General features: G+C 43.7%; 2 protein-coding genes across 3 annotated transcripts; both read right to left on the bottom strand.

The window, feature by feature from the left end:
- Positions 1–39,768: 39,768 nt before the first annotated feature.
- On the bottom strand, positions 39,769–44,096 carry LOC123492051 (immunoglobulin-like and fibronectin type III domain-containing protein 1). Its single transcript, XM_045223903.1, has 3 exons — positions 43,961–44,096; positions 40,360–40,686; positions 39,769–40,198 (listed from the first exon to the last, which is right to left on the bottom strand). Exons 1-3 carry the CDS (start codon positions 44,094–44,096, stop codon positions 40,194–40,196), a joined length of 468 nt encoding a protein of 155 aa, XP_045079838.1. The 3' UTR covers positions 39,769–40,193.
- Positions 43,961–123,029, bottom strand: LOC121578350 (immunoglobulin-like and fibronectin type III domain-containing protein 1). 2 transcript variants are annotated; one of them, XM_041892673.2, is made up of 25 exons: positions 122,934–123,029; positions 101,919–102,004; positions 88,653–88,772; positions 66,794–66,933; positions 66,435–66,534; positions 66,201–66,291; positions 65,689–65,866; positions 65,423–65,536; positions 65,054–65,222; positions 64,486–64,758; positions 63,845–64,321; positions 61,375–61,461; positions 55,955–56,188; positions 51,220–51,344; positions 50,843–50,984; positions 50,440–50,733; positions 49,880–50,176; positions 49,512–49,691; positions 49,270–49,398; positions 48,859–49,167; positions 48,645–48,730; positions 48,335–48,527; positions 47,937–48,233; positions 45,440–45,766; positions 43,961–45,278 (listed from the first exon to the last, which is right to left on the bottom strand). In XM_041892673.2, the coding sequence occupies exons 2-25, from the start codon at positions 101,965–101,967 to the stop codon at positions 45,274–45,276; spliced, it is 4,416 nt and encodes a 1,471-aa protein (XP_041748607.2). In that variant the 5' UTR covers positions 101,968–102,004; positions 122,934–123,029; the 3' UTR covers positions 43,961–45,273. The 2 variants fall into 2 exon arrangements, with proteins under 2 accessions (XP_041748607.2, XP_041748608.2); XM_041892674.2 differs by lacking the exon at positions 55,955–56,188.
- Positions 123,030–144,179: the final 21,150 nt, after the last annotated feature.

The raw sequence follows: 144,179 nt of genomic DNA, 5'->3' as shown, positions 1-144,179 counted from the left end.
GCCTAACATCCATTCCCTGCCGGATCGTTAGCCATGAACAGTAGGTTTACCAGAGCTATCAGTCTTAGAGCTTCTAGTAGTTTGTTGTTTTGCACCTTGTTGGTTTGTTGTTCACTTACCTCCGTTTGACTCCATCTGCAGTCACTCGTCCGAAACCTTCACTCTGCCTGATGGTCCGGCTGCCGAGCCATCATTGGACCAACAACTGCACCCCTCAACAACTCATCCACGCCGCCCGCTCTGTTCCCTGGATTATTCAGCATCACTCGTGAATTTGTAAATAAACACTCACCTTCGCTTCAACTTACCTTGTCCGCTGCTTCTGGGTTCTGGCTGTAACTCGTGACAGAACGATCCGCCAGTAATGAACCCAGCGGACCTGGACTCTGTTCGCCATGCCATTACCCATCAGGAAGATGTTGGGCCATCATAGCACGGAGCTACAGGAGATCGCGTTGGCAGTTCGGAACCTTTCTACCGGTCTGACGGAGGTCCAGAACCAGCGCAAGTTTCCGGTGGAGGATCCACTACCGGTTTCACCCATCTCGCCTGACCCGCGCCTGGAAGCGGTGTCCTTCCGTGAGCCCAAGGTTCCGGCCGGATAAATATGAGGGGAGCTGGGAAGATGCCGTTCTTTCCTTATGCAGTGTGGGTTAGTGTTCGATCTACAGCCCTACTCTTGTACTACAGACAAGGCTAGGATAGCCTTTGTGATTGAGTTGCTGCGTGGTCGAGCGCTGGAGTGGGCTTCAGCCGTTTGGGGGAACGACAAGACCCTGCATGGCTTCATACCAGGGGTTCACGGCCGGGATGAGGAAGCTCTTCGACCATTCCGTCCGAGGGAGGGACGCAGCTAGCGCCTGTTTTCGCTCCACCAAGGAACTCGCAGCGTGGCCGACCGTGATCGAGTTCAAGACGTTGGCTGTGGAGAGTGGGTGGAATGAGGAGTCTCGCAAGCTGGCCTTTTACCAGGGTCTGTCGGAGCAGCTCAAGGATGAGCTGATCTCCTATCCGGAGCCTAGTGACCTGGACAGCTTGGTAGCCTTGTCTATTCGGGGTGGATAATCGAGTCCGAGAGCAAGGAGGGAGAAGCAATGGGGTCCGTCCAGTCGATCAGCTTCTCAGTTCCCAGTCGGGTCGGGTGGTGGACCAGAACACGTGATCATTCTCACCACAAAGGATTAGTGGAGAGGTCCTCTCTCCCGATTCTGAACCCATGCAAGTGGGAGGCACGGTTAACCAAGGAGGAGCGTCAACATAGACGTAAGACCAACTGCTGCCACCTGTGGTAGCTCGGGACATTACATCTCCACTTGTTCCCGGCGGTCGCCAACTGCCCGGCTCGCTAAAGTTGGGAGGACTTTTAGCGAGCCAGTTCCAACCTCTCTAGTACCTCTGTCAGACCCCGTTCCGGCTACCCTTGTGAACAGGAATCAGAGCTTAGCGATTAACGTTTATCGATTCGGGTGCCGGTGGAAGCCTTCTTGATGCCGAGTTGGTGGAACAGCTGGGGCTTTCCAAGGAGCAATTGCCGGAAGCCATTGAAGCACCACTCTGAACGGCAGTAGTTCACGTATCACGATGAGGACTGAACCGGTTAAGATGCTGTTGTCGGGGAATCATTCGAGATGATTTCATTCTTCATTCTGCCGTCTTCCCATGTTCCTCTGGTCCTTGGATACCCCGGCGAAGGAACACAATCCCACGTTCGATTGGGTGACGGGCAAGGTAACGAGTTGGAGCCTTGATTGTCATGCTAACTGTCTCAAGACTGCCTGTCCCCATTCGGTTCCCAGTCAGGTGATTGAGGCTAAACCCCAGATTTGTCCCTGGTTCCCGAGACATATCACGATTTGGAAGTGTTCAGTAAGCAGAAGGCTCTGTCACTCCTCCCCCACCGACCATATGATTGTGCCATCAACCTGTTCCCTGGAGCTGTCTACCCCTAAGGGAAGGTTGTACAGTATCTCCCGCCCTGAACGTGAGGCTTTGGAGACCTACATCAAGGAGTCTCCCTAGCTGCTGGTCTCGTTCGTCCTCGTCATCACCCCTGGGGGCAGGATTCTTCTTTGTGGGTAAGAAGGATGGCTCTCTTCGACTCGTGTATTGATTATCGGGGTTGAATGACATCACGGTCAAGAACAAGTATCCCCTGCCCTTGATGAGTTCTGCCTCGACTCCTTACAGGGTGCTACGGTGTTCACCGCTAGACCTACGCATGCGATCACATGGTCGGATCAGAGAGGGAGACGAGTGGTTGACGGGGTTCAATACACCGATGGGTCACCGAGTATCAGGTGATGCCGTTTGGACTGACCAATGCTCCAGCGGTATTCCAGAGTATGGTGAACGACGTCCTGAGAGATAGATCGGGTCTCTTTGTGTTTGTTTACCTGGATGACATTCTGATCTTCTCGGCGAAACTTCCGACCACGTCCAGCATGTCCGGCAGGTTCTGCAGCTTATTGTCTTTGTAACTCGTGAACAGGCCTCACGCTCGTCGGATGTGGCAGGGCTTGAAAACTATTACAGACTACAAAGGGAAGCACAGCCGCAAGCTGCCCAGTGACACAAGCCTACCAGACGAGCTAAACCACTTCTATGCTCGCTCGAGACAAGCAACACTGAAGCATGCATGAGAGCACCAGCTGTTCCGGATGACTATGTGATCACGCTCTCCGTAGCCGATGTGAGTAAGACTTTTAAGCAGGTCAACATTCACAAGGCCGCAGGGCCAGACGGATTACCAGGACGTGTACTCTGAGCATGTGCTGACCAACTGGCAAGTGTCTTCACTGACATTTTCAACATGTCCCTGACTGAGTCTGTAATACCAACATGTTTCAAGCAGACCACCATAGTCCCCGTGCCCAAGTACTCTAAGATAACCTGCCTAAATGACTACCGACCTGTAGCACTGACGTCTGTAGCCATGAAGTGCTTTGAAAGGCTGTTCATGGCTCACATCAACAGCATTATCCCAGAAACCCTAGACCCACTTCAATTTGCATACTGCCCCAACAGATCCACAGATGATGCAATCTCTATTGCACTCCACACTGCCCTTTCCCACCTGGACAAGAGGAACATCTACGTGAGAATGCTATTCATTGACTACAGCTCAGCATTCAACACCATAGTGCCCTCTAAGCTCATCACTAAGCTAAGGACCCTGGGACTAAACACCTCCCTCTGCAACTGGATCCTGGACTTCCTGACGGGCCGTCCCCAGGTGGTAAGGGTAGGTAACAACACATCTGCCACACTGATCCTCAACACGGGGGCCCCTCAGGGGTGCGTGCTCAGTCCCCTCCTGTACTCTCTGTTCACCCATGACTGCATGGCCAGGCACGACTCCAACACCATCATTAAGTTTGCCGACGACACAACAGTGGTAGGCCTGATCACCGACAACGATGAGACAGCCTATAGGGAGGAGGTCAGAGACCTGGCCGTGTGGTGCCAGGACAACAACCTCTCCCTCAACGTGACCAAGACAAAGGAGATGATTGTGGACTACAGGAAAAAAATGAGGACTGAGCACGCCCCCATTCTCATCGACAGGGCTGTAGTGGAACAGGTTGAGAGCTTCAAGTTCCTTGGTGTCCACATCACCAACGAACTATCATGGTCCAAACACACCAAGACAGTCGTGAAGAGGGCATGACAAAGCCTATTCCCCCTCAGGAGACTGAAAAGATTTGGCATGGGTCCTCAGATCCTCAAAAAATTCTACAGCTGCACCATCGAGAGCATCCTGACTGGTTGCATCACCGCCTGGTATGGCAACTGCTTGGCCTCCGACCGCAAGGCACTACAGAGGGTAGTGCGTACGGCCCAGTACATCACTGGGGCCAAGCTTCCTGCCATCCAGGACCTCTATACCAGGCGGTGTCAGAGGAAGGCCCTCAAAATTGTCAAAGACTCCAGCCACCCTAGTCATAGACTGTTCTCCCTGCTACCGCACGGCAAGCGGTACCGGAGTGCCAAGTCTAGGTCCAAAAGACTTCTCAACAGCTTCTACCCCCAAGCCATAAGACTCCTGAACAGCTAATCATGGCTACCCAGACTATTTGCACTCCCCCCACCCCATCCTTTTTACGCTGCTGCTACTCTGTTAATTATTTATGCATAGTCACTTTAACTCTACCCACATGTACATATTACTTCAACTATCTCAACTAGCCGCTGCCCTGCACATTGACTCTGCACCGGTACCCCCCTGTATATATAGCCTCCCTACTGTTATTTTATTTTACTTCTGCTCTTTTTTTCTCAACACTTTTTTTGTTGTTGTTTTATTTTTACTTTTTTTGTTAAAAATAAATGCACTGTTGGTTAAGGGCTGTAAGTAAGCATTTCACTGTAATGTAGTTGTATTCGGCGCATGTGACCAATAAAATTTGATTTGATTTGATTTGATTTGATTTGAAGAGGACACAACAACGCCTTTTCCCCCTCAGGAGACTGAAAAGATTTGGCATGGGTCCCCAGATCATCAAAAAGTTCTACAGCTGCACCATCAAGAGCATCCTGACCGGTTGCTTCACTGCCTGTTATGGCAACTGCTCGGCATCCGACCATAAGGCACTACAGAGGGTAGTGCGTACGGCCCAGTACATCACTAGCACCAAGCTTCCTGCCATCCAGGACCTACAGTACCAGTCAAAAGTTTTAGAACACCTACTCAACCAAGATAATAGTGAAGACATCAAAACTATGAAATATCACATATGGAATCATGTAGTAACCAAAAAAAGTGTTAAACAAATCAAAATATATTTGGTATTTGTGATTCTTCAAATAGCCACCCTTTGCCTTGACTGCTTTGCACACTCTTGGCATTCTCTCAACCAGCTTCACCTGGAATGCTTTTCCAACAGTCTTGAAGGAGTTCCCACATATGCTGAGTACTTGTTGGCTGCCTTTCCTTCACTCTGCGGTCCAACTCATCCAAACCATCTTAACTAGGTTGAAGTCGGGGGATTGTGGAGGCCAGGTCATCTGATGCAGCACTCCATCACTCTCCTTCTTGGTAAAATAGCCCTTACACAGCCTGGAGTGGTGTTGGGTCATTGTCCTGTTGAAAAACAAATGATAGTCCCACTAAACCCAAACCAGTTGGGATGGCGTATCACTGCAGAATGCTGTGGTAGCAATGCTGGTTAAGTGTGCCTTGAATTCTAAATAAATCACAGACAGTGTCACCAGCAAAGCACCCCCACACCATAACACCTCCTCCTCCATGCTTTATGGTGGGAACTACACATGCAGAGATAATCCGTTCACCCACACCATGTCTCACAAAGACACGCTGGTTGGAACAAAAATTTCAAATTTGGATTTGGACACATTTCCACCGGTCTAATGTCCATTGCTCGTCTTTCTTGGCCCAAGCAGGTCTCTTATTTTTATTGGTGTCCTTTAGTAGTGGTTTCTTTGCAGCAATTCGACCATGAAGGCCTGATTCACACAGTCCCCTCTGGACAGTTGATGTTGAGATGTGTCTGTGACTTGAACTTTGTGAAGCATTTATTTGGGCTGCAATTTCTGAGGCTGGTAACTAATGAACTTATCCTCTGCAGCAGAGGTAACGCTGGGTCTTCCATTCCTGTGGCGGTCCTCATGAGAGCCAGTTTCATCATAGCGCTTGATGGTTTTTGCGACTGCACTTGAAGAAACTTTCAAAGTTCTTGAAATGTTCCATATTGACTGACCTTCATCTCTTGAAGTAATGATGGACTGTCGTTTCTCTTTGCTTATTTGAGCTGTTCTTGCCATACTATGGACTTGGTCTATTACCAAATAGGGCTATCTCCTGTATACCACCCCTACCTTGTCACAACACAACTGATTGGCTCAAACGCATTAAGAAGTAAATAAATTCCACAAATTAACTTTTAAGAAGGCACACCTGTTAATTGAAATGCATTCCAGGTGACTACCTCATGAAGCTGGTTGAGAGAATGCCAAGAGTGTGCAAAGCTGTCATCAAGGCAAAGGGTGGCTATTTGAAGAATCTCAAATATGAAATATATTTTGATTCATTTAAAACTTTTTTGGTTACTACATGAATATATATGTGTTATTTCATAGTTTTGATGTCTTCACTATTATTCTATAATGTAAAAAATAGTACAAAATCAAGAAAAACCCTTGATTGAGTAGGTGTGACCAAACTTTTGACTGGTAGTGTACAGTGGGGAAAAAAAATATTTAGTCAGCCACCAATTGTGCAAGTTCTCCCACTTAAAAAGATGAGAGAGGCCTGTAATTTTCATCATAGGTACACGTCAACTATGACAGACAAATTGACAAAAAAAATCCAGAACATCACATTGTAGGATTTTTAATGAATTTATTTGCAAATTATGGTGGAAAATAAGTATTTGGTCACCTACAAACAAGCAAGATTTCTGGCTCTCACAGACCTGTAACTTCTTCTTTAAGAGGCTCCTCTGTCCTCCACTAGTTACCTGTATTAATGGCACCTGTTTGAACTTGTTATCAGTATAAAAGACACCTGTCCACAACCTCAAACAGTCACACTCCAAACTCCACTATGGCCAAGACCAAAGAGCTGTCAAAGGACACCAGAAACAAAATTGTAGACCTGCACCAGGCTGGGGAAGACTGAATCTGCAATAGGTAAGCAGCTTGGTTTGAAGAAATCAACTGTGGGAGCAATTATTAGGAAATGGAAGACATACAAGACCACTGATAATCTCCCTCGATCTGGGGCTCCACGCAAGATCTCACCCCGTGGGGTCAAAATGATCACAAGAACGGTGAGCAAAAATCCCAGAACCACACGGGGGGACCTAGTGAATGACCTGCAGAGAGCTGGGACCAAAGTAACAAAGCCTACCATCAGTAACACACTACGCCGCCAGGGACTCAAATCCTGCAGTGCCAGACGTGTCCCCCTGCTTAAGCCAGTACATGTCCAGGCCCGTCTGAAGTTTGCTAGAGTGCATTTGGATGATCCAGAAGAGGATTAGGAGAATGTCAGATGAAACCAAAATATAACTTTTTGGTAAAAACTCAACTCGTCGTGTTTGGAGGACAAAGAATGCTGAGTTGCATCCAAAGAACACCATACCTATTGTGAAGCATGGGGGTGGAAACATCATGCTTTGGGGCTGTTTTTCTGCAAAGGGACCAGGACGACTAATCCGTGTAAAGGAAAGAATGAATGGGGCCATGTATCGTGAGATTTTGAGTGAAAACCTCCTTCCATCAGCAAGGGCATTGAAGATGAAACGTGGCTGGGTCTTTCAGCATGACAATGATCCCAAACACACCGCCCGGGCAACGAAGGAGTGGCTTCGTAAGAAGCATTTCAAGGTCCTGGAGTGGCCTAGCCAGTCTCCAGATTTCAACCCCATAGAAAATCTTTGGAGGGAGTTGAAAGTCCGTGTTGCCCAGCGACAGCCCCAAAACATCACTGCTCTAGAGGAGATCTGCATGGAGGAATGGGACAAAATACCAGCAACAGTGTGTGAAAACCTTGTGAAGACTTACAGAGAACGTTTGACCTGTGTCATTGCCAACAAAGGGTATATAACAAAGTATTGAGAAACTTTTGTTATTGACCAAATACTTATTTTCCACCATAATTTGCAAATACATTCATAAAAAATCCTACAATGTGATTTTCTGGATAATTTTTTCTCATTTTGTATGTCAAAGTTGACGTGTACCTATGATGAAAATTACAGGCCTCTCTCATCTTTTTAAGTGGGAGAACTTGCACAATTGGTGGCTGACTAAATACTTTTTTTCCCCACTGTATATACTAGGCTGTGTCAGAGGAAGTCCCAAAACATTTTAAAAGACTCCAGTCACCCAAGTCAGAGACTGTTCTCTCTGCTACCACACGGCAAGTGGTACCGGAGCATCAAGTCTAGGTCCAAAAGGCTCCTTAACAGCTTCTACCCCCAAGTCATAAGACTGCTCAACAATTAATAAAATGGCCACCCGGACTATTTACATTGACACACCCCCCCACCCCTTTGTTTTCACTCTGCTACTCACTGTTTACTATCTATGCATCGTCTCTTTACCCCTACCTACATGTACAAATTACCTCGACTAAGCTGTACCCCCGAACATTGACTAGGTAGCGGTGCCCCCTGTATTTAGCCTCGTTATTGTTATTGTGTTACTTTTTATTTATATTTTTTACTTTAGTTTATTTAGTAAATATTTTCTTAACTCTATTTCTTGAACTGCATTGTTGGTTAAGGGCTTGTAAGTAAGGTCTCACGGTAAGGTCTACACCTGTATTTGGCGCATATGAGAAATACATTTGATTTGATTTTATTATCCATGCCCTTGTTCAGCCACAACTCAATGAAACATAGGATATTACAGATTTGAATGTCCCGTCTCGGACGGAACTGCTCCAGTTTATTCTCCAGTGATTACACATTCGCCAGTAAAACAGAGGGTGGAGGCGGATTATCCACTCGCCGATGCAGTCTCGCCAGGCATCCGTCTCACCGACCCCTGTAGCGGCGTCTCCTCTTCTTATGAATGGAGATTTGGGCCTGGTCCAGGAAGAGCAGTATATCCTTCGTGTCCGACTCATTAAAAGAAAAAATCTGCATCCTGATCGAGGTGATTAAATCGCTGTTCTGACGTCGTAGAAGCAATGGCGGAAACGTTATGTAAAGAAAAAAGTTTAAAACAGTGCAAAACATCCCACACAAAATAACATCTGAGTTTCTATCTGATTTTGAACAGCAGACCTGTGAGTTTCCTACAAAATACTCTACTGCTTGGTCATTACAGCATCATTCAACTAAAATCTTCAATGGAGAGTGAACTGTGCTGCCAGCTTGCCCGCCTCCGGAGGACCTGCTCATCTCCCCCCGTTGACTTCCTCCCTCTGCTCAAGCCATGTGGTTCCATCTTGACTGTCGCTCCATCTGTTGGATGCTTGCAACATTCAACTTTAGCTGAAAATCGTTGTCCAGAACTACTCTATATATCTCTGTATTATTTGATTCTTGTTTGTTTTCCTTTTCAAGCACTTTGAGATTATGTTTGTAATAAAAAGCTCTATAGAAGTTGAATAAATTACTATAATTATTAAAATAAAACTTCATTTATACTGAATGTTTTACAAAAGTAAATCATGCATCTATTTATCTGAAAACCACAGAATGAATGATTCAGAGTTTCTTTGCTTTCCTAAGGGTGTTGTGCACATGATCCTAACCTTTATTCCCATTTTCTGACAGAAGACCGCTTTGTCCTTCTTCTTTCAGCTGGATGGGGGTTTACTACTGTGCAAGGCAGCCTACAGACCATTAGTAAAGGTAAAAGATAACTACATCAGTGGCGGTTGGTGCCGTTTAAAATGAGGGAGGATTATTATTTTTTATGAACATGGCCTTATTTCTATTACAGCATATTGGATGACTGTCATTCATATTCCATTCACCCAGCTCAATTTAACGTTGATAGGTTTAGGCTACTACATGATACTTGAATTTTCCATGTACACACCATGCTACAACCTAGCCTACAAATTAAAGTTTACAACGTAGGTGCACAGGTCGAGATCATTTTTAGTAATCAAGGTGACAGACAGTGACACATTAAATACCGCTTTGCACACTCTTGCCTGCATCTAGCTGATCTAGGGTGCAATCATTAGTCCAACAGTTACAAACTAGAGTTTCTATTTGACAAATTCAGGTATATTTATCCCTGTTTCATTCCGTTTGCTTCCGTTTAAGAACATTTTTCCAACAGAATCGGTGGAATGAATACACCCCTGATCACATGCAAATACAGTTCACTTTCATAGCAGCCACATACAAACAGCTCGTTGTATATGTATATAATTCCTTCTTGCATCTATCTACGTGCTATCCTCTCACCTTTTCCCTTCGCTTGTGGACTTCAGAGCACAACACATCAGCTATCTGTGACCAGGCGAAAAAACCTTTCCAAGCCTTCATATCATGAACACTGACCGCTGTACACAGCCTACATAATTGTCATGTCAAAGTCAACAGACAGTGAGGGAAAAAAGTATTTAATCCCCAGCTGATTTTGTACGTTTGCCCACTGACAAAGAAATGATCAGTCTATAATTTTAATGGTAGGTTTATTTGAACAGTGAGAGACAGAAAAACAACAACAAAATCCCCCAAAAAGCATTTAAAAAATGTTAAATGAATTGATTTGCATTTTAATGAGGGAAATAAGTATTTGACCCCCTCTCAATCAGAAAGATTTCTGGCTCCCAGGTGTCTTTTATACAGGTAACGAGCTGAGATTAGGAGCACACTCTTAAAGGGAGTGCTCCTAATCTCAGCTTGTTACCTGTATAAAAGACACCTGTCCACAGAAGCAATCAATCAATCAGATTCCAAACTCTCCACCATGGCCAAGACCAAAGAGCTCTCCAAGGGACAAGATTGTAGACCTACACAAGGCTGGAATGGGCTACAAGACCATCGCCAAGCATTTTGGTGAGAAGGTGACAACAGTTGGTGCGATTATTCGCAAATGGAAGAAACACAAAATAACTGTAAATCTCCCTCGGCCTGGGGCTCCATGCAAGATCTGACCTCATGGAGTTGCAATGATCATGAGAACGGTGAGGAATCAGCCCTGAACTACATGGGAGGATCTTGTCAATGATCTCAAGGCAGCTGGGACCATAGTCACCAAGAAAACAATTGGTAACTACGCCGTTTAGGACTGAAACCTGCTGCGCCCGCAAGGTCCCCCTGCTCAAGAAAGCACATATACAGGGGCGTCTGAAGTTTGCCAATGAACATCTGAATGGTTCGGAGGAGAACTGGGTGAAAGTGTTGTGGTCAGATGAGACCAAAATCGAGCTCTTTGGCATCAACTCGCCGTGTTTGGAGGAGGAATCCTGTCTATGACCCCAAGAACACCATTCCTACCGTCAAACATGGAGGTGGAAACATTATGCTTTGGGCGTGTTTATCTGCTAAAGGGACAGGACAACTTCATCGCATCAAAGGGACGATGGACGGGCCATATACCGTCAAATCTTGGGTGAGAACCTCCTTCCCTCAGCCAGGGCATGGAAAATGGGCCGTGGGTGGGTATTCCAGCATGACAATGACCCAAAACACACGGCCAAGGTAACAAAGGAGTGGCTCAAGAAGAAGCACATTAAGGTCCTGGAGTGGCCTAGCCAGTCTCCAGACCTTAATCCCATAGAAAATCTGTGGAAGGAGCTGAAGGTTCGAGTTGCCAAACGTCAGCCTCGAAACCTTAATGACTTGGAGAAGATCTGCAAAGAGGAGTGGAGCAAACTCCCTCCTGAGATGTGTGCAAACCCGGTGGCCAACTACAAGCAACGTCTGACCTCTGTGATTGCCAACAAGGGTTTTGCCACCAAGTACTAAGTCATGTTTTGCAGAGGGGTCAAAAACGTATTTCCCTCATTAAAATGCAAATCAATTGATAACATTTTTGACATGCATTTTTCTGGATTTATTTTATTTTATTCTGTCTCTCACCGTTCAAATAAACCTACCATTAAAATTATAGACGGATCATGTCTTTGTCAGTGGGCAAACGTATAAAATCAGCAGGGGATCAAATACTTTTTTCCCTCACTGTAGCTACTAGAACTAACGCATTAGTAAACCCGCTACAAATGCAGTACAGTGTACAGTCAGCAGCAAGCAGTTACACCGGCGGGCCTCGTTAGCAATAAATTAACCTCTTAAGGATCGGACTCTTTTTTTCAATTTGCGCCTAAAACGACATACCCAAATCTAACTGCCTGTAGCTCAGGACCTGAAGAAAGGATATGTATATTATTGATACCATTTGAAAGGAAACACTTTGAAGTTTGTGGAAATGTGTTTGTGGAGACTCAAAAACCACCACATCCCCGAACGTTATTCTCTTTAGCACTATGCATCCAGGTGAGCGGGGCATGGTCACTGGTGAGGGTGAAGTGGCGCCCTAACAGGTAACATTTTAGGCTTTCTAGAGCCCACTTTACTGCCAATGCCTCTTTCTCAACCACTGAGTAGTTGGCCTCCCATGGTTCCAGCTTCCTGCTTAAAAACAGGATCTTAGGAGAGCACGGCTCCCAACCCGACCTCTGAGGCATCCGTCTGAACAACAAACTTGCGCTCAAAGTCTGGTACCACCAACAGTGGATTACTTTAGAGAGCCTCCTGTAATGTTCTAAATGCTTTTGTGGCATTTTCATCCCAATTTACCATGATTGGCCCTCTGGCTCTAGTGATGTGGGGCGGCCACTGAGGCATAATTTGGGACGAACTACTGGTAGTAACCTGTCAACCCTAGGAAGGCGTAAGCTTGGTGCGGTTTTAGGACCTGGTCCATTAGCCATTGAAAGGTGGCTGGGGCCCCGTGTAAGCTGAATGGCATGACGGTGGCATTCTAAGAAGGAGGACATTGTTACCTCTTGTGGATAATCTGAGCCTTACATCTAAAAGGCCTTCCGAGAGAGAAGGCCCAATAGACCCCTTCCCACGAAGGCCTGGGTCCAACAGAGATACACTAGAAGACCACTAACACGTAAACGCAGGCATTGCTTTTCTTCCTTAAAGGGTGGCAGTTCTGGGCAAAGTATTACGATCACTGTGAGTGTAGGTCCATGTGTATCCAAGTGTTTTTCTCTCTCTCTCTCTCTCTCTCTCTCTCTCTCTCTCTCTCTCTCTCTCTCTCTCTCTCTCTCTTTTAAATCGCCATCTTTTGTAACAAGTGTCATATTGTGTTAATACGCTAGGGACGCATTTTCATTGTTTTAAGTTTCTAATTCCTACCTATACCGTGTATGTGTTTGTATCTTATGTTATCATTTTTAATTAGTTAGTAAATAAATCATTAAATTAATTTGTGTGGTACGGAATTATCAGTAAGACCCCGGTTCGTGCAGACTTAAAGAGCCTACGACTTTCAGAATGAGACTGATATGAGGTAAATGATTAATAAATGACTGTTAAATGATAAGAGATATATAGATATCTTTAGAGTTAATTCGGGAAACTGTAACTCGTTAAACAACTTTTCCCGTGGTGCCCCAAAATACCTAATGAGTTAATTTGTACATGTTTAATTTAATCTAGTAACAATTAAACATAGTAGGTAATTATTCGATAAATAACAGTCCTCACAATAATGAAAGGAACGTCACGACATATTGGAGCCCCGTGCGAGGAGTCTAAGATAGAACTAGGCCTTACTGTTGAATTCAGTCTATAGCAATTGAGTAGCAAGAGACGTTGTACACCAATAGCGCTGTAGGCAGGATTGTTGTTGAGAGTGGCGTGTGTGTTGTCCCTTTTCATCCAGATACTAGTAGGGAGTGATTGACTCCGGTGTTGTATATCTGACAAAAAGTCAGTGTGTAGGAATATACTTGTTGCCCATAACGTGGTACTATTTCTGTCTCACGCGTTTCAGAAGCGAGTAGACTCGGTCAGTATTAATTTCTTAAACTAGGACATATGGGCCGGTCAATTAAAGACATTTGAGAAGATATAGTTGTTGGCCGAAGCAAAGTATTATTTCTCTGTCTATGCGCTTCAGTAGCGTGAGTAAGACCAACGGCAAAAACATTTATTTTATGTTTCCGCGTGTTCTGGTAAAACATTGCTAGCAAAAGAATCGCCGAAAGGGTTAACGTGAGACATCATTAATAAACCCCTTCCCTTGTTAAAGGGGACCCTGTGTGTGCGTGGAAATTAGATTCCCTGTAAAAGTAGGGTAGCTTTACACTAGATGCTAAGCTAACAAAGGGAGAGCAGCCATTTTTGTTTTTCCCTTTGTTCCAATGGAATTTCCGCCCGTCGGGACTCCCGTTTTATTTCAGTTTTCTGCGATCAGCAACCTCTGGTGGTGAAGAATCGCCAGTAATTGTTTTTGAAACAATTCATGTGAGGGCACACTCTTAACCCACTATTACAATGGGTTTCACTGTATGATATCAATCCAATATCAACTGGTTGGATATCATTGTCTCATTCGATTTAACCGGGAAGGTGAATCGCCAAACATACCTTTTCAGGTTAATAATTTGGATAAGATCCAGATTGATTTGGTTCAACAAAAGATACATTTTAAACTTTTCCATATTAACCTAGATACAACAATGCTATCGGGTTAATTAAAGTTTAAATTCCCAGATAGCCTACACAGGTATGATTAATCAATAACATTGATTAATCAAATAAAATTGCTTTTGCAAGTTCATTAAAAGCCAACTCCAACATTACTGATCCAGTATTGATGATTCATTGACATCTGTAAACCGAATAAAATAGTTTTTGCAGCTTCCAACGACTCAAAACCCAACATTTTACATAAGTTTAAACAACTAATAATCATCAAAATGAGCAAGCTATCACAGGGGGTGCCATCCATTCCATTGACATTTACATTTTACATTTATGACAATTAGACTTACAAATTGGTGCATTCACCCTATAGCCAGTGGGATAACCACTTCCCAATTTATTTATTTATTTATTTTTTTTAAGGGGGGTAGAAGGATTACTTTATCCTATCCCAGGCATTCCTTTAAGAGGTGGGGTTTCAAATGTCTCCGGAAGGTGGTGAGTGACTCCGCTGTCCTGGCGTCGTGAGGGAGCTTGTTCCACCATTGGGGTGCCAGAGCAGCGAACAGTTTTGACTGGGCTGAGCGGTCAAGTGTTCCCCCGCTAATAAGTGAACCCTCACCCACAGAAAGATTGATCGCTGACCTCAGCAGGGAAACAAATCCAAACTATGCCGAAGGGTTGAGAATGTTAGATCACAATGCCAAAGCGAAAAAACTGCAGAAATAGCGACTGACCCCCTTCAAAATAGGCCGGCAGGCACAGGCCTTGTAAAGGTTCTCTCCAGTTTAACCCTGAACTATGCCCACCAGCAGAGATGGACATTGGTCCAATACCGCTGTGCTCAGCAGAAGCACGAGCAAGAAACTGTTGAGATGAAGGGACAGGTGGAGAGAACCAGGAAGCTAATGACAAAAGCCTTCAAAGACAAGATGCTGCTAGCCGAGGAGCTGCATTTGAGAATGGATCAATTAAAAGATCTGGCAAACACTTATGATGAAGAACGAGCACAAACTCTCGAACAAATCCGTTTTCTACAAGAACAATTTGATTTAGCCAACAGTAAATACGATGAAGTCCACGCATAGCTAGATTAATCTGACAAGCTAGCTAACAACAAGGGTGACCAACTTGATGCTCTGCAAGCAGTTTTAAATGACACCACTCAAAGCAATAATGTTCTATTCCAAAAGCTGCAGACCAAAGACGATCAGTTAATGAACACCTTGACCAAGTTGGATGACAAAACAGCAGAACTCATTGAAGTCGCTGACCGAATGAACAATGAGAGAACCCAGGTGAGGAAGTTGGAAAACTTGACCGCTAAGCAAGCAGAGGACATCTAATCACTGAATCTCTCGCTCCGCACTCGAGACCTCTCCCTGCAAACCATGACAAATAAGTATGAGGCCGAACGGAGCAACTGCGACACTCATGCGTCTAAAATCAATACCCTCAGTTTCCAAGTGGTCTCTGCAATGCAGCAGAACACCACCCTTAGTCACCTTCTGGAGGAACTCTAGAACAGCCACACGCTACCGCGTGACTACCCAACCGAGCAACCAAGCTCACAACCGGAGCCTGGGGAACGAAGAAGTGTAGACGACAGGAGGTTTCAGACATCACCTCTCTTAGGGGCCCTCAGTCTTTTCATCTTGGTCGTTCGGCCCAGAGTAACATGGTGCCTCTTCGCCAACAAAATGTAAATTTGGCTTTTCCTCTTGGCCCTTCGGTCAAAAATTCCCCACGGGAGGATCTTTCACATCAAAACTTCCACATCTTTGACCCCATTCTAGGTAAGCCAAACGACACAGACGTTCTTAGCAGACATAAAGGACGCCTTGGATGGCTACCCGAACACTACGAATACTGACAGGCTTTACCTGTTGTAGCGAAGATCCAACAGACACGTGACATGGTTCATCCGTCTACAACAGCAACACGTGCAAAACGACTACGCTAAACTTGCCACAGCTTTGAAAATAGAATTCAGTGGTTCTGCGTCTCGCAAACACGACAGCTCGTTGGCTAACACTGTCAAACAAGCTATCATAGGCTTTGTTCCGCTTACTTTGACATGCTCACTGAAACAGGAATGGAAGAGCTATTACCATTCAAACAAATGTTTCTGTCAAACATGTATCCCAACTTCATTAATTACTTCGGCTCTACTGCCCACGTTGGTTTGCCAATCTCGGCACTCCGCGAGCTTGCGAGCACAGCTTTTGATGCATCCAAAGTGTGCCGGTTTTCAAGATTGGGGGGGTGCAATCACTCCAGTTGGAAGGTGCGGCATCAGTGTCAGGAGCGGAAAAAGATGATGGGCGGCTACCATGTACATACCACACCGATGACCCATTCCGATAGAGGACCCACTGGGTCACGAAGTACAGCAATCTGTCTTAAAAATCGACACAGATCACTCACCACTCCGTTCTGCCGACCCACTCCACATTGTTGGCGATATGACAGTGGCGGCTGGTGAAAAATATTCTCGGTGGGGCTGTGCCATACTTTTTTTTTCCTGTAACCATCGCGATATATTTTAACACAAACTGCAGGACAGCAGTGCTCAGTGAAACATTCAGTAATTATTTAATGCCAATATTAAAAAGTTGAGGCATTCTTACACAAAAACATATTACACAAACCCAAGCCTTTCATTTGCATTTAAAGTGAACTTTTTACCATTGGTAGTAAACAGGCAACGCAACAGGCATGCTGTCAGAACAGAGTGGAAAGTGGACAATAACATGAAATTATTATAAAGTTTATAGGAAATCTTACACTGTATAAAAGGATGTATAATATAGAAATGGATATCAAGTGGATGAACTCAAACCTTTGACTGGAAGAATAGCATACAGTATTTTATGATCATACTAAATGTGACTAATTGTTAATGTGCTCCAGAACTGCAACAATTAATTGATACAAAACAACATATATACAGTAATATTAGCAAAGACACTATTAAGACTTTCTAGAGTACCATATATAACTGGATTTTTTTATGCTAAGGTCAACTATATACAAAGAAACATGCGGCCAGAGCTGCTCTGTGTGTGTGTGTGTCTGTCATCTTATTTGTACAGGAATTTTGCCCGTCTGTCCTTCTGAGTGGCAAACCTCTCAATGACCCTTTGATTAAAGTCAGGAATGTCCCTGACAAGTTTCTTCTCCATGGAGAGCATGGCCAGAGCGTTCAGGCGATCCTGTGTCATGCTGTTTCTCAGGAAGGTCTTGATCCTTTTCAGTGTAGAGAAGCACCTTTCTGACTCAGCAGTTGTCATGGGTGTGGTGATGAGGATCTTGAGGCGGCTGGCAGTCTCTGTGAAAGTGCTCTGAAGGTTGTTCTCCATGAAGAACTGGTACAGGGGCACTGCACCACTACAAGCCTTGAACTCACTGTTCTCATAGATGAGGGACAGTTCGGTTTTGAGCTTGGCCTTGTTCAACATGGGGTACGCCTCCACGGTTGTTTCAAGCGCTGTATCGGGAACTTCACACTGTGTTGTGGGAACAACTCTCCGTGCAATAGTGTTGCGCTGATGAGGTGCTGGGTGAAGGAGAACCTCTCTTTGGCATGACTCAGGATGGTATCACATACCTGTAAAAGATACATCATCAGCTTTAATTTGCAATTAAGCTATTTTGATGCAAGTGATCCTGACTGACACATGCCTATGTCCAACTCAAGTATATGATTACCAAGGTGCTGATTGTTCAGGGTTTTGGCTACATACTACCAGGCCTGAAAAAAGTTATATGGGGAAACACTGACAATTACATCACAACTTACCTCTATAGCCAACCTCTGTTGTTCTCCTGGTCCCAGCATCCTCTGTCGCTTGATGGGCTGTTGCTGCTCGTCAGATGCGCTGTCCCCACACAAAGAGGGAATTGAGGCCCTGGGTCCAAAAAATTAAGTTTAATTTGATAACTTGCAATCAGACTTCTTAGCTCACTGTAATTCCCCCTCAACACACAACCAGTGACTTTTATATTTATATATATATATAGCGGACAGACAGACAGACAGACAGACAGACAGACAGACAGACAGACAGACAGACAGATAGTGTGTATATACACACAAACTATGTCTAGTAACTGCTTTTAACCTGTGATGTACATAATTAACTGATGTTATTACGTTTTAAAGCCTTTTTCTATTACATTTGTGAGAGGGATGCAACATAATTTTGTTCTGCTGTGCACTTAGCAATAAAGTTAATCTTCAATAACAACTAGGCCTCTTCTAGAAATTGACCTGGTGGACACCTGAATAATTATTACAAACTGTGTAGTACTTTCCTGCATTATTATCAACGTCTGATTGTGTCTTTTTGGGACAAACACTTGTTCTCGTGGTCGAGTAACAACAACTGCGCTCCTTGAGTGACGGGGTGGTACTTGGTGAGAGAGGGAGAGAGACGACCCAAATTGCGGAGTAAACTAGAAAAACGGACGTTACACATGGCGGAGTGGCATTACCACATTTAACAAACCAAACATTGAAATACCGTTATAGAAGGTAAAGTAAAAACCCAAACTGGTCTGTGCATCAATACCGGTATATAGTAATATATAGGCAACATACCGTATATCTGTATCAATTATGTATCAGTTTTACATGTGACCCATATCAAATTTGCGCATTCACACTGAAGGAGCACACAAATGCAATGCTCATTTGGCGTGATTGTCGTGGTAACACAGGTGAAAAAAAATCCTGAATGGTATCCTAATGGCAGCCATTTTGGTTAGGGAGAAATACAAACAACTCTACTGCCATACATTCCAATTAGACTGAAGGCATACAGTTGTGTCCAAATATATTGGCACCCTTGGGCTTTTCTTAAATAATTCCCTATTTCTTCTAAAATCAGTTGAAATTTGAGAGGAAAAAAATGGGTCTCCACACCTTTAATTATATTTCTGTAAACTTAAGTTTACAATTGTAATTTAGAAAATATAGACAAATGTCATGGACTAAATTATTGGCACCCTGGAGCTAGTACTTGGTTGCACAGCTTTTGGCCAAGATAGCTGCCAACATATGCTTATTGTAGACATCAATGAGCTTGCTGCACCTTTTCTGCTGGCAATTTGGCCCATTCTTCAGCAGCAAACTGCTGTAATTCTTCAATGTTTGAGGGTTGCACTCCACCAACTTCTTTTTTTCAGATCTTGCCAAAACTAATGTGGTCCCGTGTAGCTCAGTTGGTAGAGCATGGCGCTTGCAACGCCAGGGTTGTGGGTTCGTTTACCCACGGGGCCAGTATGAAAAAATTTATGCACTCTTAACTGTAAGTCGCTCTGGATAAGAGCGTCTGCTAAATGACTAAAATGTAATGTAAATGTCTTCTCTTTCCTTTTAAAATACTAAAACAAATATAATTGTGACGGCTCTATGATAATCACTCACTTTGATGACCAGACACATTTAGGCTTTTAAACTGTTGTAAGTGAACTATTCATCTTTCTAACAGCATCTTTATCAGCCAATAGTAAATATAGTTATTTACCTGATTGTTAGCATGCTTTCTGTGAACCTCTGGACAAGTGCTTTAATGAAGACAGGGTCGATGTTCCTCTTCTGCAGCTGGCTGAAAAGCATGTCCACATTTGGCATGATCTTGTGGAACAGTGCCAGGAAAAAACAGAAAGCCTCGTCTTCGAGCATCCTCACAAAGCCCCCCGCCTCTCTGACAGTCGGGGCATCAAAGTTCCCAGAGTCTCTGATGGTCTGGAAACACGTTAGGAGGTCATCCCTGTACTCGTACACAGTGTTTACAGCGCGACTGTGGAAGTTCCACCGTGTTGTAGAGGCTCTGGGGAGTCTATGCGCAACCACTTCGTCAAGCACGGTGGTTCGCTTGGGGAGACCTGGAGAAGAAAGCAGAAAATCCTGCAAGGTCGGAAAAGAAAGTGCCGATCCTGGGGATGCGTGAAGTAGCCTGCTGCATGATGAGGTTCAGCTGATGTGCATAGCAGTGGACGTAGTGCGCATTTTCGTACACATCCACTATTTTACGCTGCACTCGCCGGTGGCTCCCCTCATCACACTTGCTCCGTCGTAAGCCTGGGCAATAAGTTTGGCCTTTTGTCCATGTGAGAGTATGGTGCTGAGCCTCTCCAGCAGCGCTGTAGCGATGGTGTCGGGCGGTTGCGTTCTCGATCAAAATGAACTTCGAAAAAACGCTCTTGGGACGTTACTTTTAGCATCGATGTAGCGTATCACAAGCACCAACTGGCAGTGGGTGGAAACGTCCAGTCGTCTCGTCAGCTTGAATGGCGATAAAATCAGCACTCTTTACTTCCTCCAGGATGTAATCCTTAAGCACTGACAACATACAGTCCAACAGCTCGTTCTGCATCGTCTTTGACGTGCCCTTAAAAACGGTAGCTGTCTTCAGGTGCTCCTCCAGCACACTGTCGAGGGAGGCAACAAAATCCACTAAGCCCCGGAAAATGCCGGGGTTGTCCGAGGAGTCAGTCTCCTCGTGCCCACGCAAGGCCAACTCAAAAGCCCCACAGAACTTCACACAATCGATAATTTTGGATAGAATGTGCCTGTTTTTATCCACCTCCTCATTGTGTTTCCTCACCGCAATCCTGTGGCCGTCATCCAGCTGCGTAGCAATGTTCACCCCTTCCTAATACAGCTAGCTTTACAGAGTTGTCCATGTGTGCCCTGGTGTTCTCATGTTTCTTTACCTTCTCTGACAGGTGCTTCATATCCCTCACTCCGGTACCTGTCCATGCTGAATCTGACCCCGTCGTTTTAAAAAGCAAGCACGGAAAGCAAAATAAAGCATTAGCATCAGTGCACCCAGCTAGCCAAGCCTTCCTGGTGTACCAGCTACGGGAGAAGCCGCGCATATACTGCTTCCCTTTCTCGCTAGCCTGCTGTCTGATTGAGAGGTCAGATTGATCTGGGCCCAGCTCTTTCACCCGAACTTTCTCTGACAAAGTTCTCCTCTCAAACGGATCTTGGAGGAGAGATTTCACCGAGTTAGGGTTGGGTCTTGGAGGAGTAACGTTTGCGTCGCCATTGTCGTCTAGTAAAAATGGCGCCACTGGAGCCCGGTCCTTATTTTATCAGGGCGAGCTTGGGGCGATAAAATAATCGCCCTCCTTGGATTCGAATTAAAATCGCTGATTAGCTACATTTTATGTCATACATTCATATCTTAAATTAGCAATTGGCTTAACTGCTACGTAGACCCGCCTCCTCGGGGCACTTTCTGTATCGCCCAGAGCTGACGAGGCGTTTGACAGGCAGAGGAAAGGTTGCGAATATGATTTTCTATCATATCTTACACATATTACTGTGTGCATTCCATATTTCAAACACACAAATATTGACATACTGATGTTTTTATTATTATTATTATTATTTTTTTATTTTTTTATTTTTTTTTTATAATTTTATTTAAGGGGGCGGCGCCCTAGCGCCCTCTATCGGCCAGCCGCCACTGCGATATGACAAGAAAAACTGACTCGACAGGCCATATTTCAAAGCTGTCAAAGAGGACTGGTTGACCTGTGATGCGCTGATAGATTTGGGTTCGACTATTTCCCTCAGATCTCAAACAGATCTCAAAAGGGCAGTGGACCCAGTGAAACGTTGGTTAAAAACAGAACTGTTACATGTGACATGTTTTTCTTTCTTCCAATCTTCCTTTGTAGTGTGTGTGTGTGGTTCAGAGTGGTTGTTCTGTTTGTGTGTTCTGGTTATTACAGGTGTGCTGAGTTGCGGCTGACGATGGTGGGCTTCGGTCTGGAGTCCTGGCAGCTGTGGTTGAGTGACTGATTGACTAGATTATATAAACTGTTTTCCGTGTGAGCTCAAGAGAGAAGGTGCACTTTTTGTTTGGCTGTTTGTCTGAGGATTTGGTTATTGGTTGTTTTGATTTATCTTTGTTTGTGTTACAGCCTGTCCTCCTGCTGTATTCCACCCTACCTAGGTCCTGGAGAAGGGAACGGTAGTTCTGCCCAGGGGGTGTACATTCACACATAGATAACCCACTGTTTTACACACTAGGTTAGCTGGGCGGGTGTCACTTCTGTATTTGTGGTAACAGGTAGGAAAGCGGGTTAAGGCTTAGAGTGTGTTAGGAAGGATTAGGTGTGTAGAAGAGGGACCTTTTGTTTATTTTCATTACTTGGACCCCGTTCCCAAACATTCCCTTCTCTTACCATCCCTGGTTTGTTTGATTGGTCTTTGTTTTATTACTGTTTCTTTATGGGTGTTATATATTATTTTGTTTAGTACTTTACTAAACGTCCCCAGAGGGCTAACATTGAGTTCTGGTTGTTGTGTCTGGTTATTTTAGTTAGTTACACCCCACATTTCTTCCCCATCCATCTAGTTTACATTGTGTGCGCAGGCACGGGCATTTACGTCTCCTCCTCAGACGAACTACACCCGAGGGGAGAACGTAACATGGGGGCTCGTCCGGGATTCCCGATCCAGCTTGTGCCCGCACACTTTGGTAGTAGATGTGGATTGTGTGGTTGTTGTGTTGTGTGTAGTGTTTAGTCGTGTGTTGGATGTTGTAGTTAGGTGGTGGATTTAGAAAATGGCCACCTTTAACCAGAAGTGTTTTTCTGGATAACCCTACGTGGGAGGGTTTTGAGAATTGTAGGAGAGTGGATTTAGAGACTTTGGCAGACCATTTCGATATCTCCGTGCCAAGGGGTTTTATTAAGGCGGAGGTAAAAGCATTGGTGTTAGCGGCGCTGATTGAACAGCAGGTGTTGGTTTTGCCTCGGCCTACGGTGGGAGAGGTGGTGGATGCTCCGGATACCCTGTATAGGCCCGACGATGAGGTCGAGTATAAGGCCCCGGCCACCTTGCCTCGATTTGACCCTCTCTCTCCTATGCCTACGGCTGTACACTTGCAGAAGAGAGAGCACAAATCCGAAAGGATGATTTACATCTCAAATTGGAGATGCACCGACTAGAGTTGGAAGCAGACATTAAGATAAGGCAGATGGACTTTGAAATGCGCAAATTGGAAATAGAGGCAGAGACGGCGAGGCTGGCCGCTGTCCCTGCCGTTTCCAATAGTGTGTTTTCCACCCCAGGATCTACCTCTACCTTTGACATTAGCTGGCATATTGCTTTAGTTCCACAATTCCGTGAGTCTGAGGTTGACTCTTACTTTTGTGCTTTCGAACGCATAGCAGTGGCTTTGAATTGGCCTAGGGATGTGTGGCCGCTGTTACTTCAGTGTAAATTGTCGGGTAAAGCGCAGGAGGTGATGGGTACTCTCTCTCTCACTGATAGTCTTAATTACGACATTGTTAAGCCTACTGTGCTCCGTGGGTATGAGCTTGTGCCGGGGGCTTATAGACAAAAGTTTAGAAAGCACTCCAAATCCTCTATAAAAACTTTTTTTGAATTCGCTAGAGAGGAGTCTCTCTTTGACAAATGGTGCTCAGCGAGTAAAATCAATGACTTTGTAGGTCTTCGTGAATTAATGTTATTGTAAGAATTTAAAAACAGCCTCCCAGAACAGTTGGTTGTATACATTAATGAACAGAAAGTGTTAAAGTTATCTGAAGCCGCGGTGCTTGCAGATTAATTTGTGTTATCACATAAAACAGTGTTTCCCACACACCGTAGTGAAAATAGACCGGTTATATCCTCTCCTGTCTATAATTCCCACCGTTACTCAGGAAGTACACGGCTGACTCCAAAGGAGGAACTCACGTGTTTTTACTGTCATAAAGTCGGACACGTAATTTCGGAATGTATGTCTTTAAAACGCAAGTCATCACCTTCAACCCCTAAACCCCATAAAAGTGTGGGTTTGATTAAGGCAGTCCTTCTCAAATAGTGGGGCGCGCCCCCCTGGGGGGGCTCGGAGCGATGCCGGGGGGGGGCGCGTGTGACCCCGGAGAACATGCTTTTTTTTGCCGCAGGGAGTAGGTTTTTTTTGCACCGAACAAGAGCACACAGCACAGAGCAGGAGATATGAAGTGCAGATAACAAACCCTTAGGAGACACCATGGAAAAATATTCAACAGGGATGAAAAGAAAGGCGGAGAGAGATGGAGATAATGAGACAAACGTAAGTCTCCCGAAAGCTAAGACGAGGAAATATGATGAAGCGTATGTAGCGCTTGGCTTCACTGTGACTACGGTGGGAGACGAGGAAAGACCGGTATGTTTACTGTGTCTAAAAATGTTGGCAGCGGACAGCATGAAGTCAAATAAATTAAGGCGTCACTTAAAGACATTACACCCCAATCACGCTGATAAGCCGCTTGAGTTTTCAGCGAAAACGTGCCGAAAATTGCAAACAATCGTCCCGCTTTGTGAATGCTACTTCAGTAAACCAGCGAGCACTGTTAGCATCATATCCCTCTGTCCAATGACACTGTCGCCAGACGTATAAATGACATTGCTAACGATCTTAAAGAACAGCTGGTAGTAAAACTCAAAGACAAACGTTTTGCCTTACAGTTCGATGAAGCAACTGACAGCAACAAAGACTGTTTGTTTATCGCTTATGTACGTTTTGACATGACAAACTCCCTGTGTGAGGATCTACTTTTTCGTAAATATGTCAGAGACAGAGCCACAGCTGAAGAGCTATTCAAAATGCTGGACTGCTTCCTGACTGAGAATGGGCTAAAGTGGGAGAACTGCATTGGTGTTTGCAGTGATGGTGCACAGACCATGGCAGGGATGAGAAAAGGACTTCGGGCACTCATCAAGAAGGCCTCACTTAATGCTGAGTGGACACACTGTGTTATACACAGAGAAGCACTGGCATCAAGGCACCTTTTCTCTGAATTAAGTGAGGTTATGACTGACATTGTAGGTGTAGTCAATTTTATAAAGACCAGACCACTAAAAACAAGAGTCTTCTCTGCTATCTGTGAGGAGATGAGAGCTGAACATCAAGCTGTGCTGTTTCACAGTGAAGCAAGGTGGCTGTCACGAGGAAAAGTCTTGTCCCGAGTTTTTGAGCTCAGAGAGCAGATAAGAATGTTTTCAGAGCAGGAGCACAAGTATGACCTCGCAGAAAAATTTAGTGATGAGAACTTCCTGGCAAAACTGGCCTACCTGAGTGACATATTTGGAAAGCTAAATGAACTAAATCTACAGCTTCAAGGGAAAGATAAACACCTCCCTCAGGTCACAGACAAGATCAGCTCTTTCACTCGAAAGCTTGCAATGTGGGGCAGGCGACTTGATGAAGGGAAATACTGATTCATTCGAGAACCTGCATGAATTTGTTGACACTACTGACTATGATGCCACCTCAGTGATTCCATATATTAAGGAGCATATTTCATCACTGATGGGATTCTTTAAAAAGTACTTCCCTGAAAACAGTTCCCAATATGACTGGGTGAGAGATCCTTTCAATGCACCAGCTCCAACTGGTTTCAGCTCTGCAGAGGAGGCCAGTTCATTGATATGACGTCTGACTCCACATTGAGACTGAGGTTCACATCACAGACACTGAGTGAATTCTGGCTGAGTGTAGAGAGGCAGTATCCACTCATAGGGCAGAGGGCCATGGGCATTCTTCTTCCTTTTGCAACATCTTATCTTTGTGAGACTGGCTTCTCTGCTATTGCTGCACTGATGACCAAGTACAGGTCCCAGCTAAACATTGAGCAGGAGCTGAGAATTGCAGTATCATGCTTCAAACCCCGCTTCGAAAAGCTGTGCACTGCAAAACGTTCTCATTGTAGCCATTAATCCTGACTTCCTCATTTTGATTTAAAAAATAATAATAAATCAGCACAAATTGTTTTATTCATTTTTGTTTTATAGGTCAAAGTGTTTCATATATTGTGCTCCTGAGTTAATGTTGCTGATCAATTTGAATGTATTATTATTTATTGATTATATTACATTTTATTTTTCAGTATCAAATGGTCAAAAAAAAATTACAGTTTAAATAAGGTTAGAATTTTTTTTTAAATTTCAGGCAAATTTATGCACTTTTAGTATTTTCTGTTACAGACTAAAAAACAATGTTAATAAAGTTATTCTTTGTTGTAAGTTGATCTATATTTTTCTTTTTTCTTTTTTTCTTTAATGTTAATAAGGATACAATGTTATGCAGAGGTGTACTTATAACAATTTTATAGACAAATTATACTATTTACAGTTGCGGCGGAGAGTTGGGGGGCGCGAAATGTTTACTTCTTCCTAGGGGGGGCGTAACAGAAAATAATTGAGAAGCACTGGATTAAGGTAACCCCTAAGAGCTCTGTAAAGGAGAGTCCTGGGGTTGTACTAAGTTGTCCCGATCCAACATACGACCCGTTCATATTTAAAGGCTTTGTTTCACTGACAGGTGATTCTGGAGAACAAAAGCCAGTTTTGAAATTGAGAGATACTGGTGCGGCTCAGTCTGTAATTCTCTCGAGTGTTCTGCCCTGGTCAGAGGGGTCTTATTGTGGCTCTAGTGTATTGTGGCCTGTTCCGTTACATTCTGTCCATTTTCTTCTGATCTAGTGAGTGGATGTTTCAGAATCGGTGTGCAGTCCGAGCTTCCCTTAAATGGGGTTGCTCTAATCATGGGTAACGATCTAGCAGGAGGCAGAGTTGTGCCTGTGTTAGAAGTACCAGACAAGCCTGATGCTCAGTCAAGTGCTGATGTTTTGGCCACTACGTTTCCCGAAGCATTTCCAGCGTGTGCCATTACGCGTGCGCAGTCGCGTCTCTTAGGTACCATGGTAGACTAAGCTGACTCTGTGCTTGCACCTATGTTGAATGGGGAAGATATCCAGTGTTCTACTCCTGTGTTCCCAGTGAGTTCTGATTATGATGATGGTGATAAAGACAAGACAATGGCTTCCTCGGTGGACTGTTTAAGGTTGCCAGTTACTCGGGAGAAGCTAATAGCTGCCCAGAAAGAGGATGTGGGCTTGGCTAAATGTTTTTCCTCCATGTTACCTTTGAGTGAGGCAAAAAGGAAAGGTGTGACGTATTTCCTTGAAGGGTCTTTTGATGAGAAAATTGACTCCCTGTGCTGACCTAGAAAATGATTGGAGTTCCGTTTTCCAGATTGTAGTTCCTGCCACGTTTCAGACAAAGGTGTTGTCCCTAGCTCATGATATTCCCTGGTCTGGTCTCATCTAGGGTTGACTAAAACCTACGATCGAATCCTCCGTCATTTCTTCTGGCCGGGAATGAAACAGGATGTGGCTCGTTATTGCCGTTTGTTACTGTTTCTTTATGGGTGTTATATATTATTTTGTTTAGTACTTTACTAAACGTCCCCAGAGGGCTAACATTGAGTTCTGGTTGTTGTGTCTGGTTATTTTAGTTAGTTACACGCCACATTTCTTCCCCATCCATCCAGTTTACATTGTGTGCGCAGGCACGGGCATTTACGTCTCCTCCTCAGACGAGCTACACCCGAGGGGAGAACGTAACAAGAACGATGTGACACTAAACTTTGAGGTTTCACTCAGGCTACCTCGCCTCTTACCAAGCGTATCCTACTAAAACTGAACTTCGAAAGCGTGTCACTTGTCCACCCTGTGTACGTGACTAGCATTGACACCGAGCAGATGCTGAATGGGATGGATTTAATAGACCGTTTGGTACCACTGATGGATTGGAAATCCAACCAAATCTGGTCACAAATTGTAATAACTCCGTTGACACCACCGCCTTCATCGAAGGCTACATTCAATACATTATGCGACGACGACGGTTCGGCGTCATCAACTGACATACCCCCAGTGAACTTGGTAATGAGTCTGCCATTCGTGGCAGATGACAGGGTGACAAGTTCATTCATTCTTGAATGGTGACCTGGTAGCAATGTAACACCAAGATAAGTCCCTCGCCACCTTCATGGCTTTTTTGTCTGATCCTATCAATCACCCAGTGTCCGAGCTGGCTTTGGCAGGCTCACACGACTTGCGTTCGCTGTACGCAACTAAACAGCACCTCACACTTGTAGATGACCTACTGGTTTATTTTTCAGAAACCGATGCCACACAAAGGTGGGTGGTTCCTAAAACACAGAGGGGGATAATGATAGCTCATGCGCATGACGAGCCATGTGGGGGCCAAAGGGGGGTCAAGGCTACATGTAAAACATTGCAACAGGTGGCCCACTGGCCTCACATGGAACTAGACGTGGCAAAATATGTGAGGGGGTGTCTAGTTTGCTGCCAGGTTCAACCCTCCAAGCCACTTCACAGAGCACCCTTGCAGCGCACTGGGTCGGCCCAGTTGCCAGGTCGGCAAGAGGCAAGAAATATCTCCTCACAGTTACTTGCGCATTCACAAAGTGGGTGGAGTGCCTGCCCGCACCCAGTGACACAGCGGAATCCACGGCCGTTCTTTTGCTCAACCACATTTTCAGTCGTGTCGGCCTGCCAGGAGAAACCGTGGACAGCGACAGAGGAACCCATTTTTCGGCTGCTGTAATGACCGAACTGTGGCGGCTCCTGGGAGTCAAAGCTAAACTCCACATGGCGTACCACCCTAGGAACTCCGACAGGGTAGGAAGGAGCAACCAAACAATCGTCACAATCTTGAGGAAATATGTGGCAGCTGACCACAAAGATTGGGACCTCAAACTCCCACTGGTATTGATGGCGATCAGAGCCACACACAACAGGTCTACGGGAATAACACCATTTGAGATGATGACGGGCCGGCAAATGACGCTTCCACTGCATCTCCTGTACCAACCGGGAGATGTCGCCACGGCCACCGTGTACACGGCCCATCAATACGTGACGGACTTGCGAACCCACCTCCAGACTACCTTTGCGTATGCTCAAGGAAAGTTGGAAAGAAGTGCGGAAGGTGACAAGACCCATTACGACAAAAAGGCCTCACACCAGGAGTTTGAGGTTGGGGATACAGTGTGGTACTACGTATACACCAAACCCGTGGGTGTTGCGAAAAAGTTCCTGACCCACTGGACAGGGCAATATGAGATTGGGCAAAATGGGCAAAAAACCCAGTGGCTAGCTTATAGAGACATACACCAAGAGACTTGCAGCTGTAATTGCTGCAAAAGGTGTCTCTACAAAGTATTGACTTTGGGGGGGGGGTGAATAGTTATGCACGCACAAGTTTTCTGTTTTTTTGACTTTTTTGTTTCACAATAAAAAATATTTTACATGCTCACTTTTCTCCCTGGTGGGGAAACAATATCATAAGTCGTAACCTCAGTTCGCCCTGGTATCCATGAAAATACATCTGTTTTTCTTGATCAGTGTCTTTACTTCCTGTACTTGTGCTAGGGACAGTGTAGGTGAAACATGCACTTTGGCTGCCTCCTGAGTGGGTGTGGGGTAAGTGACAATCAGTGTTTCTTTCTCTCTCTCCACGCTTTTAAACGTGTTTATGTGATAGATCTGTTCCGGTGGCAGGCGACCTGGCTGTCGGAACTGATAATTAACTTATCCTATTTTCTCCAGCACTTTATACTATTTTCTCCAGCACTTCATACAGTCCTTTCCATGTGGCTAACAGTTTACACTCTATCGTGGGGACCAGCACCAACACCTTATCTCCCGGTTGAAATTCCCTCAGGGTAGCCTGCCAGTTATAAGTGTGCCGCTGGTGCTCTCACACTGATGGGCGTGACTGTGGCTATCCTGTCTAGCATGGCTGCGACGTGCTCTATAACACTAGCATAAGGGGTGGACTGGTGCTCCCAGGTTTCCCGTGCGATGTCTAAGATACCCCGGGGATGCCTCCCATATACCAGCTCAAAGGATGAAAACCCCAGCGAGGCTTGGGGAACCTCTCTAATGGCAAACATTAGATACAGCAACATGAAATCCCAGTTTCTCCCATCCTTATCGATTACCTTCCCGAGCATTGACTTCAGGGTTGACTCTCTCAACCAGCCCATCCGTCTGAGGATGGTAAACCGATGTCCTCAACTGTTTCACCCGCCACAACTTACAAAGGTCCGCCATAAGGCGGGACATAAAGGTGGTCCCCTGGTCAGTAAGGATCCCATTTGGAAATCCTACCCTGGTAAACCTTAGCACTAATTCCTTGGCGATATTTTTGGAAGCCATCGTCCGAATGGCTTCTGGGTAGCGAGTGGCATAATCTAGGATGACCAGAATGTATTGGTGGCCTCTGGCGGATTTGGGTAGCGGGCCCACTATATCCATCGCTATCCTCTCAAATGGCATTTCAATTATAGGCAGTGGCACTAATGGCACCTCCTTACCTTCAGGCTCTGATCAGACCCTACACCCAAACGAGGGCACTACGTTCATCCACCTCTGGCCTGCTAGCCCCCCTACCTCTACTGAAGCACAGTTCCCGCTCAGCCCAGTCAAAGCTATTCGCTGCTCTGGCACCCCAATGGTGGAACAATCTCCCCCACGACGCCAGGACAGCGGAGTCACTGACCACCTTCCGGAGACACTTGAAACCCTACCTCTTTAAGGAATACCTGGAATAGTATAACAGTAATCCTTCTACCCCCCACTCCCCCAACCCCCCATTAAAAAAATCATAATACGGGTGGTTGTCCCACTGGCAATCCTAAGCTGAATGCACCAATTTGTAAGTCGCTCTGGATAAGAGTGTCTGCTAAATGACTTAAATGTAAAATGTCTGTAGACTACATCCCTCATTTAATTTTAATAAAATATATGCAATTTTAAATCAATAGGAACAAAAGGTCATTCTCAGAAAGATCAGGTCATGAGCCAATATATGTATTGGGTTTGTTCACTTTGACAGAATGCATTGGAGCTTGAGTTTATGCTAAATTCATGTTATTGCTTATGTGAAATTAATTTAAATATTTATACCATGGCATTGTTGAATACTCGTTTCTGATTGGCTTGAAGAGCTTTTTTTGAGCATGCATTATTTCCCTATAATGCATTGTATAATTGCACTGTATAATTCAATGGCTATGAAGTTTATTCTTACATGTTCTATTTTTGAGCTGCTTTTGAAAGCAAAAGTTGAATTGAAACATTATTGACATTGTTGAGTTTGATTTTCATAATATTAAGCTAGGATGATGGTTTGGTTAGCTAAGCTAGCAAGACTGTTTGTATGGTTACCAAGGCAACTACTGTAGCTATCTATCTAGCTAGTAAACTTGCTAGCTACTTCAATGGATGTTGTTGTCACATTTCTACTGGCAAATTAATAAATTTCTAGCAGCAAATATGTTAAATTATAGCCATGGTATAAAAGGGATAATCAACTCAGGACTCTATGCATTCTCTGGAAAATAATGCAACTCCTTGGTAGGTGAGAGGGATGTAGCTCAGTTGGTAGAGCATGGCATTTGCAATGCCATGGTTGTGGGTTCGCTTCCCACGGGGGGGCCAGTATGAACAATAAAAAATTATATATGTAAGTCGCTCTGGATAAGAGTGTCTGCTAAATGACTAAAATGTAAATGTAAAAATGAGTGCCACTCCGCTAACACGTTGTGGAACACACCTTCTACGTCATGCATTATTTTCCAGAGAACGCATAGCCCCTCGTTGATTAACCCTTACGTATTCAATATTTGTAAATTATTGTTTTATTTGTTAGTAGCTACGAGATATGGCCCATTCTCCTAGCTATGTTACATTGATAAAGGCTCAACCCAGGGTTGCAATTTACTAAGCAGGAACCTTCTCTCACTGCTCACCATGTTGATACTGACCTGTTCACCTCTTCTTTACTCTGGCCCCATCAAATTCTGAATTGTGTTGTTATTGCTTATTTCTACTAGGTTAGTCAAGGAATTAAACATGTTTCACATGAGCTACACTTCACTTTTTCATTATTGCTAAGAGACCTGATAAGAGACAAATTAATTACTCTTCTTTCTCTAGCTGAACGGTTTTACTGTTTTAAGAGTTCAAATGCACTTATTTTAGGAATTCTGTTAACAACTTTTTCTTGCTTTTGGATTGTTAAGGAGACAACCAAAGTAATGTAATCCAGAAGGTGGATTTTCGTTAGCATGCTGTGCAAATGTAATGTCTTTGTCTACTCTGCGCTGTACTTCGATATTTGTATGGGATAAAAAAATAAAAAATACAACTGAGGTTCCACACATAGAGCCCAAAAAATAATGTTTAAATAGCTAAATAATGTAACAGTGCATCAAGCAGTACTTGCTACTGTGATTCCTGAAATGGAGAGCCTGTTGGACTATTTAAAAAAATCGAAATTATACTTTTGTTAGTTACATTGTTTGCTAGCTCAGCTGGTTATCATTTGTTAGCTAGTGTTATTATATATTTATATTATATTATATTATATATTATATTATATTCAGTCTCTTAGTTTACCACAGCCACAAAGTCAAAATTGATGAAAACAAAAATGCGCTTTTTGGTCTTAATTTAGGCATAATGTTAGCAGTGTGGTTAAGGTTAGGGTTAAGGTTGGGATTAGGTTTAAAGTCACATTTTAAGAAGATAGATTTTAGAAATAGGCGGGGTTTATCACTTTGTGACTGTGGTAACTAGTGATGACCCAGTCTCATTGACTGGATGATGGTTTTTCATACTGGCCCTCCTGTAGCTAATTTGGTAGAGCATGGCGCTTGCAATGTCAGGGTTGTGGGTTTGTTTCCCAAGGGGGGCCAGTATGAAAAATGTGTGCACTCACTAATTGTAAGTCGCTCTGGATAAGAGCGTCTGCTAAATGACTAAAATGTAATTGACCACCAAACGTTGCTAGCGCTAGCTAGCTGGCCATTTCATATAATGTATGTTAGCTAGCTATTGTACATGATTAGCAAAGCGTAGTCTGTGTTTAATTAAATTGTGTATTAGAAACACAGTATGAGATCATTGTGAGGGGATTTCGCCAGTGGTTGAATGGGGAATTGGGCTTCCTGGGAAAATGTTGTCTGAGGTTGCAACAGTAACCAAGAGGGGCGGGGGCTTAGTGAAGGGTCAGTTCGTTCCAGATAATATAACCACCAAGTAAGCATATAATTTTATAATTTTTTATTTCATTCAATTTGCATGCTTATGAATGCAATTTTCCTGCATAATCACTATTGGACTATTAGTTAAGCAACAACTTGAAATCTACTTAATTTCTATATTCAATAGACATCTTGATCATTGTTTTTCATCACTAAGTAATGGATGTTTTATTTGGGAATTGGATGCTGTGCCTCCCCTACCATCAACATTCACATACATGTATGTACTTATGCCCTCCTTTGCATCGTCTAATGACTTTACATTATCTTAACCTTAAATACAATTATGACGTCACTGTCAGGTTTTGGCCAAGACTGTTCGGGTTTTGGTCACTAGATGTCCCCATTGCACCTTTTTTGTACCTTTTGTTTTTCTTGCTCTAATTATTGTTTGCACCTGTAGGTCATTCCCTTGTTAGTATTTAAACCCTGTGTGTTCCTCAGTTCCTTGCTCAGTGTTTGTAAGTTAGCACCCAGCCCCAGCCCAAGCCTTGTTTTATATAGATATTTCTCTGGTGGGATTTTCCAGAGGTTCTCTGGTTTAGTTCTTGTGTTTTGTTTGAGTAGTCTTTTGAGGTTTGTTTTTCCCTGCTGTTTTTTACCACTTTGTGGAGTTTCTTTTGTTTTTTGGAGGTTTTCCTCTTTGTGCCTCTTGGCTTTATTTTTGGACATTGTGGATTTAGTTTCTTTGCCTGAAGATTTTGTTCTTTAATTAAACCACCATCTCTAGTACAGCTGTGTCTGCCTCATCTTCTGGGTTCTGACAATTATTAGTGACTATTTCTCGCACCGGGTCGTGACAGAAACACTGAGCCATTATTATGAACCCAGAGGCAGCCAGTACCCAGGATCTTTTTTCCATGATGTCCCACCATGAGGGGACTGTCCAACGCCACGAAGCTGCTCTGGTTCAGCAAGAGGCCTTAATGGCTAGACATTCTCAACTTCTGTCAGAGATGCTGACTTCCATAAAGCAGATTTCGGATCGACTTTCCCCGGCAACCGCTTCTGCTCCAGTTCATCCGATTCAAGGGCCCCTGGCAGTTAATCCCCTGGCTGAACCTCGTCTGCCGCCTCCCCCAACGGTTCTCAGGGGATCCGAGTGTTTGTAAGGGGTTTTTTCACCCAATGTTCTCTCTCCTTTGAGCTGCAACCATCGTCGGTTTCCCACCGACCGGTCCAAGATAGCATATATCATCACCCTGCTGTCGGAAAAGGCCCCTAGCCTGGGCTACTGCTGTGTGGGATGCCCAAAGTCCCTGCTGTGCCAGCTACTCTACCTTTGCTGAAGAATTCAAGCGAGTGTTTCAAGGTCCTACCAACGGCCCTGACTCAGCCAAACAGCTCCTGACTCTCCGCCAAGGTCGGCGCAGCGTGACGGACTATGCCATCCAGTTCCGCACTGTGGCAGCAGCAAGTGGCTGGAACGACGAGGCGCTCACAGTGTGTTTTTTGAAGGGTCTTTCTGACACCATCCAAGATGAACTGGCCACTCGGGAACCACCGGACAACCTCGAGTCCCTTATCAAGTTGGCTTCACGCATAGACCAGCGTCTGAGAGAGAGAGAACAAAACCATAGACCGCTCACCCTAGCTCCTATCGGTTCCAGCTCCGAGTCTCCACCTTTATCCTCGCTGGCTCCACCAGAACCCATGCAGGTTGGACGCATCTCCCAGGCTGAGAGAGACCGCCGGATGAGGGAGCGATGCTGTCTATATTGCGGCAAACCGGGCCATTTCCGCTCCACGTGTCCCGGGCTCCAGGGAAACGCACTCTCCCGTGCAGGCCTGGGAGGACTGTAACGGGAAACATAACCTCCTCCCATCCATCCAACTCCCCGCCTGCTCATTCCAGTTACCCTTTCCTGGGACGACCACGAGTTTTCTCTTCAAGCCTTGGTAGACTCTGGAGCCGCAGGTAACTTCATGGATGGGATCTGGGCGAAGGAGAATGGCGTTCCTTCTGAACCTCTAAGTGACCCCATAAGGGTTACTACGTTGGATAGAAGTCCTTTGGGATCTGGACTTGTCACTCGTGCCACTACCCCCTTACGACTTTCAGTTTCCCAACACCAGGAAGTGATGAACTTTCATCTGATCTCCTGTTCCGAGTTTCCTCTCGTCCTTGGTTATCCCTGGCTTCACAGCCATAACCCTCACATCGACTGGTCTGTGGGCACTATCAAGCAGTGGGGTCCTACGTGCCAAGCCACTTGTATCTTCCCGAGTTCCCAGAGTTCTCCTTCCGAGTCTCTAGAATCCATCGACTTGTCCCGAGTTCCCGAGTGTTACCATGACCTCAAACTGGTATTTAGCAAACAGAGGGCCACCAAACTACCACCCCATAGACCTTACGATTGCACCATCGACCTGTTGCCTGGGACCTGCCCTCCCAGGGGTCGGATCTTTTCCCTTTCTCCTCCCGAACGAGCTGCTATGGATACCTACATCAAGGACGCTCTGACAGCAGGCCTCATCGTCCATCTACCTCGCGGCGGGAGCAGGGTTTTTCTTTGTGGCCAAGAAAGACGGTGGATTACGACCTTGCATCGACTACCGGGGACTCAATGCCATAACCGTCCGTAACCGCTACTCCCCTTATGGCCACAGCCTTTGAGCTGCTCCAGGAAGCAGTTGTCTTCACTAAGCTTGACCTGCGGAACGCATACCATCTTGTGCGGATCAAACCCGGGGACGAGTGGAAGACCGCTTTCAACACGCCTACTGGTCACTACGAATACTTGGTGATGCCCTTCGGCCTGACCAACGCTCCGGCTGTGTTCCAAGCGCTCATAAACGATGTGCTTAGGGATATGCTTAACATCTTTGTGTTTGTTTACTTGGATGACATCCTCATCTTTTCGAGCTCCCTTCAAGAACACACTAAGCATGTCAGACAAGTGCTCAAACGCCTCCTAGACAGCCATTTGTACGTTAAGCCGGAGAAGTGTGAATTCCATTCCTCTCGAGTACAATTCCTGGGATTTATAGTGGAACCCGGACAAGTCCAGATGGACCCCAAGAAGGTAGAGGCAGTAGCGGATTGGCCCACCCCCAAGTCCGTTAAGGAAGTTCAGCTTCCTGGGCTTCACCAACTTTTACCGCAAGTTCATCAAGAACTTCAGCTCGGTGGCAGCCCCCCTCTCTCGGCGGTAACCAAGGGTGGCAACACAAGGTTTCTGTGGGGTAGAGAAGCTGAGACGGCCTTCCAAGGACTCAAGCAGCGCATCCTCTCTGCTCCCATCCTGACACTACCAACGGCGGATGAACCTTTTGTGGTGGAGGTAGACGCATCAGAGGTTGGGGTTGGAGCTGTCCTGTCTCAGAGGGGTGAAGACAAGAAGCTTCATCCTTGCGCCTTCTTCTCTCACCGGCTTACCCGGCCGAGAGGAATTACGATGTGGGGGATCGTGAACTCCTAGCGGTTAAGATGGCATTGAAGGAATGGAGACACTGGCTCGAGGGGGCTTCTCAACCGTTTCAAGTGCTTACGGACCACAAGAATCTGGAGTATATCCAGCAGGCGAAGCGGTTGAACGCCAGACAAGCTCGATGGTCTCTTTTCTTCAGCCGATTTCAGTTTATCCTCACCTATAGACCTGGGTCGAAGAATCTCAAACCGGACGCCTTGTCACGAATCTACTCTCCTGCCATTCGAGAAGATACTGACATGACTGTCCTTCCGGCCGATAAGATCGTGGCTCCGATCTCGTGGCAAGTGGAGGATACCGTGAAACAAGCTCAAGCCATCGAACCGGGCCCTGGAGGAGGTCCTGCTAATCGGTTGTTTGTTCCCAAGGCAGCAAGGTCCCAAGTCCTTCGGTGGGGGCACTCTCTCGCCTCACCTGTCACCCGGGCGTAGGGCCGCACCTTGGAGTTCATCCAGCGTAAGTTCTGGTGGCCCACCATAAAAGAAGACGTTGCCACTTTCATCAAGGCCTGTTCCGTGTGCTGCCAGGGCAAATCTTCTCACCTCTGCCCTCAAGGACTCCTTCACCCTCTATCTATTCCCCACCGACCCTGGTCCCATATCTCGTTGGACTTTATTACTGGCCTTCCTCCGTCCCATGGTAATACTACGATCCTAGTCATCATCGACAGGTTTTCTAAGGCGTGCCAGGTTTGTTCCTTTGACCAAATTACCTTCTGCCAAGGAAACAGCTGAGTTGGTGATTAACCATGTGTTCCGAGTCTTTGGGATTCCGCAAGATATGGTTTCCGACAGAGGTCCCCAGTTCGCCTCAAGGTTTTGGAAGGCCTTCTGCCAACTCATAGGGGCCACGGCCAGTTTATCTTCAGGGTACCATCCGAGTCCAATGGCCAAACTGAGAGGATGAATCAGGAGCTGGAAACCACCCTCAGATGCATGGTTTCCAACAACCCGTCCACTTGGTCATCCTTCATTGTTTGGGCCGAGCACGCGCAACAACACCTTGTGCTCCTCCCTCCACTGGTATGTCCCCGCATGAGTGTCAGTTTGGCTATGCGCCTCTATTGTTCCCGGGACCAGGAGGCAGAAGTCAGAGTGCCTTCAGCCTCGAGGTTCATCAGACGCTGTCGGCTTACGTGGAAGAAGGCACGTCTTAATCTTCTGCGTTCCTCTCAGCAGTACCAACGACAAGCCAACAGAGGTCGCCGTCCGGTCCTACCCTGTACCCCGGCCAGAGAGTATGGCTCTCAACTAAGAACCTACCACTACGGGTGGAGTCTCGCAAGCTGTCCCAGAGGTTCATCGGTCCCTTTAAGATTGCCAGGAGAGTCAATCCGTGCTATTTTCGCCTGCACTTACCCAGATCACTTAAGATCAATCCAACATTTCACATTTCTTTATTAAAACCTGTTGTTTTTTCTCCCCTTATCCCGGCAGGCATACCTCCCCCCCGCCCCCGTGTCATCGGTGGCCAGTCGGCTTATACCGTCCACCGGATACTGGATTCCCGCCGGGTGCAGCGGTCCTGGCAGTATCTGGTGGACTGGGAAGGCTACGGTCCCGAGGAGCGCTCCTGGGTTCCTGCCAAGGACATACTGGACCCTGACCTCATTCGTCAGTTCAGGGCCCTCCACCCTGAGAAGGCTGGTAGGAACGTCAGGAGCCGTTCCTAGGAGGGGGATTCTGTCAGGTTTTGGCCAAGACTGTTCGGGTTTTGGTCACTAGATGTCCCCATTGCACCTTTTTTGTACCTTTTGTTTTTCTTGCTCTAATTATTGTTTGCACCTGTAGGTCATTCCCTTGTTAGTATTTAAACCCTGTGTGTTCCTCAGTTCCTTGCTCAGTGTTTGTAAGTTAGCACCCAGCCCCAGCCCAAGCCTTGTTTTATATAGATATTTCTCTGGTGGGATTTTCCAGAGGTTCTCTGGTTTAGTTCTTGTGTTTTGTTTGAGTAGTCTTTTGAGGTTTGTTTTCCCTGCTGTTTTTTACCACTTTGTGGAGTTTCTTTTGTTTTTTGGAGGTTTTCCTCTTTGTGCCTCTTGGCTTTATTTTTGGACATTGTGGATTTAGTTTCTTTGCCTGAAGATTTTGTTCTTTAATTAAACCACCATCTCTAGTACAGCTGTGTCTGCCTCATCTTCTGGGTTCTGACAATTATTAGTGACTATTTCTCGCACCGGGTCGTGACAGTCACATACCATTAGCTTTTATTACAGCTTATAATCATTTTACAATTGGCTTATGATCAAATAGGCATGTGCATAGACACCCAACAGTACACATACTGTATGTGACTATACGTACACACGGCATGGGCAGATGTTATCAATAATGATATCAATATGTAATGCATTATCATACCCAGATGTTGACATTTAGCCCCTTGCCCTGTGACCATGAAATGGACTTACTTGTTCTCCTCTCTTTTCCTTCCAGCCACAGTCCTTCTGATACATCTGTGGTGTCTTTGTTTTTAGAGGCAATACACCCTTTGCAAGCCTGCCCGTGCCCTCCCACCGTGACTGCTAGGGATAGGCTTACTGACATATACAGTATTTGGCCCAAGTGCTGCAGGTCTTGAAAAGGAGGTACCAAAGTCAACCAAGAGGTTGCTGGATAGCTAACTCCTCCCCTCAAAACGGAGGATACCTAACTCCTCCCCTTCGCACTGCTTTGCTTTATCTTGGCCAGGTCGGAGTTGTAAATGAGAACTTGTTTTCAACTGGCCTACCTGGTTAAATAAAGGTGAAATAAAATACAAATAAATAAAAAACGAAGGTACCTGCTTGACATTGGTCCGGGCTCGTTCTTATAGAGTACACTTTTAAAAAGAGGTTATAGAAGTGTCATAATGAAATTAATTTTTCTCAGCAGCACACACTGAACACTGTACAGGCATCTCTACATCCTGCATTTTAAAGGTTAGATTTCACTTCTGTTGATGGACCTAGACTGGTTAGTATGTTACTTAAGATAACTTTGGATGTTAAACTGCATGCCACAGGAAAGAGTAAGCATGTAATGATGACCAAGTACCTTTAATCTGCCAAATTAGCAATGTTTCCCATATTTGAGCATGTAGTTTCACTCTATTGGAGTCTGTCACTATATGACTAATCAAAAGCTACTTAAAAGTGTCTTCTTTGAGCAGGATATTTAAATATACAATATACTAAGTACCTTTGAAGTTAATGAACCACAGCCACACATTTGCAGTTCTCACATGAATGTTTATGCCAGTAAACCATGCAAATGATTACATTGTGATCACTCACTCTGCTTGTTTATACAGTTTTTTTTCTAGTTCAAATGTACTCAAAAGCCACTGTAAACAAGAACCGCCTTGCACATGCATAATTTAAATTGCCAATCATAAAGCTTTCCAATACCAATATTGCACTTTGATGGGAAAAAACACAAACACAACACTGTTCTTGACATGCTTTCAGGCTGCTTTTGATTATTGAAGACTATGGTGTTACATTACATAATTGTCTCTCCTTAATCCAAAGAGTGATGCATTGTATGGTACTCAACCTGAGTTTGCAAACATATGCAGCACCCAAAATGGAGAATATTATCAAATTAAATGTGATACAGGGAACACTTAACTTGAAAATATACCAAATGTCATTTCTGCACAGAACTAGAAAACTAAACAGGAAACTGGACTTGTGTTAAGCTATTTAAAAAAAGTAAAGGCAAGGTCATCTTCTTTTTAATGCTGACCTAATCTGAAAAACAAGAACACAAAAAGGGATTATTAGTAATTCACACTGTGTTAAATGTATCCGTTTCCATTTCAAATTGATGATTAAAACACTAGAAGTAATTAGTTTTATCTCTCAGATTTACATTTCAATATAGTACAGCAAAAGATTTTATTTTTATATACCATTGACAGTGAGCTTAGTGGAGCACTCTGCCCTGCCAAGGGGGTTCTCTGCAATGATTGTGTACTCTCCAGAGTCCTTGGCTCCAACCCTCAGTATGAGCATTGAGCAAACACCACAAGTGTTGGCGATGAGGTAGTTGGTGTTGGTGTTGAGGCTGATATTATTGCGGAACCATGTGACATGGGGTGTTGGGTCCCCTCTCACGGCACAGCTCATGTAGCACTCATAACCTTGTGGAGTGGTGTGCATTTTCAAAGGGACAAGAAACTTAGGAGGGTGTTCTAGGTTGCAGGTCTTAGACTCTGGCATTTGCAGCACAAACTTTTCTGAAAACACAAACACAGAGGCAACGTGTACCTTGTTAAAGATGAGATATTTCACACATCCAAATTTGTCAGAGTGGCTGGAAAGAAATTATAGCAGTAGAAAGTGTACATGTCTGCTCACTGTTTGCTGGTCCAAAAAAAGTATATTTGATAAAGCTTTAAGCAAGATACAATAATGGCATAATGTTAAAAGTGTTATTAAAGATCACTTTTGGGAGCAGCAAACTGTGAACTGCCACTTAACTTCACCTAACGTCCTAATGACTAGTCGGGAGAGACTTTGGACCAGTTTGTGCCCAAGCTCTCAGTTATTGGAATTACCAACAAGTGGCCCCCTAAATTGCTAGCCTTATAATATCGTATGCATTTACACCACTCTCATGCCTTTCAAAGCACATGGACACTGCAAGGACTGGCCCAGAATTCACAATGAAGAGTGACCCAAACAGCTTTTACAAACCTCAATTTTAAATCAATAGGAACAAAAGGTCATTCTCAGAAAGATCAGGTCATGAGCCAATATATGTATTGGGTTTGTCCACTTTGACAGAATGCATTGGAGCTTGAGTTTATGCTAAATTAATGTTATTGCTTATGTGAAATTAATATAAATATTATACCATGGCATTGTTGAATACTCGTTTCTGATTGGCTTGAAGGGCATTCTAGAGCATGCATTATTTCCCTATAATGCATTGTATAATTGCACGGTATAATTCAATGGCTATGAAGTTTATTCTTACATGTTCTATTTTTGAGCTGCTTTTGAAAGCAAAAGTTGAATTGAAAACATTATTGGCATTGTTGAGTTTGATTTTCATAATATCAAGCTAGGATGATGGTTTGGTTAGCTAAGCTAGCAAGACTGTTTGTTTGGTTACCAAGGCAACTACTGTAGCTATCTAGTCTAGCTAGTTAACTTGCTAGCTACTTCAATGGATGTTGTTGTCACATTTCTACTGGCAAATTAATAAATTTCTAGCAGCAAATATGTTAAATTATAGCCATGGTATAAAAGGGATAATCAACTCAGGACTCTATGCATTCTCTGGAAAATAATGCAACTCCTTGGTAGGTGAGAGGGATGTAGCTCAGTTGGTAGAGCATGGCGTTTGCAATGCCATGGTTGTGGGTTCGCTTCCCACGGGGGGGCCAGTATGAACAATAAAAAATTATATATGTAAGTCGCTCTGGATAAGAGTGTCTGCTAAATGACTAAAATGTAAATGTAAAAATGAGTGCCACTCCGCTAACACGTTGTGGAACACACCTTCTACGTCATGCATTATTTTCCAGAGAACGCATAGCCCCTCGTTGATTATCCCTTACGTATTCAATATTTGTAAATTATTGTTTTATTTGTTAGTAGCTACGAGATATGGCCCATTCTCCTAGCTATGTTACATTGATAAAGGCTCAACCCAGGGTTGCAATTTACTAAGCAGGAACCTTCTCTCACTGCTCACCATGTTGATACTGACCTGTTCACCTCTTCTTTACTCTGGCCCCATCAAATTCTGAATTGTGTTGTTATTGCTTATTTCTACTAGGTTAGTCAAGGAATTAAACATGTTTCACATGAGCTACACTTCACTTTTTCATTATTGCTAAGAGACCTGATAAGAGACAAATTAATTACTCTTCTTTCTCTAGCTGAACGGTTTTACTGTTTTAAGAGTTCAAATGCACTTATTTTAGGAATTCTGTTAACAACTTTTTCTTGCTTTTGGATTGTTAAGGAGACAACCAAAGTAATGTAATCCAGAAGGTGGATTTCCGTTAGCATGCTGTGCAAATGTAATGTCTTTGTCTACTCTGTGCTGTACTTCGATATTTGTATGGGATAAAAAAATAAAAAATACAACTGAGGTTCCACACATAGAGCCCAAAAAATAATGTTTAAATAGCTAAATAATGTAACAGTGCATCAAGCAGTACTTGCTACTGTGATTCCTGAAATGGAGAGCCTGTTGGACTATTTAAAAAAATCGAAATTATACTTTTGTTAGTTACATTGTTTGCTAGCTCAGCTGGTTATCATTTGTTAGCTAGTGTTATTATATATTTATATTATATTATATTATATATTATATTATATTCAGTCTCTTAGTTTACCACAGCCACAAAGTCAAAATTGATGAAAACAAAAATGCGCTTTTTGGTCTTAATTTAGGCATAATGTTAGCAGTGTGGTTAAGGTTAGGGTTAAGGTTGGGATTAGGTTTAAAGTCACATTTTAAGAAGATAGATTTTAGAAATAGGCGGGGTTTATCACTTTGTGACTGTGGTAACTAGTGATGACCCAGTCTCATTGACTGGATGATGGTTTTTCATACTGGCCCTCCTGTAGCTAATTTGGTAGAGCATGGCGCTTGCAATGTCAGGGTTGTGGGTTTGTTTCCCAAGGGGGGCCAGTATGAAAAATGTGTGCACTCACTAATTGTAAGTCGCTCTGGATAAGAGCGTCTGCTAAATGACTAAAATGTAATTGACCACCAAACGTTGCTAGCGCTAGCTAGCTGGCCATTTCATATAATGTATGTTAGCTAGCTATTGTACATGATTAGCAAAGCGTAGTCTGTGTTTAATTAAATTGTGTATTAGAAACACAGTATGAGATCATTGTGAGGGGATTTCGCCAGTGGTTGAATGGGGAATTGGGCTTCCTGGGAAAATGTTGTCTGAGGTTGCAACAGTAACCAAGAGGGGCGGGGCTTAGTGAAGGGTCAGTTCGTTCCAGATAATATAACCACCAAGTAAGCATATAATTTTATAATTTTTTATTTCATTCAATTTGCATGCTTATGAATGCAATTTTCCTGCATAATCACTATTGGACTATTAGTTAAGCAACAACTTGAAATCTACTTAATTTCTATATTCAATAGACATCTTGATCATTGTTTTTCATCACTAAGTAATGGATGTTTTATTTGGGAATTGGATGCTGTGCCTCCCCTACCATCAACATTCACATACATGTATGTACTTATGCCCTCCTTTGCATCGTCTAATGACTTTACATTATCTTAACCTTAAATACAATTATGACGTCACATACCATTAGCTTTTATTACAGCTTATAATCATTTTACAATTGGCTTATGATCAAATAGGCATGTGCATAGACACCCAACAGTACACATACTGTATGTGACTATACGTACACACGGCATGGGCAGATGTTATCAATAATGATATCAATATGTAATGCATTATCATACCCAGATGTTGACATTTAGCCCCTTGCCCTGTGACCATGAAATGGACTTACTTGTTCTCCTCTCTTTTCCTTCCAGCCACAGTCCTTCTGATACATCTGTGGTGTCTTTGTTTTTAGAGGCAATACACCCTTTGCAAGCCTGCCCGTGCCCTCCCACCGTGACTGCTAGGGATAGGCTTACTGACATATACAGTATTTGGCCCAAGTGCTGCAGGTCTTGAAAAGGAGGTACCAAAGTCAACCAAGAGTTGCTGGATAGCTAACTCCTCCCTCAAAACGGAGGATACCTAACTCCTCCCTTCGCACTGCTTTGCTTTATCTTGGCCAGGTCGGAGTTGTAAATGAGAACTTGTTTTCAACTGGCCTACCTGGTTAAATAAAGGTGAAATAAAATACAAATAAATAAAAAACGAAGGTACCTGCTTGACATTGGTCCGGGCTCGTTCTTATAGAATACACTTTTAAAAAGAGGTTATAGAAGTGTCATAATGAAATTAATTTTCTCAGCAGCACACACTGAACACTGTACAGGCATCTCTACATCCTGCATTTTAAAGGTTAGATTTCACTTCTGTTGATGGACCTAGACTGGTTAGTATGTTACTTAAGATAACTTTGGATGTTAAACTGCATGCCACAGGAAAGAGTAAGCATGTAATGATGACCAAGTACCTTTAATCTGCAAATTAGCAATGTTTCCCATATTTGAGCATGTAGTTTCACTCTATTGGAGTCTGTCACTATATGACTAATCAAAAGCTACTTAAAAGTGTCTTCTTTGAGCAGGATATTTAAATATACAATATACTAAGTACCTTTGAAGTTAATGAACCACAGCCACACATTTGCAGTTCTCACATGAATGTTTATGCCAGTAAACCATGCAAATGATTACATTGTGATCACTCACTCTGCTTGTTTATACAGTTTTTTTTCTAGTTCAAATGTACTCAAAAGCCACTGTAAACAAGAACCGCCTTGCACATGCATAATTTAAATTGCCAATCATAAAGCTTTCCAATACCAATATTGCACTTTGATGGGAAAAAACACAAACACAACACTGTTCTTGACATGCTTTCAGGCTGCTTTTGATTATTGAAGACTATGGTGTTACATTACATAATTGTCTCTCCTTAATCCAAAGAGTGATGCATTGTATGGTACTCAACCTGAGTTTGCAAACATATGCAGCACCCAAAATGGAGAATATTATCAAATTAAATGTGATACAGGGAACACTTAACTTGAAAATATACCAAATGTCATTTCTGCACAGAACTAGAAAACTAAACAGGAAACTGGACTTGTGTTAAGCTATTTAAAAAAAGTAAAGGCAAGGTCATCTTCTTTTTAATGCTGACCTAATCTGAAAAACAAGAACACAAAAAGGGATTATTAGTAATTCACACTGTGTTAAATGTATCCGTTTCCATTTCAAATTGATGATTAAAACACTAGAAGTAATTAGTTTTATCTCTCAGATTTACATTTCAATATAGTACAGCAAAATATTTTATTTTTATATACCATTGACAGTGAGCTTAGTGGAGCACTCTGCCCTGCCAAGGGGGTTCTCTGCAATGATTGTGTACTCTCCAGAGTCCTTGGCTCCAACCCTCAGTATGAGCATTGAGCAAACACCACAAGTGTTGGCGATGAGGTAGTTGGTGTTGGTGTTGAGGCTGATATTATTGCGGAACCATGTGACATGGGGTGTTGGGTCCCCTCTCACGGCACAGCTCATGTAGCACTCATAACCTTGTGGAGTGGTGTGCATTTTCAAAGGGACAAGAAACTTAGGAGGGTGTTCTAGGTTGCAGGTCTTAGACTCTGGCATTTGCAGCACAAACTTTTCTGAAAACACAAACACAGAGGCAACGTGTACCTTGTTAAAGATGAGATATTTCACACATCCAAATTTGTCAGAGTGGCTGGAAAGAAATTATAGCAGTAGAAAGTGTACATGTCTGCTCACTGTTTGCTGGTCCAAAAAAGTATATTTGATAAAGCTTTAAGCAAGATACAATAATGGCATAATGTTAAAAGTGTTATTAAAGATCACTTTTGGGAGCAGCAAACTGTGAACTGCCACTTAACTTCACCTAACGTCCTAATGACTAGTCGGGAGAGACTTTGGACCAGTTTGTGCCCAAGCTCTCAGTTATTGGAATTACCAACAAGTGGCCCCCTAAATTGCTAGCCTTATAATATCGTATGCATTTACACCACTCTCATGCCTTTCAAAGCACATGGACACTGCAAGGACTGGCCCAGAATTCACAATGAAGAGTGACCCAAACAGCTTTTACAAACCTCAATTTTAAATCAATAGGAGCAAAAGGTCATTCTCAGAAAGATCAGGACATGAGCCAATATATGTATTGGGTTTGTCCACTTTGACAGAATGCATTGGAGCTTGAGTTTATGCTAAATTAATGTTATTGCTTATGTGAAATTAATATAAATATTAATACCATGGCATTGTTGAATACTCATTTCTGATTGGCTTGAAGGGCATTCTAGAGCATGCATTATTTCCCTATAATGCATGGTATAATTGCACGGTATAATTCAATGGCTATGAAGTTTATTCTTACATGTTCTATTTTTGAGCTGCTATTGAAAGCAAAAGTTGAATTGAAAACATTATTGGCATTGTTGAGTTTGATATTCATAATATCAAGCTAGGATGATGGTTTGGTTAGCTAAGCTAGCAAGTCTGTTTGTTTGGTTACCAAGGCAACTACTGTAGCTATCTAGTTAGCTAGTTAACTTGCTAGCTACTTCAATGGATGTTGTTGTCACATTTCTACTGGCAAATTAATAAATTTCTAGCAGCAAATATGTTAAATTATAGCCATGGTATAAAAGGGATAATCAACTCAGGACTCTATGCATTCTCTGGAAAATAATGCAACTCCTTGGTAGGTGAGAGGGATGTAGCTCAGTTGGTAGAGCATGGCGTTTGCAACGCCATGGTTGTGGGTTCGATTCCCACGGGGGGGCCAGTATGAAAAATACAAAATAATATATGTAAGCCGCTCTGGATAAGAGTGTCTGCTAAATGACTAAAATGTAAATGTAAAAATGAGTGCCACTCCGCTAACACGTTGTGGAACACACCTTCCACGTCATACATTATTTTCCAGAGAACACATAGCCCCTCGTTGATTATCCCTTACGTATTCAATATTTGTAAATTATTGTTAGAAGCTACGAGATATGGCCCATTCTCCTGGCTATGTTACATTGATAAAGGCTCAACCCAGGGTTGCAATTTACTAAGCAGGAACCTTCTCTCACTGCTCACCATGTTGATACTGACCTGTTCACCTCTTCTTTACTCTGGCCCCATCAAATTCTGAATTGTGTTGTGATTGCTTATTTCTACTAGGTTAGTCAAGGAATTAAACATGTTTCACATGAGCTACACTTCACTTTTTCATTATTGCTAAGAGACCTGATAAGAGACAAATCAATTACTCTTCTTTCTCTAGCTGAACGGTTTTACTGTTTTAAGAGTTCAAATGCACTTATTTTAGGAATTCTGTTAACAACTCTTTCTTGCTTTTGGATTGTTAAGGAGACAGCCAAAGTAATGTAATCCAGAAGGTGGATTTTCATTAGCATGCTGTGCAAATGTAATGTCTTTGTCTACTCTGCGCTGTACTTCGATATTTGTATGGGATGAAAAATAACAAAATACAACTGAGGTTCCACACACAGAGCCCAAAAAATTATGTTTAAATAGCTAAATAATTTAACAGTGCACAAAGGAGTACTTGCTACTGTGATTCCTGAAATGCAGAGCCTGTTGGACTATTTAAAAAATTCGAAATTATAGTTTTGTTAGTTACATTGTTTGCTCTCAGTTATTGGAATTACCAACAAGTGGCCCTCTAAATTGCTAGCCTTATAGTATCGTATGCATTTACACCACTCACATGCCTTTCAAAGCACATGGACACTGCAAGGACTGGCCCAGATTTCACAATGAAGAGTGACCCAAACCGCTTTTACAAACCTCTTTTGCCTTTGATTTCCCATTTTAGTGATTCAGAGGGTTTAGAAGAGCCCATGTCATTCTTAGCATAGACACGGAACTGGTACTCTCTGCCAGGCAAGATGTTACAGGCTGTGAACTTGTTGTTAAATATGCGGTCTGCCACTGTGTGCCACGTTCTCTTGCTTGAGTCGCGCTTAGACACCAGGTAGTGCAGCCTGTTGTCCCTCTTCTCATCAGGAGATGGCGTCCAGGACACAGTCACTGTGCCCTGTACGTTCTCATCTACCTCCACAGGACCTGGAGGCTTGGGCTCATCTAGATCGGACCACAAATAATTGTGTGATTAATGATCAACACTGGACCTCAACTGCTTTTAACTTACAGAACCACGGTCAGCCATTTTATGAGCATCTCACCTGTGACTCTGATCTCAATGCTGAATGTCTCTTGGCCAACAATATTCTTGATGAGAATGGTGTAGATTCCTGTATCTGAGTGCTCTGAAGAAGGAATCAAAAGTTGGGATGCCCCTTCAGTGTTGCTGATGGTAACCCGTTTGGACACAGGTACGCCATCCTTCAGCCAAGTGACATCTGGCCACGGAGAGGCCTGTAAAGAATATCAGACAATTATCACTATATCTACATGACAATGCTATCCATTTGGGTTCTTTCCACTTGTATGGAAGTGGATATTTAGAAATCCAACTACATTTTTACACTGTACCTCAAAGTTAATGTTGAATCGTGCAGAATTCCCTGCTTGCACCACCATGAAACTCTTGATTTTTTGATCAGTGAATTTTGGCCTGACTGGATGATGCAAAAGCATAAGAACAACATGTTTTATACAGTCAAAGTTAGGAGGGAAATGCTACATTCAAACAAGATCCTCTCAATATTTTGATGCCAACAGGGATGTTTGAAATGAATGGTCTTACCAGGAGGAGGCATAGCCAGGATGTAGTTGTCCAGCTCTTGGGGCTTGCCTTCTCCACCGTCATTGGTAGCGACCACTCTCACCCAATACATGGCCATTGACTTCATGCCTTTCACTGTGAAGGAGGTCATGATGATGGGGTTAGTGTTACAGCGATCCCACTCTGGGCTTTCTGCTGGTCTGATCTCCACAAAGTATCCCTTGGCTTCATCCTCAACCCCCTCTTCCTCCCTTGGTTTAGTCCAACCCAGGGACAAGGTGGTGTAGGTAGAGTCTGTCACCTTCAGGTCAAGGACTTTACCGGGGGGCTCTGAAATGATACACATAAGTGAGATATTAATAGGTCTCTTAAACCTATGGATTAATTTGAAAGAATATCTATGTACTCAAAGTACCATTGAATATGACCTACTTTTGGGGTCCCTGGCAAACACAAACTCAGACAGAGCGCCAAATTCACCAGCTCCAGAGTTGTTGATAGCTGCCACACGGAACTCGTATTCCATACCCTCTATTACGTCTTTCACACCAAACTCGTTCTCTGTGGTACGAGCAAACATACAAAACAATAGCGTAAGTTATGGGTTAAACTGCTATACTTCATCTATGGAATAAACATGGTTCAAATTAATACAGAAGTGGTAATGGTGAAACCTTTTATCCTATCATCTGCAGGATGGACAGGGCTCCATAGATTGCTTCCCTTCTTGCGTTTCTCCATGTTGTATCCCAGAATGTTGGTTCCTCCAGTGTTAGAAGGGGGAATCCATGTCAGAGTGATGCAGTCCTTGAAGGCGCTAACCACTTTAGGTGCAGAAGGGGGTCCAGGGTATGCTAAGTACAGAAATATGATTTGTGACAACTGTCTTCTGGTTATGTGTTACTATACTAATTTTTGTAAACTTTATTTAAGCATTTGAAACTGTTGTATAGGAATACTGTACAATGCACATTGAGATTTCCAAAATAACCAATAGTCTTCCGAATCACGCTAAATTGACCTCACTGATTTATGCACTCACCTTTTGTGCCTGCCTGGACATCCTCTGTCTCCATCAACTCACTGGTGCCCATCTCAGTGTCGGCCATGATTTTGTAACAGTACTTCCTGCCATGGTCCACATCAGTGTCTTTGTAGCGGGCCTCTGGACCGATCGGACCCAGTTTCTTCCACGTGTTGCGGCCTATCTGTTGACGTTCCAGGATGTAGTTTACTATCTTACAGCCACCATCATCCTTCGGGGGCCTCCACTTGATATCAATGGCATTTTGAGAGGCTTCAATAATCTCCAGAGGTCCCATTGGAGGGGTGGGCTTGTCTGTCAAGAAACAGATGCTTATTTTACTCTCTGTTGGATTGCTCTAAGCATGGTACAATTTATTCCTGAAGTTAATGAATCACTGTTTTATTTATTTATTATTACATTTCATTATATCACATATTGCTGCAGAGTTATGAAAATATATTGCACTGTATGCTAAATACAAAGCTTGAGAAATAACATTTTGACCCAAGTGACTTTAAGATTTCACACCAAATCAAAGATAAGCTCTTGATTGGACCCAGAGAGAATAAACATACCATATATAACGACCTTCGCAAAGGCCTCAGAAGTTCCAAAATCATTTTTGAGTTTGATCTTGATTTCCCCAGTGTCTTTGCGCTGTAACTTGTTGAGAAGCAGGCGACTCTGACCCTCTGCATGCTCTATCTTGATGTTTGTGTTGTCTGAGAGCTCCTCGCCCTCATGATACCATTGGATCTTCATTGGATCCCGACCCACAAATGATATCTTGAAAGTGGCTTTTTGACCTTTTTTAATAATGATCGGAACCATAAACTCTTTCAATCCCTCTGGGTCGAATCTAGGTGGATCTATATAAAAAAAGATACAATAATACGAGTGAATTTAAAAATGTTATAAAATATAATTAATGTGGTGCTGAGATTAGATGCAAGATAAAAAAGTTAAATAGATTTAGACCTTCAACAACAATCATGGCCTCTGTTTTACGGCCATCTGCTTCAAATTTGTATTTTCCAGCATAGTCCTCTGAGATTTTGCTGATTTTGAGATATTGGAAGCATCCATCTTTAGACATGGTAAGAACATCATCGGGTTCAATCTAAACAAGAAAGCACAATAATATTTAAGCTGATATATCTCTCAAGTGCATTCTGCATCTGCAGTGGCCAATAAAACAACTAAATATTAGCTCAAAACACCTTATAAACACTGAACTAATAATATAATAATAATAGCCTATTGTTGTTTTTCTATGGCCTTCAGGACTTTACTGTTACAAATAATATGTATGGAAGTGGTGATTGGCAAAATTATATTGCAATGTAGATGCTCACCTCCTCTCCATCCTTGTACCATACCCCATCAACATTTTCCTTGCTCATCTTACAGACAATTTCAGCTGGGTCTCCCACAATGGCGGTGAAGTCAGAAAGCCCAAGATTGAAGTGAACGCCAGGGTCTGGAGGATTTAGCAGATTTACAGTTAGTGACAGTGCTTCATTTGCAGCTCACCCTTATATAATTACCTGTTAGGGTGAGTGTTGGAATTCATATTAAGTAAAATATAGAATTATGATTAACATTCATCGCAACCTTTCTTTGTCATACAGTTCATGCATGCATGTCATCTTAGTGTACTGACTTACCTAAGCTCAGAGTCCTCAGAATCCTGTCAAACATTACTGTTGAATTTTAAAAATGTTATACCATGTATTTTATTTTGCAGTTAATCTATAAAATACATGTTCAAATGTAAACTGACATGTTTGAATCTAAATTCGTTAAAAGGCGTGATGGATTTTTTTTTTAAAGATGGCGTAGAACTTCAGTGTTGATGAAGATCGCAAAATATCACTTTTTCTATTTTGATTGTTTTGGCTAGTTATTGAAGATTGAGTTTTTCCATGGTGTTTTTTCAGGAATTCGTTGATGTGTTGTTGTTTTTAAAAATTCTCTTTCTGTTAGCCTTGGTATGGGTTCATGGTAATATTTTTCACACTTCACCCTCATTCTTGTTTGTTCCAATAGATCTTTGGTCAGGGTGCTCATTGACAATATATATTAATATATTCTGTGTACTGTGTGATTTCTTGTTTAGCCATTCATTCTTGACATCGCCAATGGTTGTTTGTAAGATATACGAGGTACAGGTTTTTCTTATGTGACTTTGTAAACAAATGATGTTTTATCTTCCTGTCGGCTTCCAAAGCAAGAAGTCCATATATCTTAATTTCTCTTTCAAAAGCAAGAGCTCTTCTTATATATTCACATCAACTTCCAAACCATCACATTCCTTCTTCTCATATTTTCACACTTCAATCTTCTTATATTTTCATGAGTTGGTGAGATTTCATGTTTCTTTATTTTCTGAAATATGGTTGAAATCTTCTGTGTTGTCCTGACGTGATTATGTTTTACTAATGAGGCCACGTTTTGGAGACTTTGCAAGACTTTGCTTTCAGTACTAGGTAACACAGGCAATCATGTTTAAGACAAACAATCTACAAACACGGATGCTTTTTAAACATTGTAGCACACTCAAAACACACAATGTGCAAACACTAAGGCAGCGACATGGATAAACATTTTGTCATCCATCCCTGATACAGTGGCTTGCGAAAGTATTCACCCCCCTTGGCATTTTTCCTATTTTGTTGCCTTACAACCTGGAATTAAAATGGATTATTTTGAGTTTTTTTTAATTTGATTTACACAACATGCCTACCACTTTGAAGATGCAACATACACTGCTCAAAAAAATAAAGGGAACACTAAAATAACACATCCTAGATCTGAATGAATGAAATAATCTTATTAAATTCTATTTTCTTTACATAGTTGAATGTGCTGACAACAAAATCACACAAAAATTATCAATGGAAATCAAATTGATCAACCCATGGAGGTCTGGATTTGGAGTCACCCTCAAAATTAAAGTGTAAAACCACACTACAGGCTGATCCAACTTTGATGTAATGTCCTTAAAACAAGTCAAAATGAGGCTCAGTAGTGTGTGTGGCCTCCACGTGCCTGTATGACCTCCCTACAACGCCTGGGCATGCTCCTGATGAGGTGGCGGATGGTCTCCTGAGGGATCTCCTCCCAGACCTGGACTAATTCATTCGCCAACTCCTGGACAGTCTGTGGTGCAACGTGGCGTTGGTGGATGGAGTGAGACATGATGTCCCAGATGTGCTCAATTGGATTCAGGTCTGGGGAACGGGCGGGCCAGTCCATAGCATCAATGCCTTCCTCTTGCAGGAACTGCTGACACACTCCAGCCACATGAAGTCTAGCATTGTCTTGCATTAGGAGGAACCCAGGGCCAACCGCACCAGCATATGGTCTCACAAGGGGTCTGAGGATCTCATCTCGGTACCTAATGGCAGTCAGGCTACCTCTGGCGAGCACATGGAGGGCTGTGTGGCCCCCCAAAGAAATGCCACCCCACACCATGACTGACCCACCGCCAAACCGGTCATGCTGGAGGATGTTGCAGGCAGCAGAACGTTCTCCACGGCGTCTCCAGACTCTGTCACGTCTGTCACATGTGCTCAGTGTGAACCTGCTTTCATCTGTGAAGAGCACAGGGCGCCAGTGGCGAATTTACCAATCTTGGTGTTCTCTGGCAAATGCCAAATGTCCTGCACGGTGTTGGGCTGTAAGCAAAACCCCCACCTGTGGACGTCGGGCCCTCATACCACCCTCATGGAGTCTGTTTCTGACCGTTTGAGCAGACACATGCACATTTGTGGCCTGCTGGAGGTCATTTTGCAGGGCTCTGGCAGTGCTCCTCCTGCTCCTCCTTGCACAAAGGTGGAGGTAGTAGCAGTCCTGCTACTGGGTTGTTGCCCTCCTACGGCCTCCTCCACATCTCATGATGTACTGGCCTGTCTCCTGGTAGCGCCTCCATGCTCTGGACACTACGCTGACAGACACAGCAAACCTTCTTGCCACATCTCGCATTGATGTGCCATCCTGGATGAGCTGCACTACCTGAGCCACTTGTGTGGGTTGTAGACTCCGTCTCATGCTACCACTAGAGTGAAAGCACCGCCAGCATTCAAAAGTGACCAAAATATCAGCCAGGAAGCATAGGAACTGAGAAGTGGTCTGTGGTCACCACCTGCAAAACCAGTCCTTTATTGGGGGTGTCTTGCTAATTGCCTATAATTTCCACCTGTTGTCTATTCCATTTGCACAACAGCATGTATTGTCAATCAGTGTTGCTTCCTAAGTGGACAGTTTGATTTCACAGAAGTGTGATTGACTTGGAGTTACATTGTGTTGTTTAAGTGTTCCCTTTATTTTTTTGAGCAGTGTATTTTTCATTGTGAAACAAACAAGAAATAAGAAAGAAAAACAGAAAACCTGAGCGTGCATAACTATTCACCCCACCAAAGTCAATACTTTGTAGAGCCACCTTTTGCAGCAATTACAGCTGCAAGTCTCTTGGGGTATGTCTCTATAAGCTTGGCACATCTAGCCATAGGGATTTTTGCCTATTCTTCAAGGCAAAACTGCTCCAGCTCCTTCAAGTTGGATGGATTCCACTGGTGTACAGCAATCTTTAAGTCATACCACAGATTCTCAATTGGATTGAGGTCTGGGCTTTGACTAGGCAATTCCAAGACATTTAAATGTTTCCCCTTAAACCACTCAAGTGTTGCTTTAGCAGTATGCTTAGGGTCATTGTCCTGCTGGAAGGTGAACCTCCGTCCCAGTCTCAAATCTCTGGAAGACATAAACAGGTTTCCCTCAAGAATTTCCCTGTATTTAGCAGCATCCATCATTCCTTCAATTCTGACCATTTTCCCAGTTCCTGCCGATGAAAAACATCCCCACAGCATGATGATGCCACCACCATGTTTCACTGTGGAGATGGTGTTATCGTGGTGATGAGAGGTGTTGGGTTTCCTCCAGACATAGCGTTTTCCTTGATGACCAAAAATCTAAATTTTTGTCTCATCTGACCAGAGTACCTTCTTCCATATGTTTGGGGAGTCTCCCACATGCCTTTTGGCGAACACCAAACTTGTTTGCTTATTTTTTTCTTTAAGCAATTGCTTTTTTCTGGCCACTCTTCCGTAAAGCCCAGCTATGTGGAGTGTACGGTTTAAAGTGGTCCTATGGACATATACTCCAATCTCCACTGTGAAGCTTTGCAGCTCCTTCAGGGTTATCTTTGGTCTCTTTTTTGCCTCTGATTATTGCCCTCCTGGCCTGGTCTGTGAGTTTTGGTGGGCGGCCCTCTCTTGGTAGGTTTGTTGTGGTGCCATATTCTTTCAATTTTTTAATAATGGATTTAATGGTGCTCCGTGGGATGTTCAATGTTTCGGATATTTTTTATAACTCAAACCTGATCTGTACTTCTCCACAACCTTGTCCCTGACTTGTTTAGAGAGCACCTTGGTCTTCATGGTGCCGCTTGCTTGGTGGTGCCGCTTGCTTAGAGGTGTTGCAGACTGCGGCCTTTCAGAACAGTGGTATATATTCTGAGATCATGTGACAGATCATGTGACACTTAGATTGCACACAGGTGGACTTTATTCAACTAATTATGTGACTTCTGAATGTAATTGGTTGCACCAGATATTATTTAGGGACTTCATAGCATAGCGGGTGAATACATATGCACACACCACTTCACCAATTTGGACTATTTTGTGTATGTCCATTACATGCAATGCAAACAAAAATCAATTTAAATTACAGGTTGTAATGCAAAAGAATAGGAAAAACACCAAGGGGGATGAATACTTTTGCAAGGCACTGTATGCCCTGATAGAAATTACTTGTAAACTACATGGTATAATAAAGTTCAAATCTATCAATTATCCAAATTTGAAAATACCGTATGGTCAATGGCAATGTGAAATATGGATGGTTAAGCATTGTTAAAGCCACCCTTATTCACGACTACCATAATCCCAAAAGGTCAGTGAACTAATAAGTAGAGATTAAAACCCACCATTCTTCTGAATGATCAAACGTGTTCTGTGAACACACCCTCAAACCACCAGAACAGTGAATCCCATGCAGAAGTCAATGCAGTAACCATAATCTTACCAACGACCGTCTCCTGAAGTATAACGCCTGGCCTTGTGCGGCCTGTGCGCTTGCCACGCTTAGCAGCTTCTGCTGGCTCGTCGGTCTCATCTGCACTTGAAGCCTCATCGGCACTTGCAGCCTCACCAATATCAGCAGACACACCACTGCCTGCTGGCCCGGCGCCACCTCCGCTCTTTGCCTTTCTGTTTTTGGCTTTTGCATCTGTGGCTGGGCCATCACTATTTGTTTTTCCTATTGATGATTATCGTAATCACCATCATTGTTAATTTGTCGATTATTGATAGGTAAGGCCTTGTAGAGAACAGCAATGGTAACAGTAACAACAGCAATTACAACAACATCCACAATAACAAAAGGAACAATAGTAGCAATAGCAATAACAATATCACATCAACAACAACTAAAGCACGGAATGGGTGGTGAAGGACTAGTTTCAGTTTACTTATCAAAATAATGTTTTATGTGAAATGAAGGTGTTCAAGAAACTGACTAGCCTTATTATTCATAACTACTCTAATTAATAGCTGGATTTAATTGGTATTTCAAAAGAAAATGGTTTTGAGGAAATACACTGAGTGTACAAAACATTAAGAACACCTGCTCTTTCCATGACATAGACTGACCAGGTGAATCCAGGTGAAAGCTATGATCCCTTATTGATAAAACGTGTTAAATCCACTTCAATCAGTGTAGATGAAGGGGAGGAGACAGGCTAAATAATGATTTTTAAGCCTTGAGACAATTGAGAAATAGATTGTGTATGTGTGCCATTCATAGGGTGAATGGGCAAGACAAAATATTGAAGTGCCTTTGAACAGGGTAGGTTACAGGCGCACCGGTTTGTGTCAAGAACTGCAACGCTGCTGGGTTTTTCAAGCTCAACAGTTTCCTGTGTGTATCAAGAATGGTCCACCACCCTGAAGACATCCAGCCACCTTGACACAACTGTGGGAAGCATTGGAGTCAACATGGGCCAGCATCCCTGGGGGTGGGGGGTCCAACTCAATATTAGCAAGATGTTCCTAATGTTTAGTATAATCAGTGTATAAAGACAATATCCTTTTATGTAAAAGCTTGTTTCCGTTGTACTTGAATAAGTAACCTGGCTAACTCCTTCACCAATCTCTGTAACGAAGAGAGAAACCCTTTCAAAAGCAAAAATTCACAAATGGGTCAACACAAGGCACAAATAACAGACAGATTAAACAGGGAAGCACACACACATGTTGCATATAAAACACAAATATTAGGTTATATTTGTATGTCAAGAGTGAATTGTAAAGATGTACAGTTGAAGTCGGAAGTTTACATACACCTTAGCCAAATACATTTAAACTCAGTTTTTCACAATTCCTGACATTTAATCCTAGTAGAAATGCCCTGTCTTAGGTCAGTTAGGATAACCACTTTATTTTAAGAATGTGAAATGACAGGATAATAGTAAAGATAATGATTTATTTCAGCTTTTATTTATTTCATCATATTCCTAATTGAGCGTATGTAAACTTCTGACCTACTGGGAATGTGATGAAAGAAATAAAAGCTGAAATAAATCATTCTCTTTACTATTATCCTGTCATTTCACATTCTTAAAATAAAGTTTACTTACGCTCAATTAGTATTCGGTAGCATTGCCTTTAAATTGTTTAACTTGGGTCAAATGTTTTGGGCAGCCTTCCACAAGCTTCACACAATAAGTTGGGTGAATTTTGGCCCATTCCTCCTGACAGAGCTGGTGTAACTGAGTCAGGTTTGTAGGCCTCCTTGCTCGCACACGCTTTTTCAGTTCTGCCCACACATTTTCGATAGGATTGAGGTCAGGGCTTTGTGATGGCCACTCCAATACCTGGACTTTGTTGTCCTTAAGCCATTTTGCCACAACTTTGGAAGTATGCTTGGGTTCATTGTCATTTGGAAGACCCATTTGCGAACCAGCTTTAACTTCCTGACTGATGTCTTGAGATGTTGCTTCAATATATCCACATCATTTTCCTTCCTCATGATGGCATCTATTTTGTGAAGTACACCAGTCCCTCCTGCAGCAAAGCACCCCCACAGCATGATGCTGCCACCCCCGTGCTTCATGGCTGGGATGGGGTTCTTTGGCTTGCAAGTCCCCCTTTTTCCTCCAAACATAATGATGGTCATTATGGCCAAACAGTTCTATTTTTGTTTCATCAGACCAGAGGACATTTCTCAAAAAGTACAATCTTTTTCCCCATGTGCAGTTGCAAACCGTATTCTGGCTTTTTTATGGCGGTTTTGGAGCAGTGGCTTCTTCCTTGCTGAGCGGCCTTTCAGGTTATGTCGATATAGGACTCGTTTTACTGTGGATATATATATTTTTGTACCTGTTTCCTCCAGCATCTTCACAAGGTCCTTTGCTGTTGTTCTGGGATTGATTTGCCCTTTTCGCGACAAAGTACGTTCATTTCTAGGAGACAGAACGCATCTCCTTCCTGAGCTGTATGACGGCTGCGTGGTCCCATGGTGTTTATACTTGCATACTATTGTTTGTACAGATGAACATGGTTTGGATATTGCTTGGTCCTGGCTGATTTCTTTTGATTTTCCCATGATGTCAAGCAAAGAGGCACTGAGTTTGAAGGTAGGCCTTTAAATTCATCCACAGGTACACCTCCAATTGACTCAAATGATGGCAATTAGCCTATCAGAAGCTTCTAAAGCCATGACATCATTTTCTGGAATTGTCCAAGCTGTTTAAAGGCACAGTCAATTTAGTGTATGTAAACTTCTGACCCACTGGAATTGTGATACAGTCAATTATAATCTGTCTGTAAACAATTGTTGGAAAAATTACTTGTGTCTTGCCAAAACTATAGTTTCTTAACAAGACATTTTTGGAGTGGATGAAAAACAAGTTTTAATGACTCCAACCTAAGTGTATGTAAACTTCCGACTTCAACTGTACTTGCTATGTACATGTTGAATTTTATATAAAGAGGTATGCTAAACTGTGGATGTTACATTTTGTGGAAAGATGTTAATACTCAAAAGAACAACTATAACACCACCAGCTAAGGTCTTTCAGAGTAAGGTAGCTACTGCTTGATCTCAACTTCGTTCGGAATTCAATCTTTCCTGAAAAATATGACTGACACAAAGTGCAGGGTGCTTCTGCTAGGTAAAGTAATTGTTTATTAGTTGGACATGGTGGTGACCTGCAATGTGTATGCATTTTAAAAACGGCTTTATCAAGTTTATCGCTATATTGTATAGAATAGTCCACTCTAAAGTAAGCAAATAGGTACAGAACCAGTCAAACATTTGGACACACCTACTCATTCTAGGGTTTTTCTTTATTTTTACTATTTAGTAAAAAATTAAGAAATACCCTGGAATTAGTAGTTGTGTCCAAACTTTGGACTGGTACTGTATATGGATTTATAAAATATGTATTTCACATTATGACTATTATTAGTACAGTGGGGGAAAAAAGTATTAGTCAGCCACCAATTGTGCAAGTTCTCCCACTTAAAAAGATGAGAGAGGCCTGTAATTTTCATCATAGGTACACGTCAACTATGACAGACAAATTGAGGAAAAAAATCCAGAAAATCACATTGTAGGATTTTTTATGAATTTATTTGCAAATTTTGGTGGAAAATAAGTATTTGGTCACCTGCAAACAAGCATGATTTCTGGCTCTCACAGACCTGTAACTTCTTCTTTAAGAGGTTCCTCTGTCCTCCACTCGTTACCTGTATTAATGGCACCTGTTTGAACTTGTTATCAGTATAAAATACACCTGTCCACAACCTCAAACAGTCACACTCCAAACTCCACTATAGCCAAGACCAAAGAGCTGTCAAAGGACACCAGAAACAAAATTGTAGACCTGCACCAGGCTGGGAAGACTGAATCTGTAATAGGTAAGCAGCTTGGTTTGAAGAAATCAACTGTGGGAGCATTTATTAGGAAATGGAAGACATACAAGACCACTGATAATCTCCCTCGATCTGGGGCTCCACGCAAGATCTCACCCCGTGGGGTCAAATTGATCACAAGAAAGGTGAGCAAAAATCCCAGAACCACACGGGGGGACCTAGTGAATGACCTGCAGAGAGCTGGGACCAAAGTAACAAAGCCTACCATCAGTAACACACTACGCCGCCAGGGACTCAAATCCTGCAGTGCAAGACGTGTCCCCCTGCTTAAGTCAGTACATGTCCAGGCCCGTCTGAAGTTTGCTAGAGTGCATTTGGATGATCCAGAAGAGGATTGGGAGAATGTCATATGGTCAGATGAAACCAAAATATAACTTTTTGGTAAAAACTCAACTCGTCGTGTTTGGAGGACAAAGAATGCTGAGTTGCATCCAAAGAACACCATACCTACTGTGAAGCATGGGGGTGGAAACATCATGCTTTCGGATTGTTTTTCTGCAAATGGACCAGGACGACTGATCCGTGTAAAGGAAAGAATGAATCGTGAGATTTTGAGTGAAAACCTCCTTCCATCAGCAAGGGCATTGAAGATGAAACGTGGCTGGGTCTTTCAGCATGACAATGATCCCAAACACACCGCCCGGGCAACGAAGGAGTGGCTTCGTAAGAAGCATTTCAAGGTCCTGGAGTGGCCTAGCCAGTCTCCAGATCTCAACCCCATAGAAAATCTTTGGAGGGAGTTGAAAGTCCGTGTTGCCCAGCGACAGCCCCAAAACATCACTGCTCTAGAGGAGATCTGCATGGAGGAATGGGCCAAAATACCAGCAACAGTGTGTGAAAACCTTGTGAAGACTTACAGAAAACGTTTGACCTGTGTCATTGCCAACAAAGGGTATATAACAAAGTATTGAGAAACTTTTGTTATTGACCAAATACTTATTTTCCACCATAATTTGCAAATACATTCATTAAAAATCCTACAATATGATTTTCTGGATTTTCTTTTCTCATTTTGTCTGTCATAGTTGACGTGTACCTATGATGAAAATTACAGGCCTCTCTCATCTTTTTAAGTGGGAGAACTTGCACAATTGGTGGCTGACTAAATACTTTTTTTCCCCCACTGTACATTATAATGTTGCAGATGTTGTGTTTAACTACAGTGCCACAGTTTTGTTAAATTACTCGATTTCTGACTACATATGAAATCGTACAGTATGTGACCTCTTTTGAATGGCATAAAATGGCAGGGTTTGGTTATTTTTATCTCCCATGATATAATGTATATACTGTATATCAACTTCAATAACAAACACATCATACATGTGATGGTTAATAATACTCCTGAATATCAGTGTAAGTATTAAGTCCAGGATTTCTTTGAGTAAACAAAGATTTCCTATATTTATCAGGCCCGAGGTGCCAAAGTAATTTCCAACAAATTACTTTGATATTGAACCAACCTGTTTCCATGCATGTTCATCAAATGCAACCTTCACAATCTCTTACCAACATTCTCTTCCTTGAGCAGTGGTCCTTGCCTTGTACGTTTACGACGTTTCTCTGGTTGCTCATTTGGAGCCTCCTCATCATCATCTATTGGTGATTATCAATATCAATTTAATGTCAAACAATATCAATTGTATGAATTGACCTTGTGAATTTTTGTATTTGGTTTAAAGGCAAACGTATTTGTTGTTTGGCTAGTGATGATTTTTCTAAAGTGATGTTGATTAATAATAATTTAAACTGCAGTATGCCAAAAAATTTGCAAGCTAATCAAATAGAGAGATTTTGCATCTCCTTTGACAATCATATAGCGGTGTCTGAAGTTATTACATTTACATCATTTAGCAGACGCTCTTATCCAGAGCAACTTACAGTTAGCTTACAGTTTCAAACCAGGATCTCTAGTGGCACAGCCAGCACTGCGATGCAGTGCCTTAGAGCACTGCACCACTCGGGAGGTTATTGACCCCTTAAGCAACATTTTTAATACTGAGATATATTGTATGCTAAAAAAAATTTGGGAAATGATATTATTTTGAACTAATACAAATGCTCAAAGAAAGATTTGGTTTAACAAGTAATATTTATTCCTATCAAAAAGGTAGGGGTCAAAAATATTGACACTCCTGTTTTCGATACCTTTCTGTACCTCACCTTGTGAGGTTAACAGCACTGAGCCTTTTTCTAAAATGTTTTATGAGATTGGAGAACACATTGGGAGAGATATCTTAGACCATCACTCCATACAGAATCATTCCAGATCCTTGCTATCCTTTGTCTGGGCTTATTTTATGCCATCTTCAATTCAAACCACAGGTTTCGATGGGTTTCAAGTCCGGACACTGAAATGGCCATTGCAAAATGTAGATTTTTCTGGCCAATTAACCATTAAACAAGAGCCCTATTTTCATGTCATCTGACCAAAGCGCCAGTTCCAATCCAAGTGCCAATGCAATTTAGCAAACTCCAGGCGTTTACATTTGTTGGATGACACAAAAATATAGCCCTCTGACCACGCATACCAGTGGTGGGTTTGTTTTCTAAATGAGAATGCATGAGCAGAAAAGAACCCCAGACCTACTGTAAAATATGGTGGTGAATCTTTGATGTTCTGGGGCTATTTAGCTTCCACTGTTCCTGTGGCTCTTGTTATGGTCAACGGCATCATGAACTTTACCCAGTACCAGGACATTTTAGGCAAAAACCTGGTTGCCTCTGCCAGGAGGCTGAAACTTGACTGCAAGTGGATCTTCTGGCAAAACAATAACCCCAAGCACACATCAAAATCAACACAGAAATTGTTAATTGGCCACAAAATCAACATTGTAGTCTCTGGACTTGAAACCCATTGAAACCCTGGGCAGTCCTTAAACGCAGAAGAAGAATATTAAGGTTCTGGAAGTCCTGTGTAGCTCAGTTGGTAGAGCATGACGTTTGCAACGCCAGGGTTGTGGGTTTGATTCCCACAAGGGGCCAGTATGAAAAATGTATGCACTCACTAACTGTAAGTCGCTCTGGATAAGAGCATCTTCTAAATGACTAAAATGTAAATGGAAGGATTATGTATGGAGGAATGGTCTAAGATATTTTAGAAAAAGATTCAGTGTCGTTATCCTCGCAAGGTGAGGTATTGAAAGGTATTAAAAACAGGGGTGTCAATAATGTTGACCCCTACTTTTTTGAGAATAAAAAACATCTTCCTCTGAGCAATTGAATTATGTTTTTGAGCATACAATATAGCTCAGTATTTGAATTATTTATTTTATACAGTCAAGGGTGTCAATAATTGTGGACCCCACTGTCCCTGGATGAAGTTTCTTACTATTGTCTTGGCTGATGTTTTATAATGTTTTATAAGCAGCATAAAAACAAAGACAATTGTGGTAACATAAATAGCAATAGCATGATTACGAAAATAACAATTAACAATTACACTACCAATAACAGTATGGAATACAAAGGCAGAAAATAAAGCTGGGAGGCTGAAGCGATAACAAAAAACATAATTATGTAATGAACACACAAAACCAAGTATCTCAGTTGGTTTCTATATCAGTTGACTTGTCAGGGGTGCGTGTCCTGTACTTCTTTTAAAATGTTACTTGTACATTTAAGTACTTTTAAAGTAGTGCTTAAAGGATAGTTCACCTAAATCCATCCTCTATGGGCAATCAGTGACTGCAATTACAATCAGGTGTTAATGACCTTGAGACAGTCATTCCAGTTATAGAAATATCACATTTGGGTGAACTGCATATAATTTACTTAGTATATTGGATATACTCCATGGGTCGGTTTGGTTTCCCAGAACCAGATATACTGTAGCCCACTCCCAGAATAAAAAGCATGCTCAATGGAGAATCTCTATTGAAAGTGCTTGGTAGTCTTAATCTGTGTCCGGGAAACCGGCCCCAATGTCTTCCATTTAACCTTTTTCTAAATCTTATCAGTGGAAGAAATAGTTTCTTACCTATGACCGTGTCTGGAACAAATGGGCCACTTCTCACACGCTTTGTTCTTGTGGCCTCCTCTTCCTCATCAGACTCATCCATGCTTATCACTATGTCTTCTTCTGCCTCTCCAGCTGCAGCATCTCCCTCTGCCCGTGCTGCTGCCCCATCACCTGCAGCCACATCACCTGAGGCATCCTTCTTTGCCTTGGCCTTCAACTTAGCAGCTTTTTTTCCTGCCTTAGCTTCCACAGCCCTAGCGGCCTTTCTGGCCGTCTTGGCGGCTGCTTCAGCAGCCTCTTTCTCGGCCCGGGCGGCTGCGTCAGCGGCCCCTCTCTCGGCAGCCTTTATCTTTGCTTCCGCCATCCTCTCTTCCATGTCGTTCTTGTATTTTTCCGCCTGCTCCTTTGCTATTTTCTCCAGATCCACATCACCTCCTCCAGCCTGGGTTGTTTTGCGAGCTATTTTCTTGCCTTTATTTGCAGGGTCCTGATCAACTAAATCAGAGAATTTTAGATATATTTCATATAGTTGTAAAATAATGGTTGCCAGTGATGGGTGTCAGTGTTTCGCTGTACATTTATATACTGTAGTTGATCAATACAATTGATACACTGAAAGATTGTTCAACACATTCCATGAGAAAATGTAATAACCTCACCTTCCACCACAAGCCAGGCATTACAAGAATGGATACCTGCCACAGCTGCATAGATACCAGCGTCCAAAGGCTGACAATCCTTCACTAACAACTTGTGGATGAGCTTGTCTTCAGACACTGTGATTTCAAATTTGTCGTTATTTTGTATCGGGGCATTCTTGCCCATCCAATGAATCTCATCCATAGGTCCCGTTAAGACGCACTGAAAGAGGGCATCTTGTCTTTCTTCTGCCTTCACCTCCTGAATTTTGACAGCAAAATTGACAGGTGGGACTGAAAAATGGATAGAGAGTAGGGAATAATATATACTAAGCCCATTCAGTTCACACAATAATATTGGCATGGTTCTCAAGAGTCAGGATTGGTTTAAATACTCATAAACTCACCCATTTTACAAATACTGCAGTTATATTCCTTGAATGCTGTAATTCCCCAAATTGATACTATGATGTATTTGCTCTTGTTTTACTCTAATTCCACATTGGATCATTAGGTATTTTGTAAAAATCATGTTATTGTAGAATTTTTTCTAGACTCTAGTTAGACAGCAATGTACATTGGTACTCACTTTTGAAATCAGTGGAGAAGACATTAACTCCCTCTACATCCACAGAGTAGAGACCAGCATCCGCCGGGTCTAGATTTTTGATTGTGAAAACATACTTTTTGCCAACTCGTTTCAGTTGGTGCTTCGTTTCTTCTTCCATTTCTTTAGTGTAAGGAACCATAACACCATCCTGCAGAGTAAAAAAAATAATAATAATTAAAACAAGCAACGTTTGTAGTGTGGAATCATCCCTTCAACAAAGAACAAATGGTTAAAGATTCATTTATTTTACCAATGTACCGTTGTGGCCAATCACCTGATAGTTGGCACCTGTCAGCAAACTGTAATAAACAGCAGAGCTGTTGAAAAGTTTTGTATTAGCTTTCATACCTTGTAGAGGAAAATCCTGCTGCTGGGATCCTTAAGATCCATGTCAATTTCAAATGTTGCATTTTCATCTGCATTGACCTCGATGTGTTTGAGTGAACTGATATGTTCAATAAACTGAAACAGACACATATAAAGGTACAGTAAAATTACTAAAGAACCATAAGATCTTTGAAAAATCACACCCGTAACTGACACAGATGACCTTTTACTTTATTGGTATTTCCTCCAAAATCACACCTGTAAAAATATATTCCATAGTACTAAACCTGTGCCTGCTCCTCCTCTCTCTCTCTTTTCATTTCAGCCAGTCTTGTCAGCATCCCACGGAAATTAGTGATGCCATACTCAGCGCAGATGTGCTCATAATCTTTCTTGTCGGCACACATCAGGATCTCCCAAACTTTCTCATCAGATTCGAGTGGCTTTTGCTCACGGACTTCTCCACTGCAGATCACACAGGATGAGCATTTACCAAGCACGCATTCATTTGAATTGCTATTGCTGAGTTACATTTTATATTTAGTGTGCTTTATTCACTCATTGTCTACTGTTATGTACTGTAATTATTTTAAGTAGTTTCCCAGACCCAGACCCCTTTCAAACAGAGCGCTTTAACTTATTTTTAGAAGTTCAGGTTGTCTGTTTGAAAGGGGTAGGGGTTAAGAAACTGTAAATTTTCACCACTAAAATGCCTGGTCAAGACCTATTCATGCAACCTGTAAATTACAGGTAATCGATATGTCTAAATAGAGTAGCACTATGTAGTATATTATCTTACCGTTTCTTTAACATTTTTCTAAAGGCCACAGGTTTGGATGCCTCTAGTTCTTCTTTTGACTTTGCTATTGCTTTCTTCTTTTTGAATCCAACTGGAAGTAAAAGTGTCTTGAAGTATTCATTCTTTTAAAATCATTAGAATGCATTGTGAGGAACTTATTTGTTTGACCAGATCAATATTGCTGAAGAGTGGTTTAGATTAAATGTGTTGGATTTCTCTTTTTGTGTGTCCTACCTTCAATGACATTCAGCTGGATAGTGCAAACAGCCTCTCCATACTCATTTGTTGCAAAGCATTTGTAGGTGTCGGCATCCTCTGTACATACTTTAGGAATCTGTGAGCACATATATTATGGATTTACTATGTGTTTCCCATCAACTGCTATGAGGTTAAAACAAAAACAAAAATAAAGGAATTTATCAGAGATAATACATTTTTATGGATTTGCCAAATGTTAAGGGGTTGTTATATAAAGGTTGGAGTAAAAAGGAGCAGACATAGATGCCATTGAAATCAACACAGTAGTTTCATATTTCCCATTTATTGTTGAGTATAAGCACCAGTTGGTGATGAATGGTGATACACATGCTTACCTCTAGGGTGTGTTCATTAGATGCCTCATCATACTTGCTCTTGAACTTCTCTGGATCGTCTATGTTTCCATTTGCTCGGTTCCATGTCACTTTGGGTGCAGGTTCACCCATCACAATGGCTTTGAACATCCCACACTTGCCTGATTTGGGATTAGAGTAATAGAACACTCATTAATAGTATAATTTTGTACCATAGTGTTTTTCTTCTGATGTCCAGTAATGTCCGTATTTGGGTGTTTTATTGGTCCATCATGTTGGTGATATAATTTTACATAAGCAACGATTAGTGTGATAGAAAGACTGTATTTTTTTGGTATGTTATTGAATACATTGTGTTGTTAAGCCCACGAGTGGATAACCCATGGCATTCCATACCAAGAATTAAAGATCATGTAATTGACTTTGCTCCTGGCAAGCCTATCACAAGACAAACCACTGTTCTTCCCCAACACCCGACTCGGTATGGTCTGCTGAGTGTCAGGAGGCAGTCAGCAGAGCCCTTTTACACCCTTACCCCAAGGGGGGTCAAATGTAGACACTTTTACGATTTACATGTGTTAAGCAGAACTCGTCATCCAAGCATCCTGGCGCCAACTGGGTTGACTCTCAGGAAGAGAGGCAAATGTTTGGCCTGGTGTTTTTTTTGTTCTAAGGAGAGAAATGTCGCCAAACGCGACATGAGACATTTGACATGGTTCTAAACAATGTATTAAACTGCATGGCTCACCACATGATTTGTATGAACCCAATATACAGCATGATATTTTTCCTCTACTTTCCGAATGTATTAAAAGCAGAATACGTGTTTTACTGTAATATGAAATCTACAGATTTGATCATGGTCATGTTTGTAACCTGCATACTACTTACTTCATCCTGGTGTGATGGGTGATTTAAAGGAGTTGGGCGCAGGAGGGTAAATCACAGAATACAGAATTTATTCCGGAATATAGAGTTACGCAGAAATGCGTCAAACAGTCCAGTGTGCAAAACAGGCACACTGGAACCAAATAGGCACACGGGGAAAAATACCCCGGCAATACAAAATACACAGAGCTCAACCGAGCTACACTCTCCTCACAATAACCAATCACACACAAGGACAAGGGGGCAGGGGGAATACATAAACGAGTACTAATGAGGGGATATGAACCAGGTGTGTGTAATAAACAAGACAAAGCAAATTGAATGATGAGATGAGGAGCGGCAGTGGCTAGAAGGCCGGTGACGATGAACGCCGAAGCCTGCCCGAACCAGGATAGGAGGCAGCTTCGGAGGAAGTACCCCGCCTTGACGCTCAGCTCCAGCAGCGCACCGACACCGGCCTCGGGGACGGCCAGGAGGACGCGGAGCAGGGTGATCTGGATGCCGATGGTGGAAATCCCGCATCAGGGAGGGATCGAGGATATCCCTCACCGGGACCCAGCACCGCTCCTCCGGAACGTACCCCTCCCACTCCATGAGTTACTGAAGGCCTTGAATCCAGGATGGAACGGACAGAGTATGCCGGGGCCCCCTCGATGTCCAGAGGATTCGGAGGGACCTCCCGTACCTCAGACTCCTGGAGCGGACCAGCCACCACCGGTTTAAGGAGAGACACATGGAACAAGAGACACATGGAACGAGGGGTTAATACGTTAATCTGGTGGGGGTAATAACCTATAGGTAACCTTGTTTATCCTCCTCAGGACTTTGAACGGCCCCACAAACCGCGGGCTCAGCTTCCGGCAGGGCAGGCGGAGGGGTTAGATTCCAGGTCGAGAGCCATACCCGATTACCCAGTACGAAGACCGGGGCCTCACTGTGGTGGCGGTCAGCGTTGGCCTTCTGACGACGCGCAAAGCATTGGAGGTGGACGTGAGCAGCATTCCACGTCTCCTCCGCGTGCCGAAACCAGTCATCCACCGCAGGAGCCTCGGTCTGGCTCTGGTGCCACGGTGCCAGAACCGGTTGATAACCTAAAACACATTGGAATGGCGTTAGGTTAGTGGAGGAGTGACGGAGGGAGTTCTGGCATATTTGGCCCATGCAAGAACAACGACCACTCCCCCGGCCGGTCCTGGCAGTAGGATCACAGGAACCTACCCACATCCTGATTCACCCATTCCACCTGCCCGTTAGACTCGGGGTGGAAACCAGAGGTCAGGCTGACCGAGACCCCTAGACGTTCCATGAACGCCTTCCAGACCTTGGATGTGACCTGGGGACCCCGGGCAGACACTATGTCCTCTGGTACCCCGTAGTGCCGGACGACGTGTGTAAGCAGGGCCTCCGCAGTCTGCAGGTCCGTGGGGAGACCGGGCAGAGGAAGGATGCAACAGGCTTTGGAAAAGCAGTCCACAACGACTAGGATGGTGGGGTTACCTTGAGAGAGGGGAAGATCAGTAAGGAAATCAATACTCAGGTGAGACCATGGCCGTTGTGGAACTGGTAAAGGCTGTAACTTACCCGCTGGGAGGTGCCTAGGTGCACACCGAGCAGAAGGAGACATACACCCTCACGTCCTTAGCCAAGGTAGGCCACCAGTACTTTCCGGTCAGGCAGCACACTGTATGACCGATCCCTGGGTGACCAGAGGAGGGGGACATGTGTGTCCAGTAGATCAGACGGTCACAGACAAGAGCAGGCACGTACTGCAGCCCAGCTGGACACTGAGGTGGAGATGGCTCTGTGCGTAACACCTGCTCTATATCCGCGTCCATCGCCCATACTACCGACGCACACAATGCAGGAGGCCGGGAGTATGGGGGTGTTGTCTCTGGGCCTCTCCTCTGTGTCGAACAGCCATGACAGTGCGTCTGCCTTCACGTTCTTTGTACCTGGGATGTATGATAGTGTAAAATCAATCCGGGTGAAGAATAGGGCTCACCTGGCCTGGCGAGGTTTCAGCCTCCTCGCTGCCCGGATGTACTCCAGGTTATGGTGGTCCGTCCAGACGAGGAAAGGGTGTTTCGCCCCTTCGAGCCAGTGCCTCCACACGGTCAGGGCTCGGACAACAGCCAACAGCTCCCGATCACCAATGTCGTAGTTTGGCTCCAGCAGGCTGAGCTTCTTGGAGAATATGGCACAGGGGTGGAGCTTGGGTGGCGTGCCCGAGCGTTGAGATAGGGATAGGCGCGGTCCTATCTCGGACACATCCACCTTCACTACGAACGGCCGTGATGGATCGGGTTGGGCCAGTACCGAGGCTGAGGTGAACAGACCCCTCAGGTTACTGAAGGCCCTGTCAGCCTCAGCAGACCAGCGGAGCCGGGACGGCCCAACCTTCAACAGAGATGTGATGGGAGCTGCGACCTTGCCAAAGCCACGGATAAACCTCCTATAGTAGTTGGCAAAGACAATAAAGCGCTGCACCTCCTTTACCGTGGTTGGAGTCGGCCAATTACGCACGGTTGAAATGCGATCTCCCTCCATCTCCACACCTGAGGTGGTAATGCAGTATCTGAGGAAGGAGACGGATTGTTGGAAAAACAGACACTATTCTGCCTTAGCAGAAAGGTCATGTTCCAACAGTCAGGCCAGCAGTTTGCGAACCAGGGACACATGCTCGGCGCGCGTAATGGAATACACCAGAATGTCATCGATATAGACCACTACACCGTGACCAAGCATGTCCCGAAACACCTCGTTCACAAAGGACTGGAAGACGGATGGAGCGTTCATCAAACCGTAAGGCATCACCAGGTATTCGTAATGCCCCGTGGTTGTGCTGAATGCTGTCCTCCTCTCGGACACGCACCAGGTTGTACACACTCCAGAGATCTAATTTTGTGAAGAAGCGTGCCCCATGCATTGACTTGGTCACAGATGGACTGAGGGGTAGAAGATAACTAAATCGTATCGTCCCCTTGTTCAGTGATCGGTAATCAATGCAAGGGCGCAGACCCCCGTCTTTCTTCTTCACAAAAAGAAACTCAAGGAGGCAGGCGAAGTGGAGGGACGTATAAACCACTGGCGCAGGGATTCAGAGACGTATGTCTCCATAGCCTCCATTTCAGCCTGTGACAGGGGATACACATGAGTCCTGGGAGGAACAGCGTCTACCCGGAGGTTTATCGCGCAGTCCCCCGCCCGATGAGGTGGTATTTGGTCGCCTGCGTTTTGGAAAACGCGTGCACCAAATCGATGTATTTGGGGGGAATGGGCACGGTGGAGGTACTGTCTGGACATTCCACCGAGGTTGCTCCAACAGAAACACCGAGACACCTACCCTGACACTCTCGCAACCACCCCGTGAGAACCCGCCGTGACCATGAAAAGGTGGGGTTTTGGAGTGCTAACCAGGGAATACCTAACACAACAGGGAAAGCAGGAGACTCAATAATAAAAAAAAGTGACTAGCTCGCGATGAGTCTCGTGTGTAACCATAGTGACTGATGCTGTAACCTCCCTAATGAACCCGGACCCTAATGGTTGACTGTCAAGTGCTCTGATGGGAAGTGGAATGGATAGGGGAACCAATGTAATGCCTAGACTGTGTGAAAATGACCTGTCCATAAAGTTCCCAGATGCGCCTGAATCGACCAGCGCCTTACACTGGGGAACTACAATGTAATCAGGAAAGTGGATGGGTAGGGTACAGTGCGCAGCAGAGGGCTCTAAACGAGTGTGGGTGTTCAATACCTGGGGTAACGCGTGAGTGCCCTGCCTGCCGCCTCCAGACCCAAAAGAAAGCTGACGACATCGTGCAGTGAAATGTCCTCTCGTGCCACCAGAGTGACACTAGCGCTGTCGTCCTCCGCTCTCCCGGATCGCCGCTCCACCCAGCTCGTTATCCGGGTCGGGCGGGGTTGGAACGGGCAGGCCCCCTCCAGGACGTCCTCTGGCCGCCAGCAGGTTGTCCAACCAGATGGCCATGTCCACCAGTTGAGTGAAGGACAACATGGTGTCCCGGCAGGCTAGCTCCATTCGGACATCCTCCCGTGGATGGCACCGGAAGTGGTTGATGAGGGCCCGCTCGTTCCACCCGGACCCAGCTGCTAGAGTCCGGAACTCCAGGGCGAAGTCCTGTGCGGTCCTCGTCCCCTGCCTCAGGTGGACCAGCCGCTCGCCCACCTCTCGACCCTCGGGCGGGTGATCGAAGACAGCATGAAAGAGGTGAGCAAACTCCCTGTAATTGTCCAATGCGGCTCCTCCTTCATTCCAGACGGCATTGGCCCACTCCAGGGCTTTCCCCGAGAGGCAGGAGACGAGGGCGGACACCTTCTCCCGCTCCGATGGGGCCGGGCTGATGGTGGAATAGTAAAGCTCCAGTTGGAGGAGGAATCCCTGGCAGAGAGCAGCTGTCCCGTCGAAATCACGTGGTCGGGATATATGGATCCCTCTGGGTGCTGGGGTGTGAGTGGCTGGATCCGGTCGCCCAGCTGGTCCCGACAGATCGGGTCCTCTCCTCTCCAGGCGTTGGACGACCTGGAGAACCTGATTCATCGCTTCTCCCAAGCTGGCTAGCATCGTCGCATGGTCCTAGACCCGTGCCACGACTCCAGGCATGCGCTCCTCTCCTGCTGACTCCATGGCAGGTGTGTGATTCTGTGATGGGTGATTTGAAGGAGTCAGGCGCAGTAGGGTAAATCATATAATACAGAATTTATTCCGGAATACAGAGTTACGCAGAAATGCGTCAAACAGTCCAGTGCGCAAAACAGGCGCACTGGAATCAAACAGGCAATACAAAATACACGGAGCTCAACCGAGCTACACTCTCCTCACAATAAACAATCACACACAAGGACAAGGGGGCAGAGGGAACAATGGACATACAAGTACTAATGAGGGGATATGAACCAGGTGTGTGTAATAAACAAGAGAAAACAAATGGAATGATGAGATGAGAAGCGGCAGTGGCTAGAAGGCCGGTGACGACGAACGCCGAAGCCTGCCCGAACCAGGAGAGGAGGCAGCTTCGGAGGAAGTCGTGATACCTGGAGATCGTTGTTTTTGGTTCAAAGCACATTTAAACATGCTGTGAACACTTATTAGGAAATCTCAGGTTTTGTCCGAATAGTGGCATAACCTATGGTAAACTCAAAGGAGTGACTGGCCATCTTCAAGACACTTTCTGGCTGAGCCCTCCCCCACTATAAGTAGGGAGACTGACTAAGACTCACGGGATCAGATCTTGGTGAGGTGTGGCCACACCCTGAGAGATTCATGATTCATCGCAACTCTGACCGTTACCATCTGACTCTGACAGAAACAATCACCTGAGAGGAACATTTGCTGACTGTTAACTGAGACTACTGTTGATATAAGTATTAATGGTATAACGGTTAATGATAACTATGGTGGAGTTAATGAAAGGGATCTCTATAGATATGTGACCCGTTTCAAGAAGCTTGGCATATGCCACATGTCAGTACTTCATAGGAGAGGCATTTTAACGTAAACATCTTTTTTATCAGAAAATGCATTCTGGAACATGTGAACTTTCATGTTTGTACAGAAATTATTCAGTTGTGCAAACCCACAGTTTCATCAGCTGTCCAGGTGGCTGGTCTCAGAAGATCCTGCAGGTGAAGAAGCCGGATGTGGAGGTCCTGGGATGGCGTGGCTACTCGTGGTCTGCGGTTGTGAGGCCGATTGGATGTACTGCCAAATTCTCTAAAACGACGTTGGAAGCGGCTTATGGTAGAGAAATTAACATTCAATACCCTGGCAACAGCTCTGGTGGACATTCCTGCAGTCAGCATGCCAATATCACGCTCCCTCCAAATTATCATGCTATTTAATCAGCTTCTTGATATGCCACACCTGTCAGGTGGATGGATTATCTTGGCAAAGGAGAAATGCTCACTAACAGGAATGTAAACAAATTTGTGCACAACATTAGAGAGAAATAAGCATTTTGTGCGTATGTAAAATTTCTAGGATCTTTTATTTCAGCTCATGAAATATGGGAGCAACAATTTACATTTTGCGTATTTTTTTTTTGTTCAGTATAGATTTCCTTGTTCATGCATGGAGAGGATGGACCAGTTCATCACTTGGCGCGAGTTCCCAGTCATCCGGACTATCTGCAGTGCCTCTAGGCACATTCACATGACTCTCTCCTATTAATTTTTTTATCCTGCTGCTCAGCCACTTTACCCCTGATTGTATGCATATATAGTGGCTTGCGAAAGTATTCACCCCCCTTGGCATTTTTCCAAATAGCTATATATGGCTGTGGGGTGGTTCTAGACTCTCTTTCAAATGACCCATCAAGGTATCCAGGTGTCTGGGGGTGATTACGGCCATCTATTGTATTTCATGAACATGTGTACATGTCTAGACAATAGTGACCCATCATCAACATAGGGGATGGTTATGGCATTTATTTCACAAGACCCATCAAGTCTCTCTGGTGTCATGACTCTCCTGGCTGAGGATCCAAAGGCCTCAGATCAGCTTGGCAAATGGCTGACAACAAACAGACCCTCTCACCCACGGATGAGGGGAAGGATAACTTGGCCGGTTTTTGAAACCTGTCGTATTACTCTGTCGTAAATTAGGGAGGAGGGTCATCTCCCTCCTGCTCTGCATTATTACTAAAGGCTTTCTTTGTTCCAGATACTTTTTGCCGCCAAAACCTTTTTGTCCAAAAAGTGAACATTGGAACATTATTTATATCTTCCGAATGTTAAGAATGGTCAGTGGGGACCTACAGAATAATCATGTCATATTGTTTATTATTTTGTGATGTCATTAAGTATGGTATCAAGAAATAACTGTAACTCGGAAAGCGTAGACATTCTATCTGTCAAGTTTACACCCAAATGTTGTATAAAATATATGATTAAAGATTAAGATAGGAATGTTTTCTAATGAGATAATTGTTTTTCATGTCAACTATGCACAGTGACTAGCCATGCCCCAACTGAGCACAGGCATCGTGTTGGTGTGATGGAATGCCCACTTTTTACCAGAGTGCATAAAAAGCACTCATCAGACCAGCAGACGTGTAGCGTGAGCTAAACGTTACAAATGGTTGAAACTCTGAGACCAGAAATTGTGGCACTGTGGCTACACGACTTTAAATGGTTAGACCTTTGAATCTCAACACGAGGTGAAGAAGATACACTCACTAGACCAGAGCATTGCCAGTCTGCAGCTGTGCATGTAAAGTGATCTAGAACTTTGACTAAAGACACGAGGTGGGTAGGAGAAAATCCCATTTTACAATCACCGAGTATCAGCTCTGAGTACACTCCACTACAAGCCAGGACAAAGAAGAAAGACATTGTGACCTCTGGTGAACAATCAGAGCCTTACAAGTGAGCTGAGCGAAGACCCAGCCAAAACCTCCTTTCCAAGAGGGCTTGGGTCAACAGAGATAGACGAGCGGCAAACACATTCATACATTCATTGGTTTCTTACTCCAAAATGGGCGGTGGTTCATGAGCAAAGTAGGATGATTACTTTGAGGGTAGTTTCCAAACGTATCAACGATAAGTTTAACTCTCTCTTTGTCTCTCCCTCTCCCTCTTCCTTTACCCTGCCCTCTTTTGATAACCAAGCAGTCATGCTGTTGTTAGTCCGCTAGGGACTTTTTCTCATGTATTAAGTATGTCTGTATTATGTGTTATTATTTAGTTAGCTAGTGAATAAATAAGTAAGCCAATGTGTTTAGTGCTGAATCATAAGTAAAGCTGGGGTTCGTGCAGATCCAAGAAGTTGAGGTAATGATTGATACGTTGACTGTTTTATACATAGTGACAGGTAAAGACCTTTTAGAGTTTAATTCAGGGAGATGGTAACTCTATAAACAACTTCTTCCATGGTGCCTCAAATCCTAATGAGTTAATTGTTACATGATTAATTAAATCGAATAACAATTAAACATAGTTTGTTGATTCGATAAATTACAGTCATCACATTAACGAAAGTCACGTCACGACACTGGGTAAACATAATCTAATAATTATGAAATATTTCTGCAATATTTTGATCTGGACACTTTTTATTTTTGATACTGCTACTATGCATACAATGTCTTGCGAAAGTATTCACCCCCTTTGGCATTTTTCCTATTTTGTTTCCTTACAATCTGGAATTAAAATAGATTTTTTTGTGGGTTTGTATCATTTGATTTACACAACATGCCTACCACGTTGAAGATGCAAGAAATAAGACAAAAAAAACTGAATCTGCTAACCAACCAAGTTCAATGTTAGCTAGCTAACATTAGGCTATAACTAGCAATGCAAATGGCTCTGAGACATGAATAATATTACTACACTGATCATACACATAACGTTAGTGGCGCAGTGGTCTAAGGCACTGCATCGCAGTGCTAGCTGTGCCACTAGAGATCCTGGTTCGAATCCAGGCTCTGTCGCAGCCGGCCGCGACCGGGAGACTCATGGGCAGCGCACAATTGGCCTAGCGTTGTCCAGGGTAGGGGAGGGAATGGCCGGCAGGGATGTAGCTCAGTTGATAGAGCATGGCGTTTGCAATGCCAGGGTTGTGGGTTCGATTCCCATGGGGGACCAGTATGAAAGAAAAATATATATATATACAGTGCCCTCCACAATTATTGGCACCCCTGTTTAAGATGTGGTCGAGGACTTCCAAAAATTCTCTTTTTTTTTAAACAACATAGAACCCAAATGCAAAAAAATAGAAAAATCCAACCTTTTATTTAAGTACATTACTTTGGTGTAAAAAAAAAAAATCACACATTTAGAAAAAAAAACTTGAAATCATGTGTCCCACAATTATTGGCACCCCTGATGTTAATACTTTGTACAACCCCCTTTTGCCAACAAGACAGCACTTAATCTCCTCCTATAACATTTCACAAGATTGGAGAACACAGAGAGAGGGATCTTTGACCATTCTTCTTTGCACAATCTTTCTAGATCATCCAGTGTCCTGGGTCCTCTCTTATGCACTCTCCTCTTTAGCTCGCCCCACAGGTTTTCGATTGGGTTGAGGTCTGGGGACTGAGATGGCCATGGGAGGACCTTGAGTTTGTGACTGCTGAACCATTTTGTGTAGATTTTGCCACATGTTTTGGATCATTATCCTGCTGAAAGACCCAATGACGACCCATCTTCAGCTTTCTGGCAGAGGCCATCAGGTTTTTATTTAAAATGTCCTGGTAGTTCAAAGCGTTCATAATGCCATGCACCCTAACAAGGTTCCCAGGGCCTTTGGAAGAGAAACAGGCCCACAGCATCACAGATCCTCCACCATACTTCACGGTGGGCATGAGGTGCTTTTCGGCATACTCATCTTTTGTTTTACGCCAGACCCACTTAGAGTGTTTGTTGCCAAAAAGCTCAATCTTAGTCTCATCTGACCAAAGCACACGATCCCAGTTGAAGTCCCAGTGCCGCTTAGCAAACTCCAGACGTTTACGTTTGTGAGTGTTAGTGAGAAAAGGCTTTTTCCTTGCATGCCTCCCAAACAGCTTGTTGGCATGTAGAGAGCGTCTGATGGTTGTTTTGGAGACTTTGTGACCCCAAGATGCCACTCTTTGATACAATTCTGTGACAGTGAGCTTAGGACTTTTTTTTACTTCTCTTACCATCCTCCTCACTGTGCGTTGTGGCAAGATAAACTTGGGACCTCTTCCAGCCTTGTTTGTCACTGTTCCAGTTGTTTTAAACTTCTTAATGATTCCTCTGACTGTAGATACGGGCAAGTTAAGGCGAGTGGCTATTTTCTTGTAGCCATTGCCTGACTTATGAAGGTCGACACAAATCTGCCTTACTTGAATGGTGTGTTCTCTTGTCTTTGCCATGTTGACAAATGGGTAAGAGAATTAGGCCTCTGTGTCACGTCATATTTATACCCCAGGGAAACAGGAGGTCATGAATTACCAATTAAAAGTTCCTAGATACCCTGACCAACTTTAGCAACTACAGAAAAATATATATTTTTAAAAATCAATTAAAATTTTCAGCGGAATTTTTATGGGTGCCAATAATTGTGGCACACATGATTTCAAGTAAAAATTTTCTAAATGTGTGATTTTTTTGTACTTAAATAAAAGGTTGGATTTTTCTCTTTTTTTGCATTTGGGTTCTATGTTGTTTAAAAAAATAAGGATAATTTTTGGAAGTCCTCGACCACATCTTAAACAGGGGTGCCAATAATAGTGGAGGGCACTGTATATATATGTATTCACAAACTGTAAGTCGCTCTGGATAAGAGCGTCTGCTAAATGACTAAAATGTAAATGTTAGCTAGCGAGCCAGCCAGCTAACGTTAGCTAGCTAGCTAACAGTACACTTAGAAAATTAGAAACATGTAATATCTGAAAATATAGCTAGCTAGACTATCTTACCAGTAGACATGGATGGACGCTTCTCCCTCTGTCACGGATGCCATGGTTGCCCTTAGTTTGAAGATGTAATCTGGAGACAGGTATTTTATACAACAGCCTTTTGTGTGTTCTCTTTTTGACTCGAATTTTCTCCATCTCCTTAGCTACCGTACTCTAATACCACTGATTTCAAAACTCGGTCCTCCATAAATTGGAGAACAATACTTATGCAGTTCTACTACGTGATATATTTTTAAAAAGCTGTGTTAGAATGGATTACCTACACATACTGACCATCTCATGTTATAGACAGAAGCTTCCTACATGGTAGACCAATCCGTACTCATCTCTCGGCATGTCCAGCCCACTCATTTTCTCAGCCAATCATGGCTAGCGGGAAGGTTGCTGTCTTTTTCTGTGGCTAAACCAACTAGGCTCGTAATTTAACAATTTTATTCAGAATTTCAGATGGCATACAAGTTTGTAATTAAGGCACATGAAAGATCACATGTTCCTTTTTTATTTAAAAAAGTTTACGTTCAAATGGCTCTTCTGTGAAGTAGTGATGTGCGACATACGCCTAATTTCCTGAAACAAGTCCCATTTTGTTGTGTTACAAAGTGGGTTAAAATTGATTTAATTGTAATTTGTTTTCAATGATCTACACAAAATACTCTGTAATGTCAAAGTGGAAGAAAAATTATTACATTTGTAAAAAGAAAGAAAAATATGATAAATAAAACACTAAAATAAAACACTTGATTAGATAAGTATTCAACCCCCTGAGTCAATACATGTTAGAATCACCTTTGGCAGCGATTACACCTGTGAGTCTTTCTGGGTAAGTCTCTAAGAGCTTTGAAAACCTGGATTGTACAATATTTGCACATTATTCTTTTTTAAATTATTCAAGCTCTGTCAAGTTGGTTGTTGATCATTGTTAGACAGCCATTTTCAAGTCTTGCCATAGATTTTCAAGCCGATTTAAGTCAAAACTGTAACTAGGCCACCCAGGAACATTCAATGTCGTCTTGGTAAGAAACTCCAGTGTATACTTGTGTTTTAGGTTATTGTCCTACTGAAAGGTGACTGTCTCCAAGTGTCTGTTGGAAAGCAGATCGAACCAGATTTTCCTCTAATGTTTTGCCTGTGCTTAGCTCAATTCCATTTAATTTTATCATAATAATCTCCCTTGCCAATGACGAGCATACCCATTACATGATGCAGCCACCACCATGCTTGAAAATATGAAGAGTGGTACTCAGTGATGTGTTGTGTTGGATTTGCCCCAAACATAACGCTTTATATTCAGGACATAAAGTTAATTTCTTTGCCATTTTTTTTGCAGTTTTATTTTAGTGCCTTATTGCAAACAGGATGCATGGTTTGTAATATTTTTATTCTGTACAGGCTTCCTTCTGTTCACTCTGTCAATTAGGTTAGTATTGTGGAGTAACTACAAAGTTGTTGATCAATCCTCAGTTTTCTCTTATCACAGACATTAAACTCTGTAAGTGTTTTAAAGTCACAATTGACCTAATGGTGAAATCACTGAGTGGGATCCTTCCAGGATCCTTCCAGCAACTGAGTTAGGAAGGATACCTGTATCTTTGTAGTCACTAGGTGTATTGATACACCATCCAAAGTGTCATTAATAACTTCACCATGCTCAAAGGGATATTCAATGTCTTATTTTCTTTACCCATCTATCGATAGGTGCCCTTCTTTGCGAGGCATTGGAAAACCTCCCATAGTCCATGCAACTTATTAAATTATTTGTTAAGCAAATATTTACTCCTGACATTTTTTTGGCCATAACAAAGGGGTTAAATACTTAATGACTCAAGACATTTCAGCTTAAAATGTTTTATTAATTTGTTAAATTTTCAAAAAACATAATTCCACTGTGACAATATGGGATATTGTGTTAAGACCATTTACAGAAAATCTCAATGTAATCAATAAAAAATGTAGGCTGTAACACAAGAAAATATGGAAAAGGTCAAGGGGTGTGAATACTTTCTGAAGGCACTGTATCACAGTAGTAGCAAGTACATTTTTCCTCAATAAAGACGTTATCAGGAGTTCGACTGAGATGTCTTATTTAAGATACTCTTTGAACAGGTTGTCACACCCTGATCTGTTTCACTTGTCTTTGTGACTGTCTCCACCCCCCTCCAGGTGTCGCCCATCTTCCCCATTATCCCCAGTGTATTTATACCTGTGTTCTCTGTCTGTTGCCAGTTTGTTTTGTTTCGTCAAGCCTACCAGCGGTTTTCCCCTTGCTCCTGTCTTTTTCGTCCTGCACGGAGTATCGGAGGAAGTAAAGAATGAGCTTGCAGCCCGAGAACTACCGACGGATCTCGACACGTTCATCGTCTTGACCATTCGGATCGATGGGCGACTACGGGAACGAAGGAAGGAGAGGAAGGATTCCACCTCGCCTCAGAGGCATCCCGGAAGTCCCCGACGGCTCTGTTGCCGAGAGAACCCAAGGCTACCCTAGAGTCTCCGAAGTCTGCCGATTCACCTCTTCCCAAGCAGATGCAACTAGGCAGAGCTAGGCTGTCTCCAGCCGAACGGCAATACAGGCTTCACACGAAGAGTTGCCTGTATTGCAGGAATACTGGTCATTTTGTGTCCACCTGTCCACTAAAAGACCAGGCTCACCGGTAGGAGCGAGTACACTGGTGGGCCATACGTATAACTTTTCCTCTGCCCTTACTCGCACCCCCTTTCATGCCATCTTGCTGTGGGGGAACCAGTCGAAATATCTCTGGGTACTCATCGACTCTGGGGTCGATAAGAGCTTTATGGACGCTACCCTGACGTCCGAGCTGGGCATCCCCACTCAGCCCCTCTCCATTCCCATGGACGTTTACGGGCACTCTATAGGCCGGGTCACCCACAATACCACCCCATCAAACTACGAGTATCAACTGCTAATTAAGTCCCCTCAGGTTCCCGTGGTATTGGGTTTTCTTGGCTCCAGTGACACAACCCCTTTATTTACTGGTCTACTGGTGCCATCATGGGCTGGAGCCCGTTCTACCACGCTCATTGCCTGAAGTCAGCACAGCCTGCCGCGGGACGTCTTCCTGGGGGCTCGGAGGTTGCCTCGGACCTCTCTGCCATTGCCGCGGAGTACCAGGACCTCCGGGAGGTATTCAGTAAGGCCCGGGCCACTTCGCTTCCGCCGCACCTACCCTACGACGGTGGAATCTACCTTCTACCAGGCACCACTCCGCCCCGGGGACGACTGTCGGGTCCGGAGACCAAGGCTATGGAGACCTACATTGAGGACTACCTAGCTTCCGGATTCCTCCGTCCTTCTGCATCCCCTGCCGGCACAGGGTTCTTCTTTGTGGAAAAGAAGGACAAAACCCTGCGCCCGTGCATCAACTACCGGGGCCTCAACGACATCATGGTGAAGAACCGCTACCCGCTACCACTCATCTCCTCAGACTTCGAGCTGCTTCAGGGGGCCAACGTGTTCTCCAAGCTGAACCTACGGAATGCCTACCACCTGGTGTGGATACGGGAGGGGGACGAGTGGAAGACTGCCTTCAACATGGCCAGCGGTCACTACGAGTATCTGGTCATGCCATTTCGCTCCAGCTGTGTTCCAGACCCTGGTTAATGATGTTCTCCGTGACATGTTGAACCGGTTCGTCTTCGGCTACCTCGATGACATCCTTCTCCCGCTCCGCCCAAGAACACGTGCTACACGTCCGACAGGTCCTCCAACGCCTCCTGGAGAACCAGCTTTTTGTGAAAGTGGAGAAATGCAAATTCAATCGCTCCACCATCCCCTTCCTGGGCTACATCATCGCTGCAGGGAGGGTACAGATGTTCCCGGGAAGGTGAGAGCGGTGGTGGATTGGCCCAGCCTATGTCCAGAGTGCAGCTGCAATGTTTCCTGGGATTCGCCAACTTTTATCTGCGATTATTCCGGGTTAAATCAACCCTGGCTTCCCCCCTGTCTGCACTCACCTCTCCCAATGTTCCGTTCACATGGTCCCCAGCTGCTGACCGGGTGTTCCGGGACCTCAAACACCGTTTCACCACTGCTCCCATCTTGGTTCATCCTGACCCGTCTCGCCAGTTCGTGGTGGAGGCCGATGCTTCAGATGTCGGAGTGGGGGCGGTCCTGTCCCAGTGTTCGGCCCTGGACCTCAAGTTACATCCCTGTGCCTTCTTCTCCCATCACCTCAACGCCACGGAGAGGAATTACGATGTGGGGAATTGTGAGCTTTTAGTGGTGAAGATGGCGTTGGAGGAGTGGAGGCACTGGCTGGAGGGGGCGGAACATTTGTTCATTGTGTGGACAGACCACAAGAACTTGGAATATCTATGCACCGCCAAGCGTCTCAATTCCAGGCAAGATAGATGGGCCCTGCTTTTCAGATGCGCTGTCACACCGCTATAGCCCCGCGGCTACATCCCCAGAATCCGAGACCATCCTTCCCACTTCGTACTTGGCGACGGCTCTCAGTTGGGGAATAGGGAAGCAAGTCCGGGAGGCACAGCATTCCCAGCCGAACCCCGGGGGGGCCTAGACAACTGGATGTTTGTTCCTAACGCTGTCCGCTCCTCGGTCCTGGAGTGGGCCCACTCCTCCAGGCTTGCCTGCCACCCGGGCTCCCGTTGGACCCTGGCCTTTGTGCGACAATGCTATTGGTGGCCTACCATGGTTCCTGACGTTTCCACATTCATCGCCGCCTGCACGATCTGTGGGCAGAACAAGACTCCTGTCTGATTCAAAGCCGCCCACTTCATTCCTCTCCCCGAGCTACCCTCCGCCAACAAGACGGCCCAGCTCATGGTGCAGCACATCTTCCAGATCCATGGACCGCCAGTGGACATGGTCTCCGACCGAGGTCCTCAGTTCTCGTCCCGGTTCTGGAAGGCGTTCTGCCCACTCATTGGGTCGTTGGCCAGCCTGTCCTCCGGTTTCCACCCTCAGTCCAACGGCCAGTCGGAGCGAGCCAACCAAGACCTGGAGACGACTCTGCACGGCCTGGTCTCCGCCAACCCCACCACCTGGAGCCAGCAACTAATGTGGGTCGAATACGCCCACAACTAGTGTGGGTCGAATACGCCTGCAACACCCTTCCCTGCTCTGCCACGGGTCTTTCGCCCTTTGACTGTTCCCTGTGTTATCAGCCCCCGCTCTTCCCGGAGCAGGAGGAAGAGGTCGGCATACCCTCGGCCCAGATGTTTGTCCGCCGCTGTCGTCGTACCTGGAGGAGAGCCCGGTCGGCTCTTCTCAAGACCACCTCCAGGTATCGACGACAAGCGCACTGCCACCGGACCCCGGCTACCCGGTATCGTCTCTGGCAGAAGGCATGGCTGTCCACCCGAGATCTGCCCCTCCGGGTGGAGTCCCTCAAACTTTCCTCCCGGTTTATCGGTCCTTTCCCCATCTCCAAGATCATTAGCCCCTCTGCTGTTCATCTTCTGTTGCCCTGTATCCTCCGTATACATCCCACTTTTCATGTGTCTAGGATCAAACCCATGTCTCACAGCCCTTTGTCTCCTGGATTATTGACCTCTGCCTGCCCTGACCCTGAGACTGCCTGCCATTCTGTACCTTTTGGACTCTGATCTGGATTACTGACCTCTGCCTGCCCTTGACCTGTCGTTTGCCTGCCCCCTGTTTTTGTAATACTTTTGATACTTCGACATTGTCTGCATCTGGGTATTCTCCTGAAACATGATACAGGTAAGGTTTCTTACCTGTACCCGGAGAGCCCGGGAGAGGTTGTGTTTTCTCTAGCAGGAGGTAAGCTTGGCTTCTTATATGATGTTGAGTAAAGCTTAAACCATGTATTTAGATTGTAGGTAGGTATTGTAGTCAGGTATTATAGGTAGTTTACTTAGGTAGTTATTGTAGGTTATTGTAGGTTATTGTAGGTAATTATTGTAGGTAAGTATTGTATTCGGCGGACCCCGGCGAAGCACGAGTGCTAGCTTGGACCAACAAAGCTAGCTAGCTAGCGGGTAGCTACTGGTAACTTTTAGCAACTGTGGTTAGTTGTTTCCAATGTTATTTCACGCTTAAGAGTACCTGTAATTGAGCCAGCCAGCTACCTACCATTCAGCTGTTTTTCTAACCTCATTATCCGAGGCATTAACGTTAGGTGGTTGGTAGCTGCTGTACTTAATTACAGCTACTGATTGCAGTCTGCCACCCAGTTAGCTGGCGTTGGGTAAGTTTGGCTTTATACATAGCTTGGGCTTTGTCGAGTAAGGCTTAAACTATGTATTTAGATTGTAGTTAGGTATTATAGGTAGGCATCGTGGGCTGTATATTATTAGGTATTATAGGTAGGCATTGTGGGCTGTTGTGGGTAGTTGTTGTATGTAGTTATTGTAGGTTACTTTTGTATTCGGCGGTGCCGGGTGTAGCACGAAGCTAGCTAGCTAACTCACCTCCTGGACTAGCTGGCTAGTAGCTATTAGCAACGGTAGCAACTAAATACAGTATCCTTTTAGACAGCTACATTAGTTCGCAGCGACGCCGTTTCTCAAACAAAGTCAACACAGCAGCCATTGCTATCTAGCCAACAATACCAGCTGGCTGTACTGTGGTAGCTAAATACAATATCTTTGTGCTAGCTAGCCAACGTTTAATCATTGCTGCGTTATGAAAGAACTAGACACGGACACAAATTATCTGTTTAGTGTGTTAACACACTATTGGTAGTTTGTTGTAACCAAGTATTGGTGCTAAACTGTGTGTTGTTGGATGCTAGCATGCTAGTTAGCTATGGTGTCATAGTTAGCTAGCTGAATAAAGTAAGTTGAGTCTAGTCCTTGAAACATTGAACCGCTGTAGTTTACAACAATTCTAATTTCTAAAGTGGAAGTTGGGAGAGTTTTATTCGGGTGGTTCAGTGAAACAATTATAGTTTCTGAGGTGGAAGTTGGGAGAGTTATATTTTTTTGGTGAGGGAGGCCTTGCTCTCTCCTTTCCCAGATGTTTAGCTCATTTCATTCCGATCTCCTCTGCATTATTGTAGCCATTTGCTACAGCCTGTCAACTATGCCTCTGCCTATCCCTGTTCTCTCCTCTCCGCACAGGCTACACAAACGCCTCACACCGCGTGGCTGCTGCCTCTCTAACCTGGTGGTCCCTGCACACACCCCACACCTGGAGTTCCAGGTCTCAGGCAGCCTCTGGAACTGCCGTTCTGCTGCCAACAAGGCTGACTTCATCCCAGCCTATGCTACCCTCCAGTCCCTCGACTTCCTGGCGCTGACGGAAACATGGATTGCCACTGAAAACACTGCTACTCCTACTGCTCTCTCCTCGTCTGACCATGTGTTCTCGCATACCCCGAGAGCATCTGGTCAGAGGGGTGGTGGCACAGGAATCCTCATCTCTCCCAAGTGGTCATTCTCAATTTTTCCCCTAACCCATCTGTCTATCTCCTCATTTGAATTCCACGCTGTCACAGTCACTAGCCCATTTAAGCTTAATATCCTTGTCATCTATCGCCCTCCAGGTTCCCTTGGAGAGTTCATCAATGAGCTTGACGCCTTGATAAGTTCCTTTCCTGAGGATGGCTCACCCTTCACAGTTTTGGGGGATTTCAACCTCCCTACGTCTACATTTGACTCATTTCTCTCTGCCTCCTTCTTTCCACTCCTCTCCTCTTTTGACCTCACCCTCTCACCGTCCCCCCCTACTCACAAGGCAGGCAATACGCTTGACTTCATCTTTACTAGATGTTGCTCTTCTACTAATCTCACTGCAACTCCCCTCCATGTCTCCGACCACTACTTTGTAGCCTTTTCTCTCTCGCTCTCCTCCAACACTACTCACTCTGCCCCTACACAGATGGTAACGCGCCGCCGCAACCTTCGCTCTCTCTCTCCCACTACTCTCTCCTCTTCCATCCTATCATCTCTTCCCTCTGCTCAATCCTTCTCCCTCCAATCTCCTGATTCTGCCTCCTCAACCCTCCTCTCCTCCCTTTCTGCATCCTTTGACTCCCTGTGTCCCCCTATCCTCCCGGCCGGCTCGGTCCTCCCCTCCAGCTCCGTGGCTTGACGACTCATTGCGAGCTCACAGAACAGAGCTCCGGGCAGCTGAGCGGAAATGGAAGAAAACTAAACTCCCCTGCCGACCTGGCATCTTTTCACTCCCTCCTCTCTACATTTTCTTCATCTGTTTCTGCTGCTAAGGCCACTTTCTACCACTCTAAATTCCAAGCATCTGCCTCTAACCCTAGGAAGCTCTTTGCCACATTCTCCTCAATGCTGAATCCTCCCCCCCCCCCCCCCTCCTCCCTCTCTGTGGATGACTTCGTCAACCACTTTGAGAAGAAGGTTGACGACATCCGATCCTCGTTTGTTAAGTCTAATGACACTGCTGGTCCTGCTCACACTGCCCTACCCTATGCTTTGACTTCTTTCTCCCCTCTCTCTCAGATAAAATCTTGCGACTAGTGACTGCAGGCCGCCCAACAACCTGCCCGCTTGACCCCATCCCATCCTCTCTTCTCCAGACCATCTCCGGTGACCTTCTCCCCCTACCTCACCTCGCTGATCAACTCATCCTTGACCGCTGGCTATGTCCCTTCCGTCTTCAAGAGAGCGAGAGTTGCACCCCTTCTCAAAAAACCAACACTCGATCCCACTGATGTCAACAACTACAGACCAGTATCCCTTCTTTCTTTTCTTTCCAAAACTATTGAGCGTGCCGTCTTTAGCCAACTCTCTTGCTATCTCTCTCAGAATGACCTTCTTGATCCAAACCAGTCAGGTTTCAGGACTGGTCATTCAACTGAGACTGCTCTTATCTGTGTCACGGAGGCTCTCCGCACTGCTAAAGCTAACTCTCTCTCCTTTGCTCTTGTCCTTCTAGACCTGTCTGCTGCCTTTGATACTGTGAACCATCAGATCCTCCTCTCCACCCTCTCCGAGCTGGGCATCTCCGGCGCGGCTCACTCCTGGATTGCGTCCTACCTGACCGGTCGCTCCTACCAAGTGGCGTGGCGAGAAGCTGTCTCCGCATCACGTGCTCTCACCACTGGTGTCCCCCAGGGCTCAGTTCTAGGCCCTCTCCTTTTCTCCCAAGTCACTTGGCTCTGTCATATCCTCACATGGCCTCTCCTATCATTGCTACGCTGACGATACACAACTAATCTTCTCCTTTCCCCCTTCTGATAACCAGGTGGCGAATCGCATCTCTGCATGTCTGGCAGACATATCAGTATGGATGACGGATCACCACCTCAAGCTGAACCCTGGCAAGACGGAGCTGCTCTTCCTCCCGGGGAAGGACTGCCCGTTCCATGATCTCGCCATCACGGTTGACAACTCCGTTGTGTCCTCCTCCCAGAGTGCGAAGAGCCTTGGCGTGACCCTGGACAACACCCTGTCGTTCTCCGCTAACATCAAGACCCGATCCTGCAGGTTCATGCTCTACAACATTCGGAGAGTACGACCCTGCCTTACACAGGAAGCGGCACAGGTCCTAATCCAGGCACTTGTCATCTCCCGTCTGGATTACTGCAACTTGCTGTTGGCTGGGCTCCCTGCCTGTGCCATTAAACCCCTACAACTCATCCAGAATGCCGCAGCCCGTCTGGTGTTCAACCTTCCCAAGTTCTCTCACGTCACCCCCCTCCTCTGCACACTCCACTGGCTTCCAGTTGAAGCTCGCATCCGTTACAAGACCATGGTGCTTGCCTATGGAGCAGTGAGGGGAACGGCACCTCTGTACCTTCAGGCTCTGATCAGTCCCTACACCCAAACGAGGGCATTGCGTTCATCCACCTCTGGCCTGCTGGCTCCCCTTCCTCTGCGGAAGCATAGTTCCCGCTCAGCCCAGTCAAAACTGTTCGCTGCTCTGGCACCCCAATGGTGGAACAAGCTCCCTCACGACGCCAGGACAGCGGAGTCACTCACCACCTTCCGGAGACATTTGAAACCCCACCTCTTTAAGGAATACCTGGGATAGGATAAAGTAATCCTTCTACCCCCCAAAAAATAAAATAAAAAAAATAAAAATAAATAAATTGGAAAGTGGTTATCCCACTGGCTATAGGGTGAATGCACCAATTTGTAAGTCGCTCTGGATAAGAGCGTCTGCTAAATGACGTAAATGTGCCCTTGAGCAAGGCACTTAACCCTAATTGCTCCTGTAAGTCGCTCTGGATAAGAGCGTCTGCTAAATGACTAAAATGTAAAATGTAAATGTAAAGGGTTTGTCCCCAATCTGTGTGCATGTTGTCTTCCCTTAAATAAGTAAGTTTTTCCCTCAGGTTAAATAAATATTTGGTGTGTGTAGGGCATTGAAAGTTGTCACAATCATAAATTATGTACAGTCTACATTTAATTCCAATTGCAAATGTGGAAAGTGATATGAGCCATCTGTAAGGATTGCATTTCCTATCCTCCACCACGCATCGCATGTCTTATGACCACTGTCACATGTCATGGTCAGAAGCCTGTGGTATATGCTCTCAACTTTACGGTAAATGTGTATGCCTCTCCTTAAAAGGCAATAGTAGGACACACAATATTATTTATAGTATTAATAATAGGAGAACAATGCTTGTTATACAGGATATTACAATATAAACTGTTTCTTACCCTCCTGAATAGTCAAAGCGATGGGCTTGCGGGTGAAGTCTGGGTGGCTCTTTCCCTCTGGTATTTCCTCCACGTACTGTGTGATCATAACCCCAGGGACTTTCGATCTGAATTTCTTGCCTGATCACACACAAAAAAATAATAATTAGAAAATTGCGAAATTATTTGATAAAATTGTTAGCACTTACTGCTCAAAACACTTGAGATGTACATTAATGATGACCACATGTAGCATACTTAATATCTAAAATAATTATAATCACTATTTATTATGTAAATTTTTGAAGGCCATATTCGGACTCAATATGAGTGTAGAAGTAGTTGTAGTAGAACTTTACTAATCCCAAGAAGGTCTTGTTAAAGCAATGGCTGATACACCAGTATGTCTATCAGGTCGGAATACAGCCCTAAATCACATGCCAGATCTACCAAGAGATCGCACCCACAGTATATGCAAAGCTTGCATGTGTTATTTTCAGTGCAAAATGAAGCAAACTAAGCAAACAACATGACATTATAAATGTATCCAGACATTTTCCTTGATGGCCAAAAAGCTCAATTTTAGTCTCATCTGACCAGAGTACCTTCTTCCATATGTTTGGGGAGTCTCCCACATGCCTTTTGGCGAATACCAAATGTGTTTGCTTATTTTTTTCTTTAAGCAATGGCTTTTGTCTGGCCACTCTTCCGTAAAGCCCAGCTCTGTGGAGTGTACGGCTTAAAGTGGTCCTATGGACAGATACTCCAATCTCCGCTGTGGAGCTTTGCAGCTCCTTCAGGGTTATCTTTGGTCTCTTTGTTGCCTCTCTGATTAATGCCCTCCTTGCCTGGTCCGTGAGTTTTGGTGGGCGGCCCTCTCTTGGCAGGTTTGTTGTGGTGCCATATTCTTTCCATTTTTTAATAATGGATTTAATGGTGCTCCGTGGGATTTTCAAAGTTTCAGATATTTTTTTATAACCCAACCCTGATATGTACTTCTCCACAACTTTGTCCCTGACCTGTTTGGAGAGCTCCTTGGACTTCATGGTGCTGCTTGCTTGGTGGTGCCCCTTGCTTAGTGGAAAAACGCCAAGGGGGATGAATACTTTTCCAAGGCACTGTAGGTCTATCTCATTAGTATTTTATTCATCATTTTAGGCAATGTTGGAATGATTTCATTGTTTTGCTTACTTTGTGTGTTATAATTAGCTCATGTGCTTTTCTTCACGAGGAGGGGATACTATATAATGTTGTTGGGTCTGTAACCATGTTTTCCAGTGATAGTCTCTTCCCATTCAAATATTTTTGTTAAACAGAAAGTTCAGTAATAGACCCATGTAATTCCAGTTGATATGAGGGTTGTTTTGTTTGTGCAATGCGGTTTCTGTGCGTCGGTAAATTGTCTATAAAAGTGGATCCTCGTGATTGTAATTTCCTTCCTTTTTAGACCACATTGGTCTAATAAAATAATAAAAGGAGGTGTTGTGGCTTAGCCGGCATCTAAAAAAAATGAAGTAGCCTACATGCAATTCACAGTCATTACTTTCATCCATCATGCGTTGGTACAGTAAATCCCAGAGCCAGCGAGGTGGAAAAATTGTCCGTTCTGCCCTTGAGCAAGGCAGTTAACCCCCAACAACAACTGCTCCCCGGGCGCTGATGACATGGACATCGATTAATGCAGCCCCCTGCACCTCTCTGATTCACAGGGGTTGGGTTAAATGCGGAAGACACATTTCAATTGAATACATTCAGTTGTGCAACTAGCTAGGTATCCGCTTTCCCTTTCCCCTATAACACCCACAAAACAGATACAAAGAGACTTAGAGAAAGCTCCTTTTCTCTCGCATATGTTTTTTGTGGTGGGGCTTTTCTGCAGCACCCTCACCGCCTTCCACTTTACAAGCAACATGATGGCAAGAGAAAGGAAATAGGACAGGAACCGTTAATCCTGACAAAGTACCACAGAGAGGCTTGGGAACTTTGACAGTATTATGAATCCACACATACTGTACATACAGGCCTACACTTAACATTTAACACAACGACAAGGGACTGGTAGCTATCCAACAAACATAACTTGGAGAGAACCTCCTAAGGTGATGTAGAAAATTATTTGTTGAAACAAATGTTTGAAAGAAAGTGTGTGGCAGATGAATTGTATATATAAATTAGCAACCATTACACATTACTAAGCATATCAAATAATGACTTTAACAGCAATGATATTATTTCTTAAGTCCTTATACTGCTTGTCTTAGTCTTAGTCATATCTTTTTTTAAATATCCCGTTTTTAGCATATAATATTGTTTTTCTCTATGACGAATGGCCTATTAATACTGTCACAAGTGTAGAGAGGAGTAGGCAGGAGGCAGTCACAGGTTTAGAACTACTGTATTTATTAAAGCACCATAGCTCAAAGCGGGACGAAACCCACAGTGCAAAATATAAAGTACTCAGGAAATAGTATGAGAGATTCCTCTCAGGAAAACAAGAGGCATATACAATGACCGACAAAGACAAATGACAGAGGGAGTATATATACAGTGATGGAGTGGGGATTGGAACCAGGTGTGTGTAATGATGACGAGACAAGTCCGGGGTTGATGAGTGAGGGGCGTTTGCCAGCAGTAGGTTCGGCAGCAGCTAGAAGGCCAGCGACGCCGAACACCTGAGCTGGACAGGAGGGGGAGCCAAAACGAAGGCTGGTGTGACTGTACCCTCCTCCTGAGGCGCTGCTCCAGCAGCGGGGCGCGCTGACCTTGGGGACAACCCTGGAGATGCGGTGCGTGTCGGTCAGGACGACGCCTGTGGAAATCCCGAATGAGAGAACGGTTCAGGATGTCCCGCGCCAGAAACCAACACCGCTCTTCGGGACCGTGCCCCTCCCAGTCGACCAGGTACTGGAGAGACCCCCCATGACGCCTTGAGTCCAACAAGCTGCGGATGGAGTACGCTGGGGCTCCCTCGATGTCCAAGGGAGGGGGAGGTGCATTGTGGTGTCCAGCACTAGCCAATGGACCAGCTGCCTCCGGCCTGAGGAGAGATACATGAAATGAGGGTGAGATACGGTAATTGACGGGGAGCTTTAATCTGTACGTCACCTTATTGATTCTCCTCAGGACTTTGAATGGCCCCACAAACCGCGGGCTCAGCTTACGGCAGGGCAGGTGGAGGGGCAGGTCCTTCATAGACACCCAGACCCTGTCACTGGGGTGAAAGACCGGGGCCACACTGCGGTGACGATCAGCCTGCACCTTCTGCCAGAGGATGACACGCTGGAGACGGGTGTGCGCTGTGTTCCATACCTCCTCAGAGCGCCAGAACCAATCGTCCACCGCAGGAGCCTCGATCTGACTCCGGTGCCAGGGCCGGCTGATAGCCTAGAACACACTGAAAGTGTCTGAGGTTAGTGGAGGAGTGACGGAGGCAGTTTTGTGCGTGTTTTCTGCCCAAGGTCCTGACAGTAACTACGAAGGTACCTACCGAGTTCCTGATTTACCCTTTCCACCTGCCCATTTGATTGGGGAGGGTACCCGGAGGTGAGGCTGACCGTGATCACCAGTCGTTCCATGAAGGCCTTCCAGACACGGGAGGTGAACTTAGGACCACGGTCTGACACAATGTCCTCCGGGATCCCGTAGTGCCAGAAGACATGAGAGAAGAGAGCCTCCGTGGTTTGCATGGCCGTAGGGAGACCAGGCAGAGGAATCAAATGACAGGCTTTGGAAAACCGGTCCACAACGACCAGGACGGTGGTGTGCCCCTCTGAGGGGGGAAGGTCTGTGGCAAAGTCCATGGAGAGATGGGACAAGGGTAGTTGTGGAACCGGCAGCGGGTGGAGTTTGTCATAGGGAAGGTATCTCGGTGTCTTGCTCTGTGTGCAGGTGGAACAGGAAGAGACATAAACCCGGATGTCCCGGCCCAAGGTCGGCTACCAGTACTTGGCGGAGAGACAGCCGATTGTACGGGCTATGCCCGGGTGCCCCGACACAGGTGCTGTGTGTACCCAGGCGAAGAATCGGTCCCGCACATCAGAGGACACGTAGTTACGCCCCTCGGGACAGTGGGCAGGTGAGGGCTCCTGTCGCAGGGCTCGACGGATGTCCGCGTACACAATCCACAAGACAGGAGCCACAATGCGGGACAGGGGAATAATGATTGTCACTTCCTCCCTCCGATCCTCTGTGTCATGCACCCGGGACAATGCATCGGACTTAACATTCTTAGATCCCGGCCGGTAGGAGAGGGTAAAGTCAAACTTGGTGAAGAATAGGGCCCACCTGGCCTGACGCGGTTCAGCCTCTTCGCTGCTCGAATGTACTCTAGGTTCCGGTGGTCCGTCCAGACAAGGAATGGGTGTTGAGCAGCCTCCAGCCAGTGCCGCCATGCCTTCAGCGCCTTCTTGACGGCCAACAACTCACAATCCCCCACGTCATAATTCCGCTCCGCGGGAGACAGCTCCGTGAGTAGAAGGCGCATGGATGGAGTTTAGGCGGCGATCCAGTACGTTGGGAGAGAACAGCCCCTACTCCAACCTCAGAGGCATCCATCTCCACGATGAAGGGCAGAGATGGGACAGGATGAGCCAGAACCGGTGCATTCGTAAACTGTTCCTTGAGCGCACGAAAGGCTTCATTGGCCTCCCCAGTCCAGTGCAGCTGTCGAGGACCTCCCAAAAGGAGGGAGGTGAGAGGGGCCACCACTGTGCTGAAACCCCTAATGAAGCGCCTGAAATAGTTGGCAAAACCTAGGAAGCGCTGCATCGCCTTGATGTTGGAGGGAACAGGCCACGACCGTACTGCACTGACCCTCTGTTCTTCCATTTCCACTCCCACGGTGGATATTCGATAGCCCAGGAAGGAGACCGCCTGCTGGAAGAAAAGGCACTTCTCCACCTTGGCATACAGGAGATGCCCTATCAGCCTCTCCAAAACGGACCTGACATGAGAGACATGTTGCTCGCATGTAGTGGAGTACACCAAGATGTCGTCTATGTACCCCACTACAGAGCGACCCAACATGTCTCTAAACACCTCGTTAATGAAGGATTGGAACACCGAGGGTGCATTTGTCAGGCTGTAGGGCATTACCCTGTATTTGTAGTGCCCGGTGCTGGTGCTGAAGGCGGTCTTCCATTCATCCACCTCTCTGATGCGCACCATGTTGTAGGCACTGCGTAAATCCAATTTGGTAAAGTACTTTGCACCGTGTATCTGTTCGATCACAGTGGATATGAGAGGCAGGGATAACTGAATTTAACCGTAGCCTTATTCAGTGTCCGGTAATTGATACAGGGGAGGAGACCTCCGTCCTTCTTCTTCACGAATAAAAAGCTGGAAGAGGCCGGAGAGGTGGACGGACGGAGGAATCCTTAGGCCAGCATCTACTGGATGTAGACCTCCATGGCTTCGGTCTCTGCATGCGAGAGAGGGTAGATATGCCCCCACGTGAGGGTAGAACCAGGCATATACTCCAATCTCCGCTGTTGAGCTTTGCAGCTACTTCAGGGTTATCATTGGTCTCTTTGATGCCTCTCTGATTAAATAAAAAATTGGTCATTTAGCAGACGCTCTTATCCAGAGCGACTTACAGGAGCAATTAGGGTTAAGTGCCTTGCTCAAGGGCACATCGACAGATTTTTCACCTAGTCGGCTCGGGGATTAGAACCAGCGACCTTTCGGTTACTGGTACAACGCTCTTAACCACTAAGCTACCTGCCCTCATTGCCTGGTCCATTAATTTCGGTGGGCGGCCCTCTCGTGGCAGGTTTGCTGTGGTGCCATATTCTTTCCATGTTTTAATAATGGATTTAATGGTGCTCCGTGGGATTTTCTAAGTTTCTGATATTTTTTAATAACCCAAACCTGATCTGTACTTCTCCACAACTTTGACCCTGACCTGTTTGGAGAGTTCCTTGGTCTTCATGGTGCCGCTTGCTTGGTGGTGCCCCTTGCTTAGTGGTGTTGCAGACTCTGGGGCCTTTCAGAACAGGTGTATACAGTGAGGGAAACAAGTATTTGATCCCCTGCTGATTTTGTACGTTTGCCCACTGACAAAGAAATGATCAGTCTATAATTTTAATGGTAGGTTTATTTGAACAGTGAGAGACAGAATAACAACAAAAAAATACAGAAAAATGCATGTCAAAAGTGTTATAAATTGATTTGCATTTTAATGAGGGAAATAAGTATTTGACCCCCTCTCAATCAGAAAGATGTCTGGCTCCCAGGTGTCTTTTATACAGGTAACGAGCTGAGATTAGGAGCACACTCTTAAAGGGAGTGCTCCTAATCTCAGCTTGTTTCCTGTATAAAAGACACCTGTCCACAGAAGCGATCAATCAATCAGATTCCAAACTCTCCACCATGGCCAAGACCAAAGAGCTCTCCAAGGATGTCAGGGACAAGATTGTAGACCTACACAAGGCTGGAATGGGCTACAAGACCATCGCCAAGCAGCTTGGTGAGAAGGTGACAACAGTTGGTGCGATTATTCGCAAATGGAAGAAACACAAAAGCACTGTCAATCTCCCTCGACATGGGGCTCCATGCAAGATCTCACCTCGTAGAGTTGCATTGATCATGAGAATGGTGAGGAATCAGCCCAGAACTACACGGGAGGATCTTGTCAATGATCTCAAGGCAGCTGGGACCATAGTCACCAAGAAAACAATTGGTAACACACTACGCCGTGAAGGACTGAAATCCTGCAGTGCCCGCAAGGTCCCGCTGCTCAAGAAAGCACATATACAGGCCCGTCTGAAGTTTGCCAATGAACATCTGAATGATTCAGAGGAGAACTGGTTGAAAGTGTTGTGGTCAGATGAGACCAAAATCGAGCTCTTTGGCATCAACTCAACTCGCCGTGTTTGGAGGAGGAGGAATGCTGCCTATGACCCCAGGAACACCATCCCCACCGTCAAACATGGAGGTGGAAACATTATGCTTTGGGGTTGTTTTTCTGCTAAGGGGACAGGACAACTTCACCGCATCAAAGGGACGATGGACGGGGCCATGTACCGTCAAATCTTGGGTGAGAACCTCCTTCACTCAGCTAGGACATTTAAAATGGGTCGTGGATGGGTATTCCAGCATGACAATGACCCAAAACACACAGCCAAGGCAACAAAGGAGTGGCTCAAGATGAAGCACATTAAGGTCCTGGAGTGGCCTAGCCAGTCTCCAGACCTTAATCCCATAGAAAAGCTGTGGAGGGAGCTGAAGGTTCGAGTTGCCAAACATCAGCCTCGAAACCTTAATGACTTGGAGAAGATCTGCAAAGAGGAGTGGGACAAAATCCCTCCTGAGATGTGTGCAAACCTGGTGGCCAACTACAAGAAACGTCTGACCTCTGTGATTGCCAACAAGGGTTTTGCCACCAAATACTAAGTCATGTTTTGCAGAGGGGCAAATACTTATTTCCCTCATTAAAACGCAAATCAATTTATAACATTTTTGACATGCGTATTTCTGGATTTTTTTGTTGTTATTCGGTCTCTCACTGTTCAAATAAACCTAACATAAAAATTATAGACTGATCATGTCTTTGTCAGTGGGCAAACACAATAGGAAAAATGTGAAGGGGGATGAATACTTTTGCAAGGCACTGTAGGTCCTGGTATTCCTACGGGATAGGGATGTGAGTGGCCTGGTCCGGACTTTACACGTAGTTGGCACAGATAGACACCGAGAGACACCTCTCCTGACACTCCTGTGATCAACCCAACAACCCTTTCTCTGTCCACGATATACTGGGGTTATGCATCTGTAACCAGGGGAGACATATCAAATCAAATCAAATGACATTTTATTGGCCACATGCGCTGAATACAACAGGTGCAGACATTACAGTGAAATGCTTACTTACAGTCCTTAACCAACAGTGCATTTATTTTTTTATAAAAAAGTAAAATAAAACAACAACAATAAAGTGTTGAGAAAAAAAGAGCAGAAGTTAAATAAAATAACAGTAGGGAGGCTATATATACAGGGGGGTACCGGTGCAGAGTCAATGTACGGGGGCACCGGCTAGTTGAGATATTTGAAGTAATATGTACATGTGTGTAGAGTTAAAGTGACTATGCATAAATAATTAACAGCAATAAGCAGCAGCGTAAAAAGATGGGGTGGGGGGGGCAGTGCAAATAGTCTGGGTAGCCATGATTAGCTGTTCAGGAGTTTTATGGCTTGGGGGTAGAAGCTGTTGAGAAGTCTTTTGGACCTAGACTTGGCACTCCGGTACCGCTTGCCGTGCGGTAGCAGAGAGAACAGTCTATGACTGGGGTACTATGGGGTGTGCAGGAGAGTCTAAGATGAGGAACGTGATGCGTTCATGGTGGTTGTGATCAACTGGAGGGAAATGGGAATCGTGCTTTGGCTTACCAGTCCTATTCCTAGGGAACGGTTGTCTAAGGCATGGACTGGGATAGGGGGTTGTAAAGGGACTAAAGGAATGCATAATGATAAGGCCTCTGACCGGTCTAGGAAATTGCCTGCAGCACCTGAGTCCACTAGGGAAGGACTCAGTGGGGGACCATGATAGTCCGGGAAGGTGACAGGGAGGAGGATGGGCTGGGTGGACAGAGATGAGCAAGGCATGTCCACACCTACCTGGGAAGTTGCAGGATTGCTCCTCGGGCCTGTCACTTCTTCGCCTGGTTCTCCTACTGGGACAGGTGTTCCAGGGGTGGTCCGACTCCCTGCAGTAGGAGCAGAGACCCTGTTGACGGTGGCATTGACGATCCTCCGGGGGAATGTGCGTGTGCCCACCTCCATGGGCCGTCCCGGCATAACGTGCAAGGTGGAGGTCACACTGCAGAAGAAACCCCCTGCAGTGAGCTGGGGTGCCGTCAAACCGCTCCGGGAGGGGCAGGTGGACGTTGCTGATCAGACTGGGTGATGTAGATGGTGGTGAGGTGGCTGGAACGACCATGAGGAGCTGGGAAGGTGGAGGTGTAGCCTGCAGTTGGCGTACAGTCTGGATCACCTCGTCCTACAGCGGAGAGGTTGGGATGTCCTATTGCCTCCTGTTTTCTTGTGTCGGTCATTCAAGTGTAGAGAGGAGTAGGCAGGAGGCAGTCGCAGGTTTAGAACTACTAAATTTATCAAAGCACCATAGCTCAAAGTGGGACGAAACCCACCGTGGAAAATATAAAATTCAAGCAATATGTAAACTCAGCAAAAAAAGAAACGTCCCTTTTTCAGGACCATGTCTTTCAAAGATAATTGTAAAAATCCAAAATACTTCACAGATCTTCATTGTAAAGGGTTTAAACACTGTTTTCCATGCTTGTTCAATGAACCATAAACAATTAATGAACATGCACCTGTGGAACGGACGTTAAGAAACTAACAGCTTACAGATGGTAGGCAATTAAGGTCACAGTTATGAAAACTTGGGACACTAAAGAGGCTTTCTACTGACTCTGAAAAACACAAAAAGAAAGATGCCCAGGGTCCCTGCTCATCTGCGTGAACATTCCTTAGGCATGCTGCAAGGAGGCATGAGGACTGCAGATGTGGCCAGGGTAATAAATTGCAATGTCCGTACTGTGAGATGCCTAAGACAGCGCTACAGGAAGACAAGACGGACAGCTGATCGTCCTCGCAGTGGCAGACCATGTGTAACAACATCTGCACCGGATCGGTACATCCGAACATCACACCTGCGGGACAGGTACAGGATGGCAATAACAACTGCCCAAGTTACATCATGAATGCACAATCTCTCCATCAGTGCTCAGACTGTCCGCAATAGGCTGAGAGAGGCTGGATTGAGGGCTTGTAGGCCTGTTGTAAGGTAGGTCCTCACCAGACATCACCGGCAACAACTTTCTCCTATGGGCACAAACCCACCGTCGCTGGACCAGACAGGACTGGCAAAAAGTGCTCTTCACTGACTTAGTCGCAGTTTTGTCTCACAGGGGTGATGGTCGGTTTCATGTTTATCGTCGAAGGAATGAGCATTACACCGAGGCCTGTACTCTGGAGCGGGATCGATTTGGAGGTGGAGGGTCCGTCATGGTCTGGGCTTGCATCATCGGACTGAGCTTGTTGTCATTGCAGGCAATCTTAACGCTGTGCGTTACAGAGAAGACATCCTCCTCCTTCATGTGGTACCCTTCCTGCAGGCTCATCCTGACATGACCCTCCAGCATGACAATGCCACCAGCCATACTGCTCGTTCTGTGTGTGATTTCCTGCAAGACAGGAACGTCAGTGTTCTGCCATGGCCAGCGAAGAGCCTGGATCTCAATCCCATTGAGCATGTCTGGGACCTGTGGGATCGGAGGGTGAGGGCTAGGGCCATTCCCCCCAGAAATGTCCGGGAACTTGCAGATGCCTTGGTGGAAGAGTGGGGTAACATCTCACAGCAAGAACTGGCAAATCTGGTGCAGTCCATGAGGAGGAGATGCACTGCAGTACTTAATGCAGCTGGTGGCCACACCAGATACTGACTGTTACCCCCCCCTTTGTTCAGGGACACATTATTCAATTTCTGTTAGTCACATGTCTGTGGAACTTGTTATTTTCATACAAAAAAATTACACAGGTTAAGTTTGCTGAAAATAAATGCAGTTGACAGTGTGAGGATGTTTCATTTTTTTGCTGAGTTTACAATCACCGACAAAGACAAACGACAGAGGGAGTATATATACAGTGATAGAGTGGGGATTGGAACCAGATGTGTGTAATGATGATGAGACAAGTCCGGGTTGATGAGTAAAGGGTGTTTGCCAGCAGCAGGTTCAACAGCAGCTAGAAGGCCGGTGATGCTGAATGACTGAGCTGGACAGGAGGGGGAGCCAAAGCGAAGGCTGGTGTGACAAATACGAAGTAAGAACTCATGGTATTAAATTATACTAAATCTGCTGACCAACTTTGGTGTATCAGATATCGGATGTGTCAGTGCTCATTGGCATCCAATAAGGTCCCATTAAATGTGTGATGGTTGTCCATAGGGTTCGGCTGTTGGGAGTCCTTTTCTGTGACAGGTACAGTGCATGAAATAGTTAGCTGTAAATTGATTTGACAAACAGCTGAGGAAGAAGGGATAGCAGATTATATATGCTACCATACAGTTTTATTGTCAGAAATATGTGTTTTGAGTCCAGTCTTCCAATTTCAATCTTCTCCACAGTGGTATCTCTTAACACGCTTCAGTTGACTGGTCAAATATTATGTAAAACTTGATCTTCAGTTTAGATTTGATGACTGAGTAGATATGTTGTCAAGCATTCAGCACAGGTTTGACAGATTCCTCTTGATGTCAAATCAGTTTTTCAGAATAAGTGCATTGTCTTGCAGTTATGTGATTCATTTTTAGTAAACTACAGGTACAGTTGAAGTCGGAAGTTTACGTACACTTAAAACTCGTTTTTCAACCACTCCACAAATTTCTTGTTAACAAACTATAGTTTTGGCAAGTCGGTTAGGACATCTACTTTGTGCATGACACAAGTAATTTTTCCAACAATTGTTTACAGACAGATTATTTCACTTATAATTCACTGTATCACAATTCCAGTGGGTCAGAAGTTTACATACAGTAAGTTGACTGTGCCTTTAAACAGCTTGGACAATTCCAAAAAATTATGTCATGGCTTTAGAAGCTTCTGATAGGTTAATGGATATAATTTGAGTCAATTGGAGGTGTACCTGTGGATGTATTTCAAGGCTACCTTCAAACTCAGTGTCTCTTTGCTTGACATCATGGGAAAATCTAAATAAATCAGCAAAGACCTCAGAAAAAATTTGTAGACCTCCACAAGTCTGGTTCATCCTTGGGAGCAATTTCTTAACGCCTGAAGGTACCACGTTCATCTGTACAAACAATAGTACGCAAGTATAAACACCATGGGACCACGCAGCCGTCATACCACTCAGGAAGGAGACACATTCTGTCTCCTAGAGATGAACATACTTTGGTGCGAAAAGTGCAAATCAATCCCAGAACAACAACAAAGGACCTTGTGAAGATGCTGGAGGAAACAGGTACAAAAGCATCTATATCCACAGTAAAACGAGTCCTATATCGACATAACCTGAAAGGCCGCTCAGCAAGGAAGAAGCCACTGCTCCAAAACCTCCATAAAAAATCCAGACTACGGTTTGCAACTGCACATGGGGACAAAGATCGTACTTTTTGGCGAAATGTCCTCTGGTCTGATGAAACAAAAATAGAACTGTTTGGCCATAATTTCCATTGTTATGTTTGGAGGAAAAAGGGGGACGCTTGCAAGCCGAAGAACACCATCCCAACCGTGAAGCACGGGGGTGGCAGCATCATGCTATGGGGGTGCTTGCTGCAGGAGGGACTGGTGCACTTCACAAAATAGATGGCATCATGAGGAAGGAAAATTATGTGGATATATTGAAGCAACATCTCAAGACATTAGTCAGGAAGTTAAAGCTTGGTCGTAAATGGGTCTTCCAAATGGACAATGACCCCAAGCCTACTTCCAAAGTTGTGGCAAAATGTCTTAAGGACAACAAAGTCAAGGTATTGGAGTGGCCATCACAAGCCCTGACCTCAGGCCTATATAAAATGTGTGGGCAGAACTGAAAAAAGCATGTGTGAGCAAGGAGGCCTACAAACCTGACTCAGTTACACCAGCTCTGTCAGGAGGAATGGGCCAACATTCACACAACTTATTGTGGGAAGCTTGTGGAAGGCTACCCGAAACATTTGACCCAAGTTAAACAATTTAAAGGCAATGCTACCAAATACTAATTGAGTGTATGTAAACTTCTGACCCACTGGGAATGTGATGAAATAAATAAAAGCTGAAATAAATCATTCTCTACTATTATTCTGACATTTCACATTCTTAAAATAAAGTGGTGATCCTAACTGACCTAAGACAGGGAATTATTGATAATTAGGGCGGAAATGAAGCTTTGTTTTTATGACTACCTTAATGTAACATGCAAAATCAGCAGGGGATCAAGTACTTTTTTCCCTCACTGTAATCTGTACTGAAAATGATGTCATATCTTCTCTTTGCTCTGTTGTGTATTGGTAGGTCTAATTGAACATTTACATACCGCGATTTACTGGCAAACTATCGCTAGAAGACGCAATAGCACCGTGATGCACGCACATTGTAGCAATTGTTGTGCCAATACAGCACAACCTAATCTGCAACGGTATCTTGCCAATCAATAATGGACAATGATTCCTGCCATTTTTGTTCTTTACCCCTTGCCTGTGTGTGACTGCATTGGGTGTTTGTCTGTCTTGATTCAACTGATCTGAGGAGAAATCCATCACATTGCACTTACCCTTCTGCCCTTCGGCAGATTTATCTGTCACTTTTGACTTCTTCCACATCTTGGTATCTTTTAGAGTTCGCTCAACTCAGAAGGCTCTGTAACAGACAATCACACAGAGAAAAGGAATGTGAGTTAAAACTTATCTCATCTCAACAACATGGATCTTAGATTGGTCATATTGGGTCTTGAAACAGAAAGTTGAATAGAACATCACTACCACCGATTACAGTCATTGAGATACCCACCAGATACGAAGCCAAATAAAAAGACACAAGACCTCAGACGAGACATCAAACATGCAAAAGACATCAAACATACAATATAGAAGAAAGGTGGAATCCTATTACACCGGCTCCGACGCTCGTTGTATGTGGCAGGGCTTGCAGACGATTACGGATTACAAAGGGAAACCCAGCCATCAGTTGCCTTTTATTCTCGAATCGAAGGAATATAACATTGTGCCTTGCGTGAAAGCCCCTGTTTTTCCAGAAGACTGAGTGATTTCGCTTTCTCCGTGGCCGATGTGAGCAAAACGTTTAATTAAGATAACAATCACAAGGCCACCGGGCCAGACGGAATACCAAGGCATGTTCTCAAAGCACACACAGACCATCTGGCAAGCGTCTTCACCGACATTTTCAATCTCTGCTAGTCCCAGTCTGTAATCTCAACATGTTTCAAGCTGACAACCATTGTCCCTGTTCCCAACAGCTCCAATGTAACCTGCCTAAATGACTATCGCCCTGTAGCACTCACATCTGTAATTATGAAGTGATTTAAAAGGCTGGTAATTACACACATCAACACCATCATCCCAGACACCCTAGACCCACTCCAATTTGCATACCGCCCCAACAGATCCACAGATGACACAATCTCGCTTGCACTTCACACTGCCCTCTCCCACCAGGACAAGAGGGGAAATAACTACGTAAGAATGCTGTTCGCACACTACGGCTCAGTGTTCAACACCATAGTGCCCTCAAAGCTCATCACTAAGCTAAGGACCCTAGGACTGAACCCCTCTCTCTGCAACTGGATCCTGGACTTCCTGACGGGCCGGCCCCAGGTGGTTAGGGTAGGCAACAACACCTCCGTCACGCTGACCCTCAACACAGAGGCCCCTCAGGTGTCTGTGCTTAGTCCCCTCCTATACTCCCTGTTCACCCACGACTGCGTGGCCATGCACGACTCCAACACCATCATCAAGTTTGCTGACAACACGACGGTGGTAGGTCTGATCACCTACAGCAATGAGACAGCCTACAGGGAGGAGGTCAAAGACTTAGCAGTGTGGTTCCAGGACAACAACTTCCCCCTCAAAGTCAGTAAGACCAAGGAGCTGATCGTGGACTATAGGAGAAAGAAGGGAGAGCACGCCCCCATCCACATTGACAGGGCTGTTGTGGAGCGGGCCGAGAGCTTCAAGTTCCTTGGCATCCACATCATTAAGGACAACATGGTCCACACACACCCGCACAGTCGTGAAAAGGGCACGGCAGTGCCTCTTTCCCCTCAGGAGGCTGAAGAAATTTGGCGTGGGCCTTCGGATCTTCAAAAAGTTATACAGCTGCACCATTGAGATCATCTTGACTGGATGCATCACCGCTTGGTATGGCAAATGCACTGCCCTTGACCGCAAAGCGATACAGAGGGTGGTGCGGAAAGCCCAGTACATCTCTGGGGCCGAGCTCCCTGCCATCCAGGACCTCTATATCAGGAGGTGTCAGAGGAAGGCCCTAAAAATTGCCAAAGACTCCAGCCATCCAAGCCATAGACTCTTCACTCTGCTACCGTCCTGCAAACGATACCGGACCATCGGCTCTTGGACCAACAGGCCCAGAGATAGCTTCTAACTCCAAGCCATAAGACTGCTAAATAGCCAGACTGCTAAATAGTCAATTAATGGTACCCAAACTATCTTGCACTGATCCTACGCACACTCACTAGACTACATATACAGTGGGGAAAAAAAGTATTTAGTCAGCCACCAATTGTGCAAGTTCTCCCACTTAAAAAGATGAGAGAGGCCTGTAATTTTCATCATAGGTACACGTCAACTATGACAGACAAATTGAGAAAAAAAAATCCAGAAAATCCCATTGTAGGATTTTTAATGAATTTATTTGCAAATTATGGTGGAAAATAAGTATTTGGTCACCTACAAACAAGCAAGATTTCTGGCTCTCACAGACCTGTAACTTCTTCTTTAAGAGGCTCCTCTGTCCTCCACTCGTTACCTGTATTAATGGCACCTGTTTGAACTTGTTATCAGTATAAAAGACACCTGTCCACAACCTCAAACAGTCACACTCCAAACTCCACAATGGCCAAGACCAAAGAGCTGTCAAAGGACACCAAAAACAAAATTGTAGACCTGCACCAGGCTGGGAAGACTGAATCTGCAATAGGTAAGCAGCTTGGTTTGAAGAAATCAACTGTGGGAGCAATTATTAGGAAATGGAAGACATACAAGACCACTGATAATCTCCCTCGATCTGGGGCTCCACGCAAGATCTCACCCCGTGGGGTCAAAATGATCACAAGAACGGTGAGCAAAAATCCCAGAACCACACGGGGGGACCTAGTGAATGACCTGCAGAGAGCTGGGACCAAAGTAACAAAGCCTACCATCAGTAACACACTACGCTGCCAGGGACTCAAATCCTGCAGTGCGAGACGTGTCCCCCTGCTTAAGCCAGTACATGTCCAGGCCCGTCTGAAGTGCATTTGGATGATCCAGAAGAGGATTGGGAGAATGTCATATGGTCAGATGAAACCAAAATATAACTTTTTGGTAAAAACTCAACTCGTCATGTTTGGAGGACAAAGAATGCTGAGTTGCATCCAAAGAACACCATACCTACTGTGAAGCATGGGGTTGGAAACATCATGCTTTGGGGCTGTTTTTCTGCAAAGGGACCAGGACGACTGATCCGTGTAAAGGAAAGAATGAATGGGGCCATGTATCGTGAGATTTTGAGTGAAACCCTCCTTCCATCAGCAAGGGCATTGAAGATGAAACGTGGCTGGGTCTTTCAGCATGACAATGATCCCAAACACACCGCCCGGGCAACGAAGGAGTGGCTTCGTAAGAAGCATTTCAAGGTCCTGGAGTGGCCTACCCAGTCTCCAGATCTCAACCCCATAGAAAATCTTTGGAGGGAGTTGAAAGTCTGTGTTGCCCAGCGACAGCCCCAAAACATCACTGCTCTAGAGGAGATCTGCATGGAGGAATGGGCCAAAATACCAGCAACAGTGTGTGAAAACCTTTTGAAGACTTACAGAAAACGTTTGACCTGTGTCATTGCCAACAAAGGGTATATAACAAAGTATTGAGAAACTTTTGTTATTGACCAAATACTTATTTTCCACCATCATATGCCAATAAATTCATTAAAAATCCTACAATGTGATTTTCTGGATTTTTTTTCCTCATTTTGTCTGTCATAGTTGACGTGTACCTATGATGAAAATTACAGGCCTCTCTCATCTTTTTAAGTGGGAGAACTTGCACAATTGGTGGCTGACTAAATACTTTTTTTCCCCACTGTACAATACACACCGTATACACACACTCACACACATTGACACTCCAACACAAAACCCACATTCATTCACATACACTACATACATTCACACACACACACACACACATAACACACACATGCATACCGACACAATACAATCACACATACAGTACAGTGCCTTCAGAAAATATTCACACCCCTTGACTTTTTCCACATTTTGTTGTGTTACAAGGTGGGATTAAAATTGATTTAATTGTAATTGTTTTGTCAACGATCTACACAAAATACTATGTAATGTCAAAGTGGAAGAAAAATTTGAACATTTGTAAAAACATGTATGAAATTAAAACACACATGAAATTAAAACACAAATTTTTCATACGTCTTGATTACGTAGGTTTTCAACTCCCTGAGTCAATAGATGTTAGAATCACTTATGTCAGCGATTACTGCTGTGAGTCTTTCTGGGTAAGTCTCTAAGAGCTTTCCACACCTGGATTGTACAATATTTGCACATTATTCTTTTTTTAATTCTTCAAGCTCTGTCAAGTTGGTTGTTAATGATTGCCGGACAGCCATTTTCAAGTCTTGCCATAGATTTTCAAGCCGATTGAAGTCAAAACTGTAACTAGGCCACTCAGGAACATTCAATGTCGTCTTGTTAAGCAACTCCAGTGTATACTTGTGTTTTAGGTTATTGTCCTGCTGAAAGGTGAATTTGTCTCCCAGTGTCTGTTGGCAGGCAGACTGAAACAGGATTTCCTCTAGGATTTTACCTGTGCTTAGCTCTATTCCATTTATTTTTATTTAGAAAAAACTTGCTAGTCCTTGCCGATGACAAGCATACCCATAACATGATGCAGCCACCACCATGCTTGAAAATATGAAGAGTGATGTATTTTGTTGGATTTGCCCGAAACATAAAGTTAATTTCTTTGCGCCATTGTTTTGCAGTTTTACTTTACTTTATTTCAAACAGGATGCATGTTTTGGAATATTAGTATTATGTACAGGCTTCTTCTTTTCACTCTGTCATTTAGGTTAGTATTGTGGAGTAACTACAATGTTGTTGATCCATCCTCAGTTTTCTCCTATCATAGACATTCAACTCAGTAACTGTCATGAGGCCACAACTCCAACACCATCATTAAGTTTGCCGACGACACAACAGTGGTAGGCCTGATCACCGACAACGATGAGACAGCTTATAGGGAGGAGGTCAGAGATCTGGCCGTGTGGTGCCAGGATAACAACCTCTCCCTCAACGTGACCAAGACAAAGGAGATGATTGTGGACTACGGGAAAAAAAAGAGGACTGAGCTCGCCCCCATTCTCATCGACGGGGCTGTAGTGGAACAGGTTGAGAGCTTCAAGTTCCTTGGTGTCCACATCACCAACGAACTATCATGGTCCAAACACACCAAGACAGTCGTGAAGAGGGCATGACAAAGCCTATTCCCCCTCAGGAGACTGAAAAGATTTGGCATGGGTCCTCAGATCCTCAAAAAATTCTACAGCTGCACCATCAAGAGCATCCTGACTGGTTGCATCACCGCCTGGTATGACAACTGCTTGGCCTCCGACCGCAAGGCACTACAGAGGGTAGTGCGTACGGCCCAGTACATCACTGGGGCCAAGCTTCCTGCCATCCAGAACCTCTATACCAGGCGGTGTCAGAAGAAGGCCCTCAAAATTGTCAAAGACTCCAGCCACCCTAGTCATAGACTGTTCTCTCTGCTACCGCACGGCAAGCGGTACCGGAGTGCCAAGTCTAGGTCCAAAAGACTTCTCAACAGCTTCTACCCCCAAGCCATAAGACTACTGACAGCTAATCATGGCTACCCGGACTATTTGCACTGCCGCCCCACCCCCACCCCCACCCCCCACCCCATCTTTTTACGCTGCTGCTACTCTGTTAATTATTTATGCATAGTCACTTTAACTCTACCACATGTACATATTACTTCAACTACCTCAACTAGCCGGTGCCCCTGCACATTGACTCTGCACCGGTACCCCCCTGTATATATAGCCTCCCTACTGTTATTTTATTTGACTTCTGCTCTTTTTTTCTCAACACTTTTTTTGTTGTTGTTTTATTTTACTTTTTTATAAAAAAGAAATGCACTGTTGGTTAAGGGCTGAAAGTAAGCATTTCACTGTAATGTCTGCACCTGTTGTATTCGGCGCATGTGGACAATAACATTTGATTTGATTTGATCTTATGTGTGGAGTACAGAGATAAAAATATGTTAAACGCTATTATTGCACCCAGAGTGAGTCCATGCAACTTATTATGTGACTTGTTAAGCACATTTTTACTCCTGTCCATATTTAGGCTTGCCATAACATAGGGGTTGAATAAGATGTGCTTGAAAGTTAGGCATTCTAATCTCCCCTGAGGTTAGCATGTCTTGGAGGTATAATATTTGTACATCTGTATCTTTCTCGCTCACCATTATTCACGATTAATTCAGGATTATCCATAATCATGGTAGCATCCACATTAATGTAGAATTATTTAGAAACATATTATATTATTATTTACAATAAAAGTGACTCCAAAATGACACAATACATTATTTACCATTAATTTCTATTGGGCATAAAATAAACTGAAACATAACCAAAACAACAGCAAAAGTATCCAACAAATGTGTAAAGTCACAAGCTTTATGTAGTCATTGCGTTCTATGAATATGGGACCGAATACTTAACTTTTTCCTACTTTAATACACATATAAGTGAATATGTCCCAATACTTTTGGTCCCCTAAAATGGGGGGACTAAGTACAAAAAGTGCTGTAATTTCAAAAACATTCCCTCAAGTTAAAGCTGACAGTCTGCACATTAACCTCATTGTCATTGTTTGATTTTAAAACCAAACTTTTGGAGTATAGAGACAAATAAATAAATAAATGCTTCACTGTCCCAATAATTACTGAGGGCACTTTATCTACCTCGTACCTCTGCATATTGATCTGGTACTGGTACTCCCTGTATATAGCTCTATTCTTGTGTATTGTATTTTCTTCCTCGTGTTACTATTTTATTTGTATATTTATTTATTCTGCATCGTTGGGAAGGACACATAAGCAAACATTTCACGGTAAAGTCTACACCAGTTGTATTTAACAAATAAAATTTGATTTGATATTCTCTCCTCTTCAGCGAATTACCAGAAGGTGACACTTGAAACTTGGGTTTAGTGTTAGTTTGCACTATTTCTAATCTCATATAAAAATTGTGAAAAATGTAAGAAACCCTAAGATTTCATCATCAGGGTAGTTGTACATTCCTGCCCCTCTCAGATAACACAGTACCAAGCAGTTGCTAACAACGGGAGGAGAAACCTTGATTCCATGGTGCCGTTATTCTACCCAGTCAGTAAGAGGCAGCATAAAACACGTGTCTATCTGTTGGCCTGGATGGATGTCTATCTCAGGAATGTGATGCTGACATGTTTTGATTGAACGCTCTACTGAACCAAAGTGTGGGAGGATATTTGGAGGGGGTGGGTAGCAACGGAGGCACTGGGGGCACTATACTGTAGACATCAAGGTATTTGTAGATGGTTCATGGGATACACAGCTAAACAAGATCAAGCTCTCTGCTGATTATATAACTTGTCAATAAGAGTCTACAGGATTAAAGGGAGAGTTTACCCAAATTACAAAATATTGGTTTCCTTACCCTGTAAGCAGTCTATGGACAAGGTATGACAGCAATCCATTATTTGATTTCCCTGGCACTGTTTCCATATGCTAACGTTTCAGTATTTGTGGCACAAATCCCATTCAAGTCATAGGACCGATATTAGCCATTTTTCTAATCATCTAAAAGTACAAATTCTGCTGTCATATCTTGTCCATAGACTGCTTACAGGGTAAAAAAACGGATGTGCAATTTCGGTGAACTATGCCTTTAAGGGTTGCCCCTACATTTTGAGCATTCCTTCTAACAGTTAGTTATTTGTTGACAATTTAATGTTGAATTGTGTTCACTAAGTCCCTGAACATAGTGTTTGTCAATTCTAGCAGTGTTCTTGACTCCTGCCGGGGGAACTTTACTTTGACATGACACCTAAGAGCAAAATAGCCTGACATAGGAGATGGCTAGGCAGGAGGTCGTTTAGGTTAAAGGAAACCTGCTACTCTTCTCTTCCTTCTTCCAACCAATATTTCATTTCAGTTTAGATGGCTAAGTAATTAGACCACCTTGTCCAGTGATATATGATGTTTGGCTTAATATTGTCTATAATTTATGTCTGTATTAGACAGTATGGCACTTAACCCTAATTGCTCCAGGGTCGCTGTTGATAATGGCAGACCCTGGCTGTGACCCCACTCTACGAGGGTGTTTAAGGGAGACTTGGGATATGCAAAAAACCTGTTTCCAATTCACACATGCTTATTAATATTATTATATGCAACCTTCTGCAGACCAAATTAACTGTCAATAGATCCAGGCTATGCCGTGCTGTGTGCTATCCCACTGATCTTCACCTGTTTCACTGATAAGTGCCGCAGGTTGCATATATTTATAAAAGGAATAATTTCTTTAGCAGTGAGAAATAGGAACCATGCTTCATAACAAAATTACACCCCACCAGTATGTGGGCCAACTGCCACCACTGGCAGCATAAGTATTTGACCACCATTGCACAGTGGAGGCAGGCTGTCTTGAAAGGTGGAATGGAAAGAATCCTCCTCTTTGTCATTATACCAATGTCTTGATAATTTATGTCTATTTTTATGTGTATACGTACAGTATTATTCATTGTGGCATTTGTTTTGTACTTGTTTTGTGTTATGTTATATAATTGTTGCACAAGTGCCTACTTAATAACTTGATAACAAAATAATATTAAAAAGTGTTTATTGGATCAGTGATGCAGTTTTGTCTTGTAGCTCCTCCATCTTGCAGCTATTCCAAATGATGTTTCCACATGGTGTTTCACCTGAACTCATAAAGGTATTGTATTACAGAGTGAATGTGATGTAGATGTCCATCACTGGCTGCACGGGCAGCATTTAGTGAGCTAATGCACACACACACACACAAACTCATTTCCCTCTCCCTGCTCCATTTTCAGCTATGTCCGCAATATGGGTACACACACAAGTTAAAGGGAAATCTATTTCACTGTATATGTCCATTAATATGTAATTAACATATAATATGTCATACAAATTAAGAATTTCCTCACTACACGCAAATACAAGCGTTTCTGCATCACACTGGTAGAAATGGGCCCCGTGTAGCTCAGTTGGTAGAGCATGGCGTATGCAACGCCAGGATTGTGGGTTCGTTTCCCACGGGGGCCAGTATGAAAAATGTATGCACTCACTAAGTCTCTCTGGATAAGAGCGTCTGCTAAATGACTAAAATGTAAATGTAAATGGGCCATCTACATTTCCTGGTTGTACGCAAACCACAATATCCAAAATTCAAAGCAATTTCAGGAAGTTGTACCACCCCTGTCAAGGTGGATCCAATTGAGAATAGGCGTCAACAGGTAGCTAACATTACTCACTGGACCAGCCACAAGTTCATACAACATCAGATTGCAAATAACTATTTTTTTTTGGGGGGGGGTCGACAACAACTGTAAAGTTTATTAATGGTGTGGTGCTCAGTACCTGGATGTGCAAACTACAAGCAAGCACAGGCTGCTGGGGTAACATTTTATCGGTTACCTGCCAGAGATATTCCTCAGAGCCAACCGTGGCTGGCAGCAATAAAGAACGCTGCCTATGATGTGAATACTCACGTGGAGAAATATCCAAATGTCCGTGTTTGTAGCCAGCACTTTCATCCAGAGGATTTCAAAACGGACCTGGAGTATCAACTGATGAGGTTGCCAGGTCGTCGAATGTGAAGTGAAGCTTTTGAAAAGTGAAGAAAGACATGCTAACTTCTCACCATTACAATAACAGGGGAGGTTAGCATTTGGGGCAGGGGGGGTATAATATTTATGCCTCTGTAACTTTCAAGCACATCTTTGACGTACACAGCTGGAAAGAGGAGAGAGAGGATTTCCACTGTCAACACCCTGACCTCTCCGATAATGACCTTGTCAAGAAGAAGTGGCTGTCCATGGACTCAGTTGTGTTTGAAGACCTCTCTGCAATTGTGTTGGACAAATGTTTAACAACTGATCTCTCACAAATGGCGGGAGAGGGGCTTTTAATATACTATTCTAGCCTATTCACTCTATTGCCGGCAGTGCTTGTCTACTCAACAATCCTGTAGGTGCTCATATACAACAATACACGACTAGACTGTCTACAAGTCAAGCACCCCTTAAACGTTTCACACATTTGCTAACAGCCCATCTAAATGCCGCATTATTGACTCAGTGTAACAAAACACATACCAGTCTACTGTACCCTTTTTTGTTTACAAAATACATGGTATCTTGAATGGTTATACATCCTAATCGATCTTCATGTTTTTCCAGGAGACTTGTAGTACAAACAAATCTTCTGCAAGAGGTCAAATCTTCTGCAAGAGGTCAAATCTTCTGCAAGAGGTCAAATCTTCTGCAAGAGGGTGATGAAGAAAGTGTACCTGCCCAGATCCGACCACTTTAGGGAGAGGCTTGTCCACCTGGCTGTGGAGCACAGAAAGGACAAGACGGTGGTCTGCAAACAGCCAGAGTAACAGCTCCCTAAACCCAACATCCCTGCCAACATCGCCAATGCCTGCTAAACCAGCTGCCATTGCCCAACACAAGATGAGGTTCACCAGCTGAAGTACATTCAGGACCCTGCCTGGAACATTCATCCAACACGACATCCATATTCAGTTAAACTGATGTTGTAGTATAATATAGAATGCCTAGTATGTTCACAACCAATGTTCCCTCTAAGCTGCATGTGTGCGTGGGCGCACAGCTCCCCCAGGACTGCCACGCAGAAGAAATATCACCTCTCAGAAAAGCACAAGATTGAACTTCACTCAACTTTCTAGTTTTCCCCTTTAGTTTTTCATCTTTAGTTAACACTATCAATGTTTCCCTCTACTGTGGCAATTGCCAATATTAGCCATTTTCAATGCAACATACCGAAACAAAATGAACTATGCAAGACTTAGTATACAAAACTAACTATGCAAGATATTTTCTTGTAGGCAGAATGCACCAGAGTAGGATTCTATTGCATTGACAGGCATGACTCAGCCCCTACTCTACAGAACGATGTGGCATAACCAATCAGAGCTGAAGTATAGCTATATGCAAATAGACCATTGCCATATATGGATCTGTGCCGTTCACTTTGAACTGAACTGTGTTTACAGTATGAGTGGTAGTGAGTAGATGCGCTTGGTTTGAGATCAAAGCGAGAGCTGCTTTAGCCACCGGTGCACATTTGTTCATATTCTTTGCTAGTAAGTGGGTTATTATCCCAGTTATAGCTAATTTCTAGTCAGCAATTGGGGAGTGGTTGCTTCCTACAAGAGCACAAAATGTGTGCATTTCTAGCCATCTTTGAAAGGCAAGTCAGGTAAAGAGCATTCTTTTTCTGTCTTAAAGGGGCAGTGTTGTTTTTTGTGTTGTAGCTAATAGGCAGAGGGTAGCATAATTGTTCTGATTCTCTGTAATAATGGTATGGGAATAGTAATGAAGGTTATTTTGTAAAGTGGTTTCTTGAATCAAAAAACACATTTTCAGTCACTTCCTTGTCTGAAGGACAAGTGGATAAACAGGTTAATGTCAAGCCCTGCATATTTCTTCCAAAAGTTTCACGGAATTATCTATGCATAGTCACTTTAACTCTACCCACATGTACATATTACCTCAATTACCTCGACTAACATGTGCCCCCACACATTGACTCTGTACCGGTACCCCCTGTATATAGCCTCCCTACTGTTATTTTATTTTACTGCTGCTCTTTAATTATTTTAAATATATTTTTTACTTATCAATTTTTTACTTAACACTTATTTTTCTTAAAACTCTAGTGTTGGTTAAGGGCTTGTAAGTAAGAATTTCACTGTAAGGTCTACACCTGTTGTATTCGGCGTATGTGGCAAATAACATTGAATTTGATTTGAATGTAGGCCTACATTGAACACCACACACTGGCTGCTACTGTAGGCTGAATGATAGAACGGCTATATCCATGTTAAAATGTTATGGGATGCATTTTCTCCATTGTTGTTGATGGTAGGCCACTGATAGGCCTACTTGGCCACATTTATAAGTGTAACTTAAAGCAATCACAGAGGTCAGACATTTCTTGTAGTTGGCCACCAGGTTTGCACACATCTCAGGAGGGATTTTGTCCCACTCCTCTTTGCAGATCTTCTCCAAGTCATTAAGGTGTCGAGCCTGACGTTTGGCAACTCGAACCTTCAGCTCCCGCCACAGATTTTTATGGGATTAAGGTCTGGAGACTGGCTAGGCCACTCCAGGACCTTAATGTGCTTCTTCTTGAGCCACTCCTATGTTGCCTTGGCTGTGTGTTTTGGGTCATTGTCATGCTGGAATACCCATCCACAACCCATTTTCAATGCCCTGGCTGAGGGAAGGAGGTTCTCACCCAAGATTTGACAGTAATGGCCCCGTCCATCGTCCCTTTGATGCGGTGAAGTTGTCCTGTCCCCTTAGCAGAAAAACACCCCCAAAACATAATGTTTCCACCTCCATATTTGACGGTGGGGATGGTGTTCTTGGGGTCATAGGCAGCAATCCTCATCATCCAAACGCGGTGAGTTGAGTTGTTATCAAAGAGCTCCATTTTGGTCTCATCTGACCACAACACCTTCACCCAGTTCTCCTCTGAATCATTCAGATGTTCATTGGCAAACTTCAGACGGGCCTGTATATGTGCATTCTTGAGCAGGGGGACCTTGCAGGCGCTGCAGGATTTCAGTCCTTCACGGCGTAGTGTGCTACCAATTGTTTTCTTGGTGACTATGGTCCCAGCTGCCTTGAGATCATTGACAAGATCGTCCTGTGTAGTTCTGGGCTGATTCCTCACCGTTCTCATGATCATTGCAACTCCACAAGGTGAGATCTTGCATGGAGCCCCAGGCCGAGGGAGATTGACAGTTCTTTTGTGTTTCTTCCATTTGCGAATAATCGCACCAACTGTTGTCACCTTCTCACCAAGCTGCTTGGCGATGGTCTTGTAGCCCATTCCAGCCTTGTGTAGGTCTACAATCTTGTCCCTGACATCCTTGGAGAGCTCTTTGGTCTTGGCCATGGTCGAGAGTTTGGAATCTGATTGATTGATTGCTTCTGTGAACAGGTGTCTTTTATACAGGTAACAAGCTGAGATTAGGAGCACTCCCTTTAAGAGTGTGCTCCTAATCTCAGCTCGTTACTTGTATAAAAGACACCTGGGAGCCAGAAATCTTTCTGATTGAGAGGGGGTCAAATACTTATTTCCCTCATTAAAATGCTAATTAATTTATACCATTTTTGACATGCGTTTTTCTGGATTTTTTTGTTGTTATTCTGTCTCTCACTGTTCAAATAAACCTACCATTAAAATTATAGACTGATCTTTTCTTTGTCAGTGGGGATCAAATACTTTTTTCCCTCACTGTATGCTGTGGTAGCCATGTTGGTTAAGTGTGCCTTGAATTCTAAATAAATCACAGACAGTGTCACCAGCAAAGCACCCCCACACCATCACACCTCCTCCATGCTTCACTGTGGGCACCACACACACAGAGATCATCCTACTCTGCGACTCACAAAGACACGGCGGTTGGAACCAAACATCTCAAATTTGGACTCATCAGACGAAAGGACAGATTTCTACCTGTATAATGTCATTGCTCGTGTTTTTTGGCCCAAGCAAGTCTCTTCGTCTTAATGGTGTCCTTTGGTATTGGTTTCTTTGCAGCAATTTGACCATTAAGGCCTGATTCACGCAGTCTCCTCTGAACAGTTGATGTTGAGATGTGTCTGTTACTTGAACTCTGTGAAGCATTTATTTGGGCTGCAATTTCTGAGGCTGGTAACTCTAATGAACTTATCCTCTGCAGCAGAGGTAACTCTGGGTCTTCCTTTCCTGTGGTCCAGTTTCATCATACTGCATGATGGTTTTTGCGACTGCATTTGAAGAAACTTTCAAAGTTCTTGAAATTTTCCGGATTGACAGACCTTCATGTCTTAAAGTAATGATGGATTGTCATTTTTCTTTGCTTATTTGAGCTGTTCTTTCCATAATATGGACTTGGTCTTTTACCAAATAGGGCTATCTTCTGTATACCACCCCTACCTTGTCACAACACAACTGATTGGCTCAAACGCATTAAGAAGGAAAGAAATTCCAGGTAAATGTTGCAATACTTCAGCCATTCCTGAAACTGCAACCAAAAACAAGCTACATATGGACCAAAACAAATGATCAAATGATTCTGTCTCTTCGCAGGAAAGTTTGCAGAGCTGGGATGGCTGTATCCCCCATATACAGTGCATTTGGAAAGTATTCAGACCCCTTCCCTTTTTCAACATTTTGTTACATTACAGACGTAATCTACACATAATACGCCATAATGACGAAGTGAAAACAGGTTTTTAGAAATGTTTGCAAATTTATTAAAAATAAAAAACAGAAATACCTTATTTACATAGGTATTCAGACCTTTTGCTATAAGACTCGAAATTGAACTCAAGTGCATCCTGTTTTCATTGATCATCCTTGAGATGTTTTTACAATTTGATTGGAGTCCACCTGTAGTAAATTCAATTGATTGGACACGATTTGGAAAGGCACACACGTCTATATAAAGTCATACAGTTGACAGTGCATGTCAGAGCAAAAACCAAGCCATGAGGTCGAAGGAATTGTCTATAGAGCTACGAGACAGGATTGTGTCGAGGCACAGATCTGGGGAAGGGTACCAAAACATTTCTGCAGCATTTAAGGTCCCCAAGAACACAGTGGCCTCCATCATTCTTAAATGGAAGAAGTTTGGAACCACCAAGACTCTTCATAAAGCTGGCCGCCTGGCCAAACTGAGCAATCAGGGGAGAAGGGCCTTGGTCAGGGAGGTGACCAAGAACCCGATGGTCACTCTGACAGAGCTCCAGAGGTCCTCTGTGGAGAAGGGAGAACCTTCCAGAAGGACAACCATCTCTGCAGCACTCCACCAATCAGGCGTTTTTGGTAGAGTGGCCCGACAGAAGCCACTCCTTAGTAAAAGGCACATGACAGCCCGCTTGGAGTTTGCCAAAAGGCACCTAAAGGACTGGTCTGGTCTGACGAAACCAAGATTGAACTCTTTGGCCTAAATGCCAAGCGTCACGTCTGGTGTGGGGATGCTTTTGAGCGGCAGGGACTGGGAGACTAGTCAGGATTGAGGGAAAGATGAAAGGAGCAAAGTACAGTGAGATCCTTGATGAAAACCTGCTCCAGAGCACTCAGGACCTCAGACTGGTGCGAAGGTTCACATTCCAACAGGACAATGACCCTAAGCACACAGCCAAGACAACGCAGGAGTGGCTTTGGGACAAGTCTCTGAATGTCCTTGAGTGGCCCAGCCAGAGCCCGGACTTGAACCCTATGGAACATCTCTGGAGAGACCTGAAAATACCTGTGCAGCGATGCTCCCCATCCAACCTGACAGAGCTTGAGAGGATATTCAGAGAAGAATGGGAGAAACTCCCCAAATACAGGTGTGCCAAGCTTGTAGCGTCATACCGAAGAAGACTCAAGGCTGTAATCGCTGCCAAAGGTGCTTCAACAAAGTACTGAGTAAAGGGTCTGAATACTTGTGTAAATGTGATATTTCAAGGTTTTACAAAATTGTATTTAAACATTTCTAAAAACCTGTTTTTGCATTGTCATTACGGGGTATTGTGTGTAGATTGATGAGGGGAAAAAAACAATTTAATCAATTTTAGAATAAGGCTGTAACGTAACAAAATGTGGAAAAAGTCAAGGGGTCTGAATACTTTGCAAACACACTGTATATAACATTCTATTGGTTGAAATAATTTTGGAAAAGAATTTTCATTGGAAAATTCTGAGTTTTGAATCCAGCTTTGTTTTGTGTATCAGCTCATAAACCTTGTGCCATGGAATCGGTACATCGAAAATCTCTTCCCAACTATTTTGCAGTCTATGTGGCACAGCTGTCCATTTTTTGGTCCTTAAATTAAACTGGTATACTTTTTTATTTATCACAATTTTCTTTAACCAATTTTTGTCTTTAATGCAGGGCCGACAGACCATTTCCTTACTTTTTCCCCCTTCCACTTGCCTTTGGGTAGAGCAGACATTTCCATATAGTTTTGTTAGCTGCATGTGTGATATAACTCCACAAATCCTAATTATGATATAATTTACAAAGATTATACATTTTCTTTAAATCAATTAGTATATTTGAGTTTAACCATAATATTTGTTGAATTATTTGTTCTGTCCTTTCTGTTGGATTAAACTGAAATTGCAACCAACTTTCTATGGCTTGTTTTAAAAATAGCGATATTTTTGAGATTATTTCATTTTCAAATAACTGAAAGTTAATCTGAATAAAGGGGAAAAAGGCCAACCACAAGGGAAGAGACATTCTTACTAATCTGCTAAAGTACCAGTTCAGATTTAAGTATAACTTTTGTTTCTTTGAGGCCCGGTGTAGCTCAGTTGGTAGAGCATTGCGTTCGCGACACCAGGGTTGTGGGTTCGATTCCCAAGGGGGGCCAGTATGAAAAATGTATGCACTCACTAACTTTAAGTCGCTCTGGATAAGAGCGTCTGCTAAATGACTAAAATGTAAATATATGACTGAACCCTTTAGTGAGAGGTCTAATGCTTTAATATTTAATAATTACCGCCCTCTAAATTCATATTCATTACGCGCTCTATTTGTTTGTTTCTGTTCTTCTCTCTCTGTCTCTGTAGCTTCCAGGTATGCTGGAATAAGCCTGTCCCGAATTGCGCGTTCATGTCAATGGGCGTGTTGGAAGACACGGTGGTGTTCTGTAAATGTATTAGATTAAGTGCTATATTGAGTTATGGATCATTCATGATAGGATTATCTGAGTGGAAAATGTATGCTGTAATGCAGGGTTCTTCAATTCCGGTCCTGGAAGGCCGAAACACTTCTGTTTTTTATTTCTACCTGGTAGTTAATTGCACTCACCTGGTGTCCCAGGTCTGAATTAGCCCCTGATTAGAAGGAGAGGATGAAAAACAGAGGTGTTTCGGCCCTCCAGGACCGGAATTGAAGAACCCTGCTGTAATGTGTGTAATGTCTTAGTTAATTAACATGAGTTTGGAATGTTCTGATGGGAGGGGTTTCCCCTACAAAATGAGCCTTTGTATCAGTCAAGGGTTGATTTTCCATTAATACTTTGACGGGGCACCACTAGCTAGCTGGCCCCATGATTGAAGTGAATAATATTGCTGCAGTGCTTTTGTTAATAAACACGCTTGCACAGAAGTGCTTTTGCGGCTCCCCCATCAGTTATTTTGTAGAGTTGAAGTTCTATATAGGCTGAAGGTATTTCAGTATAGCCTTATGGCCTATTCTACCCTACAGAGAGTAGGCCAGGAGTAGGTCAGCCCGATTGTCCTATCTCGGGTCCTTATACTTTTAGCTTTAAAAACCACGCTATTTAAAATACAACATAACAAACCAACACAAACCAAATAAAAAGTTACTTGAATCTGGCTTCATGTGAGGTCAATAACTCTGATAAATAGGCCTACATCATGGGTGTCACACCCTGGCTCTGGGACTCTATATGTTGAGCCAGGGTGTGTTCATTCTATGTGTTCTGTTTCTATGTTGGGTGTTTCTAGTTCGTCATTTTCTACGTTTGACTGAGTGACTCCCAATCAGAGGCAACGAGTGTCAGCTGTGTGCTGGCTGTCTCTGATTGGGAGCCATATTTAACTGTCTGTGTTTCACTTTGTGTTTGTGGGTTTTTGTTCCTTGTCGGTCTTTGTCACCGTGGACTTCACGAGTCGTTTATTGTTTTGTGTATTGTATAGGTTATCTCTAAGATAATAAAAATCACCATGTTCGTGCAACACGCTGCGTATTGGTCTACTTCTCGTCAAGACGATCGTGACAGAAAAACCCACCATACCAGGACCAAGCAGCGTGTCCAGGAGCAGGCAGCCTGGTCATGGGAGGAGATATTAGACGGGAAAGGGTCCTGGACCTGGGAGGAGATCCTGGCCGGGATGGATCGCCGGCCATGGAGTGAGACGGTGGAGAGGCGACGGAGAGAGGAGCAGCGGCGTCAGCAGGGTCAACGTCGGACAGGCGAGAGGCAACCCCAAAAAATTTTTAGGGGGGGGCACACGGCAGGGACGACGAGGGAGCAGGAGGTAGTGTTGCAGAGGATGGAGCATTTGGAGGCGATAAGGGAAAGGGTGAGAAAGGAGGCACGGCGAGAGGAACTCGGTAGGCAGCTGAGGGAGCGGGGGGTTATGACGAAACCCAGTCCCGCTCCTCACACCAAGCAAGTGGTGTGTGTCACCAGTCCGGTCCGGCCCGTTCCTGTTTCCCGCACTAAGTGTAAGGTGCACGCCGCCAGCCCAGCCCGGCATGTTCCTGCCCCTCACACCAAGCCTACGGTGCGAGTCGTCAGCCTGGTCCAACCCGTTCCTGCTCCACGCACCAAGCCTACGGTGTGCGTCGCCAGCCCAGCCCGGCCTGTCCCTGCTCCACGCACCAAGCCTACGGTGTGCGTCGCCAGCCCAGCCCGGCCTGTCCCTGCTCCACGCACCAAGCCTACGGTGTGCGTCACCAGCCCAGTCCGGCCAGTTTCTGCTCCACGCACCAAGCCTACGGTGTGCGTCGCCAGCCCAGTCCGGCCAGTTGCTGCTCCACGCACCAAGCCTACGGGGTGCGTCGCCAGCCCGGCCCGGCCTGTCCCTGCTCCACGCACCAAGCCTACGGTGTGCGTCGCCAGCCCAGTCCGGCCAGTTGCTGCTCCACGCACCAAGCCTACGGTGTGCGTCGCCAGCCCAGTCCGGCCAGTTGCTGCTCCACGCACCAAGCCTACGGGGTGCGTCGCCAGCCCGGCCCGGCCTGTCCCTGCTCCACGCACCAAGCCTACGGTGTGCGTCGCCAGCCCGGTCCGGCCTGTTCCTGCTCCACGCACCGAGCCTACGGTGTGCGTCGCCAGCCCAGCCCGGCCTGTCCCTGCTCCACGCACCAAGCCTACGGGGTGCGTCGCCAGCCCGGCCCGGCCTGTCCCTGCTCCACGCACCAAGTCTACGGTGCGCGTCGCCAGCCCGGTCCGGCCTGTTCCTGCCACTCGCACCAAGCCAGGGGTGCGAGTCGTCAGTCCGGCACAACCCGTGCCTGGGTCATCGGTGCCAATTCAGGTACCGTTCAACTGCTCCACTAAGGAGCTGAAGCCTACCGCTCCTGCTACGTCCAGTCCAGCTCCAGCCAGCGGGGCCAGACCGGACCAGGGGCGCTATGGGGGGTTTGTTGGAGGGTGGTGGGCAAGCCCGGAGCCGGAGCCGCCGCCGAGGAGGAATGCCCACACAGCCCTCCCCTGTTTTGCTCGTATTTAGGCGCGGTCGCAGTCCGCGCCTTTTAGGGGGTACTGTCACACCCTGGCTCTGGGACTCTATATGTTGAGCCAGGGTGTGTTCATTCTATGTGTTCTGTTTCTATGTTGGGTGTTTCTAGTTCGTCATTTTCTATGTTTGACTGAGTGACTCCCAATCAGAGGCAACGAGTGTCAGCTGTGTGCTGGTTGTCTCTGATTGGGAGCCATATTTAACTGTCTGTGTTTCACTTTGTGTTTGTGGGTTTTTGTTCCTTGTCGGTCTTTGTCACCGTGGACTTCACGAGTCGTTTATTGTTTTGTGTATTGTATAGGTTATCTCTAAGATAATAAAAATCACCATGTTCGTGCAACACGCTGCGTATTGGTCTACTTTTCGTCAAGACGATCGTGACAATGGGCAAGAAACATATTGTTTATAATAAAATCTATTATAGTAGTAGCAAGCTATCAAAGTTGACCTCTGGTCCTCCTCCTCATCTTCAAACTCTCCTTCTAAAACTGAACAAAACATAGGCTATAGGCGAGACCACCCGGAAGATACTGCATTTTTGGGACTAGGCCTAATCAAAAATTATTTTCAGAAGAAGCCTTTGACTCTCCTCCTGAACTGCCACCATAGGCCTACACAGCATAGGCATTGGTTAGGCAGCACAGCAAAACGTTTTTGATCACCAAGAGCCGATCAGGTCGGGGCACAGGGTTGGAATATCCATTGCAGTGTGTAATGCAGCCTAGTTTTATTTACACCATCCCAGCAGCTATCTTAGAAATACAATTTTGTTCTGTGCTTCTCTGAGCATGCACTTCGAAACATATAGCCTACAGGCTATGGATCATTTGATTGAGACTACACTAAATAGCCTATAGGTGCACTTGATATTGCACGCCCAGTGGAGAATCTGAGATGAGGGGTGGCATCGGACACACATCGATATATATCCTAATAAGCAGCTAATTCTAAAACACTGAGAAATATTAAAATTTCATCAATTACAAATTGCATGAACCTCCCCTGGACTAGATTTTTTTTTTTAAACACTAAACCCTCCCCCTTAACTGAAATTGAAAAGCATGACCCTCCACCATTTTCCTCCAGGTATCCATTATGTAAATGTTTATTCATCCCTAAGTGTAGTATTTCAACTGCCAAGTGGATTTATCAATTATTTTTAATTAAGAGGGCTGCCAAGGTCATGCATAAATTACAGAATGGAGAGTCAAGGTATGTTTGGCACATACTTCACCAATATAAGTAATACAGCATTTTGACAATATATTATGTTTCTTTTGTTACACTGCATTGTTTCCAAACAGCAATAAGATCATTTATCTTGCTTTTTGCTGTTTGCCTTTAAAACCAGTCAACGTCCGCTATGGCATCTTTTATACCTTAGGCTGCATTTTTATTTGACACCTCCATCTATAGTTAGCTGTCACCCTGCAACCGCACTGCTATGACCTCACGACCATGATCCAGCTCCACAGATTCCAGAACTGTAAATTCAAACTGCAGAACACAGAGGCCCAACTAAAAATATTTTATGCACCAGCACCAAATCAGCTGTGCCTCTTCATATGGAAATCCCATTAAAATTTACAGTACAGTATGTCAGACACGTAAGAAAGTAAGTGCAAGCCCATAAACTTAATGAGGTATTCAGTTACTTGAGTAACTGAAATTAGAGGCCATTACAAAATGTAAGACCACAAAGCAAATAGTTGCAACATTTACTACCCTCTACCTTACATACTCATATTCCGAATAGCATAATCACTATCATTTCTAGAACAATTAAACACTAAAACTACTACTTAATGTACATTATGTAATGTTGACCATTCCTCAAGTCACATGATAGAATAACAATACTGGCAAAATTAAAAAAGGTACAAGCCCTTTTAATTTTTCTCTCCATGCTGGTCCATCTTGTCCCCCCCCCCTCCCCCACCCCCTTCTATTCTGCCAGAAAGGAGGGAATAACGACCTACCTGCTCACAGTCCTCAGTGCTCTCAGCTATGCTCCTTTCAAGCAGCAATGTGACTACTCTGATATTTGAGTGCCTGCTCCAAGTTTGCTAGGTGGCCGTTTGGTTGGGTGGGCAGTGAAGAGGGGGGCACCACTGAGGCACCTGTGTACCACACACCACCACAGCCCCCGCAAGGCTCTGGAGCAACAAAAGAAAAATTTAATTACAGGGAATTAGCTGTAAAACTGCACATTTTCTCTCAGCCTCATTGCAAAATGTATAGAATAGCATGAGATTTAGAGTGGTACCCTCATAATGCTTAATAACTCATTCCCATAACCACACCTTCACTTAATCCTCCCGTTGTCCTAGGGTCAAAATGACCCGCCACTGTGTTGAACCAACTTTATTTAATTTATATATTTTGGGGATCATTTGTGAGAAGGAGGCAGTGAGACTTTAAAGAAAGTATCACTGCCTCCTTCTCACAAATGATCCAAAAAATATAAACATTTAATAAAGTTGGTTCAACACAGTGGCGGGTCATTTTGACCCTAGGACAACGGGAGGGTTAAGATCATTGAAGAGAGATTACAAATAATATGGTGATATGTGCTAATTGTGTATATCTGGTCCTCTGTAGCTCAGCTGGTAGAGCACGGCGCTTGTAACGCTAAGGTAGTGGGTTCGATCCCCGGGACCACCCATACACAAAAATGTATGCACGCATGACTGTAAGTCGCTTTGGATAAAAGCATCTGCTAAATGGCATATTATTATTATTATTATTATTATTATTATTATTATTATTATATACATTGACTATAAGACTGCAAGCCTGTCTGGATCTATAATGGTTATTTTTACAAGAGTAAGAAGATCTGTGTGTATTTCAGTAGCTTTTGCTAATAAATGTAATATTTTGTGTGTGAATAAGTTGTAGTAAGATGTAAATTGTTCATTTCAATAAAGCAGTCAACACAATTATAATTTCTTTAAATACAGTGGTTGATGTTTTTTTAAAATAATTTTAAAGATGAATCAATATGTTGTAATATTTAACATTAACATAACATAACGCCACAATAGAGCTTTATTTACCTTCTTAGTTACAGCTCACCATCCTGGGATTAAGAAATTGAAGGTATATAGGGCAGCAGGTAGCCTTGTGGTTAGAGCGTTGGGCCAGTAAACGAAAGGTTGCTAGTTTGAATCTCAGAGCCGGCAACGTGAAAAATCTGTCTGTGCCCTTGATCAAGGCACTTAACCCTAATTGATCCAGGGTTGCTGTTGATAATGGCAGACCTTGGCTGTGACCCTGGTATCTCAGGGGGAGTTGGGATATAAACTAATTTCCAATTCACCTGTGTATAATACACACTTGTACATATATGAAATAGGCTGAAGTTCTTCTCTTGGGACCATGTTATTCTGGAATCCAACAAATTATGCTTAAGTTGGCCCAGTATGCAGAGAGTAGAAATGATAATTGATATTGAATGTCAATTTTATCACAATTGGTTATATATACATATTGTACTTATTTTTCTTAAGCAAATGTCAAAACTAACATGGACTCTGGTATAATTTTGACCATCACTCATTGAACTTGTAAATGGACAGTACCAGTCAAAAGTTTGGACACACCTACTCATTCAAGATTTTTTCTTTATTTAGACTATTTTTTACATTCTAGAATAATAGTGAAGACATCAAAACTATGAAATAACACATATGGAATCATGTAGTATCCAAAGAAAAGTGTTTAACAAATCAAAATATATTTTATATTTGAGATTCTTCAAATAGCCACCCTTTGCCTTGATGACAGCTTTGCACACTATTGGCATTCTCTCAACCAGCTTCTTGAGGTAGTCAGATGGAATGCATTTCAATTAACAGGTGTGCCTTCTTAAAATTTAATTTGTGGAATTTATTTCCTTCATAATGCGTTTGAGCCAATCAGTGTGACAAGGTAGGGGGTTATACAGAAGATAGCCCTATTTGGTAAAAGACCAAGTCCATACTATGGCAAGAATAGCAGAAATAAGCAAAATAAATTACAGTCCATCATTACTTTAAGATATGAAGGTCAGTCAATCCGGAAAAATTCAAGCACTTTGAAAGTTTCTTCAAATGCAGTCGCAAAAACCATCAAGCAGTATGATGAAACTGGCTCTCATGAGGACCGCCACAGGAATGGAAGACCCAGAGTTACCTCTGCTGCAGAGAATAAGTTCAGTAGAGTTACCAGCCTCAGAATTGAAGCCCAAATAAATGCTTCACAGAATTCAAGTCACAGACACATCTCAACATCAACTGTTGCTGCAAAGAAACCACTACTAAAAGGACACCAATAAGAAGAAGAGACTTGCTTGGGCCAAGAAACACGAGCAATGCACAATAGACCGGTGGAAATGTGTCCTTTGGTCTGGAGTCCAAATTGGAGATTTTTGGTTCCAACCGCTGTGTCTTTGTGAGACGTGGTGTGGGTGAACGGATGATCTCTGTATGTATATTTCCCACCGTAAAGCATGGAGGAAGAGGTGTTATGGTGTGGGGGTGCTTTGATGGTGACACTGTCTGTGATTTATTTAGAATTCACACTTAACCAGCATGGCTACCACAGCATTCTGCAGCGATACACCATCCCATCTGGTTTGGGCTTAGTGGGACTATCATTTGTTTTTCAACAGGACAATTACCCAACACACCTCCAGGCTATGTAAGGGCTATTTGACCAAGAAGGTGAGTGATGGAGTGCTGCATCAGATGACCTGGTCTCCACAATCCCCCGACCTCAACCCAATTGAGATGGTTTGGGATGAGTCGGACCGCAGAGTGAAGGAAAAGCAGCCAACAAGTGCTCAGCATATGTGGGAACTCCTTTAAGACTGTTGGAAAAGCATTCCAGGTGAAGATTGTTAAGAGAATGGCAAGAGTGTGCAAAGTTGTCTTCAAGGCAAAGGGTGGCTATTTGAAGAATCTCAAATATAAAATATATTTTGATTTGTTTAACACTTTTTTGGTCACTACATGATTCCATATGTGTTATTTCATAGCTTTGATGTCTAAATGGTACTGTATATATGTCAAGAGTTGGCAAATTTGCAAACCATATGTAGCTTGAGAAGGTTATTCTAACAGTTGCTTGGTACAATATGTTCAGATACTCTACATGCTCGCTGTGAAGTTATATCTAGACTGGTCTTTTAGATTTACAGTACTGTAAGCCTCTGTAAACTTTCCTTACATTTTTTGTCACAATGGTATATCATTCCTAGGTAGGATGTTAAATGCAGCTGTTAAAATTATTTACAGAAATATTTTCTTATGAGTAAAGTTAAATTTAGCTTAATTCGGTATGTGCGTATTATGGGTATAAGGAACATGTTGGTGTCAAAAGTATTTAGTTTTACAGTACAATTTATTTAGGTGCTGGTTGACATTTGCCATAGTACTCATAGCTGTGCCAACTGTGAGTTGTATAAGTTAATAGGGTAGATATTTGTTGTTACATGAAGTGCTTTGAGAGTCAAGGACCATATCACCTCAACCTTACCCGACACACTAGACCCCTGCAATTTGCATACCGCTCCAACAGATCCACAGACAAAGCAATCACCATTGCACTACACACTGCCATGGACAAGAGGAATACCTATGTGAGAATGCTGTTCATCGACAAAAGCTCAGCTTTGGTATTTGGTATTTTATTACGATCCTTATTAGCTATTGTGAAAGCAGCAGATACTCTTCCTGGGGTCAACACAAAGCATGACATAATACAGAACATGAATAGAAAAGAACAGCTCAAGGACAGAACTACATCAATTTAAAATAAGGCACACGTAACCTAAATATCAATACATACACAAACTATCTAGGTCAAATAGGGGAGAGGTATTGTGCTGTGAGGTGTTGCTTTATCTGTTTTTTGAAACCAGGTTTGCTGTTCATTTGAGCAATATGAGATGGAAGGGAGTTCCATGCAATAATGGCTCTATATAATACTGTACGCTTTCTTGAATTTGTTCTAGATTTGGGGACTGTAAAAAGACCCCTGGTGACATGTCTGGTGGGGTAAGTGTGTGTGTCAGATCTGTGTGTAAGTTGACTATGCAAAGAATTTGGAATTTTCAACAAGTTAATGTTTCTTATAAAAAGAAGAAGTGATGCAGTCAGTCTCTCCTCAACTCTTAGCCAAGAGAGACTTGCATGAATAGTATTTATATTATCCCTCTGACTACAACAAAGAGCAAGACGTAGCGCACTGTTCTGGGCCAGCTGCAGCTTGTCAACCACACGACTTGACAATAATCAAGATAAGACAAAACTAGAGCCTGCAGGACTTGTTTTTTGGAGTGTGGTGTCAAAAAAGCAGAGCATCTCTTTATTACGGACAGACATCTCCCCATCTTTACATATGTTTTTACCATGACAGTTAACAATCTAAGGTAACACCAAGTAATGTAGTCTCCTTAACCTGCTCAACAGTCACACCATTCATTACCAGATTCAGCTGAGGTCTAGATCTTAGGGAATGATTTGTACCAAATACAATGCTCTTAGTTTAAAAAATGTTCAGGACCAGTTTATTACTGGCCACCCATTCCAAAACAGACTGCATCTCTTTGTTAAGGGTTTCAGTGACTTCATTAGCTGTGGTTGCTGATGTGTATATGGTTGAATCATCAGCATACATGGACACACATGCTTTGATTAATGCCAGTGGCAGGTCATTGGTAAAAATAAAAAAGAATAGATGTGGTACACCACACTTTACATGTTTGACATTAGAGAAGCTTCCATTGAAGAAAACGTTTGGAGTTCTATTAGATAGATAGCTCTGAATCCACGATATGGCAGAGGTTGAAAAGCCATAACACATAATTTTTCTCAACAACAGGTTAATAATGTAAAAGGATGCACTGAGATCTAACAGTACAGCTCCCACAATCTTCTTATTGTCAATTTTGTTCACCAAATCATCAGTCATTTGTGTCAGTGCAGTACATGTTGAGTGCCCTTCTCTATAAGCATGCTGAAGGTCTGTTGTTAATTTGTTTACAGAGAAATAGCATTGTATTTGCCAACACATTTTTTCCCAACAGTTTGCTAAGAGCTGGCAGCAAGCTGATTGGTCTGCTGTTAGAACCAGGAAAGGCCGCTTTACCACTCTTGGGTAGCGGAATGACTTTGGCTTCCCTCCAGGCCTGAGGGCAAATACTTACCTCTAGGCTCAGATTAAAGATATGAGAGATAGGAGTGGCTATAGAGTCAGCTACGATCCTCAGTAGCTTTCCATCTAAGTTGTCAATGCCAGGAGGTTTGTCATTATTGATCAATAACAATACTTTTTCCACCTCTACCCAGACTAACTTTACAAAATTCAAACTTAAAATGCTTTTCTTCCATTATTAGTTTTTTTATGCATGAGTACGATGGCTCACTGTTCGCTGTTGATATTTCCTGCCTAGGTTTTCCCACTTTGCCAATTAAGTAATCATTAAAATAATTGGCAACATCAAATGTTTTTTTTTGATAAATAAGCCATCTGATTTAAATTTATTTTTCTGTCCATAATTTAATTTAAAGTACTCCAAAGTATTTTTCCCATAATTCTTTATATCATTGATTTAGGCTTCATAATACAGTTTAGTCACATAATTTCTTAATTTGCAGTAAGTCAGCCAGTCAGATGTGTAGCCAGACTTATTAACCACTCCTTTTGCCACATCTCTTTCGACCATACAGTTTTTCAATTCCTCATCAATCCATGGAGCCTTAACAGTTCTAACAGTCAGTTTCTTAACAGGTGCATGTTTATCAATAATTGGAAGAAGCAATTTAATAAAATCATCAAGTGCAGCCTCTGGATGCTCCTTATTAATCACACCAGACCAACTAATATTTTTTACATCATCCACATAAGAGTCACAGCAAAATCTTTCGTGAGACAGCGTTTTCCACCACTATCAACAAAACAACAAATGATGTAATTTCTCATTGAAGAATTGTGTTGCATCCCTCTAATAGAGTTCCAGACACTTGTAGAATCTATGCCAAGGTGCATTGAAGCTGTTCTGGCTAGTGGTGGCCCAACACCCTATTAAGATACTTTATGTTGGTGTGTCCTTTATTTTGGCAGTTTGCTGTATATAGAGACATTAAACACTGTACACTTACTGTTTTTTATCATGTTTTTCTCACTGTGTATTCAAATACTGTATTCTCGACATAGCTCATTCTAATATATCGACTATTGCATTTTTGTTACACTGTTTACGATTAAGGTGTATTTATATACTGGATTCTTTACATAGCTCACTCTAATATGTCTACTACTGTACATATCATTCTTAGTATATATGTCCGGTGTATACACGCATAGAATGCTTTTTGATTTCTGATACATTGCTATTTGGGTCGTTCTTACAGTTCTTGATTTCTTTATTTTAGTATTTTTTTATTATTTGTGTTTGACATTTTACTTCACTGTTAGAAGCTAGTAACACAAGCATTTCACTATATCTGCTATAACATCTGCTAAATTGTGTAAGCCAACAATAAAGTTTGATTTTATATAATGAAATTATTAATATTATTATTATTATTGAAAAGTTAAGACAAGTCACCCTTTTTAAACTAAGTTACTTGATAGAACATATACAGTGCATTTTTCCACATTTTGTTCTAAAATTGATTAAATTATGTATTTTTCCTTATCAATCTACACACAATACCCCATAATGACAAAGTGAAAACAGGTTTTTAGAAATTGTAGCATTTAAATTAAAATTAAAAAACAGAAATAACTTATTTACATAAGTATTCAGACCCTTTGCTATCATTGGACATGATTTGGAAAGGCACACGCCTGTCTATATAAGGTCCCACAGTTGACAGTGCATGTCAGAGCAAAAACCAAGACATGAGACAGATCTGGGGAAGGGTACCAAAAAAGTTCTGCAGCATTGAAGGTCCCCAAGAACACAGTGGACTCCATCATTATTAAATGGAAGTTTGGAACCGCCAAGACTCTGGAGTTGGCCGCCCAGCCAAACTGAGCAATATGGGGAGAAGGGCTTTGGTCAGGGAAGTGACCAAGAACACGAAGGTCCCTCTGACAGAGCTCCAGAGATCCTCTGTGGAGATGGGAGAACCTTCCAGAAAGACAACCATCTCTGCTGAACTCCACCAATCAGGCCTTTCTGGTAGAGTGGCCAGACGGAAGCCACTCCTCAGTAAAAGGCACATGACAGGCCGCTTGGAGTTTGCCAAAACAGCGTGCTATCGACCTAGAGCACATCGGATTTTCTGCCGGAATCACTGAATCACTGGACCTTAACACCGGATCATCGCAACTAACTAGCTGCAACCGAATGGCTGTTGTTGGCTAATTCACCACTGTCCCGATGCACCAGTTAGCCTTGAGCTAGCCTCGAGCCAGGCCCATCTCCCGGTTATCGTCCTCTCTGTCAACCGGACGGGACCTCCTAGTGTCGACACGGAGCCCCGCCAATCCATCACGACTGGTCTGCCGATGTAATCATCTGATGTGGTTTCAAAAGGCTTCCCGATGCGATGACCACGAAGATCCATCTGCTAGCCCTGGCCCGCTAGCACGCGCAATCAACAGCCGAGCCTCCTGCTCGCCTGTGCTGTAGCAGCCTACAAACTGCTCCCGGACTTAGCTATTGCTGTTCACTGGACCTTATGATCACTCATCTACACAGTTGATGCCTGCTGGACTGTTCCTTCACACGGTATCCTATCCTGTTTATATGTTTAGCCTCAGCCCAAACTTTCGTCGCCATTACCAGTTGTTGTCTTAGCCCTCTCGAATAACACCTGTGACTGCATTTTGCCTCTCTCCCATATCAATATGCCTAGCCTATTGCTGTTTGGGCTAGTTCTTATTGTACAATTTCACTGTAGAACCTCCAGTCCCGCTCAACCAGCCTCAGAGAGCTCCTTTGTCCCACCCCCCATACACGCGGAGACCGGCTCAATCGGTACCTCCAGGGATGCTACCTCTTTCATCGTTACCCAATGCTAAGGTGTAACTCCACTGTACTCATATCCTTCCATATCCTTGTCTGTACATAATGCCCTGAATCTATTCTACAACGCCCAGAAATCTGCCCCTTTTATTCTCTGTACCTAACGCACTAGAAGACCAGTTCTTAAAGCCTTTAGCCATATCCTTATTCTATTCCTCCTCTGTTCCTCTGGTGATGTAGAGGTTAACCCAGGCCCTGTAGCCCCCAGTATCACTCCTACTACTGTAACAGTAAAAGCCTTGGATTCTAGCATGTCAACATCAGAAGCCTCCTCCCCAAGTTTGAGTTATTCACTGCATTAGCACACTCTGCCAATCCTGATGTTCTAGCAGTGTCTCAATCCTGGCTTAGGAAGGCCACCAAAAATTAAGAAATGTCCATCCCGAATTACAACATTTTCTATCTAGATAGAACTGCCAAAGAGGGCGGAGTTTCAATCTACTGTAGAGATAGCCTGCAGAGCCCTATCATACTATCCAGGTCTGTGCCCACACAGTTTGAGCTTCTACTTCTAAAAATACACCTTTCCAGAAATAAGTCTCTCACTGTTGCCACTAGCTACAGACCCCCCTCAGCCACCAGTTCGTACTGCTTGGTGACCTAAACTGGGATATGCTTAACACCCCAGCCATCCTACAATCTAAACTAGATGCCCTCAATCTCACACAAATGATCAAGGAACCTACCAGGTACAACCCTAAATCCGTAAACATGGGCACCCTCATAGATATCATCCTGACTAATTTACCCTCTAAATACACCTGTCTTCAACCAGGATCTCAGTGATCACTGCCTCATTGCCTGCATCTGTAATGGGTCCGCGGTCAAACGACCACCCCTCATCACTGTCAAACGCTCCTAAAACACTTCAGCGAGCAGGCCTTTCTAATTGACCTGGCCCGGGTATCCTGGATGGATATTGACCTTATTCTGTCAGCAGAGGATGCCTGGATGTTCTTCAAAAGTGCTTTTCTCTCCATCTTAAATAAGCATGCCCCATAAAAAAAATCTAAACTAAGAACAGATATAGCCCCTGGTTCAACCCAGACTTGACTGCCCTTGACCAGCACAAAAACATCCTGTGGCGTACTGCATTAGCATCGAACAGCCCCCGCGATATGCAACTTTTCAGGGAAGTCAGGAACCCAATATACACAATCAGTTAGGAAAGCAAAGGCTAGCTTTTTCAAACAGAAATTTGCATCCTGTAGCACTAACTCCAAAAAGTTTTGGGACACTGTAAAATCCATAGAGAATAAGAGCACCTCCTCCCAGCTACCCACTGCACTGATGCTAGGAAACACTGTCACCACCGATAAATCTACGATAATCGAGAATTTCAATAAGCATTTTGCTACGGCTGGCCATGCTTTCCACCTGGCTACCCCTACCCCGGCCTCCAGCTCTGCACCCTCCGCTGCATTTGCCCATGTCCCCCCCGCTTCTCCTTCACCCAAATTCAGATAGCTGATGTCCTGAAAGAGCTGCAAAATCTGGACCCCTACAAATCAGCTGGGCTAGACAATCTGGACCCTTTCTTTCTAAAATTAGCCGCCGAAATTGTCGCAACCCCCTATTGCTAGCCTCTTCAACCTCTCTTTCGCATCTTCTGAGATCCCCAGAGATTGGAAAGTTGCCGCGGTCATCCTCCTCTTCAAAGGGGGTGACACTCTAGATCCAAACTGTTACAAACCTATATCCATCCTGCCCTGCCTTTTGAAAGTATTTGAAAGCCAAGTTAACAAACAGATCACCGACCATTTCGAATCCCACCATACCTTCTCCGCTATACAATCTGGTTTCGAGCTGGCCATGGGTGCACCTCAGCCACGCTCAAGGTCCTAAATGATATAATAACCACAATCGATAAAAGACAGCACTGTGCTGCCGTCTTTAACGACCTGGCCAAGGCTTTTAACTCTGTCAATCACTGCATTCTTATTGGCAGACTAAATAGCCTTGGTTTCTCAAATGACTGCCTTGCCTGGTTCACCAACTACTTCTCAGATAGAGTTCAATGTGTCAAATCAGAGGGCCTGTTGTCTGAACCTCTGGCAGTCTCTATGGGGGTGCCATAGGGTTCAATTCTTGGGCCGACTCTATTCTCTGTGTATATCAATGATGTCGCTCTTGCTGCTGGTGACTCTCAGATCCACCTCTACGCAGACGACACCATTTTGTATACATCTGGCCCTTCATTGGACACAGTGTTAACAAACCTCCAAACGAGCATCAATGCCATACAACACTCCTTCCGTGGCCTCCAACTGCTCTTAAACGCTAGTAAAACTAAATGCATGCTCTTCAATCGAACGCTGCTTGCACCCGCCCGCCCGACTAGAATCACTACTCTCGCCGGGTCTGACTTAGAATATGTGGACAACTACAAATACCTAGATTTCTGCTTAGACCGTAAACTCTCCTTCCAGACTCACATTAAGCATCTCCAATCCAAAGTTAAATCTAGAATTGGCTTCCTATTTCACAACAAAGCCTCCTTCACTCATGCTGCTAAACATGCCCTCGTAAAACTGACTATCCTACCGATCCTTGACTTCGGCGATGTCATTTACAAAATAGCTTCCAACACTCTACTCAGCAAATTGGATGTAGTCTATCACAGTGCCATCCGTTTTGTCACCAAAGCCCCATATACTACCCACCATTGTGACCTGTACGCTCTCGTTGGCTGGCCCTCACTACATATTCGTTGCCAAACCCACTGGCTCCAGGTCATCTATAATTCTCTTCTAGGCAAATCCCCGCCTTATCTTAGCTCATTGGTCACCATAGCAACACCCACCCGTAGTATGCGTTCCAGCAGGTATATCTCACTGGTCATGCCCAAAACCAACACCTCCTTTGGCCGCCATTCCTTCCAGTTCTCTGCTGCAAATGAGTGGAACGAACTGCAAAAATCTCTGAAGCTGGAGACACTTATCTCCCTCACTATCTTTAAGCATCAGTTGTCAGAGCAGCTTACCGATCACTGCACCTGTACACAGCCCATCTGTAATTAGCCAACCCAACTACCTCATCCACATATTGTTATTTACATTGTTATTTATTTTGCTCATTTGCAGCCCAGTATCTCTATTTGCACATCATCTTCTGCCATCTATCACTCCATTGTTAATACTAAATTGTAATTATTTTTGCACTATGGCCTATTTATTGCCTTATCTCCATAACTTACTACATTTGCACACACTGTATATATATTTTCTATTGTGTTATTGACTGTACATTTTGTTTATTCCATATGTAACTCTGTGTTTGTTGTTTTTATCACACTGCTTTGCTTTATCTTGGCCAGGTCGCAGTTGTAAATGAGAACTTGTTCTCAACTGGCTTACCTGGTTAAATAAAGGTTAAATAAAAATTATTACAGAAAAAATGGTTTTGGATATCACTTTTTCATTCTCTACAAAATGTAATATTGCATAGTGATAATTATTTTGTTGTGATAATGGGATACCTAGTGTGTAAGGTCAATGATATCAACTGGACTTAATAATATGTTGTCAGGTTTACACTTAGGGTTCGATTCAATCCGCATCACAGAAGTTCACTGCTTTAGCGCCATGGAAATGTATGCAATGCTTATCTTCAGCGCTACGGATTGAATCAAGCCCCCTGTACAGTGCCTTGAAAAAGTATTCATCCCCTTGGCGTTTTTCCTATTTTGTTGCATTACAACCTGTAATTTAAATGGATTTTTATTTGGATTTCATGTAATGATCATACACAAAATAGTCAACATTGGTGAAGTGAAATTAAAAAAATTACTTGTTTAAAAAAATTCTACAAAATAAATAATGGAAAACTGGTGTGTGCATATGTATTCACCCCCTTTGCTATGAAGCCCCTAAATAAGATTTGGTGCAACCAATTACCTTCAGAAGTCACATAATTAGTTAAATAAAGTCCACATGTGTGCAATCTAAGAGTCACATGATCTGTCACATGATCTCAGTATATATACACCTGTTCTGAAAGGCCCCAGAGTCAGCAACACCACTAAGCAAGGGGCACCACCAAGCAAGCAACACCATGAAGACTAAGGAGCTCTCCAAACAGGTCAGGGACAAAGTTATGGAGAAGTACAGATCAAGGTTGGGTTATAAAAAAATATCCAAACTTTGAACTCCCCACGGAGCACCATTAAATCCATTATAAAAAAATTGAAAGAATATGGCACCACAGCAAACCTGCCAAGAGAGGGCTGCCCACCAAAACTCACGGACCAGGCAAGGAGGGCTTTAATCAGAGAGGCAACAAAGAGACCAAAGATAACCCTGAAGGAGCTGCAAAGCTCCACAGTGGTGATTGGAGTGTCTGTCCATAGGACCACTTTAAGCCGTACACTCCACAGAGCTGGGCTTTACGGAAGAGTGGCCAGAAAAAAGCCATTGCTTAAAGAAACAAATAAGCAAACACATTTGGTGTTCGCCAAAAGGCATGTGGGAGACTCCCCAAACATATGGAAGAAGGTACTCTGGTCAGATGAGACTAAAATTTAGCTTTTGGCCATCAAGGAAAATGCTATGTCTGGCGCAAACCCAACACCTCTCATCACCCCCGAAAACAGCATCAACACAGTGAAGCATGGTGGTGGCAGCATCATGCTGTGGGGATGTTTTTCATCGGCAGGGACTGGGAAACTGGTCAGAATTGAAGGAATGATGGATTGCGCTAAATACAGGGAAATTCTTGAGGGAAACCTGTTTCAGTCTTCCAGAGATTTGAGACTGGGATGGAGGTTCACCTTCCAGCAGTACAATGACCCTAAGCATACTGCTAAATCAACACTCGAGTGGTTTAAGGGGAAACATTTAAATGTCTTGGAATGGCCTAGTCAAAGCCCAGACCTCAATCCAGTTGAGAATCTGTGGTATGACTTAAAGATTGCTGTACACCAGCAGAACCCATCCAACTTGAAGGAGCTGGAGCACTTTTGCCTTGAAGAATGGGCAAAAATCCCAGTGGCTAGATGTGCCAAGCTTATAGAGACATACCCCAAGACGTGCGGCTGTAATTGCTGCAAAAAGTTGCTCTACAAAGTATTGACTTTGGGGCGTGAATAGTATGAAAAAAGTTTGAAAATGGATGCACTCACTAACTGTAAATCGCTCTGGATAAGAGCGTCTGCTAAATGACTAAAATGTAAATGTAAATGTAGTTATGCACGCTCAAGTTTTCTGTTTTTTTTTGTCTTATTTCTTGTTTGTTTCACAATAAAAAATATTTTGAATCTTCAATGTGGTAGGCATGTTATGTAAATTAAATGATACAAACCCCTAAAAAATCCATTTTATTTCCAGGTTGTAAGGCAACAAAATAGGAAATATGCCAAGGGGGGTGAATACTTTCGCAAGCCACTGTACGTATAGAAATCAAGGGGCTTTTACTTTTTCTTCCCTAGAGACCCCCACCCAGGCAAACCAGCAACACAGAGACCCCAATCATACGTTAGCAAAAAAAGATTGTCTAGTGTTATCATCAGGTGAATGATAACGGCAAGGAGTAGTAATCAATATTTTTCAATGAATAGATTATTATTTGACCTCCCCACATTATAATTGTAAACTCTAACATAGCCTATTAGCTAGAAAGGTAACACATTTTTGCCAAGAGCAGCTGTTATATTAAGACCAGAAAATAACTGTAATTATATGAGTTGTAACATGTGGACAAGGAAGTGCATAATATTTGCTGAATTGATTGCAGGACCTCCTTAGGCCATCTCTCTTGTCAGTTGATAACATGTCCATGGTCACGACTGTAAATTGTCATGACTTTCTCACATGTTGTTGTTTTTATTTCTAATTCAAAAGGACTCAAATTAAAGTTCAATGATAATAATTACCAGTGTGGCCTAACGAATTAACAAGTGAATGGATAGATTTTGTATTTGTCTCCATATAGCAATATTCAAAATGACTATCCAATGGCCGGGACTGAAACCTTAATACTATAAAAATAGTATTTATAATACTATAATGCCTGTATTACCTTATTACACTAATAATATTGCTTACCGAAAGTATGTTCTACTAACCATATGTAACCGTACGTGACAAATATGAACATACAGATGTAGGATCTTAATTTGATCACTCTTTTGTTGCTGAGAATGTTCCTGCACAGCAGGAAATGTAAACTTGTAGTGTATTTAGAGTTTTAAAATGCTTCTAAAGTTTGTAATTCCACATTGAAATTTCTGACTTAAAAATGTATCAACCCATACAAAAATGTCCATAAATTATAATCCACATAATAATTCACATTTCCTGTTGCTGCAGGACTATGTTCCTACTGTAGCAAACTGTTACATTGTCACACATTTTTTTTTTCCCCAGGGAAACTTTTTTTTGTCTCCTAAAAATATACTGCTGAATCCAGCAGAAAATATTTTAGGTAATTTGGTAAGTGTGTGGTAACAAAGCAAGGCTAGCTTTTTCAAACAGAAATTTGCATCCTGTAGCACTAACTCCAAAAAGTTTTGGGACACTGTAAAATCCATAGAGAATAAGAGCACCTCCTCCCAGCTACCCACTGCACTGATGCTAGGAAACACTGTCACCACCGATAAATCTACGATAATCGAGAATTTCAATAAGCATTTTGCTACGGCTGGCCATGCTTTCCACCTGGCTACCCCTACCCCGGCCTCCAGCTCTGCACCCTCCGCTGCATTTGCCCATGTCCCCCCCGCTTCTCCTTCACCCAAATTCAGATAGCTGATGTCCTGAAAGAGCTGCAAAATCTGGACCCCTACAAATCAGCTGGGCTAGACAATCTGGACCCTTTCTTTCTAAAATTAGCCGCCGAAATTGTCGCAACCCCTATTGCTAGCCTCTTCAACCTCTCTTTCGCATCTTCTGAGATCCCCAGAGATTGGAAAGTTGCCGCGGTCATCCTCCTCTTCAAAGGGGGTGACACTCTAGATCCAAACTGTTACAAACCTATATCCATCCTGCCCTGCCTTTTGAAAGTATTTGAAAGCCAAGTTAACAAACAGATCACCGACCATTTCGAATCCCACCATACCTTCTCCGCTATACAATCTGGTTTCGAGCTGGCCATGGGTGCACCTCAGCCACGCTCAAGGTCCTAAATGATATAATAACCACAATCGATAAAAGACAGCACTGTGCTGCCGTCTTTAACGACCTGGCCAAGGCTTTTAACTCTGTCAATCACTGCATTCTTATTGGCAGACTAAATAGCCTTGGTTTCTCAAATGACTGCCTTGCCTGGTTCACCAACTACTTCTCAGATAGAGTTCAATGTGTCAAATCAGAGGGCCTGTTGTCTGAACCTCTGGCAGTCTCTATGGGGGTGCCATAGGGTTCAATTCTTGGGCCGACTCTATTCTCTGTGTATATCAATGATGTCGCTCTTGCTGCTGGTGACTCTCAGATCCACCTCTACGCAGACGACACCATTTTGTATACATCTGGCCCTTCATTGGACACAGTGTTAACAAACCTCCAAACGAGCATCAATGCCATACAACACTCCTTCCGTGGCCTCCAACTGCTCTTAAACGCTAGTAAAACTAAATGCATGCTCTTCAATCGAACGCTGCTTGCACCCGCCCGCCCGACTAGAATCACTACTCTCGCCGGGTCTGACTTAGAATATGTGGACAACTACAAATACCTAGATTTCTGCTTAGACCGTAAACTCTCCTTCCAGACTCACATTAAGCATCTCCAATCCAAAGTTAAATCAAGAATTGGCTTCCTATTTCACAACAAAGCCTCCTTCACTCATGCTGCTAAACATGCCCTCGTAAAACTGACTATCCTACCGATCCTTGACTTCGGCGATGTCATTTACAAAATAGCTTCCAACACTCTACTCAGCAAATTGGATGTAGTCTATCACAGTGCCATCCGTTTTGTCACCAAAGCCCCATATACTACCCACCATTGTGACCTGTACGCTCTCGTTGGCTGGCCCTCACTACATATTCGTTGCCAAACCCACTGGCTCCAGGTCATCTATAATTCTCTTCTAGGCAAATCCCCGCCTTATCTTAGCTCATTGGTCACCATAGCAACACCCACCCGTAGTATGCGTTCCAGCAGGTATATCTCACTGGTCATGCCCAAAACCAACACCTCCTTTGGCCGCCATTCCTTCCAGTTCTCTGCTGCAAATGAGTGGAACGAACTGCAAAAATCTCTGAAGCTGGAGACACTTATCTCCCTCACTATCTTTAAGCATCAGTTGTCAGAGCAGCTTACCGATCACTGCACCTGTACACAGCCCATCTGTAATTAGCCAACCCAACTACCTCATCCACATATTGTTATTTACATTGTTATTTATTTTGCTCATTTGCAGCCCAGTATCTCTATTTGCACATCATCTTCTGCCATCTATCACTCCATTGTTAATACTAAATTGTAATTATTTTTGCACTATGGCCTATTTATTGCCTTATCTCCATAACATACTACATTTGCACACACTGTATATATATTTTCTATTGTGTTATTGACTGTACATTTTGTTTATTCCATATGTAACTCTGTGTTTGTTGTTTTTATCACACTGCTTTGCTTTATCTTGGCCAGGTCGCAGTTGTAAATGAGAACTTGTTCTCAACTGGCTTACCTGGTTAAATAAAGGTTAAATAAAAATTATTACAGAAAAAATGGTTTTGGATATCACTTTTTCATTCTCTACAAAATGTAATATTGCATAGTGATAATTATTTTGTTGTGATAATGGGATACCTAGTGTGTAAGGTCAATGATATCAACTGGACTTAATAATATGTTGTCAGGTTTACACTTAGGGTTCGATTCAATCCGCATCACAGAAGTTCACTGCTTTAGCGCCATGGAAATGTATGCAATGCTTATCTTCAGCGCTACGGATTGAATCAAGCCCCTGTACAGTGCCTTGAAAAAGTATTCATCCCCTTGGCGTTTTTCCTATTTTGTTGCATTACAACCTGTAATTTAAATGGATTTTTATTTGGATTTCATGTAATGATCATACACAAAATAGTCAACATTGGTGAAGTGAAATTAAAAAAATTACTTGTTTAAAAAAATTCTACAAAATAAATAATGGAAAACTGGTGTGTGCATATGTATTCACCCCTTTGCTATGAAGCCCCTAAATAAGATTTGGTGCAACCAATTACCTTCAGAAGTCACATAATTAGTTAAATAAAGTCCACATGTGTGCAATCTAAGAGTCACATGATCTGTCACATGATCTCAGTATATATACACCTGTTCTGAAAGGCCCCAGAGTCAGCAACACCACTAAGCAAGGGGCACCACCAAGCAAGCAACACCATGAAGACTAAGGAGCTCTCCAAACAGGTCAGGGACAAAGTTATGGAGAAGTACAGATCAAGGTTGGGTTATAAAAAAATATCCAAACTTTGAACTCCCACGGAGCACCATTAAATCCATTATAAAAAAATTGAAAGAATATGGCACCACAGCAAACCTGCCAAGAGAGGGCTGCCCACCAAAACTCACGGACCAGGCAAGGAGGGCTTTAATCAGAGAGGCAACAAAGAGACCAAAGATAACCCTGAAGGAGCTGCAAAGCTCCACAGTGGTGATTGGAGTGTCTGTCCATAGGACCACTTTAAGCCGTACACTCCACAGAGCTGGGCTTTACGGAAGAGTGGCCAGAAAAAAGCCATTGCTTAAAGAAACAAATAAGCAAACACATTTGGTGTTCGCCAAAAGGCATGTGGGAGACTCCCCAAACATATGGAAGAAGGTACTCTGGTCAGATGAGACTAAAATTTAGCTTTTGGCCATCAAGGAAAATGCTATGTCTGGCGCAAACCCAACACCTCTCATCACCCCGAAAACAGCATCAACACAGTGAAGCATGGTGGTGGCAGCATCATGCTGTGGGGATGTTTTTCATCGGCAGGGACTGGGAAACTGGTCAGAATTGAAGGAATGATGGATTGCGCTAAATACAGGGAAATTCTTGAGGGAAACCTGTTTCAGTCTTCCAGAGATTTGAGACTGGGATGGAGGTTCACCTTCCAGCAGTACAATGACCCTAAGCATACTGCTAAATCAACACTCGAGTGGTTTAAGGGGAAACATTTAAATGTCTTGGAATGGCCTAGTCAAAGCCCAGACCTCAATCCAGTTGAGAATCTGTGGTATGACTTAAAGATTGCTGTACACCAGCAGAACCCATCCAACTTGAAGGAGCTGGAGCACTTTTGCCTTGAAGAATGGGCAAAAATCCCAGTGGCTAGATGTGCCAAGCTTATAGAGACATACCCCAAGACGTGCGGCTGTAATTGCTGCAAAAAAGTTGCTCTACAAAGTATTGACTTTGGGGCGTGAATAGTATGAAAAAAGTTTGAAAATGGATGCACTCACTAACTGTAAATCGCTCTGGATAAGAGCGTCTGCTAAATGACTAAAATGTAAATGTAAATGTAGTTATGCACGCTCAAGTTTTCTGTTTTTTTTTGTCTTATTTCTTGTTTGTTTCACAATAAAAAATATTTTGAATCTTCAATGTGGTAGGCATGTTATGTAAATTAAATGATACAAACCCCTAAAAAAATCCATTTTATTTCCAGGTTGTAAGGCAACAAAATAGGAAATATGCCAAGGGGGGTGAATACTTTCGCAAGCCACTGTACGTATAGAAATCAAGGGGCTTTTACTTTTTCTTCCTTAGAGACCCCCACCCAGGCAAACCAGCAACACAGAGACCCCAATCATACGTTAGCAAAAAAAGATTGTCTAGTGTTATCATCAGGTGAATGATAACGGCAAGGAGTAGTAATCAATATTTTTCAATGAATAGATTATTATTTGACCTCCCCACATTATAATTGTAAACTCTAACATAGCCTATTAGCTAGAAAGGTAACACATTTTTGCCAAGAGCAGCTGTTATATTAAGACCAGAAAATAACTGTAATTATATGAGTTGTAACATGTGGACAAGGAAGTGCATAATATTTGCTGAATTGATTGCAGGACCTCCTTAGGCCATCTCTCTTGTCAGTTGATAACATGTCCATGGTCACGACTGTAAATTGTCATGACTTTCTCACATGTTGTTGTTTTTATTTCTAATTCAAAAGGACTCAAATTAAAGTTCAATGATAATAATTACCAGTGTGGCCTAACGAATTAACAAGTGAATGGATAGATTTTGTATTTGTCTCCATATAGCAATATTCAAAATGACTATCCAATGGCCGGGACTGAAACCTTAATACTATAAAAATAGTATTTATAATACTATAATGCCTGTATTACCTTATTACACTAATAATATTGCTTACCGAAAGTATGTTCTACTAACCATATGTAACCGTACGTGACAAATATGAACATACAGATGTAGGATCTTAATTTGATCACTCTTTTGTTGCTGAGAATGTTCCTGCACAGCAGGAAATGTAAACTTGTAGTGTATTTAGAGTTTTAAAATGCTTCTAAAGTTTGTAATTCCACATTGAAATTTCTGACTTAAAAATGTATCAACCCATACAAAAATGTCCATAAATTATAATCCACATAATAATTCACATTTCCTGTTGCTGCAGGACTATGTTCCTACTGTAGCAAACTGTTACATTGTCACACATTTTTTTTTTCCCCAGGGAAACTTTTTTTTGTCTCCTAAAAATATACTGCTGAATCCAGCAGAAAATATTTTAGGTAATTTGGTAAGTGTGTGGTAACAATGATTACTCTTTGGTTCTTCAATTGGTTACTACCTGCAGGGTTGGGTAGGTTACTTTCTAAATGTAATCCGTTCAAGTTTCTAGTTACCTGTCCAAAATTGTAATCAGCAACATAATTTTTGGAATCAACTCAATCGGTTGGAACAAACACACTTTTTTCAATGCTGAATTGAATGTCAATGAGAAAATTGAATGGTGTCATAATGTATTTTTTTTTTCTCGCAAACATCCTTTCTGAATTTAAAGGTAATCCGAGGAGTAATAATTTAAATTTTCAAAAGTGTCAGTAATCTGATTACAATATTGTTGCTGGTAATTTAACTGATTACAGTTGCAGTTTTTTTGTAATCAGATTACATCTAACTGATTACATTTAATCAGGTACTCCCCAACCCTGACTACATGCTCCAAATTGTTTTATTGAATGCCAAGCAATCCGGAAGAAACCAAAAGGCAATTATGTAATTTCCTTGTAAAAAAAATCAACAACTGTTAAATGAAGTGTAATCAAAAAGTAATTACACATAATTATCTCACTGGCTCAAAGGTTGATTGTGTATGGAATGGGGGAATGTATAGTATGCTCAATGTGAGAAGCAGCTGTCTTACCTCTTGAGACATTTGTTTTGCTAATGTACGCCACAACAATTGATAATTAGGCATAAGCAAATACTCTGCCAATTTAATTTAATCTCCTTTGATGGGTGCTATCAACACATTCTCACCGTAGAATCAGATGTCAGGTCTTATGTTTCATTCTGGATTCAGGGCCAAAATACAGCATGTCTTTATCAAGATGTGCCTGAGAATATCCCCATCATCATCATCTTGGAATAGTCTGGGTCCATCGACTTTCACCTTGACTTGTAAGATGCTCTTGAAGTTTCTGTTTTGCGTTTCGTTCCCTGACGGCTTTCACGTAGGGGAAAGCCATTTCTGTTTTCTTAACTGTCTGTTTTCCTCAGTCTTATATCTCTCAGGCACAGTTTTCCTAAAATTCCAAAACTGAACTTCCCACAACTCGCTTCTTATAACTGCCTCCATCTGTTTCAAATGCTCTGCCTTATAATGTACACTCTTCCTCTTCTGTGTAGTATCTGTGATCTACATCTGATTATTTGAGTTACTATGCTGTTACACAGCAGTAATCCATTACCGCAGTGTTATGTTACGACACCTAATGGACAGTGCACATGCGCACTATGGTCCTAAGTTGTTATAGCACGAGATGATTTACTAAAGGACACACTAATCTGTATTCCTGTTTCCTGCCTGGTGATATTCTCCACACCACACATATTACATTCTGGATCCCTGTCGGCACCCTGTCACTTTGTTTACCCTCTGTGTCTGTCAATTTGTTTATACCATTCCCCTTTCATGGCAACCGTATCAGAGGTTGTATGTATTCTGAAGGTATGACTCATCATGAAAAACCTGCTGGGGGATCTAGCTCAGGCTTCCGACCTTACTGTGCCAATT

The sequence above is a fragment of the Coregonus clupeaformis genome, chromosome 12 (assembly GCF_020615455.1).
Source record: "Coregonus clupeaformis isolate EN_2021a chromosome 12, ASM2061545v1, whole genome shotgun sequence".
NCBI lineage: Eukaryota > Metazoa > Chordata > Actinopteri > Salmoniformes > Salmonidae > Coregonus > Coregonus clupeaformis.
This window is presented reverse-complemented; position numbering and strand designations above follow the sequence as displayed.

Coding starts and splice junctions, on each gene's coding strand:
- LOC123492051 (XM_045223903.1), bottom strand. CDS start 44,096: ATGTCAGTAAGCCTATCCCTAGCAGTCACGGTGGGAGGGCACGGGCAG. Junction 40,687..43,960: donor AGGAAAAGAGAGGAGAACAA/GTAAGTCCATTT, acceptor TTGTGTTTTCAG/AAAAGTTTGTGCTGCAAATG.
- LOC121578350 (XM_041892673.2), bottom strand. CDS start 101,967: ATGTGGAAGAAGTCAAAAGTGACAGATAAATCTGCCGAAGGGCAGAAG. Junction 65,867..66,200: donor AGAAAAATGTTAAAGAAACG/GTAAGATAATAT, acceptor TGTGATCTGCAG/TGGAGAAGTCCGTGAGCAAA. Junction 64,322..64,485: donor TGCCTGGCTTGTGGTGGAAG/GTGAGGTTATTA, acceptor TCTCTGATTTAG/TTGATCAGGACCCTGCAAAT.